The sequence below is a fragment of the Rattus norvegicus genome, chromosome 5 (assembly GCF_036323735.1).
Source record: "Rattus norvegicus strain BN/NHsdMcwi chromosome 5, GRCr8, whole genome shotgun sequence".
NCBI classification, from domain to species: Eukaryota; Metazoa; Chordata; class Mammalia; order Rodentia; family Muridae; genus Rattus; species Rattus norvegicus.
The window spans coordinates 69,895,480-70,039,658 of NC_086023.1; positions in this window are offsets into that span (position 1 = coordinate 69,895,480).

The following is a 144,179-nucleotide window of genomic DNA, read 5'->3' on the forward strand; positions in this document are numbered from 1 at the left end:
AGTCTGGACGTTCCTCAGAAAATTGGATATTCTACTACCTTAGGACCCAGCTATATCTCTCCTGGGCATAACCTCAAAAGATGCCCAATATACAACAAAGACACATGCTTCTTTATGTTCATACTAGTCTTATTTATAATAGCCAGAGCTGGAAAGAATCCAGATGTGCTTCAACAGAGGAATGGATTAAAAATTGTGGTAGATCTACACAATGGAGTACTACTCAGCTATCAAAAACAATGACTTCATGAAATTCATGGGCAAATGGATGGAACTAGAAATATCACGCTGAGTGAGGTAACCTGATCACAGAAAAAAACAATTGGTATGCACTCATTGATAAGTGGATATTAGTCCAAAAGCTCGAATTCCCCAAGATAGATTCCCCAGAGTGCAGGAAGCTCAAGGAAAAGGATGACCAAAATGTGGATGCCTCCATTTCTTAAAAGGGGGAACAAAGAGATCCATAGGAGGAGAAATCGAGGTAAAATTTATAGCAAAGACTGAAGGAATGGCCATTCAGAGCCTGCCCCACACGTGGCCCATATATATATAGCCACCAAAATTAGATAAGATTGATGAAGCTAAAAAGTGCATGCTGAAAGGGACCGGATATAGATCTCTCCTCAGAGACACATCCAGAGCATGTCAAATATGGACGCGAGTGCTAGCAGCAAACCACTGAACTGAGAACAGCACCCCCTTTGCAGGAAATAGAGGAAGGACTGAAAGAGCTGAAGGGGCTTGCAACACTGTAAGAACAACAATGCCAACCAACCAGAGCTTCCTGGGACTAAACCACTACTCTAAGACTATACATGGATTGACCCTGGGCTCCAACTGCATAGGTAGCAGAGAATAGCCTTGTTGGGGCACCAGTGGTAGGGGAAGCCCTTGGTCCTCCCAAGGTATGACCCCCAGTGCAGGGGAATGTCAGGGGGTGTGATAAAGTGTGTGGATGCAGGGAACACCCATATGGGTGAGGAGTTGGGGATTGGAGGCTTATGGACAAGAAACTGGGAAAGGGAATAACATTTGAAATATATAAAGAAATAGATCTAATAAAAAATAAAATTTCAAAAAAGAAACAATCACAAAACAGATAGTTGAACACAATGCAGAAATCAATAGACGACAGGGCGACTCATCCCAAAGTATACATTTCCATCATAGATCTTGTCTCTCTTGTTCAGAAACCCATCACAGAAGACAAGGTAGAATCATTGTAAGAGTTAGAGTACCAGGAGATGAAATAGTCTCCTATATAAATGGCTGAATAAACAAGACCAGAGCAATGACAGTATCAATGGGCATGCTAATAGGTAATTGTGAAATGTTAGGGGTCCCACCCATGGACAAAATCTACAGGCAACTAATTTCTTCTGGGGGAAAAATAACCTCTCCCAGACATTTTGTTCTACCTTTCAATGTGGTCAGTCTTAAAGCAAGTCTTTCACTGTCTCTGTCTCTGTCTCTGTCTCTGTCTCTGTCCTTCTCTCCCTATTTGTCTCTCTGTGTTTCTCTGTCTCCCTCTCTGTCTCTGTCCCTCTCTCTCTCCTTCCCTCCTAACTCTCCTCCCTTCTTCCTGTTTCCTACACACCTATATCTCTCTATCTTTCTATTTATCCATTGATCAATTGATTTATCTGTCTAAATATCTCCTATCTATCTATCTATCTATCTATCTATCTATCTATCTATCTATCTATCATCTATAGTATATCAGAAAGATAATCAAAGAAATGAAAAGTATATTAAATTGTGGCTGGAAATTGCTGGAGTGAAGAAAGGGAAAAGAAATGGTAAAATTCTATTCAATTAAAACATCTTAATTGAAAAATGTAAATTAGATGGATAATGAAGCAAAACCAACAATCAGGATTTTGGGAAAACCACAGGCAGAGAGGATGGAAAGGGTGGGGGTGGATAGTAATCAGCCTTTTTATATATTTGCAGGCATCCTATCAATGCCTATATCTATAATAACAATACGTAGGTTGTAAATAAATTAAATTAATGTGTTAAATTAGTTTGATATATTACAACTTTATTTGAAAAGTAAAATAAATTGAGGCAGAGCTGAGATTCACAGACCTCCTCCTTATGCTTGTTTTATCACTAAGGAAACACTATTAACCCAAGTGGCACACAGACATCAACAGCCTCCAACACAAGCAAACATCTAGACTCCAAGATTTTCAGCTCACAGCAACACCAGTCCACCAGTAACACCAGGCCCAGCTTTGACTAGATTCTAATGTTTAACTCAGCCAGTAAACATGCCCTGGTCTCTCAGATCCTGATCAGTCATCATTGTCTAAAGCTAGGGGATCATTTCCTGGCTTGCTTTTGTAAACTCAGATTATATTTAATCTGCATACTAACCCAGGCTAAAGGATGTCTGAGTAGTCTAACAAGTCAACCAGACAGCCAGCTCTCTCAGAATCTATGGATGGTCATCTAAATGGTGACCACACAGTAACAGAAATACTGGTAGAGTATGGTTTTCCAAGTTTCAGCTTTAGTAATGGAGAGATTGTCAGCATAACGTCAGTGATCCATGAAATTTAACAATTACAATTCATTAGACAGGCAAAGCAGCAAAGTAGATGTTCTTGTTAGTATGGTTTTGACAAATTGACAGAATCTAGAATAAATCTGGAGATGGGCTTTTTCACTTGCCTATGAAGGGTTATGTTGTTTTGTTGACTGAGGTGGGGAGGCTCACTACTGTACTCCATGCCTTTTCATGGCTCAGATTATAAACTTTGCAAATCGAGAAAGGGAACTGAACAACAACATGGGTTCAGTGTCTTGTTCCTGATCATGGAGACATGAAACCAGCTGCTTCCTATTCCTGGTACCTTAATTCCCCACCATTATAGACTGTAATAAGCCCTGTTTTCCTTAATTTTCTTTAGTCAAGCATATACCCAAAGCAGATGTATAAATGGACAACATAAACATGCAAAATACTGTTTGGGTACACTAGGCACTTTGAAAATGTAAAGCAAAGCTAAAATGAGTTATTACTGGGGAGTTATTATTAGGGAGTTTATTAAAAAACAACACTGACTGCCCTTCCAGAGGGTGAGTTCCATTACCAGCAACCACATAGTGGCTCACAACCATCTGTAATGGGATCTGATGCCCTCTTCTGGTGTGTCTGAAGACAGCTGCAGTGTACTCATTTAAATAACAAATAGGTAAATCTTTATGAAAGAAACCCAACAAAATCTAGCTACTACTAGTAATATTGAATACAATTTAGAACATGCTAGCAGACTTGAGACCACAAGCCTTGGGAATCATACTCCTGTAGACAAAAATGTCATCCCTTACATCTGTTTTTCAAATTTATTGTTCTTAACTTCCAAATTTTGAATGTTGGTGATAGAATATAAGCAGTGCTCTCTCTCTCTTTCTTCTCTCTCTCTCTCTCTCTCTCTCTCTCTCTCTCTCTCTCTCTGTCTCTCTCTGTGTGTGTGTGTGTGTGTGTGTGTAGGTTTCTAAAATAATTGAACAAAGTTTCATTGAGCATTAATTAATTAATTAAAATTAAAGCTAATGACTAGTTTCTTTAGTGTTTTTAATTCCTGGGTTTGGATAGAGTTTGACAAGGAAACTTAACGTTGTTTTTAGTCTTAATTCAAATTTCTACTTAAATTCTTGTTTAGCATGATTCAAGCATTGATGAATACATTTAAAATTATGATATACTTAGGAATACATCTTTTCTAAAATATAATGCAAATATATTACAAACATATAAAACAGGCATTTTACTATTAAACAAAAATCCAAGATTATGAAGATATGGAGAAGGAATCAAGGTATTTATCTTCTTTATGTTTTAATACTTAAAATAACACTGGGACACTCACATTCAAAATGGGAAGGTAAGAAAATAAGTTACACAAACAGATTGAGGGGTGATATTTGTATTCACAGCAGTATGATTATCAAAGCTTGTGGTGTCAAGTCCATTGGCTTCACCTGTCAGCACGGAAAGGTTGTAGGAGTTTTTTGCAAGTGAAATATGGTTATATGAGCACACAATATTCTAAGAAACTGAAGACCTAACAGCCTTCTAAAAATATGTAGGTTTCCAGTCACTCTGGAGATTAGCCTATGGCAGAGGTCTGTCTGACATGCCATGGTTATTAATGGCACTAATAAAAGAGAAGTGAAGCAGCCTGTCTTTACAGTGGTTGAGGAGGAAGAGCAACTGAGCATGATCTCTTCTTTGACAAAGAAAAGGATTTCTCACATTTTGTTTCTTTCCATATTTCTTGGGAGAAAAGTTAAAATAGATTTTATTTGTGTCTGGAAAATTGCTTTTATTATAACAGAGCATTAGCAGGGTAAAAAGAAGTTGAAGTTATTTGCTTCCATAATAATGCTTTTGTTGTTTGTCATAAGTTGTTATTCAAAAAGTGTGTATCTTTGAAAAATATTAACCTAAAACCAGGCAACCAAACTCATGCACGTTTTGGTACACACACATAGGCAGCATGGTGTGAGTCTAAATAATGACCTGAAATAATTTACAAAGTTCCAACATTCTCTATATATATATCTGTCTCTGTCTCCATCTCCTTCTCCCTCTCCATCTCCTCCCCTTCTCTCTCTCTCTCTCTCTCTCTCTCTCTCTCTCTCTCTCTCTCTCTCTCTCTCTCTCATAGATATTTGAAATCCCTTATGATGAAAAGAATTCACCTACTTTGAATTAAACAGAAATCTTAAATACTAACTTACCCTTCATGTTTTCCATTCACTGTTCAATTTCCAAAAATAACATTTAAGCCAAATTAGTGGCTTTTGAAATTTATTATGGAAATTTAGATTTTTAACATTTATGAGACTTTATTTCTCAGCTGATTTCGGAGTGTTGCCTATCAAATAAAGTTGTGTTGATTATTACATCCACAAGCAAAACTTGCTGTAAAAATATGTCCATTTAAAGGAAAAGATTTTACAACTACAGTTACTTAAATTAAATATATGTACAGGGAGAGAAAAAGAGGCAGGAAGAGAAAAGATGAGCAAAAACAAAACCAGGTTATTCCATTCTTCCTAATAATCATTTTGTGATTGATAAGTCTATGATTTGATACCTTTTAAATTATGAGGTTAATTTCAACATGACTTTCTTGAGGTGGAAATAATTATTCTGGGTGTGAGAAAAAGCAGAAGTAAACACACAAGGCCTCTACACAAAGCCAATTTTATAGCATCAGTACATGTAGTAACAGAACAAATGGTTTCCAAAGCAGGAAAATGTGTTTGAAAAGCCATATCAATATGATTTCAGAATTCCAGAAACATTTACTCTTAAGTGGTCACATCCTATTTAATTTCCCTATTGACATCAATATCTAACTATGAAGTTAAAGCCAAAATCAATTCCTTGCAATAAAATTATCTCTGTAAACTTGGAATCTATACACTTCTTTGTGTAATAGAGTATAAATCAAGAACCCACAAGGAGATAAGACTGAGTTCAAATTACATCAAAGTTTTAGAGGCAAATGTTTTCCTTAGCCTTGGATAATAAAATTTCAGATGTTTTTTGAATGAAAGAATTAAGCTGAATGAAACTGCAACGTGAGTCTTGCAATGAACAGAGTAAGATATACCCTTTTCTACCGGTTTGAAAGGCAGACCAGGAGAGACAGCAGGAAAGTGCAGATTTGAACTTCATTCTGCAACAGTGGGTTTCTATGTCCAAGTTTTCCTTTGACAGATATTGTCTCATTTGAACACAAGGCCACTTCCATTAATTATGACTGATATTTACCATCTAGGAGCCTTCTCAGCCTTCCCCTGCTGTGGAAGACTGAAGTACTTAAGATCCCTTTGCTGTTTGAATCACCTCCTGCTACAGTAAACAGAAGGTTTCTGTACCCTATTTACAGTGTTCTTTAGTCAGCTTTCCTTATTTTTATTTTTAGGAATTAACAATATCAGTGAGACATTTACTATTTCCAATAAATAATTTAGCTAAGTGTGAAAGTACTAGGTATCAATCTGTTATATTTGTGTAGTCAAGATGTTTATTTATTGGTCTGACAGCTTGTCACAGCTTACTTTTATGAAAGTCTACTAATCAAAACCTCAGCACTATATACTAATATTCCTGAAACAGCCTATATTTTTTTTACTTTTTATTTTTTAATCCTTTTTTGTAGTCTGTTCATTATCCCAGTCCCTCTCTGTCTCATGGCTGTTCTTCATCCCATACCTGCCCCACCCCCATCTTCCAAAAACCATGTCCCCATTCCCCTTCCCTACCCTATCAGACCTCCTCACACCCTAGGGCCGGCAGTCTCCCTAGGGTTAAGTGCTTCTTCAATCACTGAGGCCTGACCAGTCTGTCCCCTGCTGTATATGTGTGTGGAGCCTCATATCAGCTGGTGCATGTTGACTGGTTGGTGGCTTTGTGAGCAATCTTGGGGGTCCAGGTTAGTAGAGACTACTGGTCTTCCTATAGGGTCACTTTCCTCCTCAGCTTCTTCCAGCTTTTCCCTAATTCAACCACAGGGGTCCTTGGCTTCTGTCCATTGGTTGTGTATATCTATAATCTGTGTTTGTAGTCATTTTGTTGTTGTTAAAAGTTTGGGCCCTGGTGATATGGTTAAGTGAGTAAAGTCTCTTGTCTACAAACTTGATGGCATGAGTTCAGCCAGTTTCTGGAAATCACATAGTGAAGGGAGAAAACGGAATCCGACAAGTTGTCTTCTGAATTGCAGGGGCATGTTGTGGCACTCTTGGGTACACACACATGCACGCACGCACACACACACACACACACACACACATACACACACACACACATACACAATTAATCAGTAGAATAATGTTCAAATGAAAACAACCTTAATGGGTAGGTTTGGATATATGTTATATATGTTGACTATATGTATAGTTGAAAATATGTCAAAATAAGGGCATACCTGTGCTGTGAAGTCACAGAGGAGTATATAGAGGGATGAGGTAAACTAAAGAGAGGTGTTAGAGGAGTTGAGAAGAGCAGTGGGAGAATGGGATGAATTAGAATGAAGCATAATCACACACACACACACACACACACACACACACACACACACACAGATACTTGATATTGAAACCACAGACACCAACATTAAAAAATTAAAACCTAACTCATATATTAAGGAAGTTAAAAAGAGGGGAAAAATTAACAGAGTCACAGCAGCCCAAGTGATATTTTTTCAAATATCCCTACTTAGAATTACAGAAAGAAAAGTAAAAGACAAGGCAGAAATATTCAAAAGAGTCCTGCTCAAATACTCTGGAACTATGATAAAAGCTATTGGCTGAATGAACTAAGACACTCAGTTACTCCAAAGCAAACCATACAATGAATGCTACAGACCCTAGAGCACGGTGTAGAGAAACCACTCAAGAGGAATCATGAAAGATACAGAGAAGCTCTTAGAAATATTTTCTCTTTATATTTTCTCATCTTTCCTGTGTTTTATGTGTTTGTGTGGGTGGGGTGTTCAAAATCCCTTGGTCAATGTTTTGATCCTGAGGTTTTACTGTTTAACTCTGTACCCCATTAGAGATGGCCTATAAGTTGTGATGTAGCATTTTTCATCATTTATTGAAATAATGAAATCCCTAGAAAGGTTTTGACCACTATTGTTGAAGATGAGCTTTTTATGATTGTGAGTTTCCTGTCAGAGTCTGTTCCGTTTCTTCAGTCCATGCGTCTTTTAGTCCTAATACTGTGTTCTTTTGATACTAAAGTTTATAACATGTTTTGAATCAGGTTATATAATGCTCCTGTTATTCTTGCTCAAGATGACGTTAGATGGGAAGAAGACTTATGGTTCCAAATAAATTTTAGGATTATATTTTTTGATTTGACATAAATGGTATTTTCATGAGCATTGAATCTAAAATGCTTTATGAAGTCTGGATATTTTCACAAAGGATGCTCTCAATCTAATTCGTGTACATGGAAAGGCCTTCTATTTAATACTTAGTTGTGTCTTTATCTAATTTGTCAGGTTCAATTTCTTTACTAGGTATTTTACAATTTTCACTGTAGAAATCCTTCACTTCTTTATGTAAATTTATTGGTAGATATTGTATGTTGTATAGCTGTTCTTTAAAGCATTTTTAATGACATGTAACATTACTACTGATTTTATTATAATGGCTTTGAATACCATATTTTGCTGACTTTCTTGTTAGTATTAACATGATTGTTTATTTTTCTGAGGCATGCCATTTGAAACCAATAATAACGCAATGTTTATTCTGATGTGGGTACTCCTATATTGCTGTGTTTTTTATTTTTGTTTTTTCCTGTTTGTTGGTTACCCTGAAAAGGAATTTCAGAACAATACCAGAGAAGAGGCATGGAGGTAAGCTTATATCATCAATGCAATCCTTATCAAAATTCAAATCCAATTCTTCAAAGAATTAGAAAGAACAATAAGGACTTCTGGGGGAATCACTATCCCTGACCTCAAGCAGTATTACAGAGCAATAGTGATAAAAACTGTATGGTATTGGTACAGAGACAGGCAGATAGACCAGTGGAATAGAATTGAAGACCCAGAAAAGAACCCACACCCATATGGTCACTTGATTTTTGACAATGGAGACAAAACCATCTAATGGAATAAAGATAACATTTTCAACAAATGGTGCTGGTTCAACTGGAGGTCAGTATGTAGAAGAATGCAAATTGATCCGTTCTTATCACCCTGTACATATCTTAAGTCCAAGTGGATTGAGAACCTCCACATCAAACCAGATACATTCAAACTTATAGAAGAAAAAGTGGGGGAGGGTCTCGAACATATGGGCACTGTGGAAAATTTCCTGAACAGAACACCAATGGCTTATGCTCTAAGATCAAGAATCTACAAATGGGACTTCATAAAACTGCAAAGCTTTTGTAAGGTAAAAGACACTGTCGTTAGGACAAAACGAGAACCAACAGATTGGGAAAAGATCTTTACCAATCTTACATCTGATAGAGGGCTAATATCCAAAATATGAAGAACTCAAGAAGTTAGACTCCAAAGAGCCAAATAACCCTATTAAAAAATGAGATATAGAACTAAACAAATAATTCACAGCTGAGGAATATTGAATGGCTGAGAAGTACCTAAGGAAATGTTCGACATCCTTAGTCATCAGGGAAATGTCAATAAAAACAACCCTGAGATTCCACCTCACACCAGTCAGAATGGCTAAGATCAAAAACTCAGGCAACAGCAGATGATGGCGAGGATGTGGAGAAAGAGGAACACTCCTCCATTGTTGGTGGGACTGCAAACTGGTACAACCATTCTGGAAATCAGTCTGGAGGTTCCTCAGAAAATTGGACATTGCACTACCTGAGGACCCAGTTTTACCTCTCCTGGGCATATACTCAAAAGATGCTCCAACATACAACAAAGATACATGGTCCACTATGTTCATAGTAGCATTATTTATAAAAACCAGAAGCTTGAAAGAGCCCAGATGCCCTTCAACAGAGGAGTGGATACAGAAAATGTGGTACAACTACACAATGGAGTACTATTCAGCTATCAAAAAAAAATGAGTTCATGAACTTCATAGGCAAATGGATGCAACTAGAAAATATCATCCTGAGTTACATAATCCAATCACAGAAAAACACTGGTATGTACACCTTGATAAGTGGATATTAGCCCAAATGTTCGAATTACCCAAGATGCAATGCACAGACCATGTGAAACTCAAGGATGACCAAAATGCAGATGATTCACTCCTGTAAAAGGGGAGCAAAATATCCATAGGAGGGGGTAGGGAGGCAAAGTTTGCAGCAGAGACTAAAGGAACAGCCATTCATAGCCTGCCCCACATGTGGCCCATACATATACAGCCACCACAACTAGATAAGATGGATGAAGCTAAGAAGTGCATGCTGATAGGAACTGGATATAGATCTCTCCTGAGAGACACAGCCAGAGCATGTCAAATAGAGGAGAATGCTAGAAGCAGACCATTAAACTGAGAACAAGACCTCTGTTGGAGGAATTAGAGAAAGGACTGAAAGAGTTAAAGGGGCTTGTGACCCCATAAGAACAACAATGCCAACCAACCAGAGCTTCCAGGGACTAAGCCACTACCCAAAGGCTATACATGGACTCACCCTGGGCTCCAACTTCATAAGTAGCAATGAATTGCCTTGTTGAGGCAACAGTGGAAGGGGAAGCCCTTGGTCCTGCCAAGGTTGGAAACTCAGTGTAAGGGATTGTGCTGGGGGGGCAGTAATGGTAGGTGGATGGGGAGGGGAACACCCATATAGAAGGGGACCCAGAGAGCTTAGGGGGGTAGGGAATAACATTTGAAATGTAAACAAGAAATACCCAATTTAATAAAAATGGGGGGGGGAGTGAAATACTACAGCAACAACAAAAAAGAAAAGATGTTTTCTTTACATTTCTATGTGAACTTTGGTCTCTTGTGGTCTATTTCTATTATAATTAATTTAAAAATTTGTCATGCTAAATTATGTACAGCCTAACTTGCATCCTCCAGAAAATGGAAATGAAAATTATTTTGCCTACAGCCATGTGGATAGTCAAATGAAGTATTTAGCACAGGCATTTAACATAGTCTCTGGCACAGGGTACCCTTTCAATAATTGGATGAAATCTGTTATTAGAGAACCACCGGTAATTTTTCAGAACAAATAGCAACTTGAACTTGGGATGTGTTTTAAGCTTTTGTTGGTGATATCCACAGTGCAGCAAATCCTGCACACAGTGACAAAGGCTATCTTCAACTGTACATGCCTCAGTCGGTTATCAGACACAATATAGTTTTGCTTGGGTGGTTTCTTAAACCAATGCCCACTGTATAATAATGTAAGAGTGTGCTAAATCCCATTGATTCATAAGACTTTACACAAGTTGGAGGTCCAGAACATGTATATATATACCTATGTATTGCTTCAGAAAAAAGACTGCAAAATCTTTTCGATATGAAGACGTTTATAGATATGAACAAAACAGGTCAATTTTGTTTTACTGGTAGCTTTAATTATGCGTTAAATTTGGTAAGTAGCAAAGTGAAACAAATAATATGTCTTTGCGTTTACATTGTTATTCTCCTTTAATTACTGTCTAGGAAAAACGAAAAACTTGTTGAAGATGACAGTTCCCTGTAACCTGAGCCTCAATCCCTAGAAAGACTGAGAGAGGAGAACGTAGTAGCAGGCTAACCTGAGTCTCATAGTGAAACCCCGTTGGGGATGGGAGAGCACTATCAAACAATCACCCAAGAAAGCAAAAGGACGAAAAATATAAGCAAGGAATCAAAATATGAAGAGTAATATTTCTTCTAATTCATCAGGTATTTTACTTTGGAAACAGTGAGTCCGTTGTTCTAACAGTTTCTTAAACCCAAACAATACGAGCTTCATAATGCTAGAGCCAGGGAAACGGCCCGCCCAAAAATCAATCATTTTTTGAAGTACAAATATATCTTGTTCTTTCCTGTGAAGAGATAAAACTCAAATTGCTGTGTGCCTAGAAATTCACACTGGTCTTGCACAAAACATGGAAGTGTGTGTGTTGCACCTGGCTGCAGGGAAGGAGAAGACACCCCAGGAGCAAATTCCTCCACACTGGGGGATCCCTGCAGAGACACAAACTGCACAGACTGAAGGGAAAACTGCCCTCAGATCAGCTCAGCAGGGGCACTGTGCAGGGCCTTAACACTTCAAAAGTCCTTCTCTGTCTATTGTATGTGCAGTCATTTTTTTCTAGTTTATAAGGACTTTCATTTCCCAAAATCACATGTACAAGTAATATCATAGGATTTTATGCTAAAAGCACACTAAATTTTCAGATTTTCAAACAGCATGAGTCAGAAATTTATGGCATAAAGGAATTTGATGAGAATTTAAATAAATACAATATTTTTTATTTAGTTTTGAAATTAAAATGTAATTACATCTCTTCTCCCTTCCCTTTCCTTTCCTCCCTCCACACCTCTCACAAACCTCTCTTTGCTCTCTTTCAACATATTCACAGTCTTGGCTTCTTTTCACCTTAATTGTCCTTACATACATATGTGAATATGCATATACATATATTGGTAAATTAACCTACTGGGTCTATATGTTTTTATTTATGAAGATAATTTAAAATTTCTTACGATCCTATGAACTCACTGTATGTACAAAAGATTTTTTTATCCACCATTACTGAGTTCTTCTTTCTGTTGTTTTAAAACGTTTATATTCCTCCTTTGGCTTTGTTTCCCTGAGTTTCCCTTAATTTTTCAGAAATTCAAGGCTAATGAGGAGCTCTACAGCATTTCACTCTGTGAGTTTCAATAACCAAGTCATCGTTTTCCTGGACTCGGTGTTTTTAAAAGATGATGTTTGTGGTCAGCTATTTATGTTTCTGAAGAGAGATTGCTTACATTATTCCCCAGCAAACAACACGATACAAAATTGTTATCATATAGCTTTTAATACTTACATTATTCTTAAATTCCTTCAGATAAATATAATGTCTTTTTTCATTATTAATATGAGATCAGTGGAAACTTACTTCTTGCTGGATATTTGCCTTTGAATACATAGAAATTTAACATTTTCCTATAAAGAAACACAGTAAAATTTTTATAGTAATAGATAAAATATTTTTCTTGTTTGGAGTGATGACCAAGTTATTAACCTAATTTTTAAATAATACAGAACTTTAGAGATTTAAATCATAAAAGAAAATTTTATTTTGTATTGTTTTCTAAAAGAAACACATGTTCAAAATTCTTATTTGTCGGGGAAATGCAAATCAAAACAACCCTAAAATTCCGTTTTCATCAACCAGTATGGCTAAGATAAAAAACTCAAGTGACCGCACATGCTGGCAAGGGTGGAGAGTAAGGGGAATACTCTTCCATTACTGTTGAGAGGGCAAACCTGTACAACCATTTTGGAAATCATTTTGTCAGTTTCTCAGAAAACTGGGAATAGTTCTACCTTGTGCCCATCTGTGACTCACCTAAAATATACCCAAAAGATATTCCAACATTCCTACAAAACACTTGCTCAATTATGTTGATAGCAGCATTTTTTGTAATAGCCAGAAACGGGAAACAATGTAGATATCCCTCAATGGAAAAATGGATGAAGAAAATGTGGTACATTTACACAATGCAATACTATTCATCTTAAATACAAAACACTGTGAATTTTGGAGGCAAATGCTTAGAAATTGAGAATATCATCCTGAGTGAATTAACCCAGGCCACAAAGGACATTCACAGTATGTATTCACTAATAGGTGGATATTAGCCATAAAATACAGAATATTCACACTACATTTCATAGTCCCAAAGAAGCTAAACAAGAAAGAAGGCAGATGTGAAGATGCTTGAATCTTAATATTGAAAATCAAATATTATGATAAAGTCACTTAAATTTTATAGAACTACATTGCCAAGTAGCACAAATCTAGGATGAATTAAAACAGGAACAAAAAGTTGTTATTTAATACATTCATAAACCATAATATATATATATATGTAATCTCAAATATTAAAGAAAGTTAAATAAATTAATTTTAATTAAATGGTAAAATTTGATGTAAAACTTCAGGATAAATCTGGTTTTGACATAGCCTATGTCACTGAAATGCAGTCCATAAAATACAAATACTGCATTTTTTTTGGTTCTTTTTTTTTTTTTTCGGAGCTGGGGACCGAACCCAGGACCTTGCGCTTCCTAGGCAAGAAATACTGCATTTTTTAATTTGATTTTTAAGATTGATATTATTTTTAATCAAAATATAATTATACATTTTCTTAAATTCCCTCTCTCTAACAGTTCCCATGCCTCTCCACCATTTCCTATGAAAAGAATTGTCTCTTTCTGCAGATTACCCATAGAGTTGTCTATATGTGTCCATATTTGTGGCTGTCCACTGCACTGGATAATGAATTAGAAGCATCATCCCTGGGGACGACTATGTTTCCTTGTCTCAGCTGTCAGTAATTACATGTGGCTCTTCCTCTAGAGGTGGGACTCTGCTATATCCCCCACATTCAGGTCAACTGGTTTTTATCATTTTAGGCCTGATGTCAGCATACATTGTAGAAATTTCATGAATGTAGCATTCCTGTCATATTCAGATGATTTCTAGGTTTTAAACATTTCCGTCACCTAGAGGCATCAGTGTAGCTATTTTGGTCTTGAATAACTATTTCTCAGTGCTGAAGACAGTGACATTTGCAAACTGAAATGTGTAGATCAGAGTTTTGACATAATAAGACTCTTTATTATCATAATAAACTCCTTATATTTTTATGCCATGTGTACTTTTCTCTTAGTACTGACCTCTCTGACTTGGAAAAATTGTTGGGACCATTGAATATATTTTGGAATGAAGAAGATTTATTGAGCACATGGCATAAGGTAAGATTCGTATAAATCACACAGGAAAACATTCTGCTTTTTTCAGACCTCCACAAGCCTTTAAGTCTTTCATCCTCATATTAATGACGTTCTTTCATATTCTATGCAAAGATGACCTTTTAATCATTTCTGCCCATACCATTTTAGTCCAAAAGACAGTTGCCATAAATCCACTTGTGTATGTTGGGGGAAAGCATAATATAAAGAGAAGTTGATTTACACAGACGTATAACACCAAGCTTATTAATTTAAACTTATCAAGTGAAACACTTTTTTACTCATTGGTTGACAAACTAAAAAAGATGCCTAAAATCTACAAGAAAATTTTTCTTCTATCTCATGGTGTTGTATCGCTCACTTCCAAATAATGGACTAAAGACATAACAAATTCTATTTCTGAAAAAAAATCCTAATTAAAGCCTTCTTATATTTATTCTTGATTCATCGTACTTATATAAAGAGGCCCTTTAAAATATTCTGTAGGAACAGGACATACTGGATTCCCTGTTTCCAACGTATTTACGCATTCTTTAAAACTAGAAATTCAGTCAAGTCAAGTTATTGGGTAAAAGTTTTCTACTTGCTTTTGGTAATTGCAACTTCACTCCTGAGGATATGAACTTCCAGCTGTCATGGGCATGTGATTAATTGGATCCCTTCCCAGCCATTAAAGAAGCCCCACCATGTTTCTATGTTTCCTGGCAAAAACAGAAGTTAGCTCTACTCAACATCTTGGCAAAGATTGCTGGCACACAATAGAAAAACACTCAAATTGGCAAGAAAAAAATACCTTGTATACAAAACTGTTTCCAAAAACAGCAGGTGCAAAGCCAAAATCACCTTACCAGGTCCTTTAATATGCACAAACTTATGTACAAAAACTTAAGTACTTGTCTAACTTAATATTATTTTGGATCAATATTTAAACTTCCTGTTTTCATTTTCTGAGAAAAAATGTCTTTTAGAATTGGTGTGCCTAATATTTTTGTGTACACATATTTATAAGAATATACCTAATAATTTTGTCAAGAAATCAATTTATCATCTACTCATACATTTAGAAAGCTACAGATATTTGCTTGCCTGTCTATAAATACTAAATTAATTTTATGTGTCAAGTTAACTGGGTTACAAGGTGCTCAGATACTGACTCAAGCAGAGCAAGAAAAATTGGATGCTACCTGATTGGTTCAGTTGAAACATCAAATAACTTCTTATTCAGCACTCAGCCTGAGTTACTGGGAGACATACTTGCGTGTTTCAAGATTGCAACTTATATCACTAGCTCTGCTCATTTGCAGAAATTCACACAAAACAGGATATTCCTTTGACTTAGCCAGACACGCAGCATACTGACCATATGTTTTGATACAATTCAGTTTCTAAAATAATGTAAGCCAGTTCCTTAGAGGAGTCAATTTTACAAAGCATGTATGCAGTTGCTATATTATTTAAAAATCTATAATTTATAATTTGTGTACTTTGATATTATCTATGTATATATTCTCCTACTTTTCTGAATACTTAATAAAAAATCAAAATCTTACCATATGGCCATTCTACAGAAAAATGGGAATGCATTTATCTTAAGACCCAACAATATCATTTCTGTGCATATTCCTAAAGGATGCTCCATCCTACGACAAGGGTACTTTATCATTTATGTTAATAGCAGCTTTATTTATGATAGTCAGAAACTGAAAGCAACCTAGATAGCCCTCAACTGAAGAACAGATAAAGAAAATATGGTATATTTATACAATTAGTATTACTCAGTTGTTAAAAAAAATGACATCACAAAAATTGCCAGCAAATGAATAGAATTAGAAAGTATCATCCTGAATGAGGTAAAGCAGACCAGAAAGATAAACATTGTATTTACTCACTTATAAGTGGGTATTAATTGCAAAGTAAAGGATAATCATACTATGGTCCACAGACCCAGAGATGCTAAATAACAAGTTCTCAGGCAGGAGATCGATGTATGGATCTCCCTGGGAAGGAGAAATAGAATAGATTTGTGGGTGAACTTGGGCCAGGTAGACATTGGAAGAGGAAGAATTATATGTGGAGGGGGAGGTGGTTAGGAGTGGAGAGCAAGTGAACTTGGAGAGACAACTGGAATTCTGGAATTAAGGGGGTCATTTTGGAAGTAATGTGGAAACCCAATGCAATGTGAACTCCATGGAGTCTATGAGGCTGACTCTTAGTAATGGGGGTTATGAACCCTGAAACAGCCATATTTTGTAACCCAGCAAGGGTTATACCATGTTTTTTTGATATCCTTGGGAGGCCTGCTGTTTGGTACCTAGCAACTACTGAAATGAGAATATCATGTGTTCTCATGAATCAAATATTGTTTACTTGACTTTTTTCATGTTTTGTGGGGAACACATGCTGTTTTGACAAATCATGAAACTTAATCTATCCCCAGAATAGCTTTGGAAAAGCCACTGTGAATCCATCCTCACTGCTTTTATTCTGTCTACCATTTTCCAGAAAAGAAAAAAAAAATACCGTATTCATTGTAAGAGCCAATATGGGTGGTGTTTCCACGTCGTTTGTGTAGGATGTAGAATAATCAGCAAAACTGGTTCTCATGGGTTCCCACTCTAGAGGATCTGCAGGAGTGCACTCCTCTGGCTGTCTTACTGGGAACTTTGCTCACATCCCCTGTAGCCGAGTAAGATCAAATCTTTAGAAACTTGTAGTTTAACAATTAGATTTCTATGTTAAATTCTCAATCTGTAATACATCCACAGAATAAATCCACTGCCAATTAATAAAGATAGAAACTGCTCACCTAGACAAGATAAAAATTGACCTAGACCACTTGGATCGAAATCCTCCTCCTCCTCTGTCTCCATTTTCCTCTCTCCCTTCTAGACTTTTCCCCGCCTACATTTCATTCTCATTGAATGATAGGCTTCGTCTTATCCTGGACCCGTCTTGATGCATAATGACATCATACTACAGCATTGATTTATAGTTTGTTATGAAAATAAGTTAATACAGATACAGAAGGTTTAATCACGTTTCAGAAATGTTTTATATTCCTATGTATATTCTTTATTTATTGGCTGGTATATTCTTTGAAATAATATGGAGATTTCCTGTGCATCTTAATCAAAATAAATTTTCATTACTCTAGTTATAATTTTAAATTAGTTATATTTTTTAAAAATTAATTAACTAACTAATTAATTAACTAAGTTTTACAGCCCAGATTTTATTCCCCTCCCAGTCCACCCACTCCCCAGGGTTCCACATCCCATACCTCCTTCCCACCCACACCACAATCCCCTCCCCTCCCCATCTCCACAAGGACGTCCCCATCCCACCCACCTCATCCAACCTCTATGTTTCCAGGGGCCTCCAGTCTCTTGAAGGTTAGCTGCAACTTCTCTAACTGAACTGAAACCTGGGAGTCCTCTCCTGTATATGTGTTGGGGGTCTCATCTCAGCTGGTGTATGCTGCCTGGTTGGTGATCCTATGTCTAAAATATCTCAGGGATCCAGGTTAATTGAGACTGCTGGTCCTCCTACAGGGTTGCCTTCCTCCTCAGCTTCCTCCAGCTTTTCCCTAATTCAACCAGAGAGGTCAGCAGCTTCTGTTCATTGGTTGGCTGCACATATCTGCATCTGACTCTTTCAGCTGCTTGTTGAGTCTTTTGGAGGGCAGTCATGTTAAGTCCCTTTTTGTGAACACCCCATAGTCTCAGCAATGGTGTCAGATTTTGGGGCCTCCCCTTGAACTGGATCACACTTTGGTCCTTTCTGGACTTTCTTTTCCTCAGGCCCTTGTCCTCCATTTCTTTCAGACAGGAAGAATTATAGGTTAGAGCGTTGACTGTGGGATAGCAACCCCATCCCTCACTTGATGCCATATCTTACTGCTGGAGGTGGATTCAATAAGTTCCCTCTCCCCACTGTAGAGCCTTTCATCTAGGTCTGCCCCATTTGAGTTCTTTCTCCCATTTCTCAGGTCTCTGGTACATTTTAGAGGGTCTTCCCAACCTCCTTCCTCCTGAGGTTGCCTGTTTCCATTATTTCTACTGGCCTACAGGGCTTCAATCCTTTAATCCCACCCAATACTAGATCGTGTTCCACTCTTCCCCTACCCTCATCCCCTTTCCCTCCCCTATCCCTCCCACCCTCCCACCTTATGTTTGCTTTCTTCTCCCTCACAATTGGAACTGAGGCAACCTCACTTGGACCTTTCAGCTTATTGAACTTTTGAGTTCTGTGGACTGTATCTTGGGTATGCTGTACCTTTTTTCTTTCTTTTTTTTTTTTAGCTAATATCTGCTTATTAGTGAGAACATACCACACATGTCTTTTTGGGTTTGAGTTACATCACACAGGATGGTATTTTCTAGTTCCATCCATTTGCCTGAGAAACTCATGATGTCCTCCTTCTTAATAGCTGAGTAGTATTCCATTGAGTAAATGAACCACATATTCTGTATCCATTCTTCTGCCATGGGAAACCTGTGTTGTTTCTAGCTTCTAACTATCACAAATATGCCCCCTATGAACACAGTGCTTCTGTGGTATGGTGGGGCATTTGGGGGTAAATTCCCAAGAATTGTATTTCTGTCTTTAGGTAGGTCTATTTCCAATTTCCTGAGGAACCTCCACATTGATTTCCAGAGTGGTTGTACCAGTTTGCAAACCACCAGCAACGGAGGAGTGTTCCTCTTTCTTCACATCTTCACCAAGATGTGTTGTCACCTGAGGTTTTGATCTTAGCCATTCTGACTGATGTAAGGTGGAATCCCAGGGTTGTTTTGATTTGTATTTCTCTAAGGACTTTGAACATTTCTTTAGGTGTTTCTCAGCTATTAGTGATTCCTCTTGTGAAATCTTGGTTTAGTTCTATGCCCCATTATTTTTTGATTGGGTTGTTTGATATTTTGGTGGTAAGCTTCCTGAGTTCTTTATATATTTTGGATATCAGATGTGGGGTTAGCGATGACTTTTTCCCAATCTGTAGGATGCCAATTTGTCATATTGACTATGTTCTTTGTATTACAGAAGTATTCCAGTTTCATGAGGCCACATTTATCAATTCTTGATCTTAAGACTGTGAGCCATTAGAGTTCTGTTTAGAAAATTTCCCCCTGTGCCAATGAGTTCAAGGCTTTTTCCCACTTTCTCTTCTATTAGATTGAGTATGTCTGGTTTTATGTTGAGGTCCTTGATCTACTTGGACTTGAGATTTGTGCATTGTGACAAATAGGGGTCTATTTTCATTTTTCTACATAAAGAGAGCCAATTAGACCAGCACCATTTATTGAAAATGCGTTTTCCATTGTATATTTTTGGCTCCATTGTCAAAAATCAAGTGTGTGTAAGTGTGTGATTTTATTTCTGGGTCTTCATTCAACTCCATTGATCAAGCTGTCTGTCTCTGTACCAATACCATGCAGGTTTTATAATTATTGTTCTGTAGTAGAGTTTGAGGCCAGAGATGGTGATTACCCCAGCCTTTCTTTTACTGTTAAGAATTGTTTTCACTAGTCTAGGTTTGTGGCCTTTCCAGATGAATTTCCATGTGTTGGGTTTTTGATGGGGGTTGCATTGAATCTGTACATTGCCTCTGGTAGCATGGATATTTTCCTATGTTAATTCTGCCAATCCATGAGCATGGGAAATTTCTCCAATTTTTGAGGTCTTCTTCAATTTCTTTCTTGAGAGACTTGAAGTTCTTATCATACAGGTCTTTCACTTGTTTGGTTAGAGTTACCCCAATATATTTTATATTATCTGTGGCTATTGTGAAGTGAATTGTTCCCCTAATTTCTTCCCCAGCCTGTTTATCATTTGTATAAAGGAAGGCTACTGATTTATTAGAGTTAATCTGGCCACTTTGCTGAAGTTGTTTATCAGCTGGAGAAGTTCTGTGGTAGAATTTTTGGGGTCACTTACGTCATATCATCTGCAAATAGTGATACCTTTAATTCTTCTTTGCCAATTTGTATCCACTTGATCTCTATTTATTGTCTTATTTTTCTAGCTAGCACTTCAAGTACTATATTGAATAGATATGGGGAGAGTGGGCATCCTTAAATCCCATTTATTCCTCGTTCTATTAGTAATAATATGTGGTTTATTTTACCTGTCTGATATTGCTTGTATCTTCTTCATAAATATTCTCATATTTGGAACCTTAGTAGTCTCATACAGAAATTTGAATTTCTTCTCTTTCATGTATTCTCTTTCTCATTTTCATTGCCATTTAATGATGTTTATCACACACTCTACACATTTGTGGCCCAATCTAAATCCTGCCTGGTTTACTCAAAGCAGATTTCTGTTGTCTAAAAAATTACCATCAACCTACTCACTTTGATGTGACCCTTCTAAGTTTATACCGCAGTGGTGTTTAATTTTATTTTCCTTATTTCAGTTATGTTTCTCAGATTTCTGATTCCTAGTTTACAATAACATTATTTTTAAATTTTTATTTATTCTTATTTGTTGAAAAGTTTGTGTATGTGTATTGCATTAATATAATTTCTCTTCCTTCCTTTCACAACTCCAATAACACCTTCTTTCTTTCTCAATCTCTCTCTCTCTCTCTCTCTCTCTCTCTCTCTCTATCTCCCTCTCTCTCTCTTCTCTTTCTTGTTCACATCATGGGTTCATTTTCATTTCATTGTTATTATTTTCTACACATATGCAATACATAAATACATACATACATTACATACACATACACACACGCACACACATACACACACACACACACACACACACACACACACACACACACACACACACGCTGCCAAATCTATTTAGTATTGCTCATATTCATGTGGATAATTTTTTTTCAGGTTCACCACTTAGGATATGATATCAAATTAGATGACTCATTCCTAGTGAGGACTTATTCTCTTTTTCTCAGCACCTATTAATTTCCTGTAGCTATTCATCTGGCCATGGGGCCTTATACAAATAGTCCTACCTAGGTTTACATGATTATTGACAAGATAATTTTTCAGGTTTAGAAATATTCTTGAAATTTATAGAAAATACAATCTCAAAGCAGGCATCCTGTCCTCCGAAATTTAAATATTCCTACCTTCACTACTGTTAGTGTTTAGTGACTTAAGTTATGGTTAGTATTGCAAATCTACCATTGGAGTTTGGGATCCTGTATTTATTCAGGCTTCGCATTGTTGGACTGTAGTATTCAATTTTATAAAAAGTTATCTTCTTATCAAAGATCAGGTGCCCATAGGAATTTATAAATTATGAATTTATGAATTTTTGTCTGAGTCTTCGATTCAATTTCAAGGTGTCGGTTTTTATGCCAATCCTCTTAGTTTTTTATTGCTAGAGCTTTGTAGTATAGCTTAAAAGTATCACTAGAAATTGGAGGTGGTAACACCTACTGCAGTTCCTTTATTTTTTAGGGTTGTTCTAGCTATCTTGTGTGTTTTGAATTTCCATATGAAGGTGAAAACTGTCCTTTCAATGTGGAATTGAGCACAGTGATGAATTGGCTTGAAATTTAATGGAGATTTCATTGGATCTTTGAGCAAATCAATTGCTTTTGATTGGATGGCCATTTTTACTATATTTTACTATATTGATTCAGGAACATGGGAGATCTTTCCATCTTCTATCCCCTTCAATTTCTTTCTTTAATGACTTGAATTTTTTTTTATAATGCAAGTCTTTCACTTGCATGTTTAGAGATACCCCAAGATAGTTTGTATCATTCGAGGCTATTGTCAAAGATATTATTTCCCAGATTCTGTTCCCAGTCCTCTTGTTATTTGTATATATGAAGGTTACTGATCTTTGTTAGTTTTATACCCAACTTCTTTATTGCCAGTGTTATAGCTGTAGAAGTTTCCTGGTAGAACTTTTAGGGTTAAAATATAAATATTATGAACTGAAAATAATACTTTGACTTATTTCCTTTCCAATTTGTATCTCCTTTGCTTCTGTCATTGTTGTCCTAGCTTAGACTTCAAGTTTTATATTGAATATAAAATGAAAGAGTGGACACATTTGTCTTGTTATTGATTTTAGTTGTTATGTTTTGAGTTTTTCTTCTTTGAAGTTGATTTTGTCTATGGGCTTGCACTAAACTGTCTTTATCAAATTGGTATAAGACCCTTGCATCCCTGATCTTCTAGGACTTTTCTCATGATGAGGTGTTGAATTCGGTCAGAAGCTATTTTTGCAGATAATGAAATTATCTTAGGTTTTATCTGTAGTTTGTCTATAATAGTGGCTTACATGTGAGGATTTATGCATGTTTACTGATCCTACTTGATCATGGTGGATTAATTTACTTTTTTCTTCTCTAATATAACCTGAGTGAAACTTTCTTACCCTCCTCCTCCATTTCTCCCAACATCTCTTTTCCTCAGACCCACTGTTCTACTGTTTCCCTTCAGAAAAGAACACCCCTACTCATGGATATCAAACAAACAAGATGCAATAGAACTAGGTGGATTATGTTTTTGATGTATTCTTAGATGTGGTGTACAATTATTGTATTGAGTATTTTTGCATGTATATTTATAAGGAAATTTGGTTTGCAATTTTCCTTTTGTTGTGTCTTTTTATGGTTTAATTGTGGCCTCAAAAAATAAATTAGTCAGTGTTTTTTTTTTCCTATTAATTTGTGTGGAATAATCTGAGGAGCACCGGCATTAACTCTTCTTGGAAAGTCTGGTAGAATTCTGCACTAAAGTCATCTGGTCATTTTTTGTTTGTTTGTTTGTATGTATGTTTGCATGTTTTTTGTTTTAGGTGGTAGATTTTAAAGTAATGCTTCTATTTTCCCAAGGGTATAGTTCTGTTTCAGTCTAATTAACTTTGATAAGTGTTTTATTGAGATGATTATGTGTTCCCTTTAGATTTTCCTAGTTACTGAAGTACAGAGTTTTAAATTATGCCCTTACAATATTCTGGATTTATTGGAATCTTTGTTATGCCCCATTTCCATTTCTATTTGGATAAGATTTTGCCACTCCTGTTGATTTTCTGAAAGAACCACCTCTTTGTTTATTGTTTATCTACATTGGTTTTGTTTGTTTCTGTATCATTGACTTCAGTACTGAGTTTTATAATTTCTTGCCATGTACTCATTTTACATGTGTTCTCTTCCTTTTATTCTAGATTAGCCTGTGAGGCATGACCTTAGTGGTTCCCATAGCAGATATTTGCATTACAATTTGTAACAGCAGTAAAATTACAGTTATGAAGTAGCAATGAAATAATTTTATCTTTGGGGGTCACCAAGTACTGTATTAAAGGGTCAAAACAACTCAGATGTCCCTCAATGAAGGAACAGATACAGAAGATGTGGTACATTTATACAATGGAGTACTACTCAGCTATTGCAAAAAGACTTCATGAAATTCATAGATAAATGTATGGAACTATAAAATATCATCCTGTGTGCAGTAACCAAATCCATAGAAAAGCACACATTGCTTGCACTCACCAATAAGTGGATGTTAGCCCAAAGGCTTAGATTACCAAGATACAATCCACAAACCACATGTAGCTCAAGAAAAAGGATGACCAAAGTATGCATGCTTCAGTCCTTCTTAGAAGAGGGAACAAAAATATTAATAGGGGGAAATACAGAGACAGTTTGGAGCAGAGACTGAAGGAAAGGCCATCTGGAGACTGCCAAACCTGGGGATCCAGCCCATACACATACAGCCACCAAAGAGAGAAAATATTGCTGAAGTGCATGCTGAGAGCAGCCTAATATGGCTGTCTCCTGTGAGGCTCTGCCAGAGCATGACAAATACAAAGGCAGATGCTCACAAGCAAACATTGAACTGAGAACATGGTCTGTACTAGAGGAGCTAGAGAAAGGACTGAAGGAGCTGAAGGGGTTTGCAACCCCATGAGAACAACAACATCAACCAACCAGAGCTCCTAGGGACTAAACCACCATCCAAAGAGAACACATGGAGAGACCCATGGCTCCAGCTGCATATATAGCAGAGGATGGCCTTGTTGGGCACCAATGGAAGGAGAAACCCTTGGTCCTACCAAGGCTTGACTCCCCAGTGCAAGGGAATGTCAGGGCAGGGAGGCTGGAAGGGGTGGGTGGATGGGTGGGAGAACACCCTCATAGAAGGAGGGGAAGGAAGGATGAGATAGGGGGTCTATGGATGGGAAACAGGGCAAAAGGATAACATTTGAAATGTAAATAAAAAATATCCAATAAAGAAATGAAAAGGAAAAAAAAGGTTATAACACTAGGAAGGTTGAAAACCACAGTTCTAAATATTTTAGATATACCACTAAGTTGCTAAAATGAGAAATCCTTCTCTCTCATTTTTTAAGCTAGATACTCCATGACTTGCTGGCCAAGGATTCCCATGGGAATTCCAAAATAATTCAAGAACTACTAAAATCTAAAGGTTGCATTTCAACAACTGATAACACAGCTCCATTGTTGAAGACAATACCTACATAACTCATTGAACTTGAGATGTTGAGACAGTGCATACCTAGAGATTCACCTGTGTATTGCAGCATCTTTGGTACAGGAAGACACTCTGCGTGCTCTAAAAAGAAGAACATAAGCACCAACCAGCCAGAAACAGCCAGAAAATTTTTATCTATAATAGTTTATGCCTGAAAGAAATTCTTGTACAAGGGTCACACAAAACTTTTAGGAATAACTAACTAATGCCAGATTTTCTTAGGGCCAACTCCATGAGATAAAAGCCATACCTGATACTTTTTGAGTGACTGAGAATCTAGACTAGATATCCCAGGAATTTAAAGTAAAACCAAATAATACTGGTGAAAAACAAAGAAAATAACAGTGATAAAATTATTACTAAAAGTATTCTGCTATACTTATAGTTCGATGCTTTGATCTGCCATGATCAAAGAAGTTTTCTCTTGTAGCAGATGGGAACAAACAAAGAGTCACAGCCAGATATTACAGAGAGAGTGAGAGATCTTAGATCACAAAGCATTAAAAGGGTGTCTTCATCAAATTCCTGTCCGTGGAGCTTAGGAACTTACACAGAAAAGACAAAGGGTATGAAAGACTTTAAGAAAAGAAGGCTGTATAAATCAATATGAGCAAAGATCTTATGAATTCGCAGACCTGCTAAAATCAGTATCAGGTTCTCAGGGTGTATATTATGGTTAATTTAGTATTTTATGGGAATCCTGAGTGTTCAAACAAGTGGGTCTCTGTATCCTTTTCTTCTCTTTGGTTCTTTTCCATTTATTGGTTTGTCTTGTACAAATTAATGTGGCAATTTTTTGTTTTATATTAACTTTTTTCTTTTTAATGAATTAATAAATGAAAACCTAGCTACTAAAATAAAGTTAAAAACTTAACTGTGATGCATACCTGCTGGGAGAGTGAAAATCAGTTTTCTCAAGTAGAGTAACACTGAGTAGGTTAACCATTCCAGGACAGACTTCATTTCAAGGATAGTTTGACCAAGATATATTAAACTCCACAGGGTTTTTGGTTTGCTTTCACTTGGTATTGTTTGATGGAGGTTTTATTGTTTAATTTATTTCATTTTATTAATTTTGGGAGTCTTGTGGTTGTATTGGAATTTTTGTTTGTTTGTTTAGAAAGGAATTAAAGTTGAGTGGATATGAAAGTGGGAGTATCTGGAAGGACTTGGAGAAGAACAAAAATATGGTCGAAATATATTTAAATTTAAAAGTTGCTTTAAGTGCACTCCAGACACCGCCTGAACCTGAAGGGACCAGATCAACAGTTCTCTGCACCCAAATCCCATGGGAGGGAGAGCTAAACCTTCAGAGTGGCAGACATGCCTGGGAAGCCAGAAAAGACTACACTCTGCCCAAATTTCTGACTCCAGAGGAAAACACCTAACACCATCTGGGACCCTGGTGCATGGGGGCTCCAGGAAAAAGCCAGCGCAGGCCCTCCAGGTTGCCGCCCTCATGGAGAGCTCAAAAGCAACACCCACAAGCAAACTTGAGCCTCGGGACCACAGGTAAGACCAACTTTTCTGCTCCAAGCGACCTGCCTGGTGAACTCAGAACACAGGCCCACAGGAACTGCTGAAGACCTGTAGACAGGAAAAATTACACGCGCGAAAGCAGAATACTTTGTTCCCATAACTGGCTGAAAGATAACAGGAAAACAGGTCTACAGCACTCCTGACACACAGGCCTATAGGACAGTCTAGCCACTGTCAGAAATAGCAGAACAAAGTAACACCAGAGATAATCTGATGGCGAGAGGCATCATGGTGGGATTGCAGACTGGTACAACCATTATTCTGGAAATCAGTCTGAAGGTTCCTCAGAAAATTGGACATTGAACTACCTGAGGACCCAGCTATACCTCTCTTGGGCATATACCCAAAAGATGCCCCAACATATGAAAAAGCCACGTGCTCCACTATGTTCATAGAAGCCTTATTTATAAGAGCCAGAAGCTGGAAAGAACCCAGATGCCCTTCAACAGAGGAATGGATACAGAAAATATGGTACATCTACACAATGGAATATTACTCAGCTATCAAAAACAATGACTTTTTAAATTCATAGGCAAATGGTTGGAACTGGAAAATATCATCCTGAGTGAGGTAACCCAATCACAGAAAAACACACATGGTATACACACTTTGATAAGTGGCTATTAGCCCAACTGCTTGAATTGCCCTAGATGCACAGAACACATGAAACTCAAGACTGATGATCAAAATGCAAATGCTTCACTCCTTCTTTAAAAGGGGAACAAGAATACCCTTGGCAGGGAATAAGGAGGCAAAGATTAAAACAGAGGCAGAAGGAACACCCATTCAGAGCCTGCCCCAAATGTGGCCCATACATATACATCCACCCAATTAGACAAGATGGATGAAGCAAAGAAGTGAAGGCCGACAGGAACCGCAAGTAGATCTTTCCTGAGAGACACAGCCAGAATATAGCAAATACATAGGCAAATGCCAGCAGCAAACCACTGAACTGAGACTGGGACCCCCGTTGTTGGAATCAGCGAAAGGACTGGAAGAGCATGAAGGGGCTCGAGACCCCATATGAACAACAATGCCAAGCAACCAGAGCTTCCAGGGACTACGCCACTACCCAAAGACTATACATGGACTGACCCTGGACTCTGACCTCATAGGTAGCAATGAATAGCCTAGTAAGATCACCAGTGGAAGGAGAAGCCCTTGGTCCTGCTAAGACTGAACCCCAGTGAACGTGATTGTTGGGGGGAGGGCGGTAATTGGGGAGGATGGGGAGGGGAACACCCATATAGACGGGGAGGGGGAGGGGTTAGTTGGATGTTGGCCGGGAAACCGGGAAAGGGAATAACAATCGAAATATAAATAAGAAATACTCAAGTTAATAAAGAAAAAAAAGTAGATTTAAATAACAGTATATAAGAATAAAATAATGTCTGGTTTTTTGAATTCTCTTTCTTCCTAGAGATTATAAAAATAAAAATATGTTAAATCCAACATAGTGCTAAACTACAGTTTCCTTATTGAAAAAATAAGGCAAATTTAATATTTTACACACTGTGAACTTTCCAATTCAGATTTGAATATTTTCAGTCATCTAGAGAAATATCTATATTGTTGAAATATGTATTTGTTTTACTTACAGTTGTATCAGTGATAAATGCACACATGGTTGTAATTTTTCTTTTATATATAACTTTCGTTTTTGGTCATATTCTTTGAAAAAACAGTGTCTATGAATCTACAACATAAAACCACTGTGCAGAAAATCCAAGTTAAGCAATAGGATATGTGGTCCTTGAAGGAAGTCCAAGAATTAGAGGATTAGTATACTAAATGCAACAAAGTAACCTGTAAGAATGTAAGACCAAGATTATCAATAACTGTCAAGAATCGATGTAGTCATGAGAAGAAGCAATATCTTTAAAAAAATTCATTGCTTTCTTGTTACAACAGCCTCCATCACAATGTGATTATGTATGGATTTTACAACTAAAGATACATAGAAATCCTTAGAGATAGAATTTGTAAGATCAAAGTGATTTCAAACCCAAAGACAAGGCCACTATCCCTTATTTATTCCAAATAAATATTACTAGAGAATAGTCTGACAGTATGCAAGTTCTTATCAAATGGGAACTAACAATGCCAAACATTAAACTATCAGATTTTTGTAACTACTGTACACTATTACCATATAATAATTATTGATTGGTGTCTAGGTCAATCAACACCAGAGAGTCTTCATCCAGAAATTGATGGAAGCAGATACAGAGACCCACACCCAAACGATAAGCAGAGATCAGGGAATCTTACAGAAGAGGAGGAAAAAGGATTGTTAGAGCCAGAGAACACCATGAGAACACAGCCCTCAGAATCAACTAACCAAGACTTAAAGGCCTCACAGAGACTCAAGAGATAAACATGGAGCCTGTATGGGTCAGAGCCAGGGCATCTGCATTTAGGTTATATATGTTTAGTTAGGCATTCTAATGGAAATTCTAACAGTGGAAGGTGGGGCTCCTTTTAACCCTTTTGCATGCTCTTGGAAATCTATTCTTATTGAATTGGCTCACCCAGTCCTGTTATGAGGGTTTGTATCTAGTCTTATTGTAACTTGTTATGCCATGTTTGGTTGATATCCCTGAGTCCTGATATGAGGGTTTGTATCCAGTCTTATTGTAACTTGTTATGCCATGTTTGGTTGAGATCCATTTCTGAAAGGAAATGGAGGAGGAGTTGACCTGGGACTGAGCAAAAGTAATGGTTGAGCACTGGGCGGAGTAGAGTAAGGGAAACTGTGGTTGGAATATATTATATGAGGTTAATAAAAATAAATAATTAAAAATTGAAATATTATTTTAGTAAAAGTGATTAAAACATTAAAACATTAATTTAAAGTACATTGTGAATTTATGATATACCTATCAAATATTATTTAGGAAAAAATATTAAATTGTATGAAGTAAAGACAAATTGACAGAATTTGGTTGCTTTAGACTATCATTGAAGTTTTTTGAAGCAGTCACAATCAACTGTTACAGTTATATAAATGTAAATGGAGTATGTAAAAAATCCTACAAAATCATGATTGCAAATTAATGGAATTTTCTCTTGTCTTCTCTTTGTTGATTAGTACAATGATATAAGAAGAAGAAAACTTCAGAAATCAGAGGCAAGAGAATCACTGTTGGATTGAGCTGAGCCTGCTCTACACTGTATATCGCCTTCAATTTGAGACAATAGAGATAGACTCTGACACAGTACCACCAAAGAGAATAATTAGCAATTAATTAAATTATTGAAGGTGATTTATTATGCCTTCAGTGTTGCCAGAAGAATTGGATCCCTTGAATCTCTAACTCCAATGTTACCTGTTTCCCAACCAAACTGGTATAAGTCTTTCTACTTCTCTTTGAACAAAAGCATCATCTAAGGAATTGGCAGTGTCCTCCACTGAAGCATTTGCTACTTGAAACAAAACAAAGCTCATATTTCCTAACTTTGCTTTTAGACTTAGAACAAAATGAGCCCCATACAACCTGAATTTTCTAATATGTATGAGCAGAAATCAAAAGAATGGATGTTAACTATTGAGGATAATAATCTCAGGCCAAATTATTGATGTGGCCACACTAAAGAAGGTTATGCATTTAGAGTGAGCTCAGTTAGTTGTAAAAATCTGTAATATTCTTTACTACTTGACTAAAATACAGGTCAAAGTGTATCCTACCACTAGAAGTAGGAAAAGGCATTTAAAGGTTGTTTTGTAAGCTATTAGATGCTGAAAACATTTAATAAATTCTTATATTGAAACTACTTAATAATATCCTTTCATTTTATTGGTCTAACAAAGTTTAGAGTAAAAGAAGCATGTTCAATAGCACGTCTAAAAGATCTTCATATGGTAATTGAGTACATTCAAGATTGTTCATTACTACTATTTTAATAGTCCACACATATACACCATAAGTTCATGGAAAGCATGCCCTAAAATATAAATGCCATTTATTTTCTTCTTGGAGTATGATCTTAGATTAAACATGCTCAATATTATCAGGTATTCTGTTGAAAGATGAAAAACAATGACGATTGAAAGTTCTATGAAAATGTCATGATTTCAATTTAAATATTTTATTACCATTTATAAATTATATATGATAATGTATTTTTGAAGAATTTTCATGCATGAATATAATGCTTTGACTCATATACATCTCTTACTGCCCTCTGTTTTCCTGCTCTGCCTCTGCTAATTCTTTTCTATCCACTTATTATACCTTCTTTGTGTTGTTGCCATTGATGTCATATTTTTAAAATTTTAAGAGTATATACATTTAAGCCCCGTAGAAACACAAAACTAGAAGCTACCATGTGTACATAAAGAACCTGTAAAATTTTAAGAAATATTCTAATAAAACAAAAACACAGGAAAGGTGCCATTGGTTTTGGTCTGTGTTTGCCAATTGCTGTTGATAATGGGAACAACCTGCCTTTAAGAGAGTTTTCTATATGCGATGAGACTCCCTTGGAGGAGAGAACTGATTTCTCATTTGTGAGTGATTTTCAGTTAGAGATAGCTTCTGGGTTTGGATTTCCTGGGCTTTCTTTGGATTTTTTTCTTCTGACTGTTTTGTCCTATTCTAGTTTCCTTGTTTTGTCTTATTATAGTTTATTATTATTCTGTAGGTGTTTTTGATTTAAGATGAGACAGAGTGTGGATTCACATGGGAGGGGAAGAAGCTAGAATCCATGAGAAGTTGAGGAAGAAGTAATTGTGAACAGATCCTATTATATTAAAAAGATCTCTTTTCAGTAACAGAAAAATGATATTAATATAATCACATACTTTTCTCTTCCTTTTCCTTCCAGGCTTTACTTCTCATCTTTCAATATTCCCTGTTGACTCACTTGTGTGTGTTCACGATCATGAATAAGGGTTTGCATAGTGGAGCCTGGGAACCTTCACCAGTTCACCACTGGAGAAAATGCCTCTTATTCTTTTATTAATCATTAATATCCCACACACAAACACACACACACACACACACCACACACACACACACACACACACACACACACACACACACCAAACTCATACACATACCCATATATGTCAAAGGGTTCGATTTTGTGCCCTTGTAAGTAATTACTGTTCTGTGAGTTCAAAGCTTCAACAACTCTGTAATGCCCAGTAGACAATGTTCCCCACTTATTTCTGACCCTTATTCTTCCAAGCTCCCATTGTTTAGAGATGTGATTCATTTTTTCATTTATGGGAAGGCCTCTAGAAATAATTTTCTATCTGTACTTTGTCCAGTGGGGGTCTCTACAATCATTTCTGACAATTCACAGGAAAGCTTTTCCAACCAAAGCTTCTAGCACCCTTCCTTGGCTTCTAGAATATGATTTCATTCTTAGGAATGAATGAAAATGCACTGTGTGCACACATGTGTTACATTTTCTTTATCCATTCATCTATTGATAGATATCTAGGCTGACACCATTTCCTGTGTTATATTGTCTTACTATATTTTAGGCACGTACCCAAGTGGTAACGCTAATTCATGCAGTCTTCTAATCTTTGCGAGAAAACTTCATACTAATTTCCACAGTGGCTATACCATTTATATTCCCACTTAGCGGCAGTTAGAAGGTTTCTCATTCTCCTTATCCTAGCCAAGACTTGTTGCTCTTTATACCTCCATTTACTGAAAGCCAATTTCATAATTTGGCTGTTATGAGAACTAACAAAATTGATTTATTTATATAGCTATTTCTATAATAAACTGACTTTTCACCTTTACTTTTCAGGCATGGTATTTCTGTATCATCTTAAAGTTCTACATTTAATTTTTCAAGCATTCTTTACATAGATTTCCTAATTGGCTAAATTGATGTACATAATCACTCCTGTGACTAGAGGTAGGTATTTTTCCACACATCATCACCAGCATTTAGAATTACTTAGTTCTTAATGAAAAGTATTCTGTCCACAATGAAATAAAATATTAATACATTTTTATTTACATTTTCTTAACTGCTGAAAGTGTTGAACAATTTTTTCATGTGTATGTTGCACATGTGTATTTCCTGATTTGAATAGGGTCTGACCATTTACTTTCATGTTTATTGATTAGATTGTTTTCCATTTTGATGGTTTGTGTTTAACTTATTTACATAGTCTACAGGGTTCTGCTCTACTGTTTGAATACATAGCAAAGATTTTCTATTAATTTTAAGTATATCCTTTTGTTCTCATAATTATGTCTTTACGCGAGAAGGTTTATTTCTAATTTTCAATAAAAATTTTAATTATTTGACAAATCACATACCTTTTACAGTTTTGCACCCCCAAATGAGGAGTCAACATTGTGGTAGATGTTGTAGGATATATTCATTGAACAAAGCACAAAATAAATCATAGAACGATGAAAGCTTTATATATACATATCAAAAGATGGTTTTGATTCAGGAATAGTCAAGGGTTTTGGAAACTATATTTACTTGTTGTTGTACTAGAAATTGTCAGAGTCTTCATAATGAAAATAATAAACTTTCATTTATAATTTATTATACACTCAAAAGGGATTCTACGTAACCTCAGTGTTCCAGGTACCAGGAGTAAAGAAATAAGAAAATTTGTGTAGTAAAATAACATTTGAAAATTAGGATACATTCTATTAAAAATAGTTCAAAAAAGTTTGTCAAGAACGTTTGCAAATCTGATATACATTTTTGAAAAATGATAAATTCTATAGCTTTGATTTGAATAAGAATAAACATAAATGTGTGGTTGAAATGAACTAATTGTAGTTTCAAAATTGAGAGATATATTTTTTTCTTTTTTTTTTATTAACTTGAGTATTTCTTATATACATTTCGAGTGTTATTCCCTTTCCCGGTTTCCGGGCAAACATCCCCCCTCCCCTCTCACCTTCCTAATGGGTGTTCCCCTCCCCACCCTCCCCCCATTGCCGCCCTCCCCCCAACAGTCTAGTTCACTGGGGGTTCAGTCTTAGCAGGACCCAGGGCTTCCCCTTCCACTGGTGCTCTTACTAGGATATTCATTGCTACCTATGAGGTCAGAGTCTAGGGTAAGTCCATGTATAGTCTTTAGGTAGTGGCTTAGTCCCTGGAAGCTCTGGTTGGTTGACATTGTTGTACATATGGGGTCTCAAGCCCCTTCAAGCTCTTCCAGTTCTTTCTCTGATTCCTTCAACGGGGGTCCTATTCTCAGTTCAGTGGTTTGCTGCCTGCATTCGCCTCTGTATTAGCTGTATTCTGGCTGTGTCTCTCAGGAGCGATCTACATCCGGCTCCTATCGGTCTGCACTTCTTTGCTTCATCCATCTTGTCTATATGGGTGGCTGTATATGTATGGGCCACATGTGGGGCAGGCTCTGAATGGGTGTTCCTTCAGTCTCTGTTTTAATCTTTGCCTCTCTCTTTTCTGCCAAGGGTGTTCTTGTTCCCAATTTAAAGAAGGAGTGAAGCATTCACATTTTGATCATCCTTCTTGAGTTTCGTTTGTTCTAGGGATCTAGGGTAATTCAAGCATTTGGGCTAATAGCCACTTATCAATGAGTGCATACCATGTATGTCTTTCTGTGATTGGGTTAGCTCACTCAGGATAATATTTTCCAGTTGCAACCATTTGCCTACGAATTTCATAAACTCGTTGTTTTTGATAGCTGAGTAATATTCCATTGTGTACCACATTTTCTGTATCCATTCCTCTGTTGAAGGGCATCTGGGTTATTTCCAGCTTCTGGCTATTATAAATAAGGCTGCAATGAACATAGTGGAGCACGTGTCTCTTTTATATGTTGAGGCATCTTTTGTGTATATGCCCAAGAGAGGTATAGCTGGATAATCAGGCAGTTCAATGTCCAATTTTCAGAGGAACCACCAGACAGATTTCCAGAATGGTTGTACCAGTCTGCAATCCCACCAACAATGGAGGAGTGTTCCTCTTTCTCCACATCCTCGCCAGCATCTGCTTTCACCTGAGTTTTTGATCTTAGCCATTCTCACTGGTGTGAGGTGAAATCTCAGGGTTGTTTTGATTTGCATTTCCCTTATGACTAAAGATGTTGAACATTTCTTTAGGTGTTTCTCAGCCATTCGGCATTCCTCAGCTGTGAATTCTTTGTTTAGCTCTGAACCCCATTTTTAATAGGGTTATTTGTTTCCCTGCGGTCTAACTTCTTGAGTTCTTTGTATATTTTGGATATAAGGCCTCTATCTGTTGTAGGATTGGTAAAGATCTTTTCCCAATCTGTTGGTTGCCGTTTTGTCCTAACCACAGTGTCCTTTGCCTTACAGAAGCTTTGCAGTTTTATGAGATCCCATTTGTCGATCCTTGATCTTAGAGTGTAAGCCATTGGTGTTTTGTTCAGGAAATGTTTTCCAGTGCCCATGTGTTCCAGATGCTTCCCTAGTTTTTCTTCTATTAGATTGAGTGTGTCTGGTTTGATGTGGAGGTCCTTGATCCACTTGGACTTAAGCTTTGTACAGGGTGATAAGCATGGATCGATCTGTATTCTTCTACATGTTGACCTCCAGTTGAACCAGCACCATTTGCTGAAAATGCTATCTTTTTTCCATTTGATGGTTTTGGCTCCTTTGTCAAAAATCAAGTGACCATAGGTGTGTGGGTTCATTTCTGGGTCTTCAATTCTATTCCATTGGTCTATCTGTCTGTCTCTGTACCAATACCATGCAGTTTTTATCACTATTGCTCTGTAATACTGCTTGAGTTCAGGGATAGTGATTCCCCCAGAAGTCCTTTTATTGTTGAGGATAGCTTTAGCTATCCTGGGTTTTTTGTTATTCCAGATGAATTTGCAAATTTTTCTGTCTAACTCTTTGAAGAATTGGATTGGTATTTTGATGGGGATTGCATTGAATCTGTAGATTGCTTTTGGTAAAATGGCCATTTATACTATATTAATCCTGCCAATCCATGAGCATGGGAGATCTTTCCATCTTCTGAGGTCTTCTTCAATTTCCTTCTTCAGTGTCTTGAAGTTCTTATTGTACAGATCATTTACTTGCTTGGTTAAAGTCACACCGAGGTACTTTATATTATTTGGGTCTATTATGAAGGGTGTCGTTTCCCTAATTTCTTTCTCGGATTGTTTCTCTTTTGTATAGAGGAAGGCAACTGATTTATTTGAGTTAATTTTATACCCAGCCACTTTGCTGAAGTTGTTTATCAGCTTTAGTAGTTCTCTGGTGGAACTTTTGGGATCACATAAATATACTATCATATCATCTGCAAATAGTGATATTTTGACTCTTCTTTTCCGATCTGTATGCCCTTGATCTCCTTTTGTTGTCTGATTGCTCTGGCTAGAACTTCAAGAACTACATTGAATAAGTAGGGAGAGAGTGGGCATCCTTGTCTAGTCCCTGATTTTAGTGGGATTGCTTCAAGTTTCTCTCCATTTAGTTTAATGTTAGCAACTGGTTTGCTGTATATGGCTTTTACTATGTTTAGGTATGGGCCTTGAATTCCTATTCTTTCCAGGACTTTTATCACGAAGGGGTGTTGAATTTTGTCAAATGCATTCTCAGCATCTAATGATATGATCATGTGGTTTTGTTCTTTCAGTTTGTTTATATAATGGATCACATTGATGGTTTTCTGCATATTAAACCATCCCTGCATGCCTGGGATGAAGCCTACTTGATCATGGTGGATGATTGTTTTGATGCGCACTTGAATTCGGTTTGCCAGAACTTTGTTGAGTATTTTTGCGTCGATATTCATAAGGGAAATTGGTCTGAAGTTCTCTTTCTTTGTTGTGTCTTTGTGTGGTTTAGGTATAAGAGTAATTGTGGCTTCGTAGAAGGTATTCGGTAGTGATCCATCTGTTTCAATTTTGTGGAATAGTTTGGATAATATTGGTATGAGGTCTTCTATGAAGGTTTGATAGAATTCTGCACTCAACCCGTCTGGACCTGGGCTCCTTTTGGTTGGGAGACCTTTAGTGACTGCTTCTATTTCCTTAGAAGTTATGGGGTTGTTTAACTGGTTTATCTGTTCCTGATTTAACTTCGATACCTGGTATCTGTCTAGAAAATTGTCCATTTCCTGAAGATTTTCAAGTTTTGTTGAATATAGGTTTTTATAGTAAGATCTGATGATTTTTTGAATTTCCTCTGAATCTGTAGTTATGTCTCCCTTTTCATTTCTGATTTTGTTAATTTGGACGCACTCTCTGTGTCCTCTCGTTAGTCTTGCTAAAGGTTTATCTATCTTGTTGATTTTCTCAAAGAACCAACTTTTGGTTCTGTTGATTCTTTCTATGGTCCTTTTTGTTTCTACTTGGTTGATTTCAGCTCTGAGTTTGATTATTTCCTGCCTTCTACTCCTCCTGGGTGTATTTGCTTCTTTTTGTTCTAGAGCTTTTAGGTGTGCTGTCAAGCTGCTGACATATGCTCTTTCCTGTTTCTTTCTGCAGGCACTCAGTGCTATGACTTTTCCTCTTAACACAGCTTTCATTGTGTCCCATAAGTTTGGGTATGTTGTACCTTCATTTTCATTAAATTCTAAAAAGTTTTTAATTTCTTTCTTTATTTCTTCCTTGACCAGGTTATCATTGAGTAGAGCATTGTTCAATTTCCACGTATATATGGGCATTCTTCCCTTACTGTTATTGAAGACCAGTTTTAGGCCGTGGTGGTCCGATAACACGCATGGGATTATTTCTATCTTTCTGTACCTGTTGAGGCCCGTTTTTTGGCCAATAATATGGTCAATTTTGGAGAAAGTACCATGAGGAGCTGAGAAGAAGGTATATCCTTTTGCTTTAGGATAGAATGTTCTATAAATATCCGTTAAGTCCTTTTGGCTCATGACTTCTCTTAGTCTGTCGACATCACTGTTTAATTTCTCTTTCCATGATCTGTCCATTGATGAGAGTGGGGTGTTGAAATCTCCCACTATTATTGTGTGAGGTGCAATGTGTGTTTTGAGCTTTAGTAAGGTTTCTTTTACGTATGTAGGTGCCCTTGTATTGGGGGCATAGATATTTAGGATTGAGAGTTCATCTTGGTGGATTTTTCCTTTGATGAATATGAAGTGTCCTTCCTTATCTTTTTTGATGACTTTTAGTTGAAAATTGATTTTATTTGATATTAGAATGGCTACTCCAGCTTGCTTCTTCTGACCATTTGCTTGGAAAGTTGTTTTCCAGCCTTTCACTCTGAGGTAGTGTCTGTCTTTGTCTCTGAGGTGTGTTTCCTGTAGGCAGCAGAATGCAGGGTCCTCGTTGCGTATCTAGTTTGTTAATCTATTTCTTTTTATTGGGGAGTTGAGGCCATTGATGTTGAGAGATATTAAGGAATAGTGATTATTGCTACCCGTTATATTCATATTTGGATGTGAGGTTATGTTTGTATGCTTTCACTCTCTTTGTTTTGTTGCCAAGACAATTAGTTTCTTGCTTCTTCTAGGGTATAGCTTGCCTCCTTATGTTGGGCTGTACCATTTATTATCCTTTGTAGTGCTGGATTTGTAGAAAGATATTGTGTAAATTTGGTTTTGTCATGGAATATCTTGGTTTCTCCATCTATGTTAATTGAGAGTTTTGCAGGATACAGTAACCTGGGCTGGCATTTGTGTTCTCTTAGGGTCTGTATGACATCAGTCCAGAATCTTCTGGCCTTCATAGTTTCTGGCGAGAAGTCTGGTGTGATTCTGATAGGTCTGCCTTTATATGTTACTTGACCTTTTCCCCTTACTGCTTTTAATATTCTTTCTTTATTTTGTGCGTTTGGTGTTTTGACAATTATGTGACAGGAGGTGTTTCTTTTCTGGTCCAATCTATTTGGAGTTCTGTAGGCTTCTTGTATGTCTATGGGTATCTCTTTTTTTAGGTTAGGGAAGTTTTCTTCTATGATTTTGTTGAAGATATTTACTGGTCCTTTGAGCTGGGAGTCTGCACTCTCTTCTATACCTATTATCCTTAGGTTTGATCTTCTCATTGAGTCCTGGATTTCCTGTATGTTTTGGACCAGTAGCTTTTTCTGCTTTACATTATCTTTGACAGTTGAGTCAATGATTTCTATGGAATCTTCTGCTCCTGATATTCTCTCTTCCATCTCTTGTATTCTGTTGGTGAAGCTTGTATCTACAGCTCCTTGTCTCTTCCTTTGGTTTTTATATCCAGGGTTGTTTCCATGTGTTCTTTCTTGATTGCTTCTATTTCCATTTTTAATTCCTTCAACTGTTTGATTGTGTTTTCCTGGATTTCTTTCAGGGAATTTTGCGATTCTTTCAGGGATTTTTGAGATTCCTCTCTGTAGGCTTCTACTTGTTTATTAATGTTTTCCTGTGTTTCCCTATGGGAGTTCTTCACGTCTTTCCTGAAGTCCTCCAGCATCATGATCAAATATGATTTTGAAACTAGATCTTGCTTTTCTGGTGTGTTTGGATATTCCATGTTTTTTTTTTTTTTTTTTTTTTTTTTTTTTTTTTTTGGTGGGAGAATTGGGCTCTGATGATGCCATGTTGTCTTGGTTTCTGTTGCTTGGGTTCCTGCGCTTGCCTCTCGCCATCATTATCTCTAGTGTTACTTTGTTCTGCTATTTCTGACAGTGGCTAGACTGTCCTATAAGCCTGTGTGTCAGGAGTGCTGTAGACCTGTTTTCCTCTCTTTCAGTCAGTTATGGGGACAGAGTGTTCTGCTTTTGGGCGTGTAGTTTTTCCTCTCTACAGGTCTTCAGCTGTTCCTGTGGGCCTGTGTCTTGAGTTCACCAGGCAGCTTTCTTGCAGCAGAAAAGTTGGTCTTACCTGTGGTCCCGAGGCTCAAGTTCGCTCGCAGGGTGCTGCCCACGGGCTCTTTGCGGTGGCAGCAACCAGGAAGACCTGTGCCGCCCCTTCCGGGAGCTTATGCAGCCTCAGCAGTGCCCACCTGACCAGGAGGTGAGGTCTCTTTCCCACGGGGTCTGGGAGCAGAGACGAGAGATATATTTTAAGTTTCACTTAATTTTAACATATTTACCTTTTGTCAATTTATCAATAAGCATTAATAAATAAAGGTGCTTTATCCAAGTCAAGAAATCATGGGGTTGGTTAAGAGTCTGACACTTGGGTCCTAAATTACAGGCTTGTCTCAGAAATACTATATAGCTTTGATACAGTTGGTTAACATGTATATGTCTTTAGTTTTTTTTTAAATTCATTTATTATATCTAAGTACACTGTAGCTGTCTTCAGACACACCAGAAGAGGGCATCGGATCTCTTTACAGATGGTTGTGAGCCACCATGTGGTTGCTGGGAGTTGAACTCAGGACCTCCGGAAGAGTAGTCGGGTGCTCTTAACCGCTGAGCCATCTCTCCAGCCCATGTCTTTAATTTTATTCATAAAACTATTCATTAGAATATTTATTCCATGGCATTCATTTGCATCACATTGAATCTGCAGCTAAAATGTGAAGTTTGCATTCAAAAGTTCTGCTACAACCATGTGCTCAGATAGCAACTGATCTGAGCACACCTTCAGTACAGCATAGACAAAAAACAGAATGTTTGCATATAAAATAGTGAGTTTATAGGGTATCCAGAGAGATGACTCTATAGATAAGAACACTTACTGTGCTAGTAAAAATTCTGGTTTTATTCTCAGCACCCATAAGATACTTCCCAATCACCTGTAACTAAGTTCTGGGTAGGGGTCTAAGAACCTCTTCTGTCCTCTGCAAGCCCAAGGTAAACACTTGTTGGATGTAATACATTCAGATACTCACATATATACATGAAAAAAAACAGTAACAATTAATAGAGCTTGCTGTTTAGGAGATAAGAACCATGTTGTCTTCAAACCATGTGAGAACATCTCTAGTATATGTAAGGAACTATGTCAAAGTTATAAATTATTTAATCTGTGATACAGTTTTAAAATTCAGATAGTAAATTGAGAATCCTGTTGTCTTTATTGACCTTATTGGGTACATTATATATTGTAAACAGGAATGCTCCATAATTAAGGTGACATTTCTTATGGATTTTAAGTCCCTCCCTCAGTGGTACTGCCTCAAATGCTTAGTAAGATTAGTATGCTCAGCAGAGGCCTTAGGACCAAAACACCTAATATGAGGTAACACTTATGTCACCAAATAAACCCATTTTCCATATGATTGGGTAACGGTAATAATTTTTTTGAGATGAGGGGAAGAGAGGGTCAGATTGACCAGGAGTCATAAAGTATGAAGAGGGATATTTCTTCAAACTTTCAAATATATATTAAATGTACTTTGAGTATGAAACAGATACATCTATCAGCCAACAATAAAGAAAACTATATATCAGAATGTCAATTTAATTTCAGGAACTCTACTGGCAAAATATTTTTGGACTGTCTGCAAACTAGATATTATTTTAAGATATGGTACTATTGCTGTTCAGTTTCACATATATCTTAAAAGCAAAACTGTGATATATACTAATTTTTAAGTCCAGACTGCCTGCAGACTGTCAGTGAGTTTTAAATAGCAATGACAGGAGCTTGCTCACAGCAAAAGCTGTCTTTTATGGTCTTTTAATTAGAGTACATGTTTCTCCCTTGGTATTTAGTATTATAGATAATACTTGAAGTTGGAAAGCCATAATGAATTTGTGATGACAGTTGAGAGTGTGAGATCTTGGGAGTAGCTCCTCTCAGCAAGGAAGACAAAATCGAGTGTCTGTAAATAACATAATTTTATGTATTCTTCCTGGTATTATTACCACCCAGCAGTAAAAATCTTGTTAGAAATTCACAGTGTGTGAAAATTTAAAAACATTTTATGATTCTATATACCACAGTCACATTTATGCTTTATTTACATTTGCACGAGTATTTTCTAAGCACTCTTCATCTATTTATTTTAATTATGGATGAAATATTGTTTTATCTTCACAGACGTGGCTAAGAATTAGGTGGTGCTGGCAAAAAGGCTTTTGTTCTGTATTCTATCACACATAAATAAAAATTTCACAATTTAATTTTATTCAAAAGTAGAGAGTCATCTACTATCTACTTTTTTTTTACTATTTAATTTTTCTTTTGTGAGTTTACTTGAGTTCAAATGGGATTGATACTTGGGAAAAAGCCTCAAGGGAGACAATCTCATGATGCACCTTGGTTTGCAAGTGATGAGTGATTTACTTTCTGTAGTCAGCGCTCTTCATTTTCCACAGTCACATGGTTTAACTGCATTCACACATTTTACTTCCCATATTCAGTTTATATGACTATAAACTATATGCATTAGCTTATTTATGTAGTGACTTGACTCTATTGCTTCAGTGATTAAAACCCCATTGATCACAGAGAAGTTGAGATGGCACCTACATAGAGATCATCACATCTACAGAGTTATGTCCCAAGTACTGGAAGGTACTCTACCTGTTAGCACATGAGAAAGGTAAACACTATCTCAGCTATAAAACCTTTGTTTGACAATGGTGACCTGTTTGCAAAATGCAATGATGCCACGAGCAAGCTGGAGTAATCAAATTAGGTCTGGTTCGATTTAAGGCCTACTCCATGAAATTTGAGGCCTACCCATACCCAGCACTGCTAGAGTGGCCAAAAAGCCTGATCTTGATAGTTCAGAAACTTAAGGGAAAACCATAGGCTATTATTCTGCTTTAGGAACATAGTAATCAAATGACTTCTAGACTCTTAACAACATACTAATATGCTCATTGCTTAGTGCTTTGCTCAGTTGCAATCACAGGAGCTCTTTCTTCCAGAAAATGGGATGATGAGACCCATAGTTTGAAAATGCTCCAAAAGTGAAAGTCCTTGTAAACTTTAGTCCTAAATGAAATGGCTCCGTGAAATTCCATTCCTCTCTGCTCAGAAAATCCTGCAAAAGAGAAGCAAAAATTGTGCAAAAAAACAGGGGGAATGAAGACCACCAAGACTTTGGCCTCAAACTCTAGCAGCAAACCACTGAACTGAGAACAGGACCCCCTTTGGGGGACTTAGAGGAAGGATTGAAAGAGCTGATGGGCTTGCAACCCCTTAAGAACAACAATGCCAACCAACCAGAGCTTCCATGGACTAAACCACTACCCAAAGACTATACATGGATTGACCCAGGGCTCCATCTGCATAAGTAGAAGAGAATAGCCTTGTTGGGTACCAGTGGAGGGGAAAGCCTTTGGTCCTGCCAAGGTTGGAACCCCATTGCAGGGGAATGTCAGGGGAGATAGTAAAGGGGGGTTGATGGAGGGAACACCTTTATGGGTAAGGGGGAGGGGATAGGTAGCTTATGAACAGGAAACGGGGAAATGGAAGAACACTTGAAATGTAAATAAAGAAATATATCCAATAAAAAAAGAGAGAAAAAAAATCCAAGAAAAATAAATAAAAAAGAAATGTAAGTATTAAATATCCAATAGAAAGATATATAGTAAAAAACACACACATACATGCACACAACAGGAAGTCAAGAGATTGCAGCAGCATGCTCATGGCCTGCAAAGATCTACACCAAATGATGTCACAGTTCTGAAAGGATAAGTTGATAAACTGGTTCATCCCTAACCCATAACTAGCTCCAATTGATAAAAACTTTCAAATGAAAAGTAAGTATTCTCCACGTAAGTATCACTGTGGAGACAAGCAACTCTTTAGGAGAGGTCCAATGTCCAGTAATAGAAGCCCAAAAGAAAAACAACTCAATCGCATATTTGGGAGGTTCTTTATGTCACAGTATTGTTAGGGCATTTAACATTTATTTATTTATTTATTTATTTATTTATTTATTTATTTACTTATTTACTTTATTTACTTATTTACTTATTTATTTATTTATTTATTTATTTATTTATTTATTTATATGCCTTACAGTTCTTTTGCATGTATATTTTGGTTTCTGTATTTTCATTGAATTCCTGTGTGGGGGAACATGTCTGTTTTATATGTATAAGTTTCTTATTTGTTTCCTTAGCTCATTTTCTTCTCTTTGTTTTGCCCTGTTATGCCTTGCTTGGTTTGCATTGTTTTGTTTTGTTTTATTACATTATTGCTCCTAGATGCATGCTTGTTTACAAAGAGACAGAAAGGGAGTCCATCAGGATGGGAGGGGAGGTGGGCAGGAACTTGGAGAGTAGGGTCAGGGGAAACAGTTATCAAAATATATCATATTAAAAATCTCACTATCAATAGGAGAAAAACAGTGGCCTATCATTTTATATACATTTGAGTTTTATTGCTTGATAATGATTTATAATTTATCTTAACATCTCTTTTCTTGTCTTCCAATTCTTTCTGTATCCTTCCTACCTTGTCCACCAGGACTCAAGGCCTTTTACTTTTTAATGTAACTTTTAAAGATTTACCTATATTGTGGCATTTATATATTTATAACTAGCTAAACATTTGCATACTTTTTTATGAAAAATGTTTTTCAGATATATTTTAGGTAGATATACTATGCATACCTTTCGATCTTTTGACTTGGGAATGTTTCAGATGTTATAGTGCCTATAGTTTGAAATTTCAAGAAATAAAACAAAACAAAAGAAGACACAACTTTCCACAGTAGTTGGCCCATTTCTCTTCTACATCCTTATCAGCATTTGTTATAACCTGAGACGTGACCATTGTAATCCTGGGGAGTGTAAATTCTGTGTCATCATGGTTTTGGTTTTCATTAAACAGATGATTTCTGACTTACTTTTGTCATATTATTTTTTCTGTGCTTGTTGGGCTTTTATTTAAGAATGTCTTTTATGGTCCTCTATTATATTTTAGAAATGGAGGTATTTTTTTATTTAGTTAGAATGAGTTATCATTCTACACACAGTCCCCTGGTTACATAATTTGCAAACATTTCTCACATTTTGTATGCTATAATTTTCTATTGTATATTTACTCTAGGTTTTATTCTGTTACATGGGTTTTGGATAGACTGGCAGACCTATATACACACATACACACGCAGGTAAACAAACCTATTATTGCTTCCATTTGTGCTCTTTTATCTTGTATTTTTCTTTGCTGTGACATAAAACTGAGGTCCACTGTCATCTGTTCATACTATAATGTCCAGTGTCACTTTTCTATGAGATTATTTTAAATGAATTGATAAAAAATTACTTCATTGTTTTTGATAGCTCTACTTTATTTTGCACATATGTGTGTGGTGAGGTTGCAATGTGCATGTGTCAGGGAGGCCAGAAGACGATGTCAGATATCCTGGAGTGATAGCTACAGCTACATTCCCATACATAATCAGGTTTTGATGATTAATGGACAGGAGACATGAATAGCTGCCTTGTATGGGAACAGAAAACTGAACTTAGTTTTCTGCAAGAAACGTGTACTTAACTGTCTTTCTAATGTGTTGATCCAGACAATAATCTATAGATGGGAACATTTATTTCACAATCCTCAATTTTATTTCATTTATCTAAATGATAGATTTTAGACATTATATCAAGTCTTTATCAGTGTTATTTTGTATTACTTATGAAACTGTGATACATTTAGCATTTCAAATTTATCCCTCAATTTCAAGATTGCTTTAGCTTCTTCTTGATTCTTTGAATTACACATGAATTTTAGAATCAGGATCGCCAATTTCTGCAAAAAAAAATTAGATGACACTTCATTATAATATGTGTTGAATTTTATACCAATCTAAAGGATATTGTATAATCTTTAACAATACTGATTCTAGATTTATGATCATAAGGTATTTTATTCAAGTTTTCTTAATATATTTTAAATTATTTTTATCATTTTCAGGGAATATGTTTTGTCTACCTTTCATTCTATTAACTCTTCACCACACTCTTAAATTAGTGTCACTGAAACAGAATTGCTTCTTTACTTATATTTTGGATTCCTCATGTGGTATCCATGAGAATTTTGTACATTGGTGTCTTGGCTTGGCTTGCAACCTTGTTCAGCTCATTTCCTAGACTTTGTAATCTTTCAGTGAATTCTTTAGGATTTTCCACATATACAGGTTTTGATGATTCATAGACAGGAGATATGAATAGAATTTTTATAACAGTGTATTCTACACAGAAGTTTCTCTTATTAATAATAGTATCCATTGCCATTAAAACATATTTTTGGATGTGTTATAACAAATTTGAGAAATTTACTCTCAGGTGATATTCTTTCCTAGATTCTATGGTTGAAAAAATACTCGGCAATCTCAATATGAGTTTTAAATATGGGAATGGTGAAATACATTCTGTCATACAACCAAAGCCTTCAGTCAAGAAATGAAAATAAAATCATTTTTACAGGCTATTTTTTAAATTTTCAGTATACCTGTAATGAGAAATATATAATCAGTGTTTGTAAAAGCAAGTGCATTTTCTCCTTAATTTATGTGTATGCTACATTGTTGAAATTTCATTAAAATTTCAAAATTAATGCATCACAATGTATTATATTTGTTACTTTTATAAATGTTTTTGTAGTTGAATAATTTAAACATATATAGAGATTCATTTTATTTAAAACTCTCCAAATACATCAATTTTACTCCTAAAAATTTATCTTAAATTCACTACCAATCAGACTTTGGTAGATGATAATAATATGTTTAAAATACCTTCAAAATATGAGAAACAATCAAAACAGGATTTTTAACATAAATCTAAATTGATTACAAAACAAAACATTTTCAAATATATAAATATTAAGAAATATTATAGAAAATTTCATCTCATAGTCATACCAATATTCTGCTTCAACCAGAAGAAAAAATAAGCTCAAATAAGAGGAATGAAGTACATAATGTGTTATTAATTACATATAAAAATCATATAGTATTTGTGGCCCTAGCAGCAAATTTGATAGTACTATGGCTATGACCATGACTATGACTATGATGCCGATGACGATGACAACAAAGTCTACTACTACTACTGTCAATAATAACGAGGATAACTTGTATTGTTTGCATCCTAATGTAGAGCTTATGAACTCATAGCAACAATTATTTAATGTTCTTGAATGTAATCAGATGTAAAGGCTTGAAAACAGATGTATTTTATAAAAGGGTATACAAGATCAAATTAAACTCCTGATGGAGAAGAAATTATATTGACCCATCCTGAGAAATTCTGTAGTAAAAATAAATCACTTTATTTGATAAATAAGTATAATTTTAACTAAATAACTGCTCAAGGTTAAATATCATAAAGAGATAAAACAATCTAATGTAATTTATTTGGACACAATTATACAAGGCACGTGAGTGATGGCACTGACAATACGTAGGGTGATATTTTTATATTTCAGAAAGAAATGCTTATCTTTTCAGCCCAAGAACACCAACTTGTTTATATGTCTTTTTTATTCACCTTCTCAATCAAGTATTTATAATAACTTCTTATTCAATTTATAGAATTAAATACCTCTAGTCAACATTATTATTAGACCCAACCTTTCAATATTTAGCCACTTGTTAAATACTGCTAAACACTTCATGAAGACCATCAGTTTTTCTCACAAGATATTGACCCGGATTGTCCAATAAAGATCCTGATGATGATTAATTAAGGAAGTGGTTACTCAAGTTTCAGAAAACCTGGCTTTAAGTGGGAAAAATCCAGGACAGAAAATGAGTAGCTGGAGACTGAACCAGGTATGCAATTCCCAACCGTTCTAGTTTCTGTCTATTCCCCAAAGGATCCGCCATCAGATTTCAGCTGCAGGATTTTGTGAGCCAACCATTTGTCCTCATAGACAACTGTGCCTTTGAATTTCTGAAAGTAAAAGTTTCTTTCAGTTTTGACAACTTCCATCCTATATGGCACTATTTAATGAATAATTCCCAAATCAATAATTTTTAGGAAAGTGGTAACTAAATGCTTCCTAAATGCTCTACACAGTGAGGTAGAGAATATAAAATACAAAAATGTCCATAAGCTAGCTTCTTGGGAATTCTAACCAGCTTATAAAAGGTAAACTATTCTCTGAGTAAAACACAGTCTTTCTGATAACCCATCTTTATTAGGTTATTATAATTAGACTTTTCTGAGGAAAAGTGGTTTAATTTTAAAGACTTGGTATATTTTCTTGCTGGCTTGCTTTAAATCCTTTGATTCGGGATGATTAATAACAGTGTCACTAACTTCCACGGACATAGAGGAGGAAAATTAACCAGAGGATATCTGTGAGATTCTTCGAACTGGCACACAAAATAAATCATGTTGGCGCTTAGGCAGTAGTGAAAATTGTCTTCTTATAAGAGTACTTTGTGAAGAGAAAGTAAAACGCAAAGACAGTTTAAACATCACCCTGAGAATGATAGAAAGACTCTTCTTGCTTTTATAAGACATTTGCTATTCAAGTCTAATTTCTTTCATTGGCATTTAAGAAAATCTCTCTGTGTTTTCCAACATGATATTTAAATGTACTGATTCCAACGGTCTGTCACTTGGAGCTGTTTAGACATAAAGTAAACAAACCATCAAAGCTTCCAAAGTAGAGTTATTTTTCTTCATATCACAGAAACTATGAACGCATTTAGAATTTAGACATTTTAATACCTTAAAAATGACATCAACTACAACTAATCAGTAGATGAATCATGCTGTTCAAATTTAATCCAATTAATCCCTTGAGTAGTTTCTGAAGTTACCAGGAAGACTAAAAGTGGTTATTATTTTTCAGGTTGCAGAAATGCTATAGGAACTTAAGAGACTTGAGTCTCATAGGCAAAAGCCTTGTGACCCCAAGAGGTATCAACACAACAAACTCCCATAGGCAGTCTATTAATGCAATAAGAAGCAAACAATGTGACTGAGAGCTTCATGGGACACGTTCATGAAATAAACTCTTAGCTATGGTTTAGGGTTTATTTTGAAATATGGACAATTGAGAAGGAAAGGCATAGCCCCCTTAGTCAGTATTGGAATCGGTGCATCTCTTGTGATATTGGAATTCTCTTCAGTACACTGTTCACAGTATCCATTTCTCTAAATAGATATCTATGCATACATGTGTATCTTAGTTAGGGTTTCCATTACTATAAAGAAACACCATGATCAGGTCAACAACTAATTGGGGCTGGTTTACACTTTCAGGTATTGCCCCTGTTATCATCATGGCAGGAAGCATGGCAGCATCTAGGCAGGCAGACATGGTGATGGACCATGAGACCAGAGTTCTCCATCTTGATCAGAAGGTAACTACTAACAGATTGGCTTATAGGCATCTAGAAGGAGGATGTCTCCCACACTGAGCAGAACTTCAAAGTCCACACTCACAGTGATGCACTTCCTCCAACAAGGCCACACCTCAAAATAGTGCCTCTTCCCATGGGCCACGCATATGCAAACAACCTCAACAGGCAAGTGTGGAGTTTTCTGTACGTGTATTGATAAAAGTTATTAGAAGAGTACTTTTTGTGTTTTGTATATATTTACATAATCGTTTTGAGCTGATAAAGTTGGTTAAGTAATAGTAATAGCAGTTAGTAACAGGAAAAATCCCCTTCACCTTATGGTTCTTTGCTTCCAACCCCACTCTTGTGGAAATATGGTATATGCAAATCATGAATAGGTTTCAACACATCATAATCATAATATTCAAGAAAAATAAGGGCAGAGTAGGTTGAAGAAATAAAAGTTGAAAATATACTTTTTGATGCAAAATTAAACAATGTATAATAATAATAATTATTATCATTATTATCAGAAACTAGATTCTTCTCTCACACAATATATCCGAACCACAGTTTTGCCTCTCTCTACTCCTCCTAGTTCCTCTGTACCTCCCCTCTCTCTGAGATTCACTCCATTTCTGTTACTTCTTCAGAAAAGCACAGGCTTCCAAGAGACAACAGCCAAACAAGACCAAGCAAAGCACAATAAGACAAGGCGAGAGCACGCATTTCAAAGCTGAACAAGTTAACCTTATAGGAGAAAAAAAGAATACCAAGCTTTGGCCAAAGAGTCAGAGACACATCTGTTCTCACTTGTTGTTTAACCCTACAAAACATCAATCTAATAGCCATAACATATATGCAGAAAACTTTGTACAGACCCGTACAGGCCCTGTGCTTGCCATTTCAGTATCTGTGAGCCTGAATGAACCGTGCTTCTTTGATTCTGTGGGCCACATTCTCCTGTGTCCTCCGTTGCCTCTGACTCCTACAGTCTTTCACCACCACTTCAGCTGCGTTCCCCAATCTCCTATGAGAAAGACTTATGAGAGAGACCTAATAGAGATCTCTAATTTAGACTTACTATCTTCCTATTGTCTTGCTAGAGGTATCTGCCCTTGTTTCCATTTGTTGCTGGATAAATTCTCTCTAGTTACAACTGGAAAATTCATCTATCCATAAGTATAGAAGAAAATCATTATGGATTCTTTCATGTCATTATTTGGTGGTGGTGTTTTTTGTTTTGCTTACATTTATGTGTTTGTTTGGGGTTTTTGGCTTGTTGATTAGTTTAGTTTTGTTTTGTGGTTCTACCCTAGGTCTCTGAGCTATCAAGTCCCTGGTTTCTAGCCAATAAGGCAGTTTTTGACCTGGGCTCCCTCATGTACCATTGGTGTTAAAATCAAACATTGGTTAGCTAATCCCACAAATTCTGCGCTATTATTGGGTCAGCATATAGCCTGAACAAAACTTAAATCCAAATGGATCAAAGACCTCGACACAAAATCAGAAGCTTTGAACCTGATTGAAGAGAAATTAGGGACAAACCTTGAATTTATTTGCAAGAGAGAGAACTTTGTGAACAAAACCTATACTGATGATCTTAGCACAGGTACTAAGATCAACAATCAATAAATGAGGCATTATGAAACTGAAAAGCTTCTGTAAGGCAAAGGACATTGTAAATTGTACAAAGAGATAGCCTACAAAATTGGAAAAGATATTTTCTCAACTCTATATTGGTGAGAGGTCTAATCTCCAAAATAGTTAAAGAATTAAGGAAGTAAATATTAAAAAATAACAAACTAATTTAAAAATATGGTATAGATTCAAACAGATTTCTCAATTGAGGTATCTTAAATGTCTGAGAAACTTTTAAAATGTAGAACATCCTTAGACATCAGGGAAATGCAAATCTAAACTTTATTAAAAAGTACATACATTCCACCTGTCAGAATATCTAAAGTCAAAACCACAAGTGACAGCTCATGTGGTCGGTGATGTGGAGCGATGGCAACAACACTCTATTGCCTGTGTGCAAATTTACGCAGCCAGTGTAGACATCAATATGGTGGTTCCTCAGAATATCACATTATTGTTTAAATGTATGTTTCCTTACTGTTTTCATTAAAGGTCTTGATTCACATTCCACAAGATAAATCAAACCAAACAAAAATCTGTGAAAATTTTAAGGTATAACATAAAGTTAATATGGTCAAATATCTTTTCTGACTTCTTTACTCCTGTATTGACTTACTAACACATTGAGTTGAGAGCTAAACAGTCTCACCTGGGGTACAGTGTCAGATGCTTTGCTTTGAGGAGGTCATAATATTTAGGATGGGATGGTACCCAAGTTTACAAGAACTGTGTCCACTAGGACAATATTGCTTGCATCTATTGTCAATAATTATCACAAATTATTATGATCACTATTATTATGATCAACTATTTCCCACATTTCTCTGACATCAAAGTAGTTCAGCCTGCAGTTTGAATGTTGACCAGCACCAAAGATCATAAATCTGATTGCAATTTATGGGTGCAACATATCCTTCAAACTTCCCCTAAATCCATCTATCTGCTGTGTTCATCTCACACTTTTCCCATAACTGTTTCTGGATTAAACTGACTATATGCAAACAAGACTTGCTTTTTAAAAAAAAAACATTTAAAATATGTTATTAGTTCTTTGAGACTATGTACAATGTTTTTGATCATATTTATTCTCTCTTCGCCAATTCTATCCAAACCTACCACAACACATTCCCATTCACCTTCGTGACTTGTTTTAAACCCATAAAGATCAGTTTGTGCTCTACAAATATTCATGCATGATGAACTTCTCACATTGGATCATGATTTAACTTGTTATGAACTTAAGATAAATGACCCTACATTTCACAGTAGCTAGCAATTGGTACTACCTGTTTAGTTAGAAGTGAAACTTGATATACAAATATACCCTCCACTCTGAGATTTGGTCTGATTTGGGCTTAAACAGGTCTTATGCATGCTGCCCTAATTGTTGTGTGTTTATATGTGAGGCTGCCTTGTTGTGTTCAGAAGATATTGTTTCCTTGTGAATATCCACAAACTTTGGACTTTAAACTCTTTCTGCTACTCTTTCACAATGATTATTGTGCCTTTGAAGAATAAGATGCAGTGTATATGTCCTGTTTAGTGAATAACATTCTGCAGTCTTTTATTCTTTGCACTTTGTCCATTTGTGGGTCTTTGTGTTGTGCTGATTATCATCTTCTAACTTTTATTCCTATGTATGTGTATATACTTGAATACATGTACATGCATTACTTCAAGTATCTATAGAGACCAGAAATGAGCATTAGATCCACTGGAATAGGAGGGTTGAACAATTGTGAGCCAACTTGTATAGATGCTCAGAACTGAAGCTAAGTCCTGTTCAAGAACATTTTTTTTATTAATTTGAGTATTTCTTATTTACATTTCGAGTGTTATTCCCTTTCCTGGTTTACGGGCCAACATCTCCCTAACTCCTTCCCCTCCCCTTCCTTATGGGTGTTCCCCTCCCCATCCTCCCCCCATTGCCGCCCTCCCCCCAACAATCACGTTCACTGGGGGTTCAGTCTTAGCAGGACCCAGGGCTTCCCCTTACACTGGTGATCTTACTAGGATATTCAATGCTACCTATGAGGTCAGAGCCTAAATGCTGAGCCATCCCACCAGCCCAACAAATGTGTTTTATGATGAGCATCCTCATAAAAGAATAACTTGTTTCAGGCTGGGGACAATGGGTCATTGGTAAAATGTTTACCTTCCAAGCACAACAACCTGAGCTTATTTCCCATAAGTCATGGGTAAAACTTGGAATGGTAATGTTCTTGTGAATTCATCTCTGGCAAGAAAGAGAAGACAATTCTCTGGGGTCACTGGCCAGAGATATCTACCTTAATTGGTGAATCCCAAGCCAGTAAAAGACCAGTATCACTCAAAACAAGCAAACAACAAACAAAGGGTGAATAGTATGTAAGGAATGACACCTGAAATTGTCTACTGATCTCTAATGGATACATGGATGCATGGCATCAGTTACACACACACACACACACACACACACACACACACACACACACACACACACACACCATTTTTTGAGCTGCAGTAGTTTACATAATGGCATGAGGATCTAAGGATGAGATGGGCAATTTCTTGATGAATAATAATCTTAAAATATTGTGAATGAACTTTTCAAATTTAAATGTTCACATCAGCTTTATGGCCCTTTATTTACTGGAATTAAAGCTTTTACACCTTTGAATTGATTGAGTAAAAGGACATAAAAAAGTAATTTTTGAAATAAAATGATTAAAAGTCATTATGAGTAACACAGAGGTCTACATTGATATTAGCCATTCATTAAGCATGATATACCGAGTAATTCATTTAATGTTGTTAAGCCAAGTTTTAATACTAGTTCCAAAGGTAACTAATGAAATGCTTGAAAATCAGAATATTTATGATGGAAGATGAACATACACCTTCAACACTGGTTGTTTTCACACATTAGGAAGTCTTTTAGCTGAAGCAGCATCTTGTACATTTCAATAGCAGAAAATTATTTTGTTTATTTTAGAGTTATGTGAGACATAACCTCTCTATGTTTCCCTATCAGTCCCATTGTCCTAGAAATTGCTATGCAGCCTAGGCTGGTCTCAAACTTACAGAGATGAGACTCCCTCTGTTTCCAGAGAGCTTGAATTTAATCTGTGCAGATCACCCAGGCAAAGTATAGACATTTAAAGGGAATTTTAATTTTCATGATATAAAATTGATTTCTGCTATGTTCTATTAGCCAAGGTATACTCTCTGTGAATTAAAGATAAAGAACGTTTTAATTTGCTAAACGAGTGGTTTCCATTTCCCTTGCAAGTGGATGCCGTCTGGGACTGAAGATATATCCTAGCATCGCTCCCCCATCTCCTTTGTGTAGCTTAGTTGTATATAATGTCCTATATCTATTTTCATTGTAGCAATATAAAATCAGTTTTGGAAGTTTTCATTAAGGAATTATCAATGCATAATATGAACTTTCCTTTTTCATAAAGCTTTTCTGATTTGTGACACTTCATGGTAGGTTCAGACAACCCAAGTGGAATTTTTTTCTCTGGTTAATTTTCATTTAATTGTCCTTAAAAGTTTGTCTGTATACATGCTGGAAAGTTTGAGGAAATTATAAATAATTGAGATTATTCAAGACTACATTTTACATAAAAAATATTCTTGGAATATAATTTCTATTCTTACCTGAAATATACGAAGGGTATTAACCTCACTAAAAGTCATAAAATGCTGGTTACTGATAAATATGTTGCCCTAATAGCAGATATTATCATGAACATTATTAACATTTGTATAATGGGAATTTGTATTCTATTAAAGATCATACACACTCACATACACACACATACACACACAACATATATACAGACATTCACATACACACACAACTTTCTCTCTCTCTCTCTCTCTCTCTCTCTCTCTCAGAGGTCTTCCTCATTTGTCCTTCCTTCATTCTTTCTTACTTGCCTGCCATTCTGTGTATGTATGTAAGTTTGTTTCAAAGACCATTGACTTGATTGAAAGTGATGCTAGATTACCCTACAAAGTTACATTTTCTTAGTCTCAGAAATATTTATTGCTCCTGTGTTCTATAAAGTAAACTCAAATATTTTTTTCATTTTTTTCTTCAGTGACTTTCATTTTGTTTCTTTAATCTTCTCAATATAGAATCATAGGACTCAGGATGCTACTAGTATACAAAGGGCTCTTCTATAACCAATTTTCTGTTACTTATGGTTTTATCAATTTTAAAATAACAATCATTTAATATATATTATGTGCTTATATATGTGGTGGTTTCATAATCAATTTAAAGTATTTAGGATTAAACATTCAGTCTCTCTATGTATTAAATATAAGCATATATTGCATATGTAATGTCTTACTTATATAACTTTTCGTAAACTATTTTATTTCATAGTAAAATTTTTATTTGTATACTTTACTGATTTTTATTATAATAAGTACTTGCACATTACTTAGGGATAAATTCACTAGAATTGGCAGAAAATTTGCTTCTTCATTCCTTAATTCCTTATCTTCATGGAAGACTTTGGCAATTGAAACAACTTTGAGCATACTTTCCTCTTAAAGAGTTATGAACACAGCACATGTGCATTGTTCAAAACAAAGTGAATCAAAACATCATCCCAGTTACAAACATTTTCTTGCAAATTTTATTATTGCAGTTTTCTAACAGATGGGAAACATTCTAAGTAAGGTAACCCAGAATCAGAAAGACAAACATCGTATTTTCTCTCATATGTAGGTGCTTTCTAGTAAAGTTCATTTAGAATTTTTCAAATGATTTTAAAGGAGGTATGACATAACATAGGTAATACGAGGAGGAAAAGGAAATACTATAGTAAGGAATTAAGGATTGTAAGGCCTGCGAAGGCACCGTAGAGGACAGACTACAAGAGGGGTTGATTATCAATAACTATGTTTGAGAAAGACATAGGAAAACCTATTACTTTAGAAGGTTTATAAAACATAAATGTACATAACTATTTAAATGGAGTTATCCTATAGATTATGTCTCCCTATACACTATAGACTATTAAATAAAAGCTCAGCTCTGGAATTAAAATAATCCAGTCTTTAAATTCTACCTGTGCCAGGATCCTTTGACTGGCCTGTGTATGCTTCTTCTGACCACTGGCTCAGTCTCTGGCAGTTCCCTCTGGTCTGGGTGAGTTGAGAATTCTGGTCTTCCTATGGGGTACCTCTCCCCTTCAGCTTATTTAATCTTTCCCCTAATTCAACCACAGAGGTCCCCGGTTTCAGTTCAATGGTTGGATGAAGTATCTGCTTCTGTCTCATTCAGGGGTGAGCCCTGCCAGGCTCCTTGTCCATAAGCACATCAAAGCATCAGTAAGAGTGTCAGGCCTTGGTGCCCTCCCATGAGGTGGATCCCAAGTTGGGCTGGTCATTGGGCCTTTCCTTCATCCTCTTTCCCATTTTTATCCCTACAGTTCTTTCAGAGAGGAACAGTTTTGGGTCAGAAAATTTGACTGAGGGTTAGTAACCCTGTCCCTTTGCTTGAGGCACTGTCTATCTGCTAGAGGTGGCTTCTTTGAGTTCCAATGCTGGGTGTTTTGTCTAAGGCCACCCCTGTTAATTCCTTAGAGTCTCTCACCTTGCAGGTCTCTGGTACTTTCTAGAGGGTTCCTCAACTCCCCTCCCCATGCTGCTTATCTCTACTCATTCTCTTGACCCTCTTGGCTTCTCTACCGTACCCCACATACATGATTCTGTTCCCCTTTTCCCTTCCCACTTCCCCCTTCCACCTAGGTCCCTCCCTCTCTCTGCCTTCAGTGATTATTCCTTTCCTCTCTCTAAGTGGAATTGAGACCCCCTCCATTAGGCCTTTCTGCTTCTTACACTCCTTATGGTCTTTAGGTCATGTCCTAGGTATTCTGTACTTGTTGGCTAACATCCGCTAATCAATGAGTCCATCCTATTCACATCCTTTTGTGTCTGAGTTATCTCACTCGGGATGATATTTTCAAGGTACATTCATTTGTTTTCAAAATTCATGCAAAATTATTTTTAATAGCTAAATAGTATGTAATTGTGTAAATGAACCACATTTTATGTATCTGTTCTTAGGTTGAGGAAAATCAGGGTTGTCCCTGGTCAGGTCTCAGTGTGAGAAGATATGCTTAATCCTCAAGAAACTTGAGGCTCCAGGGAAGGCAGAGGCTTGGGGAGGGGTAGTACCCTCTCAGAGAGAAGGGGAAGGAAGATTGGGATGAGGAACTGTGAAAAGGGGGAGCAAGAAGGGAGACAATGACAGGGATATAAATGAATAAAATAATGAAAATTGAAAAAATTACCAGTATCTAAGATTATACAATATTTGTTTGCCTGCATGTTTGACCTAATATATTATCATTCTGTTCTATTCTATTCTATTCTATTCTATTCTATTCTATTCTATTCTATTCTATTCTATTCTATTCTATTCTATTCTATTCTATTCTACTCCATTCCATTCTATTCTATTCTGTTCTATTGAATTCTTATATGACAGAAGTTTATTTTAACACAACATGATATTTATGTTTATATGTGTTTTAGTCAGGATTCTCTAGAGGTATAGAATGAGTCTCTCTCTCTTCTTCCCTCCCCCTCTCTCTTTACACACACACACACACACACACACACACACACACACACACACACACACACGATTACAGGTTGTGGTCCAGCTCATCTAATAATTACTTTTGATTAATGTAATCCAACTGTCCTGAAGTTCCTTATTCTATGAGGTTAGATGTCTCAGCTCATCTTCAGTTTATGCTGGAATCCCAACGTCGTAGGCTGTAATGTCAGTGAAGGAATGAGCTTGGTAATGAGGTGAGAGCAAGAAGGCAATGAACAAAAGCTTCCTTATTCCATGTTCTTATATAGGCTTTCAGTAGGAAGTGTGGCCAAGATTAAATGGAAAAGAGATGTGCCTTTCTATCTCACAAGTCTGGATTAGAAATAGATCTTCGTGTTGCAGATTAAATCCCTCGCAGGTGTGCCCTCCATTTTTGTAGGTTTGATTAATTTCAGAAATAAGTTGACAATTAAGAATATCTTTATAATAAATTTATTTAGCTGTTCACCTATTGGTACACCTGGCTATTCTCTTCATACTTGCCATTTGTACATACAATGAACCTACATTAAATATTAAGAAAGAAAAAAATAAGAAAACATGTATTCCATGAATAAAAAATGAATAAAAGATTAAATAGAGCTTTTTAATACAATATTTTGATGGTTATTTAAGAATTTCTTACAATGCATTTTGATCCTACTGTACTGGCAAGTTTTATGTGAACTTGACACAGAGATAAGAGTTATCTGAGGGGAGAGAAACTCAATTGAAAGAAAATGCCTCCATGAGATCTGGCTGTAGGCAAGCTATAGAGCATTTTCTTAGTGAATTTTGGGCAAGGACCCAGCACACTGTTTGTGGTGCCAATCAAGTGCTTGTGTTCCTGGTTTTTTATGAGAATGTGTGCTGAATAATCCATTTGTAGCACTTGTTAACACTTATTCTTTGTATTCTGATCAGTTGTAAATCTCTGCGTTAGTTGCAGTCCACTGCACATAGAAATTCTTTAATCACTACTCCATGATACATTATTCTTTGTGCACTGAGGTAGGAATTTAGAAAGCAATTTAAATGAGCTTCACTTAGAAAAACACCAAAAGTAATGTTCTAATGTGGAGCCGCGGAGCTTCCTAGTCATGTGCTATTGGCCAGGTTTACAGTACCAAGACTCTGCTTCCTCTTGTGGAGTGAGTCTAGTTTCTAATCAGAAAACAATTGGTTTCCCATACAACATTCAGCTATTCATGGGCATAGCTTGACATACCAGACATTACTACAGTTCAAACATAAAATATTTAGTAAATCTGTGGATAACTTTCAACCCCAACAGCCTACCTAGCACCTTCTAGTACTCTGAAAACTATAATTCTCCTGATTTCTCTAAGTCATATGACCAAATTGTGTGTTATCTTCAGCAACAGTCTTAGTATCAAAATCTGATGAGCAACCAAGAGAAGTGACTAAAGCCTGCTTTGGTGTTGGGTGGTGTCTCAAGAAAAGCATATTCCTTACAAACTACTTGAGCATAATTCTACTTCTGAAACAGGGATTTTAATTTAGCAATCTAAGGGCTTCTGAGAGGGATAATATCTCCTGCAATTTCAAATACTAACTTTTGTCTATCTATAGTTATGAAGTTTACACAACAGTCGACTTCTCTATGGATTTTCCAAACATTTCTATTGTTGCCCCCACCCCCTTTTTTTCATGCTTTTGTATCTCTCTCCAGATAAATCTCCCTCCCCTCATCATTTTCAGCTCATTATATTCTGTGTTCTACTATCCCCTACCATTTAAAGCCCTCTCCTCCATTCCCACTTAGAGTACCTTTCTTATACTTCAGGTATTTCAAATCAAAATACATAAATATATTTATAGCTAATATCCAATAAAAGTGAGAACATTCAGTTTGTTTTTCTAAGTATAATGTTTTAAATTCCATTCTTTTATCTGCAATTCCATAACTTGATTTTTGTTCAGTTAAATAAAAATCTGTTCTATATTGAATTCAAAGGGTCTCTTATTATGAATTCAGCTAGCCATTTTCTTTTTATACATATGTTAATTCTAAACACTTTATTAGATGATAATAATATTAAGCAATAGACAATTATTACAGAAATTCCATTTTGGATTAAAAACTAAATGTAAAAAATAATTAAAATTGCATATATGCAGTAATAATATAACTCATGCTTGTGAAAATGCATTATTTACTGGAGAAAATAAGATAGGGGTTTGTAATATTATTTTATCATATAATAATCTCACCCTGGTGTCAAACCTGTGATCTCTGAAATAGTACACTGAAGTGTGTCAAACTTCACTGACAGTGGCAGAAAATAAAATGACCAAACTGTGAAGCTACCTTGTATATTGGGATCTGCACATCACAAAAATTTTAAAGAAATATCCTATTTTTGAATTAAAATTTTATTTTGGTAGATAACTCTCTGGTATTTTAATTTGCCCTGAAGGACTTCCAACTTAAAATATATATGAATATTCTCCTCAAATATCCAGAACAGTAACTAAAATGAACAGGTAGAATGAGGGTAACTTCTATATAGAAGGAATTAAAATTGGGAAGTCACACTGAAGTTCATGTAAGATTTGTTTTTTAGAAAATGGTATTTCATAATTGGTCCATCTTATCCTGTTATTTGCTTTCATAAACTTGGCAAGTTAGTAGTAAAGGATTTTGTTTTATCTGATATGATTTTTCAGTCAAGTAGTCACCATTATCATAGACTATTCAATTCAATGTGTGGTCAATATTCTCATGTGAACCAACAAAGTTACTCAATTCCCAAGTACCACAGTACAGTTTGAATATCTATAAACGAGTTTATTAAAAATTTATTGACAATTTTTCTTTGATAAGCAAACTGACAAAGCCCAGTGCAGCTGAGTGTCCTGGTTATAAATAGCAGGAGTTGAACCCCCACGCCTCATGGATGGTTGTCATACAATGTGACTGCTCAACACTTTATACAGTGCTTGGTACGTGCAGAATATTTATTATACTGTGAATGTTATTTATAAAATGTAAAAGCAATGTGCTGATATTGACATTACCATTCAGGTGTATTTCATAAAAATCTAAATAATTTAAGTTAACAAAAATATTAACTGTCAGAAATTTTAGTTAAGTATAATATCAGGGATTTTATATATAATATAAAAAAAGCCTGGTAGATTCTATGTTCTAGTTAGGAGTCTAGTGTGAGGTCATAGGTAGCATAAGTGTTTTGGGTCTGAGCTGATTAAAATTTACTCTTCCTGTGTAGTTTTTTTTTATCAAACTGAAGTTCCTCCAGATAAATTATGACTCATGTAGAACATATTATCATTATTATTATCATCATCATCATCATTATTATGCTGATATAATATTAAATAAAATTTAAGGTTCAATGATCAATGGTTAATTTGTGTATATATATATATATATATATATATATATATATATGAAATGTAAATTAACTTTAAGTAAGATAATTTAAAAACCCACTGCAGATGCTTGACTATGTTGCACTATTAATTACTAGTTGGTTGAAAGACAGTTTGTAAGTTTGTGAGGATGACATTAGTGTTATGAACAGCCGCAAGGAAATGTAAGTATAGTAACATTTTAAACCTCAATGAAATCAACAATGACAAGTTGAAAAGCATAGTAGGAACAGTAAAGTTCCACACCTGAAATTGAAACGCATGCCCTTCCGTTTGACTATCTTTAAGATTCTATTTTTAAATTACGAACACTAAAAAAGGCTCTGATGCTCAAGCCATGTCTAAAATTATGATTGATAATATGATTATTTAAAAGTAAAAATACTATCAGAAAATTTAAATATAGTATCAAGAATTTTGTACTTTAATTTTATAAATTCAAATCAAATCAGACATTAATTGTCTACAAAAATTTGAAAATAGTAGTAGCCTATATAGTCTTCAGAGCAGGATAGAAATCTATACATATGCTTCAGCTTTTAGTGTTAACCTGTGTTCACCACACAAATAAATTCCTCCGATGAGCTTTGAGAGCTGTACTAATCTATGATTATAGAGAAACAAATTTAGAAGGCAGTTTTATATTAAGTTCATTTAGTAACACTATCATAGCAGATTCATCTCTGGGAAAGTTCTAATAATGGATTGAGAAAGTTCCATATTGACTTTCAGAACGTCTGAACTAATTTGTACCCTTCCAATGGAGTATAATGTTCATTTTTCTTTTGTTTTCTCCCAACATTTGCTGGTATTACTTTTGTGCCGATAGACATTAGAATTGGGGTGAGCTGGAATCAGCCTTTGTCATGAGTAAAATGCAAATCTGCAATACCAGTCCTCTAGATTCAGAACATTTAACTTTTGTGTATCAGGACGTAATAGGAAAGAAGGATTTCAAATGTAATGTTCATGTTCCCACTTATATGCTACTAATTCTTGCAGTGATTGACAGTTTCATTTTAATTATGTATTTATTTGATCATACTAACCTTTTATCTCTTCAAGTCTATCTTTCATGGTAGAAATTGCTTTTTTGTATTTGATTCTTTCCAGTCAGAAGGCCATATGCTCTTGCTGACAGAGTGAAATATAAAGCAATTTAAAAAAATGTTTCCAATAGTAAATTTTAAACCTTACAAATTACTAGAAATCAGTCCTGACATATGACGTGTATCCACAAGAAGTGATTTCCATCTATTAGACTGGATCTAATATAATGCCAGCGGCAATTTTTAACAGTGGGTGTCATATCCATTGTCATACTCAAATAGTGACTCTGTCTACTAGATTGACTCAAAACATTGTACACAGCAAGAGTTTAAACAGCTTTTATGTAAAGATTACTTGATAATCTGGGTTAGTGAAAAGAAATGTAAAAATTGGAAAATATTCTATCTTTTTCACTCTGATCTATCTTCCCCCACTTTACCTACTCCCTAGAAAGCTTGGCCTGTTCACTTGTCAGCTATTCCTAGCTACATGTTTGTTTAAATCTCATGTGTATTGGAATTTAGGAGGGGAGGAGACTAGTTATTATTGATTCTCAGCCTTTCAGGCAATATTTTCTTCACTTACTCCATTTTTCTCAACTTGGAATACTCATGTTTTGAAATTTCTCCCATCATCCTAGGTTCTTTAGCATAAATTAGGCTATTGTTTCTTACTACTCTCTGTAGTCTGTAATAATAATATATATTTGTGCATTTATAAATTCTAGTCAGCTAATCCCATGTATTATTATTTTTCAATATATCATAGAATAAAACTATATATATTCAATAATTCTCTCTATGTGTCTGTATGTATTGTGCAAGTATCTGTATTGAATATAATTTTATGTAAATATAAAATAGTATGTTTCTTCATTTAGATTGTAACCAGTTCCAAGCTACTGTGAACAGGGAAACTATGAAAATGGCTGAGCAAGTGTCTAGGGTGTATGATATCAGGTCCTTTGAGTATATGCCAAGATTGGTGCAGCTGGGTCATATGGTAGATTTATTTTTAGATTTTTAAAGATTCTTCATACTATTTTCAAAGTGGCTGCTGAAGCGATCTACATTCTCAAGTTGAACAGTGAACAGTTCTCAAGAGCTACAGTGAACAGTTGCTCCTTGTTTCTTACAACTTACCAACAGTTTTCTGTCTGCTTTGTTGACCTTGGCTATTCTGATTGGGTAAGATGAAATGTCAGTGTTGTTTATCTTTCCTTAATTGCTGAGGATAATGATAAGGGTAGTCCAAATTATTCTCAAACAAATAATATGTACTATCAACATAATAGCCCTTAGTTGCCTTTTAGGGATTGGAGTGGGTGCCTGTTACTGATGAAACCACGTATTTATGACATATATATATATATATATATATATATATATATATATATATATATATGACAAACAATTGAAATGAATCAAGCTGGATGTGACCTGAAAGTTTCTTTTCTGTGGTCTAGATTATATTGTTCCATAAAATAGTATGCAAGCTGTCAAGGGGAGGCAGCAAGTAAATAGTCATTTCCAGCTGCAATGTCTATGAACCGTGATAACTGAAGACATGGCAAAATAGTCATAAAGGTGTAATAAATAGCACTCACATGTTGTAGGCAAACAAGAGCTATCTAATTACACTTAAAATTCTCTACACAACAGAAGGGAAATGTCAGGTACTGGAAATTAAGCCAGCTTCCAAGGGATTCTGAGAAAATGATACCTAGGAAATTTCCTGAAGACACAGCTAATCTAACCCCTGGGAATATACCCAAAAGATGCTCCACCATACCAGAATAACATGTGTTCCACTATGTTCATAGTAGCCTTATTCACAAAAGCCAGAAGCTGGAAATAACATAGATGTCCCTCACTGAAGAATATATACAGAAAATGTGGTTCATTACAAAATAGTATGACAAAATTCTATTCAGCTATTAAAAATGAGAACATCATGAACTTCGCAGGAAAGTGGATGGAACTAGAAAATATCACTCTGAGTGTGGTAACCCAGACCCAAAAGGACATCCATGCTATGTATTCACTAATAAGTGAATATTAGCCAAAAAGTACACAATATCCATGATACATAAAAAGTTTAAGAAGAAGGAAGACCCAAGTGAGGATGCTTCAATTCCACTTAGAATGGGGAAGAAAATAATCACTGCAATCAAAGGATAGGAAGGAGCCTGGGTGGGATGGGGGAAGAGAAGCAGTAGAAGGTACGAGGGAAGACAGGAGAGAAGAGAAGCCCGGAGGAAAATATATGGGGAATCAGGGGGTGGGAGGATCCTCTAGAAATTCCCGGAGACCTGGGGTATGAGAGGCTCAAAGAACTCATTGGGCATGACCTTCACGCAAATGCCTAACAGTGGGGAGATATAACCTGAGGAGACCACCTCCATAGACAGAGTGCCCAGTGGAGGGATGGGTACACACGCCTACCTTCAAAATTTTTGACCCAGAATTGTTCCTGTGTAAAGGAAATGCAGGGGGAAAAAGGTAGCAGAGACTGAAGGAAAGGTCATCTAGCTTCAGGTTGTGCTCTCAGATAGGAGCATAGTCCTTTGAGAGACTCTACCAGCTGCTGACTGAGATAGATCCAGATACTTAGAGCCAACCATTGAATGTGGTTTGAGACCCCTATAGAAGAGCAAAAGAAAGGATTAAAAAAGCTGAAGGAGTTAGCAGCCCCATAGGGAGAACAATGGCATCAACTAACCTGGATTTTGGCTCAGATCTCCCAGGACTAAGTCACAAACAAAGAGCATACATGCACTAGTCTGTGGCCCCTGGCACATATGTAACAGAAGACTGCTTTGTCTGGCCTCAGTGGCAGAGTGTGCCTAATACTGTAGATTCTTAATGTCTTGATGCCCCAGGGAAGGGGAATTCTGTGGCCTGTGAGGTGGAAGGAGTAGTGGATACAGGTAAGGTAAGCACTCTCTGAGAGCCAAAGGGGATGGGCTTGGGGTGAAGAACTCTGGGAGGAGGAACAGGAAGGAGGGCAACATTTGGAATGTGAATAAATAAAATAATATAATACAAAAATAACTGGGAAAAAGAAAAATATATGATACTTTTATTTTTCTAGTCTAGTATAATTCCTTAATGCATTCTAAATCTAATCTCTATATCCACACATGTCAACGTACCCATTATTCCTCATTAAAAGAAGTTTCTCTTCAGAGCAAATGGAGACCATCACAAAAACCTCAAATGGACAGAATGAAGATTTTCACTGATATAGTCTCAATGAGACTAAATCTCTAGATTAAGAAGAACTATAGACAACTAATTACTGCAGAGAAACTAAGAAATAGCCTCTCAATGGGGGTTGGTCTGGTACTGTATATGCAATTGTTAAGTTCTGAACCCCAAGATCTGGTTGGCTCCAGAAAGAAAATCCTCACACAAACCAGTCCTTATTATGTAAATAGTATTCCTCAATTTAAAGTCAACTGGTTAATAAAAGACTTGTAATTAGAGAGAGAAAAGTGTGCCTTGAAGATCAAGTGATGGATCTCAGGAGAAAAAAGAAAGAGGAGAGAGGAGAGTGATCAGGAAGTCTCTGTTAGGCAGGATGGACCAGAAGCATGTACCCAAGTGAAATGCACCCCCAGTACAAACTGCTGGAGTAGAAGGAACCTAGGTGAGAGTCAAATAGCAAGAACCTGTAAAGCAGTTGGAAAGTAGACAGTCTAGCATTTAGAAAAATAGATTTAGGGGTAATCCCCTAGTAATTATGCAAGAGCTGATTAAACACTCCATAGGTCTCTGCCTCTTTTGTTGGCTGGAAGGCTGGGACATATCAATTATTAATAGAGTTTATTTTTTAAAAAATCCATTTACACCTTCTGCCAAGGAGCCCTCTTATTTGTTATTACTATAGAGCAGTCAGCCTAGAAACTATACACACAACAACGAACATAAAGATAATGCATACTCAGCACTATGTGTGTGTGTGCGTGTGTGTGTGTGTGTGTGTGTGTGTGTGTGTACAGGTGTGTACGTGCGTGCACACACTTAACAAATATAATCAAAGAAAAGAGGTTATATACTTGAGACTAGGGGACATGGGAAGGATTTTATAGAAGAGAGCTCAAAAGGGGTTGGAAGGTGAAAAATGAGAAGAAACGATATATGAATCCTTTGATTACAAATGTGTACATGAATATTTAATAAACACATATACATACAAATAATCTCACAGCTGATTCAGCAGTGAAAAATATGCACTGCTCTTTTAGAGAACTTAAGTTCAGTCCCCAGCACCAACACCAAACAGCTAACAAGTAACTCTAAGGTATATGCTATACATCTTTTAGTCTTAACAGAATATCAAACATAGATGAATTTAAAAGTAAAATTAAATAAATATGTATATTTATAAATCTTACATATACATTTATTTATTAAGTAGCATGGAATTGGATAAAAGGTGGACATATACATCTATTCGAATTTTACAATACAATAAACAAAATCCAGTGACCGTATATATTAAGTAAATCCTTGGTATTATATATTTTCTGACTGTTTTAATCTTTATTTATATCTTCTCACTCTAGAAATCTTTGGGAATATCTCCAGTCTGGATTTGAGGATTAAAACCTGCTCTTTCATAACTCCCTTATTGTAATATTAGGCAGACTCTAATTTAATTTTTAATATCTTGTTTATTTTATTTTTTCATGTTTTTACTGACTTAAACACATGGTGCAACTATATATCCAAAGGTAACTTGAAACTTATGGCATGAAGATTGCAGTTGTGTGACATCATAATAATTAATTGACATCTTATCTCAATTTCCCAAATTGTTATGGATGTACATCAACACACCCAACTCTTGATTTTCTCTTATTAATGACCTAATTGTCTTTTCATCCTCTCCTACTGAGGCTAGATATGGCACCCTCTCTCTGCTGCAGGTGTCAGGGGCCTCAGACTAGCACATGTATGCATTTTGGTTGGTAAGTCGGGCTCTAGAAGCTCCCAGGGCTCCAGACTACTTTGTACTCTTGTTCTTCCTGCAAGGTTGCCATCTCTTGAAAGCCTTCAATCTTTATTTCCACGTCTTTCACAAGGGTCACTGACCTCCGTCCAGTTTTACTCTGTGGCTATCTTCGTCTGTCTCAGTCAGCTTCTTGGTAGAGCCTCCCCTCCCAGAGGACTGCAATGCCAGGGCCCTGGCGCAAGCACAGCACGGCATCATTAATAGTGTGAGGAATTAGCGGCTGCATATGGGGTGGGTCTCGAAATGGGCTGATCACTGCTCAGCCAATCCTTCAGTCTCTGCTCCATCTTCGATCCTGCGTTTCTTTTAGGCAGGAGAAATTCAAGGTAGTGGGCAGTTTGAGGCCTGGGTAGAAACAGGAGAGAGTTCCAGAGGGCCAGGAGAATAAGTGGAAATATGCAACTGCCACGAGTCGGGATGAAAGAATTCTCTAGAAAGTTCTAGCGACCTGGGATGGGGGTGGGGGTGGCTCTCAGGAGTCAATGGAGGTAACTTTAGAAGAAATGCTGATCAGTTAGAATATGGACCCTCCACGTTTATCCTTTATTCTATCTGGATATCTAACATAGGATAGGGGCAGTCATAGTTAGGGCTAGTAAATAAAAATATCCTTAGAAATATAACCAGAGCTGTAATTTGTTTATCTCAAAGTGCTTATTAGTGGCGTCAGGTCAATGAGATCTAACTATCATGCAACCATGTCTTAACAAAGTCCATTTTCATAATGTACAGGTGCCCAAAAAATGCTTCTGTGAGCGAGCTGTGTTTCTAAAGTATATTTCAAAAGTAGCTCTTCATAACCTGAGAAACACCAAAGAAACTTTAGGAAAAAAATAAGTCTTTAGAACTATAGAATGTATGCAGACAGCAAACGGAGACACTATTGCTGATGCCAAGAAGTGCTTGCTGACAGGAGCCTGATATAGCTGTCTCCTGAGAGGCTCTGCCAGAGCCTGACAAATACAGATGCCAAACTTTGAACTGTGCCTGGGGACCTCAATAAAGGAGTTAGGGGAAAGACTGAAGGAGCTGAAGGGAATTTGCAACAGGAAGAACAACAATATCAACCACCAGATCCCCAGAGTTCCCAGGGACTAAACCACCAACTAAAGAGTACACATGGAGGGACCCATGCCTCCAGCTGCATATGTAGCAGAGGATGGGCTTATCCGGCATGAATGGAAGGGGAGGCCCTTGGTCCAGTGAAGGCCTGATGTCCCTGGGTAGGGGAATGGCAGGCAGTGAGGTGGTAATGGATGGGTGTGTGGGTAGAGTAGCACCCTCAATCAAAGCATGGAGAGGGGAACTGGGATGGGAATATGCAGAGGGGAAACCAAAAAAGGGAATAACCTTTGAAATGTAAATAAATAAAATAATAAAAAACTATAGAATGTCATTAAAAAGTATAACTCTGTGCATTGTTTTAGATGTTGTGTGGTTGTTTGTGAAGAAGAGCTTCTAGAAGCAATGTTGGACTTTGATTATATTGATTTTAAAAATATATTCTATTCTCCTCTTCTTTATAATAATGAACAGCAGTAAGCTTGAAAATCATGAGTTTTATGTAAAACTATTTTTGAAATAAAAAAGAAAGCAGAGTCCTATATTACCTCTCTTTAGAAGAAAATTTAATAGATATAGTATTGTCTCACAAATACAAATAGGTAACTGAAATAACAGATTTATTCATTTTACTAAAAGGATAATTGGGCATATTGGGCATACCTGTAAAATTAATGTATTGTTTTCTCATGAGTTCAGTTGTATAAGTTTCAGTGATTTTGCAAATTTCTGCAAGAAACATTTTTCTTTATTTATTGAATATTTTATATTTACATTTCCCCCAAGCAACCACCCACTCATTCCAGGATCCACACCCTAACATTTGCCTAAACTGGGAGAGGGGGCCAGACTTGTAAAGACCAAGAGCTTTTCCTCCCTTTTGTGCCCACAAAGGCCATCCTCTCCTACATATGTACCTGGAGTCATGGCTTGGTGCATGTGTACTCTTTGGATGGTAGTTTAGTCCCCAGGAGCTCTGGTTGGTTGGAATAGTCGTTCTTATGGAGTGGAAACCCCTTCAGCTCCATCAATACTTTCTCTAATTCCTGAAATGGGGAACCCTATTCTCATTTCAATGGTTGACTGCAAGCATATGCCTCTGTATTTGTCATGTTCTGGCAGAGTCACTCATGAGACAGCTATATCAAGTTCCTGTCAACATGGACGTCTTGGCATCAGCAATAATTTTGGGTTTGGTGGCTGTATGTGTATGGGATGGATCCCCAGTTGGGACAGGCTCTGAATGGCCATTTGCTCAGTCTTTGCTCCAAACTTTGTCTCCATATCTCCTCCTATGAATTCTTTTGTTTCCCTTTCTAAGAAGGACTGAAGTATCCACACTTTGGTCATCCTTCTTGAGTTTCATGTGGTCTGCGGATTGTATCTTGGGTAACCCAAGCTTTGGGGCTAATATACACTTATCAGTGAGTACATATCATGTGTGTTCTTTTGAGACTGGGTTACCTCACTCAGGATGACATTTTCTAATGCCATCCATTTGCCTATGAATTTCATGAAGTCATTGATTTTAATAGCTAAGTAGTACTCCATTGAGTAAATGTACCACATTTTCTGTATCCATTGCTCTGTTGAAAGACATCTGTATTCTTTCCAGTTTTAGCTATTATAAATAAGGGTGCTATGAACATAATGGAGCATGGGTCCTTGTTACAGGTTAGAGCATCTTTTAGGTGTATCCCCTGGAATGGTATAGCTGGGTCTTCAGGTAGTACTATGTCCAATTTTCTGAGGAAACTCCAGAATGATTTGCAGAGGGATTGTGCCAGCTTGCAAACCCAACAATAGAGGAGTGTTCCTCTTTCTTCCCATCCTGGTCAGCATCTGTTGTCACTTCAGTTTTTGAACTTAGCAATTCTGACTGGCGTGAGATAGAATTTCAGTGTTGCTTTGATTTGCATTTACCTAATGACTAAGAATGTTGAACATTTCTTTGTGTACTTCTCGGCCATTTAATAATCTTCAGCTGAGAATTCTTTGTTTAGCTATGTACCCCATAGCTAATGGGGTAATTTGAATCCTGAGTCTAATTTCTTGAGTTTTTGGTATTTATTAGATATTATCCCTCTCAGATGTAGGATTGGTAAAGACCTTTTCTCAATCTGTTAGTTACAGTTTTGTCCTAATGACAGTGTCCTTTGCCTTACAGAAGCTTTGCAGTTTTATGAAGTTCCATTTGTTGATTCTTGATCATAGAGAATAAGCCATTGGTGTTTTGTTCAGGAAATTTTCCTCAGTGCTCATGTGTTCAAGACTCTTTCCCACGTTTTCTTCTATTAGAAGGTATATCCTTTTGTTTTAGGATGGAATGTTCTATAAATATCTGGTGAGTCCATTTAGTTCATAACTTCTGTTAGTTCCTCTATGTCTCTGTTTAGTTTCTGTTTCCATGAACTGTGCATTGATGAGAATAGGATGTTGAAGGCTCCCACTATTATTGTGACAGATGCAATTTGTGCTTTGAGCTTTAGTAAGGTTTCTTTTATGAATGTAGGTGCCCTTGAATTTGGAGCATAGATATTCAGGATTCAGATTTCCTCTTGGTGGATTTTTTCTTTAATGTATATGAAATGTCTTTCCTTATGTTTTTTTTTATAATTTTTGTCCTAAGTCGACTTTATTTGATATTAATTAGAATGGATCTCCAGCTTGTTTATTCAGATCATTTGCTTGGAAAACTGTTTTCCAGAGTTCACTCTGAGATAGTGTCTATCTTTGTCACTGAGGTGTGTTTCCTGTATGGAGCACATTCTTGGTCCTCTTTACATATCCAGTCTGTTAGTCTATGTCTTTTTTATTGGAGAATTGAGTCCATTGATGTTAAGAGATATTAAAGAAGAGTGATTGTTTTTTCCTGTTGTTTTTGTTGTCAGAGATGGAATTATGTTTGTATGACTCTCTTATTTTGGGTTTGTTGCAAGGAGATTGTTTTCTTGCTTTTTCAAGAGTGTAGTTTCCCTCCTTGTGTTGGAGTTTTACATCTATTATTCTCTGTATGGCTTGATTTGTGGAAAAATATTGTATAAAATTTGTTTTGTCATGGAAGATCTTGTTTTGTCCATTTGCGTTAATTGAGAGTTTTATTAGATATAGTAGCCTGGGCTGGCATTTGTGTTCTCTTAGGATCTATATGACATCTGCCCAGGATCTTCTGACTTTCATATTCTCTGGTGAGAAGTCTGGTACAATTGAGATAGGTTTGCCTTTATATGTTACTTGACCTTTTACCCTTACTGCTTTTAATATTCTTTTTTTGTTTTGTGCATTTGGTGTTTTGACTACTATTTGATGGAAGGAATTTTTTTCTGGTCGATTCTATTTGGAGTTCTGTTGGCTTCTTGTATGTTTATGTCTATCTCATTCTATAGCTTAGGGAAGTTTTCTTCTATAATTTTGCTGAAGATATTTACTGACCCTTTAAGTTGGGAAACTTTTTCTCTTCTATACCTATTATCCTTAGGTTTGATCTTCCTATTGTGTTCTGGATTTCCTGGATGTTTGGCTTAGGAGATTTTTGCATTTTACATTATCTTTGATGGTTGTTTCAATGTTTTCTATGGTATTTTCTGTTCCTGAGATTTTCTCTTCTATCTCTTGCATTCTGTTTGTGATGCTTGTGTCTATGACTCCCCATCTCTTTCTTAGGTATTCTATCTTCAGTGTTGTCTCCCTTTGTAATTTTTTTATTGTTTCTATTTCCAATTTTAGATCCTGCATGCTTTTGTTCAATTCCTTCACCTGATTTTTTGCATTTTCCTGTAATTATTTAAGGGATTTTTGTGTTTCCTCTTTAAGGGTTTCAACCTGTATACCTGTGTTCTCCTGTATTTCTTTAAGGGAGTTATATATGTCCTTCTTAAAGTCCTCTATCATCATGACGATATGTGATTTTAAATCCAAATATTGCTCTTCTGGTGTTCTGGGATATCAATTATTTGCTTTAGTGCCAGACCCAGGCTTTGATGATGCTAAGTAGTCTTGGTTTCTGTTGCTTAGCTTCCTGTGCTTGCCTCTTGCCATCTAGTGGTTTCTGGTGTCACCTGGTTTTGTTGTCTCTGACAGTGGCTTGACTCTCCTATAAGCTTGTGTTAGCACTCCTGGAGACTGGTTTTTGCCAGCTGTGATCTGGTTATAGAGAGCTGTATCTCAGTTTCATCTCTGGGCACAAGCAGAAACTGAAAGTGTCCTGTCCTCTTGGGCCAGGAATGTGAGCAGAATTTGTGGTTTCCCTTGTGCTCTCAGGATTTCCATACTTCCTAGAATCTAGCTCTTTTCCTGAAGGGATTTGTGCACAGAGAGCTGCGAGACTGCGTCACCCAGGGCACAGGTGGAAACCGGATAAAGTTAACATTTTTATTTGCTACATATAATTATCATCTTATAGGGTTACTGCTTAATAAGTTCATCTCTTCTAGTTCTTTCTGCAGTCTAGCTACCTGGTTCAGAACAGGTATTTTGTCTCCAACTCTTCTCCAAGCTGACTGAACTTCACGATACTAACTCAATGATCAGAACTCATAAACTGGACTCTGCTGATGAACTGACTGCAATCTTGAACTCCCTTTGATGTCTTAAGTAGTTTCTCTTTCCTGTGCTTGTGAGAGTTGGACATATTCTATCTGTAATACATTCTGTCAAATCTTTCTCTGATTTGTTACTTTGTCTAAACCTTAAGTAAAGAACTTGTGTGGGATTAAAGATGTGTACAAAGGTCATGTCTCATTCCAGCAGAAACACACAGACCTAGGTCTTTGGGTGTAACCCCTTTCCAGAACAGCCATATTGATAGATTCAAAGTCCTCTAAACATAACTCCTATTATTTTGTTCATGACCGTGTAATAGTAATTCCTACATCCTTTCTTTTTCAATATTTTCAAGATTACACATCCATATTTGTTTGCTTATAGGTTCTATGAGTAAACTGATTATAATTATTGCAAATGACCTTTTTTTAAATTCAAGGAAATATAATCAATTCCTTGTTCAGTAAGATGTAGGTGTTGTTAGGATCTAGAGATGAATGCTATCAAGCTAAATTCAGTACTATCCAGCTTCCTCACAGATAAAACTGATGAAACAGTCATTCAAATTTACTTTCATTTAAATTTACATTTCCTTTTACTTTTTTCAGCTTTGTCAATGATACAATCTGCTCCCTAAGAGACAATAGTTCCTGCTGACTGAAGGCTAGGCCTCTCAGCTCTTAGTACCTGTCCAGTTGGTGTATAGAGAGGAAATAGGAAGTTTGGATACCTTACTTTGATTTTCATGCCAAAGTAGATGTAATTACTAAATTCATAGGTTCTAACTATAGTTATTTTCCTTAACAAAGAGACTTTGTTTTTCTTGTATTCTACTCAAATATCATTTCCCAGGAAGTCATTTGTCCAGGACCTAATAGTCAATTAGTTATGGTTATAGTATGACTGTCTTCCTGGCTAGCTGGCAAGCTAGATGATGGATGGATGGCTAAATCAGAAATAATGAACACTCATTCAACATATTGAAAATATGCATATTTCCCTGTAACGATGGACACGTTCCCCAAATTCTTATTTCATTTTCAGTCTCTCAATATTTCATCTCTTAGTTTTTTATATGTTGAACTTTCATTAGCAGTCTTTTGATTTTCTATTTTTCCTTGTGGTACTCTCTTTTTAGGGGAAAATCATAACTATTTCCATGTATTTCAGATAAATAGAAAATAAAATTTAGCTACTTATCAGACAGATATACCATGATCAACACATAGCAAATATTTTGGTGGTGCTGGATTGCAATAAACCACATGTGATAATGATGAATATAAATATCCTATTTTGTCACTTCTCTCACCCTTTTATGAATTAAAGATTAATATCAGATAAAATATGTTGGGAGTTGCATTCACTGCTTTTATCTAAAATGTAGCTTATTGGTAAAGAAAATGCCTGTGTTCAGCATAAAAAGCCATACATCCTTTTATCAACATTCTTCTGTGAGATCTACTTTCATATGGATAACTAGGTGTAAGTGTACTTATATAAAATAAATATTTAGTGACTATGTGGAATAAATGCTGTAATTTATGTACAGCATTTGACAATGGGTATTATTCAATTTCTGTTACTTTTAATTATGTGTGCATTCTCATAGGCCTTGGGAGACATTCTTCAACATTTATAGAAAGTGAAATTGTTAATCCATAAGGCAAATACAAGATCAATTGAGGTAAAGAATTTTGATAACTTTACAGCAGTCTGAATTCTATTTGCTTGCACTCTTGGAGTAAATTGGAGGTTTCCCTAACTTCTTTACAAACATTTATGGTATGCACTAATGTGCTATTGTCTTGTAATAGAACATAGTATGTTATGCTTCTTTCAGACTTGGTGAACAATAAATTCTATTATTTTAATCTATTCAGAGTTGTGCTGTTTACTAAAGAATACCCTGAGTTTTTTGATTCAAGGTCTCTTCATGATTTTATTGTGACAAACGTTTTGAGCTGCATCAATTTGGTCTCTGAGATTGTGGAGCTCAATTTTATTTTGGCAATCTTAACACAGAAAACCACCTTGCATATTATCACCTTATTAGCTCCATAGGCTAAAAAGTAAAATCTGTGATGGAGTATAGTTCCAAATAATTGTGAATGTGAAATAACTAAAATTCTATGGAATCTTTTCAATTATTTATCACAAAATCACAATTTGGGAATTGTTCAACTATGGGGCCTTTTACATGCTGTATCTTTAATTCTTCATTAAAGCATATTTTTGCTAGAGTGATTTTGCATAAAATGTTCAGTTTTTGCTTTTGTTATAGCTGATTTAGGTGCACAGAAAGCTTGATTAGGAGAACAGCAATCAAAGCAGTGGCCATTGCAAAACTAAAATTACCATCATCTTAGGTAGCTGGAGAAATAGTTGCAATCCACTATATTCTGCCACTTGTAATTTAATCAGAGAGGAATAAGCTGTCACAGTTCTAATTAATCATGCCGTTAATTAAGCATAGCAATGGAAGAGCTACATACTTAAAATAATTAAGATGGATGATAATCGGTGCGCTAGAAACAATTCAAGGCAATTTATTTGCTGGTCAAAAAGAAAGAAAAAATACTGAGGTTTTCTTTTTTGTGGGAGGGTTTATAGTTTATTCTTTACAAGAAAAGTTTATGTTAAATATAGTTACATAGTCTCTAGTCTCCCACTGATAGAGAGATGTAGACTGATGTTTCTTTTTGGATTTCTCAGTGGGACAACAGGCACTATAAATGCCTGTGTTATATAGAGTTGTGAAATAATATTATTACTATATGTTAGTATTCCAGACTCTATTGATTATAGAAAACAGACACCTAAACGCAATGCCAATAAACATCAAAAGGGTTGTTTTAGAGTTAAACTTAATATATAAGTAAATGACAGTGTTGTGGTGCTTTAAATGAAAATTTGAAAAGCAGTAGACCTTTAATTTGTGAGTTTTCTTCTTAAGGTATTTACATTATCACTAAGGACTAAAAGGGGATGGAATTCAAATAGAATGCAGCTAGCTTACTTCTGTAGTATCCAGATATTAAGAACATCCTAGAAAGGAGGTATCATTAGCAAATACTCATTATATAATCAATAAAGACTTAAACAGGCTGTGGGAACTTGATCTCAATGGAAAGCAAGGAAAAAATCTAGGAAAGTATCTTTTCTCAAAACAAAAAAAAAATAGAGTTACTGATGAATCAAATTATTAGAGTAAATAATAATCATTCTAACAATCAAATATAATATAGTCTTTTGAAGAAAGAATACTGAGTAAGATAGAGGTAAAAGTAGAATACATTGAATAGAGGTCAGGTGGGATGGGTTGGGTGGGAACATCCTTCTTGAGATGAGGGGACGGAGAAAGGAGGGTCGGAGAGAAGGTATGGGATGTGAACAGTCAGAGGGTGGACCAGGAGGGGAATATATTCTAGAGTGTAAAAATAATTTAAAAAATAAATAAAAAAGAATGTCATTAAAAATATTTCAAAGCAAACTAAAGCAAGAGAAAATGAAAATGAAAGCCCACATCACAATCATTGAGGACTGGAGCCTAAGTCAACATATTCAATCTATGAACAGTTCCAGGAACAGCACAAATAATGGGAAGAAGAAAGGTTTTAGGAGATAAAAGTTACTTTCTCCCAAAGAAGATAAAAGACATCTAACCAGGAAGCCAAATTGATGACTACAAAAACAAACTAAACTGCATTAGCGATACAGGAAAGCAGAGTTACAGAAGAATATTTAAGACGACAGCAGAAAAGAGAAAAGAAAATAAAAACCATTAGATGTAAAGGAGTGGGAATGTAATTCATAGTAAATATCAAATCAAAGACTATTGGAAAGAAATATAATAGCATGAAGCCACCAAAATATTGGAAACAAGGAGAATATGAAAACTCTGCCTTATTAACAAAATGAAAAGTTTTTTTTTTATATTAGAATCTGGAGAAACCATTGCCAACAGACCCACATAGTGCACAATGTAGAATAGTGTCCTTCACTTAGAGAAAGTAAACCATTTATCGAAATTTATATTTCTGTGGATTTCCAGAAATAATGAAATCTTTCTCTCCTTCCTATCTATGATTTTCATATTATAGTTTAGGAAATATAACTATGATAATATATTGTCAAATTTGGAAAACACAAAGGTAAACTATTCCAATAGCTGTCAAACCTCTAACGTAACTGAAATATTTTAAAATAGATTACCCGATCAGAGAGATGACTCAGTAAGTGACTTGCTGGGCAAATTAAAGACCAAAAGTTAAATCCTATCATGTGAGTATTAAATTTTGGAGCTGCGGTGAGCCACCAACCATGCACTGCAGGTACAGAGAGTTTCACAGAGAGTATTGAAAGAGTTTAGCAGCAACAAGCCTAGTGTGAGGTTCAGAGAGAGACTATCACACCTGAAGTATTCCTTTGACATCTGTACACACATATATACACCATGCAAATATATCACACATTCAGCTGCACACACACATGCGCGTACACACACACACACACACACACACACACACACACACCAGATCCAATTATACAGATCTCCAAATTTAAATCAATTGATTGTCATGAAAGATGCCCTTACAGTACAGTGGGGATAGTTTGTGAATATATATGGAAGAAATATCAATTCTGACATTGAACCATATAAATTAAATAAAATTATATTACATATAATTATGATTATATTAAAATAGTATATTATATGTTTATAAATAGATAACATATACATACCATATATATTATATATATAAATATTTATAAGCATATAATACTTATATCTAATATATTCATTATATATGTAAACAGTTTCAGGACTATAGACATTTTTTTTCTTTTTTTCGGAGCTGGGGATCGAACCCAGGGCCTTGCGCTTGCTAGGCAAGCGCTCTACCACTGAGCTAAATCCCCAACCGACTATAGACTTTTTATAACATATGTATGACCATTAAATAACCAAAGATTTCATATACAGAGTAAAAACTTAAAAGGGAGTATAAAAAGAAGACTCAGCAAAAAATCACAAATCACTGGGTAATAAAATGAAAATGCAATTTTTACAGATTGGAAAAAATTAGTGTGCATTATGGAAGAAGATTTTTATCTAAAATATGGAGATTATTTCAATGAATGGGCAATAAGTTAAATGACCCAATTAGAAGTGAGCTAAATACACTAGCAAACCCTTTACAAAAATTCACAGAAGCACCATGGTAGAGCCATGGGAAATGCTCTTAGAGTTTAATATTGACTTCAGATCATCCCTTTCACACCATTGGTTTCAATGAGGCATTTTAAGTTGGAAGTAACACTTCTATGACCATACCAAAAAAAGGCAAGTGAGTAATAGGAAGTCTAAATATTTTTAAAACATTATTTTAGAGAACAGATTTCCTTCTACTCTGTGAGTGTAATGTGCATACATCTTTATTTTATCTTTACCAATCTTCATTTTTAAATTGATAGTCCCCATTTACATTCTTTACAAAGTTTATTAAGCAAATTTTTATAAAAGAATGGGAAATATTATGTAAAATTATTGTGTTGGCAAACATGCTAAATTAGAAACTATGTTGACTGTAAGACTAAAATAATGCATTAAATTTCTATGCTTTTCCTTGACCTCAAAAACAAAATATACAGCAGATCTTAACATTCTTGTGGATGCTTGTTTGTGAATAATTAGTTACCTTTCTAATCCTCTCTCACTTCCTGCTTTTATTTGTTTAAATATAACAAAATTATCATTTGCTAACATAAGCAGTACATAATAGATGAGCTTCTTTTTATTAGCACAGGAAAAGCACATATTTTGTCAATGGGGACTCAGAAATTTAAACATTCAGATTTATTACTATACTAAATGATAAGATATTAGTTCATATAATTGGCAAAAATTAGAATGTTCTGGTTGTACCTTACGAGAAAAAAGTCAATAAATATGATCATCTTGTGATACATAAGATGAAAGATTAGAAAAAAAAATCAAGTATTGGGTGGGAGCAACAGGACTACAGCCTTGAGGGCCAGGAGAAAGAATGGAAACAGGTACCTTGGGAGGTGGGAGGTGCAGGAATCCCCTTGAATGTACCAGAGACCTTGGAGGTAAGAGACTCTCAGGACACAAAGGGAGGGGCCATAGATGAAATGCCCTACAGTGCAGAGAAGGAATTTGTAGAGCCCACCTCCAGCAGAAGGACAGAGCATCAAGTGGAGAGATGGTGTTGCCATCTCACAGTCAAAGGCACTGACTCATAATTGGTCCTGTCTGAAACAACTGCAGGGACAAATTGGAGAAGAGCCTGAGCAAAAGGAAGTCGAGTGACAGGCCCAAATTTGGATCCAGTTCAAAGAAAGGCCCCAAAGCCTGACACTGTTACTGAGGCCATGGTGTGCTCACAAAAGGGGCCTAACATGACTGCCCACTGAAAGACCCGACAAACACCAGAAGGGCCAGATACAGATATTTACACACAGCCAATAGACAGAAGTTGCTGACACCTGTGGCTGACCTAGGGAAAAGTTGGAAGAAGCTCGCAGGAGGGTGACCCTGTAGGAAGATCAGCAGTCTCAACTAACCTTGCCCTGCTCCCCAGATCTCTCAGACACTGGGCCACCAACCAGGCAGCATACATCAGCTGAAATGATGTATACTAACACATCTACAGTAGAGGACTGCCAGGTCTGGACTCAGTCAGAGAAGATGTACCTAAACTTCAAGAGACTGGAGACTGCAGGGAGTAGCGAGGTCTGGTGAGAGCCAGGAGGTGGGTGGGGGAGCATCCTTGTGGAGACAGGAGTTGGGGGAGGTATGGAATGTGGAACAGAGGGTAGACTGGGAAGGGAATAAAATATGGATTGTAAAAGAGAATGAATAAAATTAAAAAAAAAGAAAACCAAAGAAACAAAAAAGAGAAAAACAAACACAAATGTCTTTGGATGTGTGTGATTTCTTACCAGAGTAGCCATGTTACTTGATTTAAAACTCACCTATAACTCTCACTGAACCTCTCTCCCTTTCATTGTTCTATTGTGATGATGAGCTATATATTCTGTTAGGTATGGAAGAACAGACTCAAGAATACCTTGTGTATCCATTCCTCTGTTTAAGGACATCTGGGTTCTTCCCAGCTTCTAGCTATTATGAATAAGGCTGCTATGAACATAGTAGAGTATGCATCCTGGTTATGTGTTGGAGCATCTTTTGGTATATGCCCAGGAGTGGTATTGCCTCTGGTAGTGCAATGTCCAGTTTTCTGAGGAACTGCCAGACTGATTTCCAGAGTCAATATACCAGTTTTCAATCCCAACAACAATGGAGGGGTGTTCCTCTTTCTCCATATCCTCACCAGCATCTGTTGTCACCTGAGATTTTGAACTTAGCCATTCTGACTGGTATGAGATAAATCTCTGAGTTGTTTTGATTTGCATTTCCCTGATGACTTGGGATGTTGAACATGTCTTTAGGTGCTTCTCGTCTATTCGATATTCCTCAGTTGAGCTCATTGTTTAGCTCTGTACCCCATTTTTAATAGTGATTTATTTCTCTGGAATCTAACTTCTTGAGTTCTTCAATTATTTTAGATATTAGCCCTCTATCAGATGTAGGATTGGTAAAGATCTCTTCCCAAAATTTTGGTTGCTATTTTGTCCTATTTACAATGTCCTTTGCCTTACAGGAGCGTTGCAATTTTATGAAGTTCCATTTTTGATTTTTTTTTGGTTTGATCTTTTTTTTTGTAGATATTAAAACTAATTTCTTTTTTTTAATTTTTTTTATTAACTTGAGTATTTCTTATATACATTTCAAGTGTTATTCCCCTTCCCGGTTTCTGGGCAAACATCCCCCTCCCCCCTCCCCTTCCTTATGGGTGTCCCCCTCCCAACCCTCCCACCATTGCCGCCCTCCCCCCATAGTCTAGTTCACTGGGGGTTCAGTCTTAGCAGGACCCAGGGCTTCCCCTTCCACTGGTGCTCTTACTAGGATATTCATTGCTACCTATGGGGTCAGAGACCAGGGTCAGTCCATGTATAGTATTTAGGTAGTGGCTTAGTCCCTGGAAGCTCTGGTTGCTTGACATTTTTGTACTTTTAGGGTCTCGAGCCCCTTCAAGCTCTTCCAGTTCTTTCTCTGATTCCTTCAACGGGGGACCTATTCTCAGTTCAGTGGTTTGCTGCTGGCATTCGCCTCTGTATTTGCTGTATTCTGGCTGTGTCTCTCAGGAGCGATCTACATCCGGCTCCTGTCGGTCTGCACTTCTTTGCTTCATCCATCTTGTCCAATTGGGTGGCTGTATATGTATGGGCCACCTGTGGGGCAGGCTCTGAATGGGTGTTCCTTCAGTCTCTGTTTTAATCTTTGCCTCTCCCTTCCCTGCCAAGGGTATTCTTTTTCCTCATTTAAAGAAGGAGTGAAGCATTCACATTTTGATCATCCGTCTTGAGTTTCGTTTGTTCTAGGGATCTAGGGTAATTCAAGCATTTGGGCTAATAGCCACTTATCAATGAGTGCATACCATGTATGTCTTTCTGTGATTGGGTTAGCTCACTCAGGATGATATTTTCCAGTTCCAACCATTTGCCTACGAATTTCATAAACTCGTTGTTTTTGATAGCTGAGTAATATTCCATTGTGTAGATGTACCACATTTTCTGTATCCATTCCTCTGTTGAAGGGCATCTGGGTTCTTTCCATTTTCTGGCTATTATCAATAAGGCTGCGATGAACATAGTGGAGCACGTGTCTCTTTTATATGTTGAGGCATCTTTTGGGTATATGCCCAAGAGAGGTATAGCTGGATCCTCAGGCAGTTCAATGTCCAATTTTCTGAGGAACCTCCAGACTGATTTCCAGAATGGTTTTACCAGTCTGCAATCCCACCAACAATGGAGGAGTGTTCCTCTTTCTCCACATCCTCGCCAGCATCTGCTGTCACCTGAGTTTTTGATCTTAGCCATTCTCACTGGTGTGAGGTGAAATCTCAGGGTTGTTTTGATTTGCATTTCCCTTATGACTAAAGATGTTGAACATTTCTTTAGGTGTTTCTCAGCCATTCAGCATTCCTCAGCTGTGAATTCTTTGTTTAGCTCTGAACCCCATTTTTTAATAGGGTTATTTGTTTCCCTGCCGTCTAACTTCTTGAGTTCTTTGTATATTTTGTATATAAGGCCTCTATCTGTTGTAGGATTGGTAAAGATCTTTTCCCAATCTGTTGGTTGCCGTTTTGTCCTAACCACAGTGTCCTTTGCCTTACAGAAGCTTTGCAGTTTTATGAGATCCCATTTGTCGATTCTTGATCTTAGAGCATAAGCCATTGGTGTTTTGTTCAGGAAATTGTTTCCAGTGCCCATGTGTTCCAGATGCTTCCCTAGTTTTTCTTCTATTAGTTTGAGTGTGTCTGGTTTGATGTGGAGGTCCTTGATCCACTTGGACTTAAGCTTTGTACAGGGTGATAAGCATGGATCGATCTGCATTCTTCTACATGTTGCCCTCCAGTTGAACCAGCACCATTTGCTGAAAATGCTATCTTTTTTCCATTGGATGGTTTTGGCTCCTTTGTCAAAAATCAAGTGACCATAGGTGTGTGGGTTCATTTCTGGGTGTTCAATTCTATTCCATTGGTCTATCTGTCTGTCTCTGTACCAATTCCATGCAGTTTTTATCACTATTGCTCTGTAATACTGCTTGAGTTCAGGGATAGTGATTCCCCCTGAAGTCCTTTTATTGTTAAAGCATAAACCATTGGTGTTCTGTTCAGGAAAATTTCCCCTGTGCCCATGTGTTTGAGGCTCTTCCCTCAATTTCTATGGAGTACTACTCAGCCGTTAAATTTAATGACTTCATGAAATTCTTAGGCAAATGAATGGAACTAGAAAATATCATCCCATGTGTGGTAACCCAATCACAAAAAACACACATGGTGTGCATTCACTGATAATTGAATACTAGCCCCAAAGCTCAGAATACCCAAGATACAATTCACATACCACATTAAACTCAAGAAGAAGGAAGACCAAAGTGTGGATATCTCAGTCCTTTTGAGAAGGGGGAACACAATACTCATTTGGACAATACAGAGGTAAAGTATGGAGCAAAGACTGAAGGGAAGGCCATGCAGATACTGCCCCACCTAGGGATCCATCTGATATGCAATCACCAAACCCAGACACCATTGTGGATGCCTAGAAGTACATGCTCTCAGAAGCCTGATAATGTTGTTCCCTGAAGGGCTCTGGTAGAGCCTGAAAAATACAGAGGCAGATGCTGGCAGCCAACCACTGGACTGAGAACTGGGTCCCCAATGAAGTAGTTAGAGAAAGGACTGAGTTAGTTGAGGGTGTTTGCAACCCCATAGCAAGAGCAACAATATCAACAAACCAGACCTGCCAGGGCTCCCAGGGTCTAAACCACTAACCTAAGAGTAGCTGCATATGTAGCAGAGGATGGCCTTGTTGGACATCAATGGGAGGAGAGGCCCTTGGTCTTGTGAATGCTAGAAGCCCCTGTGTAGGGGAATGCCAAGGTGGAGAGTAAGGAAGGAATGGGAGGACGGGTGGGGGAGCAGCCTCATAGAAGCAGGGGGATGGGGAAGGGATACATTGTTTCTGGAGGGGAAACTGGGAAAGGGGATAACAAATGAAATGTAAATATAAAGTTTCAAAGAAAAGAAAAGAATAGAAAAAATTACCTTGTGGGGAGAAGTTACTAGTAAAGAATGTTGTTAAACTGAAAGAAATTTAGGACATAAGAACATTACAATCAAAGTAATAAAACCAAAGAAATTCTCTAGTTGACATGGCATTTCATTAAGACAAAGCAATTAAATTGTTGCCAAAATAACCATTCAAACCCAAGAGAAAATAAAAAATGTCTAGCTGCCTAATTATGACATAACATATATATTTCTCAGTACTTGTAAATTGTGAATTTCTCAGTACTTTATAAATTGACATATATGTGTGTGTGTATATATATATATATAATGCTTCAGCATGTAATTTCACTATACCAATTAAAGCTTATAGTAGTTTTATATGTTTATTGTTAATTTGTTTATTTTGTTATACTACTTAATTTTCAATTAATATATTTATCTTACACTGAAAAGCTGTCAGCTGTATCACGGAGTTTTCTTTTAATTTTCATGTCACAATATGACATCGTAAGAAGTAAGGTGAGTATGTGGGCAGAGCACTTTCCTAGCATGTGAGAGACCAATGCTAGACCTAAATGCAGTCTGGAACCTAAGAAAACCTTGAATTTTCCAACCTTCTGCATCAACCTTCTGAGGAGTTAGGATTATAAGCTTCCCACTCCAGACATGATAATATTAGTGTTTTTTTCTTTTTTCTTTGGATAAAATTATGTTGCTGATGTATAGGTATTAAATTCATCTTCAAAGAGAAACTGAAAACCTAGCAGTTTTGGTAGTAAAATGTAAACTAAAACATTAATAAAATTTTGTTTATAGTTTTCCATTCAGGAAGTTTAGCCTGTTTTCTATTTCTACATTTTTTAAAAGACACTTAAAGAAAATGTGTATCATATGTTTAAAATGTCTGTTTTTATTTTTAATTCAAAATAATAAATGAGCTTCTAGTGGTGAGAAAGGAGTTTGGTATAAATTATGTTAAAATCTGGTGATGGGATACTCTTAACAAGAGGGAGTCATGTTCTCTAATTGAATGTGATCATTTCATTATAATAGAAATTTAGCTTTTGCAATAAGAAGTTTATCTGTGACATTTTCTTAGTGTCTTATTTCTATGATGCAAACACTCCACATTGTTACTAATGATCTTCCATTTGCATGTGTGTAAAGCCCGTTGGGAGATGTGAACATATTGTACTTTTGAAGAAAAAGTAGCCAAGTGCTAATGAGGACAAGTACCATGGGAGGGAGGAAGTGAGGGAGGAACGGAAAGAGGGAGGGAAAGACAGGAAGGGAGGGAGGCAGGGAGAGAGGGAGGGAGAGAGAGAGAGAGAGACAGAGAGAGAGAGAGAGAGACAGAGAGAGAGAGAGAGAGAGAGAGAACATATCCTCTGCTGGATTTTGTGATGCACACAATAGCTTTTACATTGCCAAAGTCTAAAATAGTTCCCTTTTTCTCTCTCTAGAGACACACAGAAATCATTAAGATTTGATCTTTTCACTGATTACCTGAAATTCACACAATTAAAAGTCAACACATCTCTTCCCTTACCTTGATTCTTCTTATCTAGTGATATTGACTAAAATTCCACTCGAAAGTCAAATTTTAACAATATATTTCCATTCTCTTCTCTTTATCTTTACTACCAAGCTTTTACCATACATTGTACGCAAGTATAGGTTAATTCTGATAAATATGAAGAAAGTTTTGTTGTCGATCTATATGTAACTAACTAGTTACCCTTCTATTTCTGCATGTGTGAGTGTGTATGAGTGTGTATATGTAAAGGTATGAATGCATGTGTGTGTGTGTGCAAGTATAAGAATGTGTGTGTGCAAGTATGAGCGTATGTGTATGAATGTGTGAGTGTGTGAACGTACTGTGTGAGTGTATGTAAATGAATGTTTGAGAGTTTGTGTGATTGTGTGTGTATAAGGGTATTTGAATGTGTCGATACAAGAAAATCTGTGTGTGAATGTGTGAGCAAGAACTTCTGTGTGTAAATGTGTGAGAATATGTCTGTAATTGTGAGGTTGTTTAAATATGTATGTATATGTAGATGAGTGTATATGGGTGTGAGTGTGTGAATGTGTGTGTGTGTGCGCCTGTGTGTGTGTGCGCCTGTGTGTGTGTGTGTGTGTGTGTGTTCTGTTTCATTAGTGTTATGTACAGCAGTATTATTTTGTGGTTATTTACAGGAGCATGACACCTTATCAGTTTCTGCAAAACTAAAGCAAATACTACTTCCATTGTTTGTTACCTAATATATAACCTAAGTGATGTGGGGACCCATGAACCTCTCCACATTAAATAACGGGCTTTTGAATAGACAAGGCTTATAGAGACGTTAAATAGATTCTTTGAGTTAGAAAACAGAAGCCACGTCATGTCAGAAAAAACAGCATTCCACAACATGCCACTCCATAACCAACCGACATTCTTTTCTCTGTGTCCTCTGGGGTATTGTTTGAGCCCTAGAAGATTGACATTAAATGCCTGGGTTATGACTAAGCATCAACAATTACTTCTTCTCAGTATACCCCAGTTATGATACTGCAGCTCCCCTTGCCCATTGCAGCAACAGCAGCAGCAACAACAACTACAACAACAACAATAATTACTGTTATTATATTTTATTTTATATATTATTATGAGCATTGCAGTGAACAGCACAAATTGTTATAAAGATAAATATTAAGAATTAACTTGATGTAAATAATTTACATTCAGGAAAAAACATCAGGAAAAAACTAAGTTCTTTGTTCTCCCCAGAGACAGAAGACGCTTTCCTATGAGCATCTAATGCACTTTGGACTACATTCACTCTGTTTCTCCAAGAATATATATATATATATATATATATATATATATATATATATATATATATATATATTCTTTTATGGCTTATTGTAAAGCACAGGATGCACAGATGGAAGAGACTATGTAATATTAATCTTTCTGCATCTAAATTATTTTGATTATCCTGATGATCAATACTTGCATCCACTTTACAAATGGCATGCTGATTCTTTCTGTCTGTAAACTATGCCATTGTACTGTAAAAAGCCCTTATTTCCTAGACTCATATCAAGATGAGAAAATTAGAATAACTAATAAAGTTATGTTGTTGCTAGCTTTCAAATTATTGTTGAAACACAGCCACATGTACACTTTATTTTTTAAGATCATGATTCTCCACAGCAAAATTGCTTAATATTTACTTCCATTGATTAAAATATAGGTTGTTGCTGTAACTTGGTTCTTGTGAACAGTGTTGCCATTAATATGGGAATGCTGCTATTTGTGTAATGTGTTGACTTTGAGTAGTTTAGGTAAATGAATAGGAGTGGTCCTACTGTATGTACATGTATCTGGGTCACACAGTAGATCTAATATTGATCACCAATAATTTTCTGTCCCCCGCACAGCCAGGTTTTTGGCCTGAATTCTCAAATGGCCATTACTCAAGTCTGAATTTTATTTAACTATTATAATCTTCCTAGCTAATTTTCTCAAACACCTGCATGCTCAAAGTCTTTCTTTGCATTAAGAACTTTGCAGTCCCACTTAGAAGGGGAAACAAAATAATCATGGAAGGCAGAGGGAGGGCAGGACCTGGGTGGGAGAAGAGAAGGGGAGGGGAAAGGTGGGTGGGATTAGGTAGAGACAGGAGAGAACCCCAAGGGTCAAGAGAATGAATGGAAATCTTCAACAGTGGGAGGTGGGGAGAGCTTCTAGAAAGTACCAGAAGCCTGAGGTTCCCAGGACTCAACCAAAAGGCCCAATAGTAGGGAGACGGAACCTAAAGAGACCACCTCCAGTAGATAGACATGGCCCCAGTGAGGCCAGGAGGCAACCTACCCATCTTCAAAATTTTTGACCAAGAATTATTCCTGTTTAAAGGAATTGCAGTGACAAAAATAGAGCAAAGACTGATGGAAAGGACATCCACAGACCAGCCCGACTTGGGATCCATCCTATACACAGGCATAAAACCCTGACAGTATTACCGATGTTGTGTTGTGTGTGTAGACAGGAGCTTAGCATGGCTATCCTCTGAGATGCTCTTCCAGCAGCTGACTGAGACAGCCAAGGATTGGAAAGAGGTCAAGACCTCCTATGGAAGAATTAGGGGAGGAATGAAGGAAATGAAAGAACAACATAGAAGAAACAACAGTGTCATTTACCCAGACCCCTCAGATCTCACAAAGACTAAGCCACCAACCGAAGAGCATACATGGGCTGGTCTATGGCCCATGGCATATATTTAACAGAGGACTTCCTTGTCTGGCCCCAGAGGAAGAGGATAGACCTAATCCTGTAGAAACTTGAAGCCCCAGGAAGGGAGTGTTGGTAGGGGTGAGGTGGGGGTCCATGGAGGGTGATGAGCACTCTCTCAGAAGCAAAGGAGAGGGAGAATGGGGTGAAGAACTAGAGAAGATGAGACTGGGAAGGGGAAGCATTTGCTATGTAAATAAATAAAATAATTAACTTAAAAATCTTTAAATGAACTTTGCTCTATAATTACCCTCACCTTTCCCTCAAGATGCTAGCTGGTCTGTGCCCCTACTTCCCAGTCATTCTTGTTGGTTATCGTTTCTCTTTGACAGTATTCATCACATAGTTCCCAGCACTGTCTTGCTTAGATACTCGTATGTTGATAGTGAATCGCCCATGCTATTTGATTCCTTCCATCTTCCTTATTTTACATTCCAACAGAACATGTGAAAATTCTTGGAGAAAAGCATCTGGCTTGACCCGCTTAAACCAGTAACTATTAAGTGAAATGAACACTAGCAGCTATCCTAGTATTGTATTTCTATAAAAACACTTATTTTCTAATCTCATATCGAGACAAGCAAATCAGAACTAACTAATAAAATTATACTGTTACTAGCCTTTGGATTCTTCTTGGTACTTGCACACATACGCTCACTTCATTTTTTAAAGTTGCTTTGCCAATGCTATGATCACGCTTCTCCATAGCACCCTGTTTATTTATGTATTTATTTACTCATTTATTTATTCATTATGTGTATTGGTTTCCTCAGTTATGCCAGTTGAGTAGGCATAAGCTATGCCATCTGAAAGCTGAAGATCCAAAATGTCAAGTTTGTTTTTATTTTTCTTTAAGTTCAGAATTTTCAAGTGAGGAGAATATGGGTAACTTTACTGTTACACTTACTGTACTTAAAAATTCAGAGGAATATAGAGTTGGTGTCATTTTGTGGACCTAAAGGATTCATTCTTCTATTGGTAATGCTAAACATTTATCCCATCTATTTCTATATTAAGTTGTCATCTTAAATGTCAGTAAGTTTACCCAATACATAAGAAAATAAAGGAAAGTATAAAGACAGATTGGATCTTAAAAGAATAAAACCATATTGTCCTTGCAGTACACTTACAATTCATCCAGACTCCCCGCATGCCCCAAAAGAGGAAGAGAAAGCCCACTACAAAATTTTATTTGAATGTATAATGAATACATAGATTTATGTATTTGACCATTTGGTATTCTTTGGAAGGCAGTGGATGATTAGGGAGATGCTGTAAGTCACTGTGGCAAATGTCACCTATTAGAGTGTGGCTTTGAAGCTTATTGCACCCTTGGATTGAACTTGTTGCTTTCTAAGTCGCCAATATGTAAACAGAGCAAGCCACTGAAACCTAGCTCTTTTTTCTCTATATCAACTTTATTGCTTAAACAGTCAACCAAAATACTCCTCTCCTCCATCCAGTTGTTCCTGACAGTTATTTGATAAGAGAAACATAAAAGTAAAAATACTTTGGATGTTAGCCCTCTATCAGTTGTAGGATTGGTAAAGATCTTTTCCCAATCTGTTGGTTTCCGTTTTGTTCCAATGACAGTGTCTTTTGCCTTACAGAAGCTTTGCAGTTTTATGAGATCCCATTTGTCGATTCTTGATCTTAGAGCATAAGCCATTGATGTTTTGTTCAGGAAAATTTCCCCAATACCCATGTGTTTGAGACTCTTCTCGACTCTTCTATTAGTTTGAGTGTATCTAGTTCATGTGGAGGTCCATTATCCACTTGGACTTAAGCTTTGTACATGGTGATAAAAATGGATCCATTTGCATTCTTCTACAAAGAACTCAAGAAGTTAGACTCCAGAGAACCAAATAACCCCATTAAAAATGGGGTACAGAGCTAAAAAAGGAAACATTCTCATCTGAGCAATATCGAATGGCCAAAAAGCACCTAAAGAAATGTTCATCAGGGAAATGCAAAGCAAAACAACCCTGAGATTCCACCTCACCCCAGTCAGAATGGCTACGATCAAAAACTCCGGTGATAGCAGATGCTGGCGAGGATGTGGAGAAAGAGGAACACTCCTCCATTGTTGGTGGGATTGCAGACTGGTACAACCACTCTGGAAATCAGTCTGGAGGTTCCTCAGAAAATTGGACATTGAACTACCTGAAGACCCAGCTATACCTCTCCTGAGCATATACCCAAAAGATGCTCCAACATACAACAAAGACACTTTGTTCATAGCAGCCTTATTTATAATAGCCCTAAGCTGGAAAGAACCCAGATGCACTTCAACAGAGGAATGGATTCAAAAAAATTGGTACATCTACACAATAGAGTACTACTCAGCTATCAAGAACAATGACTTCATGAAATTCATAGGCAAATCGAATGAACTAGAAAATATCATCCTGAGTGAGGTAACCCAATCACGGTAAAACGCACTTGGTATGCATTCATTGATAAGTGGATATTGGCCCAAAAGCTTGAATTACCCAAGATGCAATCCACAGACAACAGGAAGCTCAAGAAGAAAGATGACCAAAATATGAATGCTCCCACTCCTTCGTGAAAGGGGAAAAATATGCATAGGAGGGATAAGCAAAGTTTAGAGCACCAATTGAAGGAACAGCAATTCAGAGCCTGCCCCACATGTGGCCCATTTATATACAGCCACCAGAACTAAAAAGTGAATGCTGAAAGGGACCGGATATAGATCTCCCCTGAGAGACACATCCTGAGCATGTCCAATACAGAGGTCAATGCTAGCAGCAAATCACTTAACTGAGAACAGGACCCCCTTTGGGGGAATTATAGGAAGGATTGAAAGAGCTGAAAGAGCTCTTTCAATAAGAAACCCATAAGAAACAGCAATGCCAACCAACCAGAGCTTCCAGGGACTAAACCACTACCCAAAGACTATACATGGACTGACCCAGGGCTCCAACTGCATGTGTAGCAGAGAATAGCCTTGTTGAGGCACCAGTGGAAAGGGAAGCCCTTGGTCCTGCTAAGGTTGGACCCCCAGTGCAGGGGAATGTCAGGGGGTGGGCGGTAAGGGAGGTAGATGGGGAGAATACCCGTATGGGAGAGTGGGAGGGGATGTGGGCTTATGGACAGGAAACCGGGAAGGGATTTAAAATGTAAGTAAAGAAATATAATAATAATAATAATAATAATAATAATAATAATAATAATAATAGAAAGTAAAAATACCACATCTCTCTCACTCACTCTGGGTTTTCTTTATAAGGTCAAATGTGCATGTGAGAGTCTAGGTACTAAGTTATTACAGCTAAGAGGTGGGATAGTAAACATTTGGTGGAAAACGGATAAAGTATGTGCTGGCTTTCTACTAGTAAACTGATGAAAGAAAGAGAAAGTAAGAGATTATTGAAAATATGAGGAAGCATTAATATTATAAAGAAAACAGAAGGAAAGAGACAGAAGACTATGCAAAGTGACTGATAACAGAAAACTTCAGTTAAAATGAATTGTGAAATGACCTAATGCTAAAATTGTACTTTTGTATAATATGAACAGGCTGTGTCTGTAGAGAGTGTATAAATAGATACTGAACATGTGAGAGCGGAAGTGACATGAGGCCAGGTGTCAGGAGAAACATGTAACAGTGAACTTGCTTATTCTTGAATTTAGTTTCTCATGAAATATATCTGTGAATATTTGCTCTGCTTTATTCTAATGGTTTGTTTGTTGTTAAGCTGCTGGTCAAGGGTTTTTATTTAAATATTGTGTTTATATAAAACCTTCAAATATCTTAGACTCTGTGAGTCTCCGTCCTCAAAATGGGATTCTAGGAGGCATATTAGGAAAAGAATATGAGTGAAAGCTGTATTCTCCAATAGATGCATTCTAAAGGAGAAGCAGCTACCTTTTCAAAACATAGAGATTTTCTGAATTTTAAGAAGACATGAGTTTCAGTAATCTATGACCTTTTCAGTGAAAGGCTGAACTTTGGGTGATTTAAAGTTACTTTCCAAAATGAGATACTACATCTTTACTAATTCTTTAGAGGATTGTTCAGGATTGGAAATGAAAAAAAAAACTTTCATAACAAAATAAGTTGGAATTTCTTCAGAATAAAAAAGGAAAAGTCTAAAAAGGATTGCACTGTATTTTCTAACAGTATAGGTTACTGAGGTTTTTCTTCGCTAACTAAATTTAAGTGTAAAAATAATTTGAAAAACTTAGCACTGTCATTTACTATGAGCAACTATGCAGATATTTACTTTGAAATATAAACAACAACCAACAGATTGGGAAAAGATCTTTATCAATCCTGGAGGGCTAATATCTAAAATATACATAAAACTCATGAAGTTAGACTCTAAGAGAGCCAAATAACCCTATTAAAAATGGGGTACAGAGCTAAACAAATAATTCACAGCTGAGGAATGCCGAATGTCTGAGAAACACCTAAAGAAATGTTCAATATCTTTAGTCATAAGGGAAATGCAAATCAAAACAACCCTAAGATTCCACCTCACACCAGTCAGAATGGCTAAGATCAAAAACTCCGGTGATAGCAGATGCTGGCGAGGATGTGGAGAAAGAGGAACACTCCTCCATTGTTGGTGGGATTGCAGACTGGTACAACCATTCTGGAAATCAGTCTGGAGGTTCCTCAGAAAATTGGACATTGAACTGCCTGAGGATCCAGCTATACCTCTCCTGAGCATATACCCAAAAGATGCTCCAACATATAACAAAGACACATGCTCCACTATGTCCATAGCAGCCTTATTTATAATAGCCAGAAGCTGGGAAGAACCTAGATGCCCTTCAACAGAAGAACAGATACAGAGAATATGCTACATCTACATAATGGAATATTACTCAGCTATCAAAAACAATGACTTCATGAAATGCATAGGCAAATGAATGGACCTAGAAAATATCATCCGGGGTGAGGTAACCCAATCACAGAAAAACATACTTGGTATGCACTCATTGAAAAGTGGATATATGCCCAAATGCTCGAATTACCCAAGATGCAATACAGGGACCATATGAAACTCAAAAAGAATGACCAAAATGAGGATGGTTTACTCCTTCTTTAAAATGGGAACAAAAATATCCATAGGACCTGATAGGGAGGCAAAGTTTAGAGCAGAGACTAAAGGAACAGACATTCAGAGCCTCCCCCACAAGTGGCCCATATATTTATACAGCCACCAAAACTAGATAAGATGGATGAAGCTAGGAAGCTCATGCTGACAGGAACCGGATATAGATCTCTCCTGAGAGACACAGCCAGAATATATCAAATACAGAGGCGAAGGCTAACAGCAAACCACTAAACTTAAAACGGGACCTCTGTTGGAGGAATTAGAGAAAGGACTGAAAGAGCAGAAGGGGTTACAACCCCATAAGACCAACAATTCCAACAACTAGAGCTTCCAGGGACTAAACCACAACCCAAAGTCTATCGTAGGGTTCCAACTACATACGTAGTAGTGAATAGCCTTGTTGGGGCACCAGTGGAAGAGGAAGCCCTTAGTTCTGCCTTGGTTGGACCCCCAGTGTAGGGGATTGTTTGGAGGTTGGTAATGGGGGGTGGATAGGGAGAAGAACACACATATAGAAAGAAAGTGGGAAGGGTTAGGGTGCTGATGCACAGGAAGCTGGGAAAGGAGATATTTTTTGAAATGTAAATAATAAATATCCAATTTAATAAAAGTGAAAAAAAATTGTCGTTTTAATTTTTTGTCTCCCTTGAGGTAAAAATTTCCTTGTGCCTGTCACAGTGTAAGATTTCTATCATTCTCTTTATGATTCTCTTTACGGAGTATCTTCTCTATGTGTTCCTCCTCTCCATCACCAATAGCTGATCAGCTAAAAAGAAGTTGTAAAGAGGTAGCAGTGATAAGAGACATTTTCAGGAATCGAATGGGTTTATTTTATTAACAGCAGAGAATTTCAGCTGCATAGGCTTCTCCAGTGGAGCTGTGAATGTGACTCGCCAGCAACTTGTGCTTGGAACTGCCATGGAATATTGAATTTAACAAGACCTCAACCCCATAAAAATAATGAAACAACTTGAAATTTTATAACACTATATAATTTTACGTAGTATTTCCACATACATTTTATTAAATACAGGAGCAGTATAATGGGGTTATTTATAATAGTCAAAGTTCAATCTTAAATGGAAATGATTCCCCTTGGTAGTAATAACTGTTATTATTATAATGATAACTGGACTTTATTGAATTCAAACGGATCAGGCATAATTTTAATCACCATATTCTATACAGTAAGTGTTTTAAGCCTTGCAAAATTGTGCAAAGTGGAAATGGTCTTTTAATCTTCCCATTTTACAGATGTGGAAAGCATATGTGGTTATTTATCTAATATCCCACAGGGGAATGAGAGGAGAATTTTTAGGTTTCTACAAAAATTTCGGCTATGTCGTCTACTCTGCCTAAATAAAAGGAATCTCTAATTTTCAAAGCAGAATAGAATTTCAAGTTTGATGTAACTCGACCTTATCTAAAACAACAGTTGGTTCTGGAACACTGAGGACTCATTTTCACTCTCACTGTTTACAAGGGCTTTACACTCTACTTTACACTGGGGAGAGCCCCAAAGTTGTCAATAGTTCACTTTCAGAAAATAATTAAAATGTATGTTATATGTCTACTAACCTTTCACCTTAGCTATGTATCACGGGCCTTTTGATTGTGTTCTTGAGACAACAGAGTGTTCTGTACCTGTTTTCGGGACAGACATGGTGAGACAGGTTATTTACTCTCTGTCTTTGCAAACAAATGTACATCCCTACTCCTTTGATTTGGCTTTTATTTCCTTGGAATAGATTACAGTCACTCGGAGTTTGGTACAAGACTGAGTTAGTAATTCAATACTTTTTGTAAGTGAGTTCAATTAAGATGTTGGAGATGCTTACAAAATAATATGAAAAATTATTTTTAAAATAACATTTGAAGTTAACAGGTAATGAGAAATACAAAATTATGATTAAACTGATGCATGCAACATTAGCTAGGGACTTTCTGAATTCTTCTTTTTGATCTGAGAAACTTAAATTAAATTCGAACCCAACCTTAATTTAATGAAGATATCGTGAAGTTAGTCGTATCTCTTGAGTTTTTAGAAATGTAATTTTCAGCTCTATTGACGTTGAATGCTTCTTCCAAAAAAAAAAAAAATTCGAAAGTATTTCAGCTCTGTTTAAACTCAGGGACTCAAGTATCCATTGTTAATGGAATTCTGGGTGTATTCTGAAACAGAAAGCATAAGATATTTTACAGCACGAGTTATTTTTAAGAAACTACATAACTTTGGTGGTGACTGAATGGGTCCTAGAAACATGTACCTGGCAGGCAATTCTGCTCGTCTCCTCATCCTTGATTGTCCGGCAGTGAAGAGATACATCCTGAAAAAGGGACTAAGTGAAATCATACCTGATATATATAATCTACAAAAATACTGAAAACCTGACACTAAAGCATATCTCATTTTGTGTTTCAGTTGTGAAGGAATAAAATATTAATGTATTGTAGAAAATTCAAGAAAACTATTACAGCACACTTAGTTCATACATGTAATTCCAGTAGCATAAATTCTTTTGTAAATATCTAATAACTTACATTACAAAGCAATATATATATATACATATATGAAATTTTGATACTTGAGGTGTAGAGTAAAAGTCCTCAAGGCCAAAGGTATTTGTTAAAGCACACCACACACACACACACACATACACACACACACACACACACACACACACACACACACACGCACGCACGCACGCACCTCATGAGTATGGTGGCAAATGCTTTAATCACACTACTCAGGAGGCATATGCAGGTGAAATTTTGTGTGTTTGAGGTCTTCAGAGCAAGTCCAGGACAGCCAGGGTACACAGAGAAATCCTGTCTCAAAAGTAATCAAGTGCAAACAAACAAAACACAACCCACTTAACTAAGAAGAATAAAATATTTGAACATAACAATTTTTCTTTTTCTCTTTTCTATGTAATTGACATGACAACATTGTCGTGCATGTTTTTATTCAGTCACATAAAGCCTTTGTCATCACTAAAATTATACAAAATATGTTTTCCCAAAATGTGTCAAAAAAGGAAATAAGACGTTACTGTGATTGACACATGTAAAGTGATTTTGGAGCTTAAAATTACATCCTATAAATGCATACAATATTTAATTTAGTTTATTTATGTATTATCTCTATGTTTTATCTTTTGTTTACTACATAAATACACTGTGTATAAATGAATGCTTATAATGGTTATTTATGTTCGTATATGAATTTATTAACAAGTAATAGATTGTTGATCATATGGCTTTTAATACAAATATAAAATATGCACAAATAAATAGAAAACGGATTTTTTCCATCCAAGTAGCTATTTAATTGCAAATAGTTGCTTGGCAAGTGGTCGAATTTCATGCCCACTTTCCTTCCTCTATGCCGGGATTTTGTCTGACTTAAGCTTTGTCATAAGTATAACAAAGAAATATCAGTTTCTATATTTCCAATTAGGTTTTGGGTAACTGGGTCATATGACTTAGGAGGAATGTTTGATACACTTTTATAATAATGTCACAGGAAAATACAAAATACACTAAAATCCATTTCTTTCCTTCATGTCTTAAACATATCTGCCATGTATTTTCTCGTATTTTTTAAGGGACTTCACAGTAAAAATCATGAAATCAATTGAAATATCCTTTTGCTTAACAGATATTTCACCTGTCTAAATGAATGGTTAATATATTATTGCTTTAAAAATAGACAAGTTTTATTTACACTTCAATAAAGCACTAATTACTGACAATTTTTATTAACAGGTTAGCATTCTATCAATTATTTACTAGCGTGCAGAAGTAAAGCCCAATGATTTCTGATTTCTCTCATACTGAAACCATTAGTTGTTACCTCAACAGAACACTATTTTCAATCATATTGTTTATCACTCCAGGTAGAAATATTAAGATATGTAAATCAGATTTTTAAAGTAGTATGGGGATTAGACATATCTTAAATATTAAGAACCTCATTTTTGAAAGGTAAAGTTTCACGGTTCATTATCCTATTGATGTTTGTTGAATGACCATGAGAACTTGCTCTTTAATTTGCAAGATTTTCCTTGAAGTCATCTTTGGTTTTGAAGACATTCATCCTACTGGATAAGTCGAACAATGACATTCACTATATGAAGGACTACAGTACTGCAGATTTCATCACCCAGGGTACCACCCTTGTATAAGACTCCTCAGCAGGATTTTCATTGATAAAGTCTATTGGTCTCACAGGGTATTTTCTAGGAGAAATGGAGCATTTCTCTAACCACATCCCCTTCTATCCTGTGTAGCTTATGAAATCAGTCCCAGTCAGAATGTATGTACTAAAATGTAGTATGACCCCTTTGGACCATGACCACTGTGCTCTCTGAAAAATTACGTAAGTGAAGCATGGAAAATAGTTTCCTAGGGACCATATTTTGCTAAGCTCTATTTTATAAAAAATAAAAATAAAGCAAAACTCAAGAACCCCTTCTCTTTTTTTCAGACACTCTCCAAGTAAACTGGAATTTTTATACCAAAGAAGCTTGACTGCATGAGTTCTTTCATTCAAAACAACTGTATTATTTTCCATTGTAAGATTTGTGCACTATGAATGGTGCTGATCTCTTTAACTTCTCCAGTGGCATTGTCTGCATCAACTGTCTGAAATCCTAAATTAATCATGCTCTGCACCTTGCCATCCTGAACACATTTCCAGCTTTCTCCCTCATTGCCACTCTAGTGAAAACCAGTGAGTAACAGGCATTTCTGAACCTTGTTGATGCATTCTTGTTAAATATCTCTGTCCATTAACCCTTTATCTGGACTTAGTCAAAATTTGGGGAAATGGGAAGAGCATAGTACATTTTTGTGAGAATGTTAAGAACAGTAGTCTGTGCAAACTTCTGATGAATCCTTATTCACCTTTGAACCTTATAAATAAGTAAAGCTCCAATCTCTAGATTACTAGTGACAATCTGGTTATAGGAATGATTCACATTGTAGCATATTAACCTCTTCTCAAAGCATTTCAGGATCCCTGCCACCCAGAGCTCTTCAAAATGCCTTTCACATGGCACATGTAAAGACCTATGGACTACATGATCATACTTGTCACAGAATTGACCTCAACTCTCACTACCAATTTTTCTGTCTGTGTTACTTTTCACATTACAGTAACAAAATCTTTGATGAAACAATAAGCAAAACTATGTGGTGCCGGAAGCATACATGCCACATTTCTATTGATGAATCAAGAAACAGAGAACGTAGACTGAAGTAAAATCATTCTTTAGCTTTCAATCTCTGTCTCCTTGTATTTATGTCTGTCACTAAACTCCATTTCCAAATGGTTCCAAAACTTCTCTAAACAGCTAAAGAACAAGTGTTTATGCATAGACGTATAAGCCTGCTTGGTGGCATTTCGCATTTTAATAATAACATCTATATCAGTAATACTTGGGGCATGGATGTGGGAGGGGCATGGATGTGATTGAGGAGGGGAAATAATATCAATTAATACATATAAAATTTTCAAAAATAAGTTTAAGATAATTTCACCTGTTTTCCCCCTAGGTAATACCCAGAGTGCATCTGACTCTTGCTTGTTAATTTTGGATATTTAAATGGAGCATATAACTGATTAATCTAACATAACAAGTACTCATAACATGCGTCATATTAATTATTACAGTTTATTACAAAAAACATACTGTTTACAAAAATAAAAGCCTTTTCCACATACAAACACTCTTGGTTCCAGTTAGTATAGACTACTCAATGTAGTCCAGGGATCTTTCCCTCCCTTCCTCCCTCCTTCCTTCCTTCCTTCCTTAACTTATTTAAGATTGTCCTCATGTAGCTCAGACTTGCCTTGAATTTGCCATGACGCTGAACGTGAACTTGAATTTCCTATCCTTTGCTTCTACCTTCTGAGCACTGAAATGGTGGAACTGTACTAGGACACTTGTCTTTTAGGTAGTTATGTGCTGTGTATTAACCCAGGTAGTAGCTGAACACTACAACAATTGACCTAAATCCCCAGGCCCCGCCTTTCACAATGATCATTTTTACTATCATGGAAACCTGTATATCTCCTTAGTCAATCAGCACGGCAAAATGAGATGGGAAAATGCCCATATGGAAGCTAACAAAAGAGTTCTCATAGCAAAGGAAAGCACAGTATAACATTTGAGAGTTTCAAAAAGATGACAGGAAATAGGAGCTGTGATTATTAATGTGTTCAGATATTGTCGGAAGAAAGTATGACTTCTAATGAACTACAGTAAGTAGCCTGATTAATATTCATTTTGATATATCAAGTAGAGAGAATATTGAAGTCTCTTAAAAGCAGAGAAACTGACAATGTTGGTGGTCATAGAGTTATTGTCTCATTTTATCATTATTATAAAAATATACATGCTTTGAAATACAACATTGCATTTCAACATTGTAATCCCCATGAAATTGTATAAGTAGTATGCAACAATTAAAATAAAAAAACATATACTCGAAAAAGATTATGATTATACAGCACAGTCTTAGAGTATACTGTTCTGTGATCTTTCAAATACTTTGCTGTGGTTTCTTGAATAACAAGAGAGATGGAGTCTTGGAAGAACAACAAAACTTACCTTGCCTCTTCAAAAAACCCCTTTCCATGCAATGTCCTTTAAATCTCCTGATAAAATGTTTCCGCAGCTGTTGGCAGGATTATGGAGCTGCTTCAGCCTGTGCCATTCTCCAGGTTTTTCTGATAGATGCTCTTGACTTTACTATAATATTGATGAGGCAGGTATCTACAATTAAATTATTTACAGAATAATGTCTTTGATTGGTGCATATTTTTATTAAACATATTTTATTGGCTTATTAAACTAAGAATGTAAACTCTAAAATTGTGGCAGTTCTTTCTCCAGGTGTGTATGACCATGAGTTAGAATTATTTTACCTCTTGTAAATTGGACACACTATAAGCTGTGAATTGAGAGCCTGAGTGAGAAGTATCTAGCTACATTCTGTTTTTGTAAAATTATAAAAAATAAAAAAGTATTGTTTTTTACCTCACTAGGTCCAGCACCGCAGTGCCTCAAGATATCTGCCAGATATCTTGGCAGAAACACATCCCAACTCCTCGGCGGCCCAGTGCCTCCTGGCACAGCACACTTCACTACACTCAAACCGTCACATAAAAGAACACACAACACAATAATCTTTGACCCAATTGGTAAGATATAATTGCCCACCTAAACATACAAAGCCCAGTACCATCCACCCCTTAAGAACATTTATAACAACCTGTAAAGGTACAGCGTGGAATCTTAACGTCACCCGCCATATTGTCCTGCCACAGCTTCTCTCTCTCCCTCTCCTCTCCTCCTTTCCGTTCCAGTCTCCTCCTCTTCCTTCAAACTTCTCTCCCGCCTATCCTTCCTTCTCCTCCAATGACAGGCCTCCTTCTATCCTGTACCTGCCCCTCACCTGTATTTTACAAATTCAATGGGGAGAAGTTTCTGGTGTAGTCACCTGATTCTTGAGTATGTGACTGGGCAGCTGTCCTTGGGGCAGTGGAATTAGCATCAATAACAGATAACTCCAGGGCAGACCACAACAACATTCAAATGTTCCATTATAATTTTCGGACATTTTCAGTTCCAGAATCTATATGGAATAACATGTTTTTGTTTGTTTTTGTCTTCTTATATATTGGAAGTGCTAAGTTGAGGGATAAATAATCAGCAATAGGCAACTGATAAAACTCACTAATCAAAATCATAAAAGTTAAATTGTTTTATAAATAGGAAGAGATACTATTAATATTTAAATGGGTGAGATATATTTTTAGGCACCAATACATTTTAGGGAAATGTACACTATCAGGTTGATATTTAATTTGCTCTTCATTTGGCTAAGTCTTTCATCTTACTTGATCTGGAAATGGCATAATGGTCTCTGTCAAAATCACACTTTGGATCTTGATATGTGTAGGAATCAGAATGTGACCAGAAATAAGATTACACTTTCTATATTCTTGAAAGAATGCAATCCTATCACCTCTGAAGACATATGCCATGTCCTTTGGTAAAAACAGCAGAGAAAGCAAAGCTGGCTTGGAATTTAAACTGTCTCACCAGTTATTTATATGCCCAAAAGCACTGTATTCTATCAGATTTAATAATCAAAACCGAGACTTCAACTAATAGATTTTAATTCAATTAATAATTATAAAATTATTAAATTTTAAGATGCATTATTTTGCTTGTGAATATGATACAATCAAATGTGAAATTACTTTTTTTTTTAATTTTTGAGATCATAGTATAATTACATTTCTCCCTTCCCTTTTCTCTCTCCAAAACTTCCATATATCAGCTTAGCTCTCTTTCAAATGTATGGCCTGGTTTATTTTTATTGTTAGCACACACATATATTTATATGAATGTATCTGCTCAGACTATATAACGTTATTTATATGTATGTTTTCTAGATTACCATAGCATTTTATGGATTTGTGTTAGTGTATCAAATGTGTGCATGTTCATGTATGAGTTGAAGTATATAAATGACAGAAGTCTCAGGTAAAATTTTTCTTGTTATAAAATCATCTGTAATTGGTCTGGACATTACCAATTATGCTTGACTTTCTGGCTAGTGAACCCTGGAATCCTCCTTTAATCTCAGTAACACATTGGGACTAAAATACAAGCCAGATCTGTCTTCATTTTGTCCTTCCTTCCTTCCTTTCTTCCTTCTTTCCTGCCCATCTTCCCTCCCTCCCTTACTCCTTCTCTTTCTTTCTTTTACTTTCTTGCCTTTTATCTGAGTTCTAACAGTGATTTGAAGTCCCATATTTCATACATATCACTTTTCCTACTGAGCACAACATTCATTGTAAAAAGGGTCCAGTCATGATGATGTAAAACTTGGTATATACTTTCCTTCACTTCTGAGTAGAAGAAACTCTGGTATCCGCAAGTTCTTAGATTCAGAAGAGTTAGTTTTCAAAATTGCATGATTAGAAGCATGTGCTTCTTATAATTTCCATGTACTGTACTCTGCCTTGCAGTTCCACATATCAAAGAAGATTTCTTCAAGAAGGAAACTTGACATAAGTATCACAGTTGCCTGGAGGTCTGTCAGGAACCATCTAGGAAAGGCTAAAGCCATACAAGTGACACTCTGGAGATGACATATCATATTGCATAGTCTGCAGTGGATAATTCTTAATTGTAAGACTTTTAGAAACCTCTTCTCAGCATTGGTTGTTGCAAGTGTTATGCATTTCTTATCTTTATTAAATTAATCTAAAGATCCATGGGCATTAGGCCACCCTATTGGACAGATTTTCTGCAGATCAATGAAGATGTACTGTCTTATAGTGATGCAATGAATGCAAATAGATGATTTCTTAAATACTCCTAATAAGTATATAGAATTATTAAATTTATACTAGTAATTGTTGAGCTCTTTATAGAATGGGCTCCAATTAGGACTCTGATAATTTCATTTGTCACAAAATAATAGCACGAAGATAGAAAGCATCATCAGAGAAAACATTCCTTTTAGAAGAGTTTTAAAACCATTATTTTGATAACTTAGGTCATAATCTGAGAATGAGTAATTTATTGTATGTGCATGGGCAAAAGGTAAAATATTGACTGGATTTATCTATAAAAATGTTCAATAGTAATGAGATACCAGGCAGATAAGTTGCCTCTTGACAAAACCGTGCTAACTTAGATATAAGAATTTTTTTTTAAACTTTTAATGAACCTATAGTAGAGTTAATGGCAGATCATGAATGTTTAGTTCGATAGCTATTCCTAATGAAAACACATGTAAATACTTTTTGTAACTCCTTATTTGATTTATCATATAAACTTATGTTTGAACTTGTGAACTTTTGAAAAAGAAGATATTGGGAACACCATGTAATCATGTATCCTGAGGCCATACAAGAACTAGGAACAATAACAATAAGAGAGCAGAGCAAAAGGAGAATAAAAACTGAATAGTGGACAGAGCAGTGCAGGGCAGAACTGAACTGAGAAGAGATAGGCAGAGCAGAGCTGGGCAGGGCAGAGCTGAGCAGAGCAGAGCAGAGCCAGGCAGAGCTGGGTAGAGTAGAAAGAGCAGAGAGAAGGCAGGATTTCTCCTACCATGAAATGGCAACTGACTCAGACAGATGCAGACACCCATAGGCAAACACTGAAAGCACTTTGGGGACACTTATGGAAGAATAGGATGAAGGGCTATGGGCACTGAAGAGGACAGGAACTCCAAAGGAAGCACAACAGAGCCAACTAACCTAGAGACAGGCTTTTTGTTAACAGTAAGTTTCTTTTTATTGACAAGGACAGGGCTTTTTATATTCAGTAAAAGGTGGTTTTTCTTTCTCTAAGCAATGAATGTTGGAACTTATTTTTCGTTCAGAATGAGTGAGTTTTTCTGTGCTGGCACATACACAATGAAACCTGTTCATGGGGGCTTTTGTTCCATCCACATACGTATGTATGTATGTATGTATGTATGTATGTATGTATGTGTGTGTGTGTATGTATGTATGTATGTATGTGTGTATGTATGTACATATGTATGTATGTATGTATGTATGTATGTATGTGTCTGAGTGTGTGTAAGTTGACAGATGGTTGGGCCAAATAAATATGTTAATAGGTCTGCGTATGTATGAATGTTTGTGTGGATGTATATGTTATGCATATTTGTTTGGGTAAAAGTTTTCTGAGAGCATGGCATGACTGGTTCAATAGAAGTTAATTGCTCCAAGTCTCCCTCTTTCCTAGCCAGCTAAAAATGAGGCTTCCACAAGAGAGAAAGGAGTTTTAGCAAGAAATCCTTTACCTAATCTCCTGCCATTAAGCAACAGGTGTTAATCTTTTGAAGTCATTGGCTTCTGGCCCAAGAATAATGAATAATCAAGGAGAGTCAATATTAATAAGAATCAATCTTTACTCTTGCAAAACCAAGCTATGCCCCCAGAATCACCTCTGCTAACAACTATGGTTTCTTTCCAGAGAGAACATGTCCTGGGCAGGCTCCAGGCAGAGTTCTTATTTTCCTCCTCTTTGTTACAGACATGCCATTATCCACTGACAATCACTCAAACTGGAGAAATTATCCAATAAAAATTGGAGATAAAAATATAATCACTCTTTCAGTGTAAACTATGAAGTATTTGGCAATGCCTAGGACTTGAGGTTCTGTGGGTTTTTTAAAAGTTTTTATTATTTTGTTTTTGTTGTTGCTACTGAGGGTCCTCAGAAAAAGTTCAATGTGATTTAGAGAGAACAGTAATGACCTCAAAACAAAATCTAACACCATTATTATGAAGGAAAACATACAAAAAAACAGTAAACTTATTAATTAGAATTAATATATATAATTCTATATATATTCTATTATATATTATATATAATATATTTGTGTGTGTGAGTGTGTGTGTCTGTGTGGGGTGTGTGTATTAGAATTATCTTCCTATCTTCAACCTTTCTGGCTGCTTTCTAAAAAGAAAAAAGATTTTGAAATTGAAATAAGTCAATTTAATTCTTGTTTTGAGTATGTAAAATCAGCTACTAGATGTTCCTAAAATATTTCTGTTTATATGCTTCTGAATCAAACAGAAATGAATACAAGTGAAGCATACAATGCAAAAGAGAACCCCTTGATTAAAAGAAATGGAGAAAGGATTTATAAGAAACAGAATACAAAATGTAGAAAATCATATCATCTTCTCTGGTAGCAAAAATGTAACAAACCTGCTACTAAGGGGAATGATATTTCAGTCACTGTAACATGGTATTGTGCTGTGTCTAACTAGCATATGACACTACACCCCTTCCCCATTTCATAGCCTTGGGAGTGATAAACATTGATGACTGTAACAGAAGTATTGTCACTGTTCATACATCTGGAGTAAGCAAGCATTAGGACATTACTGTTGAAAGTAATGAGAAACCATAATTTCTCTCTCTCTGTAAACCCAAAACTACTCTTTCTAAAGAGTAAAGGCAAATATTTTTTAGAAATTTGTCAGGATCCTTCCTCTTTCAGTCTGCGCACAGAGTTGAGCCTGTGACACAGCTCTCTCTACCCAGATCCAATGGGGAGATAGCTAGATTCTCAGAAGTATGGACAATCCTGGGAGCACACGTGAGACTACTACTTTTGCTCACATTCATGCCCCAAGAGGAACCGGCCTGGAGTCTTTTGGACACAGGAACCAAGGAGCAGTCTGGGACAGGATCCTTATAGTTTCTGCCTGCACCTGAATTTGACCCTGTGACACAGTTCTCTGTACCCAGATCCCAATGGGATAAAGCTGCTCTCCAAGAGTGCTGACACACAGGCTTAGAGGAGGATAAGCCATTGCCAGAGACAGCAGGACCAGCTAGCACCAGAGATTAGCAATGGCAAGAAGCACATGCAAGAACCTAAGCAACAAAACCAAGGCCACACTTCTCATTATCAGAACCCAGTTCCCTCACCAGAGCAAGCTCTGGATACCACAACACACCGGAAAAGTAAGATTTTTTTCTACTTAAAAATCACAAGTGATAATGATGTTCGTGGACATTTAGAAGAACATAAATAACTCCCTTTAAAAATACAGAACAACACAGGCAAACATGTAGAAGCCCTTAAAGAGGAAACACAAAAATCCCTTATAGAATTACAGGAAAACACAACCAAGCAGGTGAAGAAATTGAACAAAATGATCCAGAATGAAATAAAATAGAAGAAGACAAAATAAAGAAATCACAAGGGAGACAGACAACCCTGGAGATAGAAAACCAAGGAAAGCAATCAGGAGTCATAGAGGCAAACATCACCAACAGAATACAAGAGATAGAAGAGAGAATCTCAAGGGCAGAAGATATCATAGAAAATATTGACACAACCATCAAAGAAAATTATGGGTTAGGAGCTCCTAACCTAAAACATCCAGGAAATCCAGGACACAACTAGGTGATCAAACCCAAGGATAGTATACATAGAAGAGAGCAAAGATTCACAACTTAAAGGGCCAGTAAATATCTTCAACAAAATTATAGAAGAAAACTTCCCTAAACTAGAGAAAGAGATGCCCAAAGGAAATACAAGAAGCCTACAGAACTCCAAATAGATTAGACCAGAAATTCCTCCCATTATGTAATAGTCAAAACACCAAATACAGAAAACAAAGAAAGAATATTAAAAGCAGTAAAAGAAAAAGTCAAGTAACATATGAAGGCAGACCTATCAGAATTACATCAGCCTTTTCAACAGAGACTATGAAAGCCAGAAGATCCTGGGCAGATGTCATATAGACCATAAGAAAACATAAATGCCAGCCCAGGCTACTATATCCAGTAAAACTGTCAATTAACATAGGTGGACAAACCAAGATATTCCATGACAAAACCAAATTTACACATTATCTTTCCAAAAATCCATCCCTGCAATTGGAAAACTCCAATACAAGGAGGGAAACAACACCATGGAAAATGCAAGAACATAATCTAATTTAAGCTAATGCAAAAAAATTAGCCAAACAAACATAATTCCACCTCTAGCAACAAAAATAACAGGAAACAACAGCCATAGGTCCCTAATGTCTCTCACATCAATGGACTCAATTCCACAATAAAAAGACAGACTAACAGTCTGGATACATGAACAGGACCCAGGATTTGGCTGCATACAGGAAACATACATCAATGAAAAAGACAGGCACTACCTCAGAGAAACTCTGGAAGGCAATTTTCCAAGCAAATGGTCCCAAGAAACAAGCTGGAGTAGCTATTCTAATATCAAATAAAATTGACTTTCAACCAAAAGTTATCAAAAAAGATAAGCAAGGACACTTCATATTCATCTCAGGAAAAATCCACCAGGATGAACTCTCAAAGCTGAATATATATCTATGCTCCAAATGCAAGGGCCCGTACATTCATAAGAGAAACCTTACTAAAGCTCAAAGCACACATTGTACCTCGCACAATAATAGTGGGTGACTTCAACACCCCACTCTCATCATTGGATTGATCATGAAAACAGAAACTAAACAGAGACACAGAGAAACTAACAATTTATGAAACAAATGGATTTAACGGATATCTATAGAACATTTCATCCTAAAACAAAAGAATATACCTTCTTCTCAGCACTTCTTGGTACCTTCTCCAAAATTGACCATATAATCAGTTACCAAACAGGCCTCAAAAGATAAAAGAAGATTGAAATAATCCCATTCATCCTAATAGATCATCATGAACTAAGGCTGGTCTTCAATAACAATAAAAACAACAGAAAGCAGAAAGCCTACATATGCATGGAAGCAGAACAACACTCTACTCAATGATAATTTAGTCAAGGAAGAAATAAAGAAAGCTATTAAAGACTTTTAAAATTTAATAACAGTGAAGACACAACATACCCAAACTTATGGGACAAAATGAAAGCAGTGCAAAGAAGAAAACTCATAACTCTGAGTGGCTTCAAATGAAACTGGAGAGACCATACATTAGCATCTTGACAGCATACCTAAAAGCACTAGAACAAAAAGAAGCAAATACACCCAAGAGGAGATGGCAGGAAATAATTAAACTCAGGGCTGAAATCAACAAAGTAGAAAAAAAGAACTATACAAAGAACTAATTAGGGTGAAAGGAGGCTCCCGGAAACTGCGGTGCAGATCTTCCTGGTTGCTGCCGCCACAGAGAGCTCATAGGCAGCACCCTACGAGCAAACTTGAGCCTCGGGACCACAGTAAGACCAACTTTTCTGCTGCAAGAGACCTGCCTGGTGAATTCAGGACACACAGAAGCAAAATTCCTCTAGGACCGGGCACTTCCTGTGTTTACCAGGAGTCCCAAACCCGCGGATCCCGGCCCGCAGCAGCTCTCTGCTCCCAGACCCCGTGGGAAAGAGACCTCAGCACCTGGCCAGGTGGGCACTCCTGAGGCTGCAGAGCAGAAGAGAATACCAACACTGCCCACCCCTGCCCACATCCCTGGCACAAAAGGAAACTGTATACGGCCTCTGGGTTCCCGTGGGGAGGGCCCAGAAGCGGCAGGACCACTGCGCCTGAGACACTGCCAGAACCAGAAGGGACAGACCAGATAAACAGTTCTCTGCACCCAAATCCCGTAGGAGGTTGAGCTAAACCTACAGAGAGGCAGACACGCCTGGGAAACCAGAAGAGACTGCACGCTGCATACATCTCTGGAAGCCAGAGGAAAACACCCCACGAGCAAACTTGAGCCTCGGGATCACAGGTAAGACCAACTTTTCTGCTACAAGTGACCTGCCTGGTGAGCTCCAGACACAGGCACACAGGAACAGGTGAAGACCTGTAGAGAGGAAAAACTACACTCCCGAAAGCAGAACACTCTGTCCCCATAACTGGCTGAAAGAAAACAGGAAAACAGGTCTACAGCACTCCTGACACACAGGCTTACAGGACAGTCTAGCCACTGTCAGAAATACCAGAACAAAGTAACACTAGAGATAATCTGATGGCGAGAGGCAAGCGCAGGAACCCAAGCAACAGAAACCAAGACTACATGGCATCATCGGAGCCCAATTCTCCCACCAAAACAAACATGGAATATCCAAACGCACCAGAAAAGCAAGATCTAGTTTCAAAATCATATTTGATCATGATGCTGGAGGACTTCAAGAAAGATGTGAAGAATATGTGTTTCCCTTAGAGAAACACAGGAAAACATTAATAAACAAGGAGAAGCCTACAGAGAGGAATCGCAAAAATTCCTGAAAGAATTCCAGGAAAACATAAATAAACAAGTAGAAGCTCATTGAGAGGAGACACAAAAATCCCTGAAAGAATTGCAGGAAAACACAATCAAACAGTTGAAGGAATTAAAAATGGAAATAGAAGCAATCAAGAAAGAACACATGGAAACAACCCTGGATATAGAAAACCAAAAGAAGAGACAAGGAGCTGTAGATACCAACAGAATACAAGAGATGGAAGAGAATCTCAGGAGCAGAAGATTCCATAGAAATCATTGACTCAACTGTCAAAGATAATGTAAAGCAGAAAAAGCTACTGGTCCAAAACATACAGGAAATCCAGGACTCAATGAGAAGATCAAACCTAAGGATAATAGGTATAGAAGAGAGTGAAGACTCCCAGCTCAAAGGACCAGTAAATATCTTCAACAAAATCATAGAAGAAAACTTCCCTAACCTAAGAAAAGAGATACCCATAGGCATACAAGAAGCCTACAGAACTCCAAATAGATTGGACCAGAAAAGAAACACCTCCCGTCACATAATTGTCAAAACACCAAACGCACAAAATAAAGAAAGAATATTAAAAGCAGTAAGGGAAAAAGGTCAAGTAACATATAAAGGCAGACCTATCAGAATCACACCAGACTTTTCACCAGAAACTATGAAGGCCAGAAGATCCTGGACTGATGTCATACAGACCATAAGAGAACACAAATGCCAGCCCAGGTTACTGTATCCTGCAAAACTCTCAATTAACATAGATGGAGAAACCAAGATATTCCATGACAAAACCAAATTTACACAATATCTTTCTACAAATCCAACACTACAAAGGATAATAAATGGTAAAGCCCAACATAAGGAGGCAAACTATACCCTAGAAGAAGCAAGAAACTAATCGTCTTGGCAACAAAACAAAGAGAATGAAAGCACACAAACATAACCTCACATCCAAATATGAATATAACAGGAAGCAATAATCACTATTCCTTAATATCTCTCAGCATCAATGGCCTCAACTCCCCAATAAAAAGATATAGATTAACAAACTGTATACGCAACGAGGACCCTGCATTCTGCTGCCTACAGGAAACACACCTCAGAGACAAAGACAGACACTACCTCAGAGTGAAAGGCTGGAAAACAACTTTCCAAGCAAATGGTCAGAAGAAGCAAGCTGGAGTAGCCATTCTAATATCAAATAAAATAATTTTTCAACTAAAATTCATCAAAAAAGTTAAGGAAGGACACTTCATATTCATCAAAGGAAAAATCCACCAAGATGAACTCTCAATTCTAAAAATCTATGCCCCAAATACAAGGGCACCTACATATGTAAAAGAAACCTTACTAAAGCTCAAAACACACATTGCACCTCACACAATAATAGTAGGAGACTTCAACACCCCACTCTCATCAATGGACAGATCATGGAAACAGAAATTAAACAGAGATGTAGACAGACTAAGAGAACTCATGAGCCAAATGGACTTAACAGATATTTGTAGAACATTCTACCCTAAAGCAAAAGGATATACCTTCTTCTCAGCTCCTCATGATACTTTCTCCAAAATTGACCATATAATTGGTCAAAAAACGGGCCTCAACAGGTACAGAAAGATAGAAATAATCCCATGCGTGCTATCGGACCACCACGGCCTAAAACTGGTCTTCAATAACAATAAGGGAAGAATGCCCACATATACGTGGAAATTGAACAATGCTCTACTCATTGATAACCTGGTCAAGGAAGAAAGAAAGAAAGAAATTAAAGACTTTTTAGAATTTAATGAAAATGAAGGTACAACATACCCAAACTTATGGGACACAATGAAAGCTGTGCTAAGAGGAAAACTCATAGCGCTCAGTGCCTGCAGAAAGAAATAGGAAAGAGCATATGTCAGCAGCTTGACAGCACACCTAAAAGCTCTAGAACAAAAAGAAGCAAACACACCCAGGAGGAGTAGAAGGCAGGAAATAATCCAACTCAGAGCTGAAATCAACCAAGTAGAAACAAAAAGGACCATAGAAAGAATCAACAGAACCAAAAGTTGGTTCTTTGAGAAAATCAACAAGATAGATAAACCCTTAGCCAGACTAACGAGAGGACACAGAGAGTGTATCCAAATTAACAAAATCAGAAATGAAAAGGGAGACATACCTACAGATTCAGAGGAAATTCAAAAAATCATCAGATCTTACTACAAAAGCCTATATTCAACAAAACTTGAAAATCTGCAGGAAATAGACAATTTCCTAGACAGATACCAGGTACCGAAGTTAAATCAGGAAGAGATAAACCAGTTAAACAACCCCATAACTCCTAAGGAAATATAAGCAGTCATTAAAGGTCTCCCAACCAAAAAGAGCCCAGGTCCAGACAGGTTTAGTGCAGAATTCTATCAGACCGTCATAGAAGACCTCATATCAATATTATCCAAACTATTCCACAAAATTGAAACAGATGGAGCACTACCGAATTCCTTCTATGAAGCCACAATTACTCTTACACCTAAACCACACACAGACCCAACAAAGAAAGAGAACTTCAGACCAATTTCCCTTATGAATATCGACGCATAAATACTCAGTAAAATTCTGGCAAACCGAATCCAAGGGCACATCAAAACAATCATCCACCATGATCAAGTAGGCTCCATCCCAGGCAGGCAGGGATGGTTTAATATACGGAAAACCATCAACATGATCCATTATATAAACAAACTGAAAGAACAAAACCACATGATCATTTCATTAGATGCTGCGAAAGCATTTGACAAAATTCAACACCCCTTCATGATAAAAGTCCTGGAAAGAATAGGAATCCAAGGCCCATACCTAAACATAGTAAAAGCCATATACAGCAAACCAGTTGCTAACATTAAACTAAATGGAGAGAAACTTGAAGCAATCCCACTAAAATCAGGGACTAGACAAGGCTGCCCACTCTCTCCCTACTTATTCAATATAGTTCTTTGAGTTCTAGCCAGAGCAATCAGACAACAAAAGGAGATCAAGGGGATACAGATCGGAAAAGAAGAAGTCAAAATATCACTATTTGCAGATGATATGATAGTATATTTAAGTGATCCCAAAAATTCCACCAGAGAACTACTAAAGCTGATAAAAACTTCAACAAAGTGGCTGGGTATAAAATTAACTCAAATAAATCAGTAACCTTCCTCTACACAAAAGAGAAACAAGTCGAGAAAGAAATTAGGGAAACGACACCCTTCATAATAGACCCAAATAATATAAAGTACCTCGGTGTGACTTTAACCAAGCAAGTAAAAGATTTGGACAATAAGAATTTCAAGACTCTGAAGAAAGAAATTGAAGAAGTCCTCAGAAGATGGAAAGAACTCCCATGCTCATGGATTGGAAGGATTAATATAGTAAAAATGGCCATTTTACCAAAAGCGATCTACAGATTCAATGCAATCCCCATCAAAATACCAATCCAATTCTTCAAAGAGTTAGACAGAACAATTTGCAAATTCATCTGGAATAACAAAAAACCCAGGATAGCTAAAACTAATCTCAACAATAAAAGGTCTTCAGGGGGAATCACTATCCCTGAACTCAAGCAGTATTACAGAGCAATAGTGATAAAAATGCATGGTATTGGTACAGAGACAGACAGATAGACCAATGGAAGAGAATTGAAGACCCAGAAATGAACCCACACACCTATGGGCACTTGATTTTTGACAAAGGAGCCAAAACCATCCAATGGAAAAAAGATAGCATTTTCAGCAAATGGTGCTGGTTCAACTGGAGGTCAACATGTAGAAGAATGCAGATCGATCCATGCTTATCACCCTGTACAAAGCTTAAGTCCAAGTGGATCAAGGACCTCCACATCAAACCAGATAAACTCAAACTAATAGAAGAAAAACTAGGGAAGCATCTGGAACACCTGGGCACTGGAAAAAATTTCCTGAACAAAACACCAATGGCTTATGCTCTAAGATCAAGAATCGACAAATGGGATCTCAAAAAACTGCAAAGCTTCTGTAAGGCAAAGGACACTGTGGTTAGGACAAAACAGCAACCAACAGATTGGGAAAAGATCTTTACCAATCCTACAACAGATAGAGGCCTTATATCCAAAATATACAAAGAACTCAAGAAGTTAGACCGCAGGGAGACAAATAACCCTATTAACAAATGGTGTTCAGAGCTAAACAAAGAATTCACAGCTGAGGAATTCTGAATGGCTGAGAAACACGTAAAGAAATGTTGAACATCTTTAGTCATAAGGGAAATGCAAATCAAAACAACCCTGAGATTTCACCTCACACCAGTGAGAATGGCTAAGATCAAAAACTCAGGTGACAGCAGATGCTGGCGAGGATGTGGAGAAAGAGGAACACTCCTTCATTTTTGGTGGGGTTGCAGTCTGGTACGACCATTCTGGAAATCAGTCTGGAGGTTCCTCAGAAAATTGGACATTGAACTGCCTGAGGATCCAGCTATACCTCTCTTGGGCATATACCCAAAAGATGCCCCAACATATAAAAAAGACACGTGCTCCACTATGTTCATCACAGCCTTATTTATAATAGCCAGAAGCTGGAAAGAACCCAGATGCCCTTCAACAGAGGAATGGATACAGAAAATATGGTACATCTACACAATGGAATATTACTCAGCTATCAAAAACAATGACTTTATGTAATTCATAGGCAAATGGTCGGAACTGGAAAATATCATCCTGAGTGAGGTAACCCAATCACAGAAAAACACACATGGTATGCACTCATTGATAATTGGCTATTAGCCCAAATGCTTGAATTACCCCTAGATGCCTAGAACAAATGAAACTCAAGATGGATGATCAAAATGTGAATGCTTCACTCCTTCTTTAAAAGGGGAACAAGAATATCTTTGGCGGGAAATAGAGAGGCAAAGTAGAACAGAGGCAGAAGGAACACCCATTCAGAGCCTGCCCCACATGTGGCCCATACATATACAGTCATCCAATTAGACAAGATGGATGAAGCAAAGAAGTGCAGGCCGACAGGAGCCGGATGTATATCTCTCCCGAGAGACACAGCCGGAATACAGCTAACACAGAGGCGTATGCCAGTAGCAAACCACTGAATTGAGAATAGGACCCCCGTTGAAGGAATCAGAGCAAGAACTGGAAGAGTTGAAGGGGCTCGAGACCCCATATGTACAACAATGCCAAGCAACCAGAGCTTCCAGGGACTAAGCCACTACCTAAAGACTAAACATGGACTGACCCTGGACTCTGACCTCATAGGTAGCAATATATATCCTAGTAAGAGCACCAGTGGAAGGGTAAGCCCTAGGTCCTGCTAAGACTGAACCCCCAGTGAACTAGATTGTTGGGGGGGGGCGGCAAGGGGGGAAGGATGGGGAGGGGAACGCCCATAAACAAGGGGAGGGGAGGGGGATGTTTGCCCGGAAACCGGGAAAGGGAATAACACTCAAAATGTATATAAGAAATACTCAAGTTAATTAAAAAAAAAAAGAACTAATTAATAGAGCAGCTGATTCTTTGGGAAAATCAACAAGATAGAAAGAGGAACAACCCCACCATTGTTGGTGGGATTGCAAATTCGTTCAATCATTCTGAAAATCTATCTGCAGGTTCCTCAGAAAATTGGAAATAGATCTACCTGAAGACCCAAGTATACCACTTTGGGGTATATACATAAAAAATGCCCCACTATGCCATAGGGCCATATGTTCCAGTATGTTCCTAGTGCCTTTATCTGTGACAGCCAGAAGCTAGAAACAACCCAGATGACCCACAATGGAAGAATGGTTACAGAAAATGTCATTTACACAAGGAATTACTACTCAGATGTTAAGGATGAGGACGTCTGCATTTTTCAGGCAAATGAATAGAATTAGAAAATATCATCCTGAGTGAGGTAACTCAGATCCAAAAGCATGTGCATGGGATATACTCACTAATAAGTGGATATTATCTAAAAATATACAGTATACTCAGGATGCAATCATTAGAACTCAACAAATTTAACAACTTGTTACCTCTGAAAGGTAAGAGTCACTCAGGACTCAGATGAAGGGACCTTAGAAAGAAAGTCCAACAATGGAGACATGGAACTTGTAGACTCAATCTCCAGTAGAAAGATGGGGCATTAAGTAGAGGGATGAGGTTGCCATCCCACAGTCACAAAGTCTGATGCAGAATGGTCCCTCTTTGAAAGAACTGCAGGGACACAAATGGAGAAGAAACTGAGAGAAATGAGGTCTAGTGGCCATTCAAATTGGTATCCAAGTTAAGGGGAAGGTCCAAGGCCTAATACTATTATTAATACTATAGTAAACTTACAGACAGTAGCCTAGCATGCCTGACCTCTGAAAGGCACAAGAGGCCAAAAGAGTCAGATACTGATACTTACACCCAACCATTGGACAGAAGCTGGAGTTCCTGTGATTGAATTAGGGAAAAGATGGAGAAGCTGAGGAGGGTGACCCTATAGGAAGACCAGCAGCCTCAACTAACCTGCACCCCCCAGACTGCTCACCAAGCCATCAACCAGGCAGCATACACCAGCTGATATGAGGCCACTGACATATAGACAGCAGAGAACTGCCTGGTCTGGCCTAAGTAAGAGAAGAAACAGCTAACCCTGTAGAGATTAAGGTTCCATTGAGTGAAGAGATATGGTGGGATGAGAGGTGGAGACATGATCTTGGAGATGGGGAGGAGGAATGGAATGAGGAAGTCTCGGTGGGTGGACTGGAAGCGGATTAATGACTGAACTGTAAAAAATGGTTGAATAATATTAACAATAATAATAACAATAATAAATATAATAAAAACTATTTCAAGCTGTTCAGGAAAACAAGACAAACACAGAAAAGAAGCAACTTTTGTCTATTTTTCACATCCCAATGTTGCCCCTTCCAGCTTTATCATAAAGACATTAATAAATTTTAAAATGTGCTTCATAAATGTACATATGTGTAGATAGAAGGCAAAGACAGAGAGGCAGAAAAAGAAGTTTTACATAGAGAACAGTCTGCTTATTGCCTCCCAATAAGGCTCACAGTGTTCTAACAATGGAACAAATTAAATTAATAATTCCATATGCCAATTATAGATACTCGTTACTTAAAATTAAATTAGCTGGCATTTCTAAGATCATCTAAACAAATAGATGCCATGTTATTATACTATTTACTGGTTACACAAAATACATCATTATAAAATATTTTCTGTTAGTGCATTAATTTAAGCCATTGTTAAAAGGACAATTTATAAACCAACCTATTTCTTGTTAATAGCTCATGAAAATATGTCAATTTTTATTGGCAGACGAAAAGTTGTACAAAATCACTAGGTAGTTCCTTCTAAATCTAAACAAATCAGTCTTTATCTAACATTTTGACAGCTGCATATAGACTGTTTCACTAGTGCTGATTCAGAGAAAAATATCATATACACCATGATGCAGTGTTCTAGATTCACCTTTTTAAGGTTGTAATAGTTCATCATTTTCACTGATATTCTCCAGCACTGTAGACTTAGATGATTAGAACCACTTCTTTGCCTAATCCGAAGGTCTCTATGTTGAAATACTATATTTATGGTGGTAAAGACTCCAGAGTTTTACATCTTTCCTCTCACATAGCACAGGCTGAACACTATATAGCACAGGATAAACATCACAGCACATATCATGAACAATACTATATATGTAAGTTACTTTATCTTGCAGCTAAAACACCTTGCGCCAAGGCAACCTGTGAAAGAAAGTAATTAGACTGTTTCTTCCAAAGATATGAAGGCATGATGGCTTGAATAGCTAAGATCTCACATCTTAGCTGCTAGTAGGAAGCAGGGATCACAATGGGAATAGTAGAAATCATTTCAAATCTTGTCCCGAAGTGACACACCTCCTCCAACAGTGTCACATATCCTTATCCTTCCAAACTGGAGACCACAACAGAAATATACACATATAGATGCCATTTTTATTCAAATCTCCATAGTATTTATTTTCTGCATTCAGCCAGATTCTCTTTATATCCCCAATCTACTAGTGGGCATTGATCTAAACAAATCATCATTACATACTAGTGACTTAATATCTATAGCAATATTTCTCGCTATCAAATGATGATTAGCATGGGTATCCTTAAACGTTTTAATTTCTAATTTTAGTGGTGGGGAAGTATGCTTTCTCAAAAAAGAACTCTTAGAATTGAGAGAAGTAGCAGAATTCAAAAATCCAAATGAGGAAACAGAACTGACAAAATAATAATTCTTCCTTTATTGAGAAACTGAACTTTTGAAATTATATTGAGTGTCACACATTCTGCATAGCTCGTATCCAGCAAAAAGAGAAAGGTGCTTAAAATGTGCCAGACACAATTACAATTTTAAAGGGTTTAAAGCAACAGACATTATTTTGGGGAATTACCTATATTTGTGAGAGGAAATTGTGGCTGATGAACAAAAGTGAATGAAAGATATGAGTTATCAGAAAAGGAGCGTGAGTTTTGTTGGGGAGAATGACAAAGGGTTCCAGTGGTCACACTGCACAGAAGAAAAAGGGAAAACTTGTAGACACTGTATTCCTGGATGTGCCACATCTTGGGAGGTTGATCAAGACAGGCTTCTTTTTCTCAAAACCTATATCCACTACATAAGTTCCTATTCAACCAATTTGATAAAAGTAGGTGACAGATAATGGTTGGGAAGTTTGGGAAAAGTGCCCAAAGAAAATCAAACAATTTCATTCTTGGCTAAAGACTAAGATGTCCTTAGTTGCTGGCAGCCTAGTCCTTACAGGTGCTCAGAGATACCAGAGTGATTAAGTTAAAAAAAAAGTCTCCAAGTCTACTATGAGCAGAGGCTAAATATACCACAGGTGCTGTCTGACACTAGGGTGAACATACGAAAAATGGTGTCTGGTTAATGTCATCGTTGCTGTTGTTTCCATTGCTTTTTTCTTTTTTTTTTCTCCATCTTTATTAACTTGGGAATTTCTTATTTACATTTCAATTGCTATTTTCTTTCCCTGTTTCCCGGCCAACATCCCCCTAACCCCTCCAAAGCCCCTTCTACATGGGTGTTTCCTTCCCCATCCTCTCCCCATTATCGCCCTCCCCGCAACAATCACGTTCACTGGCGGTTCAGTCTTGGCAGGACCCAGGGCTTCCCCTTCCACTGGTGCTCTTACTAGGCTATTCATTGCTACCTATGAGGTTGGAGTCCAGGGTCAGTCCATGTATAGTCTTTAGGTAGTGGCTTAGTCCCTGGAAGCTCTGGTTGGTTGGCATCGTTTTTCATATGGGGTCTCAAGCCCCTTCAAGTTCTTTCAGTCCTTTCTCTGATTCCCTCAAAGAGGGTCCTGTTCTCAGTACATGGGTTTGCTCCTGGCATTCGCCTATGTATTTGCCATATTGTGGCCGTGTCTCTCAGGAGATCTATATCCGGTTCCTGTCAGCCTGCTCTTCTTTGCTTCATCCATCCTATCTAGTTTGGTGGCTGTATATGTATGGGCCACATGTGGGGCAGGCTCTGAATGGGTGTTCCTTCTGCCTCTGTTCTACTTTGCCTCCCTATTCCCTGCCAAGGGTTTTCTTGTTCCATTTTTAAAGAAGGAGTGAAGCATTTGCATTTTGGTCATCCTTCTTGAGTTTCATTTGTTCTAGGCATCTAGGGGTAATTCAAGCATTTGGGCTAACATCCACTTATCAATGAGTGCATACCATGTGCATTTTTCTGTGATTGGGTTACCTCACTCAAGATGTTATTTTCCAGTTCCATCCATTTCCCTATGAATTTCATAAAGTCATTGTTTTTGATAGCTGAGTAGTATTCCATTGTGTAGATGTACCACATTTTCTGTATCCATTCCTCTGTTGAAGGGCATCTGGGTTCTTTCCAGCTTCTGGCTATTATAAATAAGGCTGCTATGAACATAGTGGAGAATGTGTCTTTGTTGTATGTTGGAGCATCCTTTGGTTATATGCCCAGGAGAAGAATAGCTGGGTTCTCAGGTAATGGAATGTCCAATTTTCTGAGGAACCTGCAGACTGATTTCCAGAGTGATTGTAACAGTTTGCAGTCCCACAAACAAAGGAGGAGTGTTCCTCTTTCTCCACATCCTCGCCAGTGTCTGCTGTCACCTGAGATTTTTATCTTAGTCATTCTGAATGGTGTCAGGTGGAATCTCAGGGTTGTTTTGATTTGCATTTCCATTATGATTAAAGATGTTGAACATTTCTTTAAATGTTTCTCAACCATTCAGCATTCCTCAGCTGTGAATTCTTTGTTTAGCTCTGAACCCCATTTGTTAATAGGGTTATTTGTCTCTCTGCAGTCTAACTTCATGAGTTCTTTGTATATTTTGGATATAAGCCCTCTATAAGTTGTAGGATTGGTAAAGATCTTTTCCCAATCTGTTGGTTGCGTTTTTTTCCTAATAACAGTGTCCTTTGCCTTACAGAAGCTTTGCAGTTTTATAAGATCTCATTTGTCCATTCTTGATCTTAGAGCATAAGCCATTGGTGTTTTGTTCAGGAAATCTTCTCCAGTGCCCATGTGTTCGAGATGCTTCCCCACTTTTTCTTCTATTAGTTTGAGTGTATCTGGTTTGATGTGGAGGTCCTTGATCCACTTTGACTTAAACTTTGTTCAGGGTGATAAGCATGGATCGATCTGCATTCTTCTATATGCTGACCTCCAGTTGAACCAGCACCATTTGCTGAAAGTGCTATCTTTTTTCCATTGGATGGTTTTGGCTCCTTTGTCAAAAATCAAGTGAGCATAGGTGTGTGGGTTCATTTCTGGGTCTTCAATTCTATTCCACTGGTCTATCTGCTTGTCTCTGTTCCAATACCATACAGTTTTTTATCACTATTTCTCTGTCATATTGCTTGAGTTCAGGGATAGTGATTTCCCCGGAAGTCTTTTTATTGCTGAGGATATTTTTAGCTATCCTGTGTTTTTTGTTATTCCAGATGAATTTGAAAATTGTTCTGTCTAACTCTATGAAGAATTGGGTTGGAGTTTTGATGGGGATTGCATTGAATCTGTAGACTGCTTTTGGTAAAATGGCCAGTTTTACTATATTAATCCTTCCAATCCATGAGTATGGGAGATCTTTCCATTTTCTGAGATGTTCAATTTCTTTCTTTAGAGGCTTGAAGTTCTTATCATACAGATCTTTTGCTTGCTTGGTTAAAGTCACACTGAGGTATTTTATATTATTTGGGACTATTGTGAAGGGTGTCATTTCCCTAGTTTCTTTCTCGGCTTGTTTTTCTTTTGTGTAGAGGAAGGCTACTGATTTATTTGAGTTAATTTTATACTCAGCCACTTTGCTGAACATGTTTATCAGGTTTGGTAGTTCTCTGGTGGAACTTTTGGGGTCACTTAAATATACAATCATATTGTCTAAAAATAGTGATATTTTGACTTCTTCCTTTCCAATCTGTATCCCTTTGATCTCGGTTTGTTGTCTGATTGCTTTGGCTAGGACTTCGAGGACTATATTGAATAAGTAGGGAGAGAGGGGGTAGCCTTGTCTAGTCCCCGATTTTAGTGGGATTGCTTCAAGTTTCTCTCCATTTAGTTTAATGTTAGCAACTGGTTTGCTGTATATGGCTTTTACTATGTTTAGGTATGGGCCTTGATACTTTTATCACGAAGGGGTGTTGAATTTCGTCAAATGTTTTCTCAGCATCTAATGAAACGATCATGTCTTTTTATCTTTCAGTTTTTTTATACAGTGGATTATGTTGATGGTTTTCCATATATTAAACCATCCCTGCATCCCTGGAACGAAGCCTACTTGATCATGATGGATGATTGTTTTGATGTGGTCTTGAATTCGATTTGCAAGAATTTTTTGAGTAATTTTGCATCGACACTCATAAGGGAAATTGGTCTACAGTTCTTTTTCTTTTTTTGGTCTTTGTGTGTCTTAGGTATAAGAGTAATTGTGGCTTCATAGAAGGAATTTGGTAGCACTCCATCTCTTTCAATTTCATGGAATAACGTTTTTTCCTTAAAGATTTCTTGTTTTCCTTAAGAGTAATTCAATATTTGACAGAAACATCTAGATATCTAACAGCTGGAATGGTAGGAGACTCAATAGCTCATTCCTCCTTCCCTTTTCCCATACAGTAATGTCTTATGAAGTCTGAAGCATGAAGGCTGAATGGTACTCTGTTCGTGATACTTATACTGATATTCAAGATGGCCACTTCCTTGTCATCTCTTTTGTAAGTTCTCTCCCTCTTTCTCCCTTTCACTCTTTTTCTTAAGTTCCTAATTGCCCACATATGAATCTATAATTAACTCTGTAATATTGTGCCTCTATACCCGGAATGGGAACAAGCTTACTAGCTCATTCCTTCTTTTCTCTCTCCATTCTCTAAAGCCTTATTAAGTTATCCTCTGTGGTACTCATCGCCCATGAATTTCATTCTTCAAATGTTTGAATTTGACTTAGGTGGCTGTGCAATTTGGGTTTGTTATTTCCTAAAAATGTCATTCTCAAAGACACCTCAGAATTCCCATATCATTTCTGTCTTCCCATAATCCTGTGATAGTTGGAGAAAATGCTAACCTTTTCACAATTGCCATTAGGAAACTGCCTCATACTTTCAACAGATAAAGGGAAAATATTCTTCATAATAAAGTAAATGAACAATACAACGGTTTTCTTATGTTTGTTCATTTTTTCTAGGTTCTAATTTCATGATTAGTGAAGCACAGGTCACCATCACCTAAGGAAAAGAATAATTTTCTTCGTTACAATTGATGTTAGAAAAACAGCTGAGTTGTATATTGAGGATATATCAAGGGGAGAATTGTGTTGTCTTTTGACTATTGAAACAACTGTTAACAGATATATTGGAGAACCCTGCTTTTTAGAGGTTGAGCAATCCAGTGTGTCCAGAGAGCTCTCTGAGCTTAGCACAAAATGGAGGATTTCTTTCCTCATCAGGGCTTCCCTTTCTCTTCCTATTCTTACTTGGAAAGTATCTCTGAGCAGTGACTTTATCTGAAAAATGTCCTTGACCAGGACTCAGCACACAAGTCTCATTCTATTATATGATACCCCCATTGTGTTATTAGCAGTCAGCCCTGTCCAACCTTTCCCAATGAGTCTTTGTATACCTTACCCCAGGAAGAGCAAAACAGACATGCCTCACTGAAGCTGTCACTGGAAGTCTTTCTGACATACTCATGGCCATCTGAATCTTGCTCACTGTTTTTGCTCCTGTACCCTCGTGGTTGGTGACCTCTGAGGAGAGGAGATACTCACACAGATGTACTGCTTTGGAAAGATTTTATCATTTCCTTCAAAAGATGAAGAGTTGTAAACACATTTAAGTAGTCAGTCTTCCCAATCTTAACTCTGAACTGTCTTTGGAACTTCCATTTTTCTTTTTTCTCATATTTATGAACATTTAATTTTTTAAGCTATGTGTAGTTTTTAATTAATGAACACATTAGTAGAATATATATATACGTGTGTGTTTGTGTGTGTGTGTGTGTATGTGTGAGTTTTGTGCAGAACAGTTTCATAGGTTATCAAACCCTCCATAACCTCTTAGCATTCATTCCTTTCTTTCCTAATTTGCAGCAATCTCTGATCATTACAGGATAGCTCATTGAATCTGGCTGTTCTCATTACAGTGCATCCGATGGTAAGTCTTGCTTTTTGGTGTGTCTCAGGTTGTTTAATTTTTATTGTAAAACAGTGCTCTATTTTAAAAAAATATGGCCTGGTTTATTTTTCATGGCTACTTAAATGGTCTTTCGAACCATGGAATAGATTTTGGTATCTATGAGTAATTACTCTATATGCATTTACAAGCAAGTTTCTATGAGTAAAATGTTGGTATTTAAAAAGGGTTATCTGAGACTGGGGTTTATGGGCATTTGAATAACATGGTTAACTGTAAAGATTTCTTCCAATCATTTGGATTTAACTGTCTTGCTTTCCTAATCTGTGCACCTTTGCAAACACCAAGAATTCAAACACTGTATTTTTAAATTAATAATAGTATGTTATTTTGATTTCATCTTATGCTGTTGATTAATAACTTAGAGCTAATCTTTCACCCCACAGTTATTGTTTTATGTTGTTGTGCTATGTTAATACTGATGGGAATATCCATGAATTGCTTCCAGCAATTTCTAAGCACAGAACACTTCATCATGATGTTCTAAATAGGTCTCTAGAATCTATTCATCTTGTGTAGCTGAACCTTAGTGCCTTTAACCAAAGAATGTTGAATTTATCATTTTAACACTTCTGGTAACCTTTATTACTATCCATAGAACAAAATTTCCCCTAATGAATTAACATCTACATGAGGACTATGAGGACTTTTGTTTTCTAAAAAAGTCATTACATTTTATTTGTTTATTGTCTCTGAGCATGTGCCATGGAATATGTGTGATGGTCATAGGACACCTTGCAGAGCCTTCTTCTCTCTTCCAACATATGTGACCTAATAATCTAAATCAGTCTATTTGCTTTGATGTTGAATGCCTATTTCAACAAGCTGTCTTGCTGGTCTCTGCTTGGTATTTTTTACTTGACTTATCAGGTGAGTTTGGTGACAATAAAATTACTGAGATCCATGTATATTTTTCAAATAAAATTATTTTTTTATTTGACAACAGCTTGATTCTAAAAGAAACATCAAACCCTGTCTATCCAAATCTAATTAAGCTAGTTCATATGAATACATGAATGTGAAATTTAATTAATGTGATGTATATGGCTTTTTCAAACCTACTTAGACCTAGTTTTCTATCCTTCACATTATTTTGCCTTATTCTCCAATCCTCAATCCCATTTAAGCCTTGTGAAAACCCCCAAATAATATAGGGTATTGCAATTTCTCTTTGTTTCCCTCCTGAACTAAACGGTAAACTTTTTTTCTATTTTTTGTAGTGTAAACATTTATTCATTGTTCTATTAGATATTTTTTGTTTACATTTCAAATGTTATTTCCTTTCAAGGTTACCGGCCATAAGAACCTAATCCTATCCCCTTCCCTTCTTCTATAATGGTGTTCCCCTTCCCAACTACCCACCCTTCCCACATGCCCTCCTGAACTTCCCCTACACTGGGGGGAATGCACCAAGGGCTTCTCCTCCCATTAGTTCCCAATAAGGCCATCCTCTGCTACATATGCAGCTGGAGCCATGAGCTTCCATGGGTACTCTTTGAGTAGTGGTTTAGTCCCTGGGAACTCGGGTTGGTTGGTATTATTCTTATTTGTGGCAAGCCCCTTCACCTCCTTCAATCTTTTCTCTAATTACTCAACCAGGACCCAGTTCTCAGTTCAATGGTTTGATGCTAACATTTGCATCTGTATTTGTCATGCTCTGGCAGTGCCTCTCAGGACACAGTTATATGAGGCTCCTGTCAGCATGAACTTCTTGGCTTCATCAATATTATCTAGTTTTTGTGGCTGTATATATATATGGGCTGGATCCCAGATAGGGTAGGATCTGAATAGCCATTCCATCAGTCTCTCCTCCAAATTTGACTTCATATCCCCTCCTATAAATATTTTTGCTTCCCCTTTTAAGAAGAACTGAAGCATCTGTACTTTGGTCATCCTTCTTTTTGAACTTCATGTGGTCTGTAGATTTTATCCTGTGTTATTTGAGCTTTTGGGCTAATATTGACTTATCAGTGCTGGCATACCATGTGTTTTTCTGTGATTGGATTACCTCACTCGGGATGATATTTTCTAGTTCCATCAATTTGCCTAAGAATTTCATGAAGTCATTGTTTATGATAGCTGAGTAGTACTCCATTGTGTAGTTGTACCATATTTTCTGTATCCATTCCTCTGTTGAAGGTCATCTGGCTTCTTTTCAGCTTCTGGCTATTAAGCTGCAATGAACATAGTGGAGCATGTTTCTTTGTTGTATGTTGGAGCATAGCATCTTTTGGGTATATGCCCAGGAGAGGTATAGCTGGGTCCTCAGGTAGTGCAATATTCAATTTTCTGAGGAATTTCTAGACTGATTCCAGAGTAGTTGTACCAGTTTGCAATCTTACCAACAATGAAGGAGTGTTCCTTGTTATCCACATCCTCACTAGACTCTGTTGTCTCCTGAGTTTTTGATCTTAGCCATTCTGACTGGTGTGAGGTGGAATCTCAGGGTTGATTTTATTTGTATTTCCCTGATAACTAAGGAAATTGAGCATCTCTTTAGATACTTCTCAGTCATTTGATATTCTTCAGCTGACAATTCTTTGTTTAGCTCGGTACCCCATTTTTAAGAGGGGTATTTGATTATATGGAGTCTAACATCTTGAGGTCTTGTATATTTTGGATATTAGCCCTCTATGGGATGTAGGATTAATAAAGATCATCTCTGAATCTGTTGGTTGCTGTTTTATCCTAATGGCAATGTCCTTTGACTTCCAGAAGCTTTGTAGTTTCATGAGGTGCCATTTGTTGATTCTTGATCTTAGAGCATAAGCCATTGGTGTTCAGGAAATTTTCGCCAGTGCCCATGTTCTACTCTTTCCTACTTTTTCCCCTAGTAGTTTGAGGTTATCTGGTTTGATGTGGAGGTCCTTGATCTACTTGGATTTAAGCTTTGTACCTGGCAATAAGAATGGATCGATTTGCATTCTTCTTCATGCTGACCTCCAGTGGAACCAGCACCATTTGTGGAAAATGCTGTTTTTTCCACTCAATGGTTTTAGCTCCTTTGTCAAAGATCAAGTGACCATAGGTGTGTGGATTTGTTTCTGGGTCTTCAGTTCTGTTACACAGATCTATCTGCCTGGCTCTGTACCAATACCATATAATTTTTATCACTATTGCTCTATAATGCTGCTTGAACTGAGGGATGGTGATTGCCCCAGAAATTCTTTTATTGTTGAGGATATCTTTTTTTTTTCTTTTTTCTTTTTTTTTTTTTTTCGGAGCTGGGGACCGAACCCAGGGCCTTGCGCTTCCTAGGCAAGCGCTCTACCACTGAGCTAAATCCCCAGCCCCGAGGATATCTTTTGTTATCCTGGGATTTTTGTTATTCCAAATGAACTTGCAAATTGCTCTTACTAACTCTATGAAGATTTGCAATGTTATTTTCATGGGGATTGAATTGAATCTGTAGATTGCTTTTGTCAAACTGTCCCTTTTTACTATATTAATCCCGCCAATCCATGAGCATAGAAGGTCTTTCCATTTTCTGAGATCTTCAATTTCTTTCTTCAGAGACTTGAAGTTCTTGTCATAAAGATCTTTCACTTGCTTGGTTAGAGTCACACCAAGGTATGTTATGTTATTTGTGATGATCTCAAAGAGTGTCATTTCCCTAATTTCTTTCTTCCCCTGTTTATCCTTTGAGTAGAGGAAGACCATTGATTTGTTTGAGTTATTTTTATAATGAGCCACTTTGTTGAAGTTGTTTATCAAGTTTGGTAGTTCTCTGGTGGAACTTTTGGGATCACATAAGTATACTATCGTATCATCTGCAGATAGGGATATTTTGACTTCTTCCTTTCCAATTTGTATCCCTTTGACCTCCTTTTGTTGTCTGATTGCTAGCTAGGATTTTGAGTATTATATTGAATAAATAGAGAGTGGGCTTCTTTGTGTTACCCCTGACTGTAGTGGGTGCAGTTAGTTCAAATTTCTCACCAATTAGTTTGATGTTGGCTTTTGGTTTGCTGTATATTGTTTTTACTATGTTTAGTTATGGGCCTTGAATTGCAGATCTTTCTAAGACTTTTTACATGAATGAGTGTTGAATTTTATCAAATGCTTTCTCAGCATCTAATGAAATGTTCATGTAGCTTTTTTCTTTGCATTTGTTTACTTAGTGGATTACATTAATGGATTTCCATATATTTTAACCATCCCCTATCCCTGACTTGATGCTTACTTGATCATGATGATGATCATTTTGTTGTGTTCTTAGATTCGGTTTGTGAGAATTTTATTGAGAATTTTTTGTGTTGATATTCATAAGGGAAATTGGTTTGAAATTCTCTTTCATTGTTGGGTCTTTCCGTGGTTTAGGTATAAGCATAATTGTGACTTAATAGAAGGAATTTGACATGCTCCTTCTGTTTCTATTTTGTGGAATAATTTGGAGAGTATTGGCATGAAGTCTTCTATGAAGGTCTGATAGAATTCTGCACTAAACTCATCTGGTCCTGGGCTTTTTTTGGTTGAGAGACTTTTTATAACTGCTTCTAATAAGTTAGGAGTTATGGGCTTGTTTAGATGGTTTATATGATCCTGATTTAACTTTGGTAACTGGTATCTGTCTAGAAAATTGTCCATTTCCTCAAGATTTTCCAGTTTTGTTGAATATAGACTTTTGTAGTAGGATCTGATGATTTTCTGAATTTCCTCAGATTCTGTTGTTATGTCTTCCTTTTTATTTCTGATTTTGTTAATTTGGATAAACTCTCTGTACCCTCTGGTTGGTCTGGCTAATGGTTTATCTATCTTGTTGTTTTTCTCAAAGAACAAGGGCCTGGTTTTGTTGATTTGTTGTATAGTCCTTTTTGTTTCTACTTGATTGATTTCAGCTCTGAGTTTGATTACTTCCTGCCGTCTACTCCTGTTGGGTTTATTTGATTCTTTTGGTTCTAGAGCTTTTAGGTGTACTGTCAAGGCACTCAGAACTGTGAGTTTTTCTCTTAGCACTGCTTTTATTGTGTCCCATAAGTTTGGGTATGTTGTAACTTCATTTCCATTAAATTCTAAAAAGTCTTTCCTTTCTTTCTTTCTTTCTTCCTTGACCAGGTTATCATTGAGTAGAACATTGTTCAACTTCCATGTCTATGTGGGCTTTCTGTTGTTTTTGTTGTTATTTTTTTTTTTTTTGGTTCTTTTTTTTGGAGCTGGGGACCGAACCCAGGGCCTTGCGCTTCCTAGGCAAGCGCTCTACCACTGAGCTAAATCCCCAACCCCTGTTTTTGTTGTTATTGAAGACCACCTTACTTAATGGTGATCTGATAGGATGCATGGGATTATTTCAATCTTCTTTTATCTGTTGAGGCCTGTTTTCTGATGAATTATATGGTCAATTTTGGAGATGCTGAGAAGAAGGTATATTCTTTTGCTTTAGGATGAAATGTTCTATAGATATCTGTTAAACCCATTTGACTCATAACTTCTATTTCTTTCTCTGTGTCTTTGGTTACTTTCTCTTTCCATGATCAATCAAGTATTGAGAGTGGGATGTTGAAGTCTCTCACTATTGTTGTATAAGGTACGATGTGCGCTTTGAGCTTTAGTAAGGTTTCTTTTATGAATGTAGGTGCTCTTGCATTTGGAGCATAGATATTCAGGGTTGAAAGTTCATCTTGGTTGATTTTTCCTGAGATGAATATATTTTTTGATAACTTTTGAATGAAAACAAATTTACTCTATATTAAAATGACTACTCTAGCTTGTTTCTTTGGACTGCTTGCTTGGAAACTTTTTCCCCAGGCTTTTATCTGATGTGTATTTCCTGTGTGCAGCAAAATGTGGGTTCTCTTTACTTATCCAGTCTGTTAGTCTATGTCTTTTTATTGGGGAATGGAGTCCATTGATGTTAAGAGATAATTAAGGAATAGTGATTGTTTCTTTGTGTTATTTTTGTTGTTGGAGGTGGCTCTGCTTCTGGTTTTGTGTGAAGATTCAAGGCAGGTCACTTGGAGGAGAATAGTTGGTCTTACCTCTGCTCTCATGTGTGTAGTGGCTCCTGGCAACTGGCTTTTTTGGTAGGTGCAGGCAGAAACCAGAAGCGTCCTGCCCTGATTCCTTCTAGCTTCCTGTCCTCTGAGGACACAGAGGGTTCTAGGCAGGTTCCTTTTGAGTTAGAAATGTTTGCAGAATGTTGGCTCTCAGGGTTGTCTGCACTTCTGAGAGTCAAGCTCTCTCCCTAACAGCATTTGGGTGCAGGGAGCTGTGGGACTAGTTCAGTTCACTTCAGGGCAGAGGCAGGAAGCAGAAGGTTCTTGTTGCTGACTGCTCCTATATTCCTGTAACCAGAGGTCTCTAGACAGGTTCCTCTTGGGCCAGGAATGTGAGCAGAAGTGGTGGTCTCCCCTGAGCCCTCAGGATTGTCCACCCTTCTGAGAGTTCACTAAATGGCATTATCTTACCATTGTAAACTTGGTTTGGTTTAGGATATGTAGAAATCAATTTGATACTGTCTAGTAAGCTTACTTCCTGCTGCCTAGTTTTCACAGTACCTGAAGTTGCTATGGAGAGTATGGGTGAAAAGTCATTAATCCTCTTACCAGCTGTGAAATCCATGGATTACATTAGTGGCTTGAGTGGCATATGTGTATATATATATATATATATATATATATATATATATATATATATGTGTGTGTGTGTGTGTGTGTGTGTGTGTGTGTGTGTGTGTGTGTGTGTTTGTGTGTGTGTGTGTACAGAGAGAGATTATATACATACTTATACACATGTATATTGTTTTTAAATTGCAGAGTATACATATCTATAGAGTACTTAATTCCAAATAAGAAAGGTAAGTGTATTTCTTTCCCCCGGGCTTTGAAACCATACTGGATGGGGAAACTAAACATTATCAAGAGGAGAGTCAGAAGTGAGGCATCTAGGTTGTCATACCTTCAGCTTCTGGAATCATATAAACTTACAGCTTATCTTTATTCACTTAAAAAAATAGTCTGAGAGCAATGAATAAAAGTGGGATGTCAAAAAAAATGAGGGCAGAGGCTTAAGAAAAGCTTTTGTGTGTAGACTCTGGCTGCTCGTCCAGAGGACCAGGGTTCAATTCCAAGTACCCATATGTTAACTCATAATTAACAGTTCCGAGGGATCTGATGTGCTTTTCTAGTCTCCTTAAGCAGAGCATGTACATGGTATACAAACAGATATGCAGACAAAAAATCCATCCACATGAAAATTACAAATGTAATAAACTAAATAAATGAGATGTGTATAATTCGACTTGGGACTTGTAACCAGTAGACATAAAGTTGGATGCCCAGGTAACTGGCCTAAAGGTAGGAAAGAAAAAGACACGGAGATAATTAGGAAACTATTTATAATCTCTGGTTCAAAACCTTGGATGTTAAGACTAAGTCCTAGCAGAGGTGACTGAAATTACTCTTTGTTCTTGATCTGAATTTGTGAGTTGATATTCAAAAAAAATTCTGGCATGTAGAATGGAATTGTGAGCCTAAGAGGTAACAAAGTTCTCCTGACAGCTGCTAACTTTTAAGCCAAGAGCATATGGCTTCCATTTTGTTAAAATAAAATATATTTCTGAATTAATTAGCACCTCTTATTACACCAATGCAGGAGAAATTGGTCAAATGTGTCACATAGTTATTAATTTGGACTCATAAATGTACCCAAAAAATGTAAGGGATGGAATCCATGTTTTCAGAGCAGAAACTTAAAGCTTTTTCCCCTTTTGTACAACTAACACATTTTCCTGCCAATGTTAGGAAGATGTGTGAACAGCCTGTCTCTTGGTGGGAAGTGTGATGGGAACTCTTTGCACTCTGAGATAAACTGAAAATAACAGTATTTTTTAAATTCCCAAAGTAAACTAATTTCTCAGCAATTCCTGTAAAGTTACTGACTCTCCAAATAAAGTACTTCTATCACTGACTTTTTTAAAAATGCTGATATTAGAAGATATTCCACAGCCATTGTAAATAACACAGGACTTTTTCCCAAACCAGAGTATATTGACAATAATCAATTATCTGGGTAATATCATGCTTTTTCCTTAAAATGCTTCTCGTGTTTCCTGTCCCAATTATACATTCATTGCAAATCTGACACCCCTGCAGTTGTAGTGAGCAAACTTCTAAATTCTGTTCATTCTAAGACATTAGTCTATGCCAATTCAGTTGTGTTTCCTGGAATTTCAGTTGGAAACAAAGGAGGGGATTTTTCTCACAATAGGCATGAGGTTGGAAATGTGTGGGTGAGTAGAGATGCGGTATCTAAGATTAGATATATCAAGATTAGAGTGGTTCCATCTAATCTCAGGCTTATTTTCACCTTTGTATCTCCCAAGATGGTCATTTAGACTGTTTTGGCTTCGTCCAGTTCATGTGTTTCAGTTCCTTACACCAACAATCAAACATTAAAGAGTATTACATACATACTACAGGAAATATTTAGAGTTGAAAGCTGCAGTGGAGGAGGGAGTGATGCATAAACAGTGCTTATATTTTGTGTCAGTCTATGAAGAAAAACAAACAAGGATGAATGAATAAAAGTATTTAGATCACCTTTCCTAGAGTTAGAGGTAAGGGTTACTGATAAAGGTATGAGTACTTTTGAAATACAGACTTTGTGTCTGACGTGAACAACCTTTACTTCCATTGAAGCTCACTGTGCCAAGCAGCAGTCTGTTTAACAATGTTGTGAGAGGGGTTGGGGATTTAGCTCAGCAGTAGAGCCCTTGCCTAGGGAGCGCAAGGTCCTGGGTTCGGTCCCCAGCTCCGGGAAAAAAAAAAAAACAAACAAACCAATGTTGTGAGAGCCACAGTTCTATGTTGCATGACAGATTATTAGGTTTATTTTTTTTATTTGTTGGCAGTCATAAGATAATGCCTGAGTAGGTTAGGTCCCATCCAGACGTAGCTCATTTTTTGCACGGAAGAGTCCTAATTTCTCTGCATTGCATTTTGTTTTAGTTTTTTACTCTATTGAAAACTTTTCATTCTGTACTTGGGAATCTCAGATTGATGTCCATAGCGTGCGTGTTAATTGCAACATTTTTTCTAGCTCTTACACTATTTATAGTGATTTACTTTAAGGTTCATTAATTTAGTTTATGCTTTCACTAGGCCCTAAATTAGCTGCTGGAAGCAGGTGATAGCCTGAAGTCCTGTTACTATTGATTTGTCTGCTTTATTTTTACTAGAAGGATTTTCACTATTTTTAATCTGACTAAGATTTTACCCTACTAATTGAATTGATTCTCCTAGTTGTTTATTACAGAGAGTATGTGGGAAACATAATTTCAGTTTGTCTGTATTTTTCTTAAGCCCGTATTAGTGAGCTCTTACTTGAGGATTTCCAACCATTGTCAATGATAATTGAAAGCACGGCTATCAATTTAATGGCAGAGGTTAATATCAATCTGAGAGATTAATCACCGATTCATGTAGGTAAAACAGACTGAACCCAAGAATTTATTAAAATATAGTCTTTGCTGTTCTTTTATAATAACAATGAGAAGACAATTTGATATTAGATATAATGGATCAATACCTTCTTTCCTGTCATAAAGAAATAAAATATTTCTTAGTTTATAATTTGATTTATACATTAAATATATCCTCAAATTTTCTTCATAACAGTGAATTGTTTAGAAAGAAAACAGAAGAGTAAAACCCCATTCAACTGGTGAGAAGTTAGCTTGTAGATTTGGTGTGACTCCAGAATCTTATAATGTTCCTCTTCAGAGAGGACATTAGTGGGAACAAGCTAGCAGGGGCAGAGGAAAGATATTGAAAGTGGGAGTCTGGGAGCTGATCAGTAAATGATTCTTGCATATCTTACAAAGTAAACTAGAAGCACTAGCTGTGTATTTTGATCAAAATGCCCTTAGGGATGTTATTATTGATTCAATACAGTACAACACTGGAGAATTTGATCTTGTGTCATAAGAATACTTTTTGTAGTAGAGCAGGTTTCTAACTATAAAATAATAAATCCTGGATGCTTTTCCTATTTTCCTATAAAAGTTCTCTTTTAGCCAAGGCTGGCCTTGCATTTGCAGTGTAACCCCGACTGGTCTTGAACTCCTATTTTCCCATGTCTCTTCTCCATCAGTGCTGGGATTATAGGAGAGCAGCACCATGCCCGATTATACTTAATTTTGCCAACTAAGGGAATTTTTGTTGCTCATCTTATGTGCTTGTTATGAGTTAACATTTTGTCAGACTTGTTTTGTATTAGTGTAGTAAGATTAAAAACTGACTCGTTATATGTATGTATACATCCAGTTAGAATTGTTACAGAACGTAAGCTCCAAATACTCCTGTCTTTTTCTGGTAGTGTACCATTAATAGAAGTCAAATATGCTCGTATACTTTGTTTTGTAAAAAGAAGATTAACGCAGGTTTAGTGTAATTTTATCTCATACTGGATCTATTTCCTGTGTAACATAGTTTATGTACTGGTGGAGGGAGAGTGAATGTCCTTTCTAATTTTTTTAAGTTTTGTGGTTTGTGCTTGATTAGCGACTGATCTTGGCTCATGGTTTCTCATAGGTATTATATTCATGAATTTTATTAGAGAAATCAGACCTGTAAAATGCTTGTAAAACTTTCAAAGTATTTTCATAGGTCTGATTCTAAATTGAATGATATAAATATGATTCACTTTCTTTTATATTCTAATTAAGCTGTGGTAATTTTGCCATCTTCATATGCACACGGTTGAGAGATGATCAGTTTTGCTTTTAACGTATCTCACATTTAGCATATAGTTACATGTTAAGTAAAATATAAATTTCTGGGTATTAATAAAAAGTTCATACCAATTTCCATTACATTATTTTGTTTCCTTAATGCATACATAGACTTCTAAGTCGTAAACCTAAAGAAATATCTTCTGTTGAATGTTATTGAATTATATCCTTTCCTTTTTCATTATATTTTCAAATATTGGATCAATTATAGTTTTGTTGAACTGGCCAATATTTTTCCAATGGTATATAGTCTTATTTTAAAAATTTACATGTGTATATATTTTCAGGTCAATTTTTTATATCTTAATTCTTTGATATTGAACATTTACATACTGTCCTAGTTTCGACAATAACTTTTGGTTTCCTATTATGATAGAAATGTCCTAATGATATCTCTTCTGCTTCTTCCTCTGTTTCTTCTCTCCACATTAAGTTTATCAAACAAAAGATATCACTTACTATCTCTTAAACAACTTTAAGTTTCTATTTATTAATTCATCCACTTAAAATGTGATGCTTATTTACTATATATTACTTAATGTAGTTAATTTTACTTATGGAATCCTCATCTCCATTCTCTGTTCTTTTGATTCTTTTCAACACCTCCATTTTCTGTGTAATGTCTGCTTCTGCTTCTATAGTGTTGTTTTCCAACCTTAAATTATTTTAGCTTTTAGTGTAAGCCACTTGAATTTCAATAGTCACGTTTCTCATTTAATTTCCTTGATTTAAAACATTGTAAAGATACCGAAGAAGGGAGGAGAAAATAGGTATATTTAGTTTTTGTTTTCATGAAAATAATTGTTCATTATTTTTAAACACTGATTGTTTAAATAAAAACGTTTCCCACTGCCACATATATAAATGGTTTCCGTTTTAGGTGCTGTTTGAGGGTGGGGGACTCTTAGGACATGGAGACTCGATGAAGAATTCCATATCTGGAGATGCGCTTTGGCAGTTTAATCCTTCCTGTTTTTGTATGTAGTTTAGATTTTATCCTCATTCTTCTGCCCCTGTTGAAATGCCTTTCTAACTATTAAACATTTAGCCCTCTCACATATAAATATATAAACATATTTATACTTGTTCTTAATTTGTTTCAGTCATAGATTTATCACAACAACACAAGAATGCCATAAACATCATGCATTTTAAAATGCAATTTGTCGACATTTAAATGTTTTAGTTAATCTTTGAATTTTCCACATTCTAGTTCTTGGTCAGTGGACAGAAGCTTTGAATACTTATGCTTTGGGTCTATTGTGAAACTTGTTATTATAAACATTGTGTTCCCATTTTGCTGTGATTACAGATTTTCAAAACCCTTGAAGTACATACTTCCTGGTTACTGTCATTTTTTTTTTTTTACCTTGTGAAGAACTAACAAACCTTTCACAAATAGACACCATTAGAGCCTGTTAGCAAGGAACAATGTTTTACATGCTCTCCCAAACTTTTTATTTATATTTAAAAATATATTTTGAGTTTTTAAACAGATTATTTTTCCCTTCACTTTCCTTTCTTCAAGCCTCATGTACCCCCTTGCTCTCTTTCAAATGTGTAACCTCTATTTGTATGTGTGTGTGTGTGTGTGCGTGTGTGTGTGTGTGTGTGCGTGTGTGTGTATGAATACAACCTTTTCGGTCCATGTAATATCACATGTGTATATTTCTTCAGGGTTGATTAATTGGTATCAGATTGTTCTTCCCTATGAAAGACTGGAAGATCATTTCCACTATCCTTACCATTTCTTAGTTCGGGTTTGAGGCCTCTTGAGTGTTCATCCTTCCAAATTAGTATATCTATGATATTGTCTTCATCTAGGTCATGTTTAGACATGCTTGTGATGAGACTTCATGGTACCTTCAGACATTTTTGGCTCCATAACTTTATACTGTTTGTATTAATTTAGATATTGATTTGGATACAAAGCAGTACTTCTGTGTTATGTTAGTGTTTATTGCCCTGGACGCTACTCATGAACATCTTCCATTGTTCATTGTTCATGTTCTGGAGCACAAGAGAATCCAGTTCTATTAGGGTTGATGTGTAGGAAGTATTTTTAGGCAGAGGGATAAAAGGTCGGAGGTGAGACAGGTGGAACCAATGACAGAGTACCTTGAGTTTAGCAGTGGTAGGAGTCAGGAGAATTAATTTGAAAGAGACCTGCCATTTAGAAGAGATGGGTGAGGGCTAATGGTCTGAAGGGGATAGAAGAACTTGGTCTCCATTGTTGACAGGCAGTAGGCAGAGGATAGTGTGTAGCCATGGTATATGATGGTCAGCAAAGTTCCACAGAAAAGGGCAGACGTGGCAAAGTCAGGGGTGAGTAGGTAGTCTGGGAGGGGAGAGCATTTAGGTGAAAGACCAGGAGTTAAGACAGAATGTCCTTACATAAGTTCAATGGGTAAGAAGACCAAAATGTGGAGGCTTCGTTCCTTCTTAGAAAGGAGAACAAAATAATCACAGAAGGAAATTCAGGAACAAAGTGGAGCACGAACTGAAGAAAAGGTCATCCAGAGACTGCCCCACCTGGAGATCTAGTACATAAGCAGCCACGGAACCCAGCCACTATTACTGATGCCAAGGAGTGCTGTTGACAGGAACCAGATATAGGTGTCTCCTGAGAGACTCTGCCAGATCCCTACTGATAAAGATGAGGATGGTTGCAGATAACCATTGGACTGAGCAAAGAGACTCCAATGGAAGAGTGAGAAAAAAAACTGTAGGAGCTGAAGGGATTTGCAACCCCATGGGAAAAACAACAATATCAAACAACCAGACCACACTAGAGCCCCCAAGAACTAAACTAGCAACCAGTGAGTACACATGGAATGACCAATGATTCCAACTACATAGGTTGCAGAGAATGCCATAGTCCAGCATCAATAGGAGGAAAAGGCCTTGGTCTTGTGAAGGCTTGTTTCCCCAGTGTTGGGTAATGCCAGGGCATTGAGGTTGGAGTGGGTGGGTGGGAGTGGAAGCATCCTCACAGAAGCAAGGGAGGGGCATGGGAGAGGAGGGAAAGGGGATAACATTTGTAATTTAAATATGTTAAATATCCAAGGAAAATAAAATTAAAAGTAATAGAAAAAGGAGAGGTCACTTGGGGAAAGCTCACAGTCTGAAAAGAGCCAGAGGTAGGAGTTTTACACAATTGAGGTGAATTTGCTGTGACAGTTTGACAAGAGTATTTTTTAAAGAGCAGACGGCTCTTTCTTTCTAACCTGAAGACTGGGGAGTAGTACGGAATATGAAAATGTCAGGGGATGTCTTGGGCTTTAGACTGAGTTTGTGAAATTTGGGAAGTGAATTCAGGACCATTGTCTGACTGGAGAGAGGTTGAGAAACCAAATTGGGGAATGATCGCTTGGACAGAGATCAGAAACTCTCTGAGCCCTTCTATTATTTGTGGAAAATGCTTCTACCTACCCCAAGAAGTTATCTCCCAAGACCAGGATGTACTTGGCATGTCTGAAGGTGGCCATGTTGGTAAAGCCAAGTTGCCCGTCGGTCTCAGGAAGGGAACCTCTAGAGTGATGGGTAGGGACAGCGATGCTCTAATACCTGGAGTTGGAATCTGACATCTGACAGATTTCCCAAGAGGCAGTGATAGATTTTAAGAAATTTCAGTCCTCAGGAGTAGCCTACAGGGGGGTCTTAATAAAATAAGACAAAGCTTGTCTGTTAGGAAGGAAGACTTGGTGAAGATAGGACAGAGGGGTTTTGTTTTGTTATTTGATTTTCTGTATACATGTATGTTAAGCCCCCCACTCCCCTATGTATTTATCAGAAGCCAGGAAACTTTATTTCCTTGTACAAGTTTAAATTTATATAAACAAAACAAACACACGAACAAAAGCAAAAACCTAATGAGGAAGCACAGACTTTCCTCTCTGAAGTCTAAAGAGTGCCCATATTACAAATATCAACATCAGACTTTAATGTGACGTAATTGAAGCAGTTCTGGATCTTGTATTGATTATTAGTAATGACCGAAGCCCATTGGCTATGTTGAGGTTCACTGTGTTATATATTATTCTATATTATTCTATAGTTCTATATTATTTAACAAATGCATTAGTGATGCTTCAGATTTGGGCTTTTCAGGTATGAGTGGGAAACAAAATTCAGGGTGTGATTGTCATTAAAGGGCTGGTTTAATAGTTATAGATCATAGAGGAGTACATAGCATACAGGTCCCAAGAGAAGTCATGAAGGTCAATGATAGGTCAGAAAGGAATATATATATATATATATATATATATATATATATATATCTTAATTAATTTAAATTAAATGTTAAAATTAATTTAAAGGTTGTATGAAACTCAAATTATTAATGTAACTATTAAATTAAGAAAAACTTGGCTATTTCTAATAATTTGTTTAGAAACTGGCACGTACTGTTTGTTCCTACTTGTCTGATTTCTGAAAGAGTTAGAGAAGCGAGATGTGCCTCAGATATTAGTCCCGGATAAAGACAGAGTCTGATCATTATGGCTTTGAATCAGTTACTAGGCACAGGAATGCCAGTCCATCTGCAGAGTTACTATCTCCCATAATATTTGTTACGAGGCAGTAATAGAGTAATAGGGTTTCTATTCTTGCACAAACATCATGACCAAGAAGCAAGTTAGGGAGGAAAAGGGTTTATTCAGCTTACACTTCCACATTGCTGTTCATCACCAAAGCAGTCAGGACTGGAACTCAAGCAGGTGAGGAAGCAGGAGCTGATGCAGAGGCCATGGAGGGATGTTACTTCCTGGCTTGCCTTCCCTGGCTTGCTCAGCTTGCTCTCTCATAGAACCAAAGACTACCACCCCAGGGACAGCACCACCCACAATGGGATGGGTCCTCCCACCTTGATCATTAATTGAGAAAAATGCCTTACAGCTGGATCTCATGAGGCATTTCCTCAAAGGAGGCTCCTTTCTCTGTGATAACTTCAGCTTGTGTCCAGTTGACACACAAAACCAGTCAGTAAACTTGGTGAAGCCTATGTAAAGCATTGGTTTTCATCCAGTCACTGAGGAATGTGGCTGGGAGAAGTGTGTTGTCTAAGGAGATCTATGCCCCTCTAGTTTGAAAGTTTTTCCTGTCAAAATATCATTCAGTTAAACTCCTTTGTGTATTTGCATTACAATACCTGCAGTGTAACATCAACACTGCTTTCTTATGCATTCCTCCTCCTTACCTAGCCACTACTCTCACCAGTGTGGTACTATCCCTTTCACAGAACTATGGAGCTAGAATCCACTGCTCAGAGCAATATGCATTTAAAAACCTTCACGCTTTGAGAGCTCATTTCCTTCATTGCTCAGTTACATTCCACCCTTTGCTCATACTATAGTTCATTTATTCACTCCCATATTGAAGTTCATCTCAGATGCTAACATTTCTGGCATGTAAACTGTAATAACCCTTCCATGTAAGATATGTTTGTTTGAAGAAAAGTTTTCATTTACTTAAGTAGAACTGTGAGCACGATGTGTGGCTCATGGGGTAAATATATTCATTCCATAAAGACCTTCCCAATTTCCTTCCAAAGTGGATATGTCGTCCTTGTTCCAGCTAACAATATATTAGAATTGTTGTGGCTTCAGTTCTAGCCATTATTTGGTACCAAATATTTTGGTTTTAGATATTTTAGAGGAGATCATAAATGCATCCATGATTTAAAATGTTGTGTGGGGTTTTCATCTATTTATCTGCTGCCTGTCCTTCTTTTGTGATGATGTCTGCTCCTGTGTTATGTCTGCCTAATAACAGGGTTACAAAGAATATTGTGCCTGGGTCTGCAGACAGAACTCTGTGTAGGTGGAGCATCTATAAGCTCAGAAATATACCAGCATTTTATAAGGCTTCCTGTGGTTGCCTTTATTCCTAGGCATTCATTTAAAGTGCTTCACTTTAGCACCTTGTTAACTCCAATGGTTATTAACATCTCAGATTCAAGGCTGCAACAATTAGCACTGATTGGCTTTTACAAATGTATTGAAGATAACGTTGTTTGCATAGAGTAATGGTCTAATTTGACTCAAATCACAGAAATTCCTCCTGGAGAAGAGAGCATTTCCAGAGAACTGACATTGGTCAGGCAATGGCAGGTAACTGCACACAGTCCATTTGTCTAATTCTAAATACTTTGATCTCCTTCACTTTGACAGGCTACTTATTTCTCACAACTACTCCTGTTAGTTTTTTAGTGTGAGGTAAACTTGATGGGACTGTGGTAAATTAATACATCATAAGGCTCATGTTTCAGTGAATTTTCTAACACAGGCCACTTTGAAGCATGACAAAGTAAGATTTCTTTTAAAGTTTTGCAAGAAGCATTTTGGCTTAGTGATATAATTGGAAGACAAATGTCACAGAGTTAATGGAAGAGCTCATTTTAAATTATCTTCAGTCTCCCCACCAGAAGTTACTCTTAATGCCTCTTTATGGAATAAAGGATTCCTTTAACATCATTCTATTATATTCTTTGCCCTCTGTCAGTTATCTGAAGTTCTTGCTGGCCACAAGGATCACCTGTGACTCTGTTTCTCTTCCGTGACTTCCTGATGCTTTTATGTAGATCGTCTTCTTTCTACATACAAGGGTTTTAAGATATGCATTAAATATAGAATATTAGAATCCACATTTTAAATATCCATCATATATATTTTAATATACTTTATCCTAGAAAATGTAGTGAAGAATCTTCTTTTTCATCCAGAAATATTGGCATGCATTGTGCCTCTCGTTAGAAGGATCTGTCCATCTATCTCCATGTTCTGTTTTCAATACACTCCATTTTTTAAAAAAAACTTTTCAAATGGCTTTCTTTTCATTATCAACTTTGCCCATGTTTTGGCCTCACATCATCATTTTATAGCTCAGTCAGAAATTGGAACATGCTTTCAGAAGCCAAGGCACTAAGTAAGCTAAACATAACTATTTGATGTTCTTTTCTTTTTTAGATTCATTTCTTCTCATCTTAGCAAGTTTCTGATGGTCTTAAAGAGACTTTCAAATTTACTAACATATATGGAAGGCAGGGTTCTTGCTGAAGAATTCAATTCCTTTTCCTACTCATATCAGAATCAGTTTGATTTTTCTGAAAGCAATCATTAGTATGAGAATCCAGGAGAGAGGAGGAAGGGATACTGAACATTTTCTCTCAGAGAAAAATGTTCTGCCCCTCCTGCCTTTTCTTTGTTGGCTGACTTCATTATCTGTGAGAATAAAAAACAGTAATATATATTCATCATGCTCCTTTCTTTCAGCGAAATCTTGTTTGGGTTGAGATCATTTTTGCATATTCATAAAAAACACATATTTCCTGCCACTTGATCTTGATGCTGTGTATGCATTTGCTAGTTCTGAAATGCTTGAAATATTTTTCTGATAATTAAATAGTAAATATACACTATCTGAGCAATGGATATAATGATTTGTCTATGATCTACAAATGCTTTTCATGAATGTAGCCATTATAGGATCTCAAATTTTAGCAGTTTCCTCTTGTTTTTGTCTATTTCTCCATCTATCAAGCTTTTTTTGTAGACATGGAAAAATATATGCAGGTTCACATATATTGTAGAATATGAGTAAAGTTTAGTGCTCATGGACTTCCTGTCTGTGTGTCGAAGCTCTTCACAGGGTACTGTGGTATTTTCATTACTCACTTTGTGACTGTAACAGTGTAATATGTACTTAAAGCATCTATGTCTACTAAGCAAATGAGAAAACAGAGTAAGCAGAAATGTTGAAGAGATGACAATCTTTAGTACATATTTAGAAAATAATGTGACTTTTCCTTTTTTATTCTTTTTTTCCTTTCTTTAATTGGATGTTTTTATTTACATTTCAAATGTTATCCCCTTTCTCAGTTTCACCACCCAGGAACCCCTATCCCATCCCTCTACCCCTGCTTTTATGAGGGTGCTCCCCCACCAACCCATCCTCTTCTTCCTCCTGCCTTGGCATTCCCCTACACTGTGGCATCAAACCTTCTCAGAACAGGGCTGCTTCTACTTTCCTTGATGCTGGACAATGCCATCCTCTGCTACATATGCAGCTGAAGCCATGGGTCCATCCAGGAGTACTCTCTGGTTGGTTGTTTAGTCCCTAGGAACTCTGAGGGGTCTCGTTGATTGATATTGTTCTTCCTATGGGGTTGCAAATCCCTTCAGCTCTTTCAGTCTTTTCTCTAACTCCTCCATTGGGGACCACATTCTCAATCCAATGATTGGCTGTGAGCCTCTGCCTCTGCATTTGTCAGACTCTGGCAGAAGCCTCTCAGGAGACAGCTATATTAGATTCCTGTCAGCATGCCCTTCTTGCACTCCCAATAGTGTCTGGGTTTGGTGACTGTATGTGGGATGGATCCCCAGGTGGGTCAGTCTCTTCATTGCCTTTTCTTCAGTCTCTGCTCCACACTTTGTCTCCATATTTCCTTCTGTGTGTATTTTTTCCCTTTTTAAGAAGGATTCAAGCATTCATACTTTAGTTTTCTTTCTTTGTGAGCTTCATGTGGTCATGTTTATCTTGGGTATTCTGAGCTTTGGGGTAATATCCACTTATCAGGGAGTGTATACTATGTGTGTTCTTTTGTGTTTGTGTTACCTCACTCAGGATGGCAAGGCCATCATTGACCCCATCAAAATTAAGAATGATGTATGATGAAATATTATTCAGAGAAAGTTTGGTTTGCATTTTTTTCACATAAACATACAGAAAAGGGATTGTCTATTATGCAATTACATATTTATTATGAACAGGAGCTCTTCTATCTTCTCAGTGCTATTATTAAACTATAAAATATATCAGATACCTTCACCTGAGTCAATGAAATTATTCTGTTTCTTTGCCTTTATGTCATATTAGAAATTCCTTTTAGGTCTATAACTATCAAAGTATTCATGCTGATATATTTCTGTAAATGCCAAAATATTTTAAGAAAATATTACTTTCCTGTAGATAACTTGTCATTCAGATTGGCAATTCATATGTTACACACAATGCATGGATTTCTTTCAAGAGCAGTAAATGTGACATATTCAAGACAATCTACTGAAGTCTGAAGTTTCCTATGCTAGTGTTAAATTGTTGAAGTGGATATATTTTAAGAAAAAACTCTATAATTTGCAATATATGTTTTACTTCCTGTTAAATTTGTAATCTGACACTGACATTTAAATAAAATAACTACTGATTAACTAGTAATCTAACACATTTTCAATGTCCCTTTTTTGGGGGACTGTCTGCTTCATTGAAAACTATTTGCTTATCTTGAATCAAAGATGGCAAGGATTTACCAGGCATAAAATTTCTCAGTTTCACTAATGTCTACTTACGTGAAGTTGGTCAATTTTCTCTTGCCTAGGTTTATCTATCATTTCTTTAAACTGAAGTAAGTGACATTTATTTGCACAGCAAATATTCTGCAATACTTTCAAAATATATACTTAAACCTTTTCATAAATGCTCATTTATAAAGAACACTTTTGATTGGAGTTAAGATACTAAGGATATGAATATTGGTTAAAATCAGTAAACCAATTATTGTTTGTCAAATGATAATTTTATTGAGAGTCTCGATATTTCAATTACTCCTAAATATGGAATAGAAACTGCCTTGCAATTTTTCATACTTTGAGACACCTAAATTAAAAATATTTAATGTTGCCACTATGCCTAACATTTCAAAAATATTTTATTAAATATTTTTTAGGCTGGATATGTATGTTTTCTCCAAGTCAGTTCCACAAAGATAGGCTGCTTGTTTTGATTTTTTTCTTTCATTTTTAATTGAAAATAGATTGTTTTACATACAATATATTCTGACTATGATTTCCTCTCAACCAACCCTTTCCAGTTTCTCCATACCCCTCCTTTTACTCAAGCTCACACCTTTTCTTTCTCGTTCTCATTAGAAAGCAAATACACATCTAAAAAAATAAAATAAAAATAAGAAAGGACAAAACAAATAGATGGACAGCATAAAAGAAGGCAGAAGAAACACAAATAGATGCAGAGGCACATATGTTCTTTCACATAGAAATCCCATAAGACCACAACTAGAAGCCATAATATGTATTCCAAATAGCTATAAGATTAAACAAAACATAAAACCAAAAATCTTTCCTGATAAACCCTTATGAGACAAGCAAACAAGCAATCCTCCCACCAATGACACAAAAAAACAAAAACAAAAACAATAACAAAAATTAAACAATAAAAATAGAATGTCAGGGAGTGGAGATGGGAAAGGGTGGGTAGTTGGTGGGAGGAACACCTTTATAAAAGAACGGGAGGATGGTATAGGGGGTTATGGATGGGAGACCTGGAAAGGGGATAACATTTGAAACATAAATAAAAAAATATACAATAAAAAATGGGAAAAATACTGTTGAATTAGTTTTCTGTTGGCCATCTACTGGTGGGCTTAAGTCCTGCCCTTGAGAGTAGTTTGTATCCCCAGGAAGACCTCTTTAGGGAAAACTATTTTTTTCCTTTTTAATCTCATTCCCTAGGGTCACTCTTAGGAGGTGGTCATGTTGGAATATGCGTTGTTTTGTGGACAAAATGTGTCACTGGAGTGGGGCTTTGAGGTCTCAGATGCTCAAGCCAGGTCCAGTGTCTCACTCTCTTCCTGCTCTCTCCCTATCTAGATAATTTAGGTGTAGAACGTTCAGCTACTTTTGAACACCATGTCTGTCTATGTGCTGCCATGTTTCCCACCATGATCACAATGGACTAAACCTCTGAACTATAAGCCAGCCTCAGTTAAATAATTTCCTTTATAAGAGTTTTTATGGTTATAGTGTCTTCACAGCAACAGAAAACCAAACTAAAACAAGCATGTACAGTATTTACAGATTCTAATTATTGTGAATAAAACAGAAAAAAACATGTTTAAGCAAGTATTTCTGTACTACAATATGGAGACCATGGGATATATTCTAGAGAGTATATAGCTGGACCTTGAGATACACATATTCCCAGTTACCTGAGGAACCTCCATATGGATTTCAATAATGGTTCTATAAGTTTGAACTTCTACTTACAATGAAGGAGTATTCCCCTTAATCCACACCCTTACCAGTATAAGCTATCATTTGTTTTATTCTGACTAGTTTCTAGTGGAGAGATATTTTCTTGTCTAGTACTGATTGTATTATTATACTGGTGTCTAGGCATCTAAGTTTGTCATAATTTTTGTTCTAGATGGTGAAATCTGGTTTTATATTTGGTTTAGTGTTTCATGCCTTGGGTTCTGTTGCCTAGGAGAGTGTAGTTGCTTAACTATTTTTATAGCTGCTTTATTTATAATATCCAGAAAATGTAAAGAAACTAAATGTCCCTCAAGTGTAGAATTGATAAAGAAAATGTGGTACATCTACATAATTAAAAACAAACACATAATGAAAATTGCAGTCAAATGGATCGAACTAGAAAATATCCTGAGTTAAGTAACTCAGATTGAGAAATACACAAATGACATGGACTCACTTATAAGGGGACATTAGCCAGACAGTACAGGATAACCATGCTACAATCCAGAGACCCAATGGAACTAAATAAATAGGAGGGTACAAACGAGCAAGTGTGAATCTTACTCAGAAGGGGTCATAAAATAGACACATAAGGTGGATGGAGGGAGGTAAATAGGTGGGAGAGGGCAACAGAGTTGGAGATTAGTTGTGGGGATAGGGGACACCAAAGAGGACTGGGAGACAGAACTAAAATCAGTGGGGACACCTCTGGGCCTAGCACTCCCAGGAATCTATGGGTTGGTCGTAGCTGAGACCCCTAAGAGGAATGGTTTGGAGACTGATATGGCCAACTTCTGTAAGCAGTTGGAAGTTTCAGTAGAGACAGGGGAACATCAAACTACCCACAAATCTTCCTCCCCAAATTTGTCCTGCTTACAAGGTGTGCAGAGATAAAGATGAAGCAGAGATTTAGGGAAAGGTCAACCAATGATTTGATCCAGTTTAGACCCATCCCGTGTGAGAAAGACAACACGTGACATAATTAGTGATACTCTGCGATGCTTGCAAAGAGGGGGCCAACATA